At 45.2% G+C, this 144,179-nt stretch overlaps 1 protein-coding gene across 5 annotated transcripts; it reads right to left on the minus strand.

The window, feature by feature from the left end:
- Nucleotides 1-12,710: 12,710 nt before the first annotated feature.
- On the minus strand, nucleotides 12,711-94,278 carry slco3a1a (solute carrier organic anion transporter family member 3A1a). 5 transcript variants are annotated; one of them, XR_010804522.1, is made up of 12 exons: nucleotides 93,695-94,278; nucleotides 75,602-76,055; nucleotides 28,602-28,702; nucleotides 27,408-27,690; nucleotides 23,917-24,081; nucleotides 21,076-21,274; nucleotides 20,303-20,471; nucleotides 16,793-16,965; nucleotides 16,247-16,311; nucleotides 13,924-16,012; nucleotides 13,746-13,789; nucleotides 12,711-13,643 (listed from the first exon to the last, which is right to left on the minus strand). XR_010804522.1 is itself a non-coding variant. In XM_066685204.1 (10 exons), the coding sequence occupies exons 1-10, from the start codon at nucleotides 93,839-93,841 to the stop codon at nucleotides 15,636-15,638; spliced, it is 2,124 nt and encodes a 707-aa protein (XP_066541301.1). In that variant the 5' UTR covers nucleotides 93,842-94,278; the 3' UTR covers nucleotides 12,711-15,635. The 5 variants fall into 5 exon arrangements, 2 of the variants coding, with proteins under 2 accessions (XP_066541301.1, XP_066541300.1); XR_010804520.1 differs by lacking the exon at nucleotides 13,746-13,789 and having other exon boundaries at nucleotides 12,711-13,691; nucleotides 13,970-16,012; XR_010804521.1 differs by having other exon boundaries at nucleotides 13,746-16,012.
- Between the last annotated feature and the right edge of the window lie 49,901 nt (nucleotides 94,279-144,179).

The raw sequence follows: 144,179 nt of genomic DNA on the forward strand, positions 1-144,179 counted from the left end.
GAGCGACCTTGTGGGCGTGAGAGTGATCGAGTGAGTGTGAGAGTGACCGGGTGAGTGTGAGAGTGACCGGCTGAGTGTGTGAGTGACCGGGTGAGTGTGTGAGTGACTGGGTGAGTGTGTGAGTGACTGGGTGAGTGTGTGAGTGATAGGGTGAGTGTGAGAGTGACTGGGTGAGTGTGAGAGTGACCAAGTGAGTGTGAGAGTGACCGGGTGAGTATGACAGTGACCAAGTGAGTGTGAGAGTGACCAGGTGAGTTTGAGTGTGACCGGGTGAGTGTGAGAGTGACCAAGTGAGTGTAAGGGTGACAGGATGTGTGTGTAAGTGACTGGGTGAGTGTGTGAGTGATAGGGTGAGTGTGAGAGTGACCAAGTGAGTGTGAGAGTGACCGGGTGAGTGTGAGAGTGACCGGGTGAGTGTGAGAGTGACCAAGTGAGTGTGAGAGTGACCAGGTGAGTGTGTGAGTGACCGGGTGAGTCTGAGAGTGACCGGGTGAATGTGTGTGACAGGGTGAGTTTGTGAGTGACTGGTTGAGTGTGAGAGTGACCGGGTGAGTTTGTGAGTGACTGGGTGAGTGTGTGAGTGACTGGGTGAGTGTGTGAGGGATAGGGTGAGTGTGAGATTAACTAGATGAGTGTAAGAGTCACAGGATGTGTGTGTAAGTGTCCAGGTGAGTGTGTGAGTGACTGGGTGAATGTGAGAGTGACTGGGTGAGTGTGTGAGTGACTGGGTGAGCATGAGAGTGACAGGGGGAGTCTATACAGGGTGCGCTCCTGCCTTGTACCCGGTGATTCTGGGTAGTGTTGGGAGTTTATTCACTGGAGAATTGAATGTGTTTAAAAGCAGACGACATTTAAAGAGGAATTCTATGATTGTGGAGAAATGCTGTTATTTCTAATCTGTTTATCTCCAGAAGCTCCATGTCTTTTAAAGTGGAACAGTATTTTTGTTACTGTGTTCAGTTCATGCTTTGAGTGTTTTGAGGTCACTCCATTCTGTAAGTTACTCCAGATAGTGCAGCATGCGCTAGACACTTTGTTTTTTTACCCATTTACAGAGTCTGGGGCTTCGTAAACACATTAGAGCGGTTTCCAGAGCAAACCGACTACAGAGCAGCACATGGAGAGGAGACATCTGAATTTTATAAAACCTTTTTTTTAAAAATCCACATAATCTGTTAAAATTATGATCACCTTTAACCGTAAATGTGCACACAGTGTGACTTCCAACTTGGAGTTTTTAAACCCCTCAGTGTCTGGACTGAGAACAGTCCACCGACCAAAAACATCCAGCCGACAGCGTCCTGTGTCACTGATGAAGGACTAGAGGACGAGCGACACACACTGTGCAGCGACAGATGAGCTACAGTCTCTGACTCTACATCTACAAGGTGGACCAACGAGGGAGGAGTGTCTCACAGAGTGGACAGAGAGTGGACACAGGGTTTAAAAACTCCAGCAGCACTGCTGTGTCTGTTTTCTAATCAGGACATAACTCTGCCACCACCGCCTGAAGTGAGACAGATTTGGCCCAAATGTGTCTGCTATTTAGGTTATTGGTTTTAAGATGAAGAAACTATGCTTAACATTAACCATGCAAATTTATCAAGACATGCTGGAACACATTTAACATTTCCCGTTCTCACAGAGAATTCAGAAGTAGCCGACTGACAGCAGCTGAACACTTTCCATGCAGCACTTGGAATATTTCACCAGCAGGGAATGGATAAATTAAGCTGATGTGAAGTGGAGCGATGAGAAGGCCCTTAAGCTCTTTGTCGCTCTTACCTGTGTGAGCTCTTTAAACAGATTCATCTCTGTCAAGGGCTCTGCGCAGAGGTAGGGCTGAAGAGTCCTGAACATTTGGTGGAACATATTGGCCTATGGTTGAAGAATTAGCTCCTGAAAAAGAGGATGGGAGGAATTATAGAGGCGTCTCTGCTGCAGACCTCGCTGGATTCATGGGAAGGGTTCTCTGAGGGAAAGAGGTGAGAGCACAGCTCTTATGTCATCATGCTTATTCATGAAAACACCCATCTCCAGCCAAGTCAGGCAAATATGATGCTCAGAACGAGCACACTTGTCCTGTTCCAGAGTGCTCTCACCCCGGCTCCTCATACATAAATACATAGGACATTTGTTTAGCACTTTTTCAAGGATCTAAACAGGCTTAAAGATTACAGTTTGGTAGAACAACATCAAGACAAACCATACAGATGACAAAAGCACACAAACCGAGTTATGACAGATTCAATCTGGAGGCAGGTGAAATGCAAGAGAGGAGTTTTCCAGTTGGATTTGAACAAAAGCAGGGAGTTTGATGGATAGATGTATGATAGGTACGTTTTTCAAAGATGTGAAGGAAACCTGGAAGAAGGTCGATCACCAAAACCATAGAGATTTGCAGCAGGAACTGTGAGTAATCTTGTAGAAGCACATCTGGTAGTTTGCTGAGGTTTGTAAGGTTGGAATGAGCAAAATTACAGAGGGCATTGATGTGTATTGTCTCTGCATAGTGTTGTTTGTACACGGCTGATGTGTAACACATCTGTAAGTGTTTATACACAGATTGATTTACCAGTTATTTAGTTTTGTAGCACTGTCGCTAATGCAGTTCCGCTTTAAGTGATCTGAAACAGCAAACATTAGTCAGTGTTACCCCCCTATGGAGCAGGAATAGAGCAACATCCTCATCTCGGTTCATGCTTTTGAATGTTTTAAGTTCTCTCCATTGTCTAAAAGAAGGACAAAAGACTTGTCTCTGCCGTGAGCAGAGAGAGAGAAAGCCTAGCATACTGGGCTGAGACAGTTTGTTTATTTACTCATACTACGCCTTTAACACATGACAAGAAAAGACCCATGATGTGGGCACCTTTTATATCAGATGTCCCCCAACATGTGGTCAACAAGAGCATCTCCCAATACCTGTCTTTCCATGCTCTCGGTGCTTTGTGTCACGCCTTCGTCCTGTCATGTCTGTTGTCCCCGGCCATATGCTTTTTGCACATGGCTATGTTTTGTTTATGTCCTTGTCTCCGCCCTCGTCCCGCCTTTGTTCCGCCTCCTTGTCCGTGTCATGTGTTAACCCGTCCTCGTTATCTGTCCAGGTGTTTCTCATTTGTGTCTGTATTTAAGCCGTCTTGTGTCACGTCCTGTTTGTCGTACATTTCACCTTTGTTCAGTCGCGTTGGTTCACCTTTCACTTTTATTCCTATGTCTAGTTGGTCGTGTTTTCGAGTCTGTCCGTCTGTCTCCACAGTTTCTCCGTGTTTGTTTCCCTAGTCGTTGTTTCGCGTCGTAGTTTCTTTTCCTCTCTCGTGCCTTCGTTTACTCTGTAGTCTGTCAGTCCCGTTTGCCCTGTTTAGCTCCCCTTGTTTAGTTTAGCCTGCTTGGCTCCCTGTTTTGTTTTCGTTTTGTTAAAGTCTCTTTGTTTTGTTGTTTTCCTTTATTAAAGATACCGTGTTTTAGCGAGTGCGTCCGCCTCCCTCAATCCACCCCTCGATCCTGACAGAATGTACGACCATTACATGGACGCAGCTAGCACAGAAAACTCGTTTAACAGGGCTGTGGAATGGAGTAGCCGGCTCCGACAGATACATGCCACAGTGGCTCAGCGCCTTCGGGAGGAGTCGATTCATGAGTCGAGTGATTGCTCCAGCGCGAGTCGACGGAGCCGACGGAAAAAGCGGGCTGGAGTCTCCCCCTCGCTGGAGGATTACCCCCTCAGGTCCGGGGAAATTTTTGGGGGGGCGTTAAGGGTAGGGGCTGTTAGCCTCACCTCCGTAGCTCTGAGGTCGGAGGCTAACAGGGGCGCACCTCGAGGGGATCTAATGGGTGCGCCTGTGAAACCCCCTAAACCCTTTACAGCTCCAGCGCGAGCCCGGCGAGCAGCACAAACCCCTGTCCTCGAGAGCGCGGCACCTCCAGCCGCGCCTGTCTTCGTGAGCGCGGCGCGCGCCTCTCCTGTCTTTGTGAGCGCGACGCGCGCCTCTCCTGTCTTCGTGGACGACGTCGCAGATTCCTCTGCCTCCGTGGACGTTGTCGCACGTTCCCCAGTCTCCGTGGATGACGGCGCAGACTCCTCTGCCTCCGTGGACGTCGTCGCACGTTCCCCAGTCTCCGTGGACGACGGCGCAGACTCCTCTGCCTCCGTGGACGTCGTCGCACGTTCCCCAGTCTCCATGGACGACGGCGCAGACTCCTCTGCCTCCGTGGTCGTCGTCGCACGTTCTCCAGTCTCTGTGGACGACGGCGCAGACTCCTCTGCCTCCGTGGTCGTCGTCACACGTTCCCCAGTCTCCGTGGACGACGGCGCAGACTCCTCTGCCTCCGTGGACGTCGTCGCACGTTCCCCAGTCTCCGTGGACGACGGCGCAGACTCCTCTGCCTCCGTGGAAGTCGTCGCACGTTCTCCAGTCTCCGTGGACGATGGCGCAGATTCCTCTGCCTCCGTGGACGTCGTCGCACGTTCTCCAGTCTCCGTGGATGACGGCGCAGACTCCTCTGCCTCCGTGGTCGTCGTCGCACGTTCCCCAGTCTCCGTGGACGACGGCGCAGACTCCTCTGCCTCCGTGGACGTCGTCGCACGTTCCCCAGTCTCCGTGGACGACGGCGCAGACTCCTCTGCCTCCGTGGAAGTCGTCGCACGTTCTCCAGTCTCCGTGGACGACGGCGCAGATTCCTCTGCCTCCGTGGACGTCGTCGCACGTTCTCCTGTGTCCGTGATGGCGGCACCCGCCGCTCCTGTGTCCGTGATGGCGGCACCCGCCGCTCCTGTGTCCGTGATGGCGGCAACCGCCGCTCCTGTCTCCGTGATGGCGGCACCCGCCGCTCCTGTCTCCGTGATGGCGGCACCCGGCGCTCCTGTCCCGGTGATGGCGGCACCCGGCGCTCCTGTCCCGGTGATGGCGGCACCCGGCGCTCCTGTCCCGGTGATGGCGGCACCCGGCGCTCCTGTCCCGGTGATGGCGGCACCCGCCGCTCCTGTCCCGGTGATGGCGGCACCCGCCGCTCCTGTCCCGGTGATGGCGGCACCCGCCGCTCCTGTCCCCGTGACTGTGGCTACGGCCGCTCCTGTCCCCGTGACTGTGGCTACGGCCTCTCCTGTCCCCGTGACTGTGGCTACGGCCTCTCCTGTCCCCGTGACTGTGGCTACGGCCTCTCCTGTCCATGTCCGTAGGTCGGCCCGAAGGACTTCAGGGCCGATCCCCAGAACTGTGCCCAGGCTGGTTCCTCAGACTGCCCCACAGACATTAGCCAGTCCTGGGCACCCCCCTGTTATATTGGTTCCCTTGTCTGTCCCTGTCCTGGTTCCCGTCTCTGTCATTGTCCCTGTACCCGTGTCTGCCTTTGTGTCTGTCCCGGTCCCGGTCACTGTGTTTGTGTCAGTCCCTATAAATGTTCTTGTACCTGTTCCCCTGCCAAGTCCAGTCCAGTCCCCTGTCAGCCCTGTCCAGTCTACGTTTCAACCCTCTGTCCTGCCTCATGTCCAGTCCCCTGTCAGCCCTGTTCAGTCTCTGTCTCAAACCCCTGTCTTGTCTCAAGTCTCGTCTCCTGTCCAGTCCCCGTTCCAACCCTCTGTCCTGTCTCATGTCCAGTCCCCGTTTCAATCCCCTGTCTCGTCACCAGTCTCTGCTCCCGTCCATTCCCAGCACCCAGTCCTGTCATCAGTCCCGTCTCCATTCCAGTCCCCTGTTCTGTCACCTGTCCAGTCTTCTTTCCCCAAACGTGTCCAGTCTCCGTATTCGTCCCACGTTCAGTCCCCTGTCTTGTCTCCAGTCCAGTCTCCCGTCAATTCCCATGTGTCCACTCCTGTCCTGTCCAGTCCGTTCTCGTCTCTTTTTGCCCCCCTTTGTCAGTCTCCTGTCATGTCTCGTATATTCGGTCCTGTCGTGTCCCCAGCTCCTGTGTCTGTTCCCGTCCTGTCCTGAGTCCTGTCTCCCGTTGGTTTGTTGTCCTGTCTTGTTTTCCGTGCCCTCTCCTGTGCCAGCTCCTGGGGGGTTTAGGAGTACGCGCCCGGGAGTTGCGCGTTCTTGGGGGGGGCATCTGTCACGCCTTCGTCCTGTCAGTCTGTTGTCCCCGCCATGTGCTTTATTTGCACATGGCTATGTTTTGTTTATGTTCTAGTCTCCGCCTTTGTCCCGCCTCCTCGTCTGTCATCTGTTAACCCGTCCTCCTTGTTATCTGTCCAGGTGTGTCTCGTTTGTGTGAGTATTTAAGCCCTCTTGTTTCACGTCCTGTTTGTCGTTCATTTCTCATTCTCATTTCTCCTTTCACAGTTCTCATGTCTAGTCGGTCGTGTTTTCGAGTCTGTCCGTCTGTCTCCACAGTTTCTCCGTGTTTGTTTCCCTAGTCGTTGTTTCGTGTCGTAGTTTCTTTTCCTCTCTCGTTCCTTCGTTTTCTCTTTAGTCTGTCAGTCCCGTTTGCCCTGTTTACCTCCCCTTGTTTAGTTTAGCCTGGTTAGCTCCCTGTTTGTTTTCGTTATGTTAATGTATCTTTGCTTTGTTATTCTCCTTTATTAAAAAGCTGTGTTTTAGCGAGTGCATCCGCCCTCCTTCAGTCCGCACCCCTCAACCCTGACACTTTGTTCTCTATCACCACGCTGAGTTGTTTTTAACCCTTAAATTGCTGAGGAGAGTGAGGAAATTACACCAGCCGAGAAACACTGCACAAAATGATTCAATAAACAAGGCTGCTGCTTGGGAGTCGAGCCAAGTGAGTGCTAGAACCCACCCAACGGCCAGAAAGTGCCAAAGTTTTAAAACAAAATGATATTCTGTGTTGTGTCAGCTGAGGCAGTCTACACTTAAATAATGCAAACCACTATATATGATAATCCACAGCGCAGGGGGCTGCTTCAGAGGGGTCTGCGGGATTAGTGAGATGGGTTGATTGCAAGTTCTGAAATGCTGGGCTCTCAAAATGTCAGCCATTCACAAACATTGTTGTGTGCTTCCACCCGCGTGCTAGACACACAGCGTTACACACCTGATCACCCCTGGTGGAGGGTTTCCTCAACATGAGGGTGAGTGAATAAACAACACTCCCTGGTAGAACATTTCATCAGTGTGAGTAAAGAGCACCCCCTGGTGGAGCATTTTCTAATCCCAATAAGGGTTAAGCTCTGTCATCATCACACCACCTCTCAGCTTGTGTGAAGTGACTCACACTGGTGATGTTATAATGGTGTATGTCATCATGACACACCCATATCACTGATGCAGTTCGGACAAACTCTGTCTGTGCAGTGCTGGGTTGAGGTGAACAAGAATAAATAACACCCCGAGTCAAGCTTGCTTTGGGCTTGAGTAATGGAAGCTGCATTAACCAAAAATCTGATACCACCACACTGCATTTACATTATGTATTTAGCATATATTGTAATTTAATCTATTTCCACCATAAAGGAAATGTCTACTATTGTGGGGAGATGCTGTTCTTTCATTTGTTTACATTCAAAATCTCTGCTGTTTTAAGGTGGATGTACTGTTTGAATTCCCACAGAAACTCATTTGTAACTAGCACTAGGTTTTATAGCACCTTCCCTCTGTGTTTACTTTCATGCAGTTACCGCTTAGAGCCAGTTCCACCTTAAGTAATCTGAAACAAACAGACACTGGAGCTTCGTAAACACAAAAGATTCGTTTCCTGTGCAAACCACTGGAGAGCAGCACATGGTGAGGGAACGTCCATTTTTTATTAAAATTGTGAACGTCATCTTTATTCATTCATTCATTCATTGTCTGTAACCCTTATCTAGTTCAGGGTCGCGGTGGGTCCAGAGCCTACCTGGAATCATTGGGCACAAGGCGGGAATACACCCTGGAGGGGGCGCCAGTCCTTCACAGGGCAACACACACTCACACATTCACTCACACACTCATACCTACGGACAATTTCGAGTCACAACTCCACCTACCAACTTTTAACAAGTTTTTTTTGGACTGTGGGAGGAAACCGGAGTACGTCATCTTTATGATAAATATATATTTTTAAATTTAATTCAAATTAGTAACACTTTAAATTACAGTTTGCCAATTACTGGGTAAGTACCTGTTCAGTGAGCTGTAAGATAAAATAAGTACTGAGTAAGTAAAGGGTATGATGCTAGAAATATGTGGTTATTACTGAGTATCTTAACTACGTTCCGAATCCATTGTACTTCAGAGCTTAATTATAGATTACAAAACTAAGTTAAAAGTAATGACAGTTTATTCAAGTGACAATTACCGTCATTTTTTTTCATAAATAAGTGATGCAGCTACTATTTTGAATACACTGTAGTTCTGAATGCAATTCATTAAATAATCATACATCATCACAATGATATATGCCAAGGACCTCTTGTTTGAAGACGATGACCCAAAGGTAAGTCTGCTGAGCTGAGGAAGCAGGAAAGTGTGGAGGACAACGCTGATGCATATTCCCTGCCGTACCCATGTGAGCAGAAATGGAACACCCATTCATCATGAGTCCGCTATGTACATATAGGCAAAGCAGTGTATAATATCTCCAGAGTGTGTGATGGCGATTATTGTGGTAAATCACTTCCTGAACCTAATGAGTACAAAGCGCCATGAAAATCCGCTACAGCCTGTAATGAAAGTAGCTGACCATGTCCTTCACTGTAAGTGCACTGTAATTACTATAATGATCTATAATTACATTCAGAAACATAGTGTATACAAAATAGTAGCTGCATTCCAGTAATAGTAACTTGCATAAACTGTCATTATTTTTAATTCAGTTTTGTAATCTATAATTATGCTCTGAAGTACAATGGATACGGAACGTAGTTATGTGCCTTATTTCTAAAGTGTTTATAAGATACTCAGTAATAGCCACATGTTTCTAGTATCTTTATTTACTCAGTACTTTTTTAATCCTACATCTTACCGTATTTTCCGCACTATAAGGCGCACCTAAAAAACTCAAATTATCTCAAAAGCCGACAGTGCGTCTTATAATCCGGTGCGCCTTATATATGGACCAATATTGAGCCACAACAGGTCTCGCAACTACGGTAAGCAGCCGCATACTTCATTTTCTTCCGCGTGCGGTGCATGCTGGATATATACCGGTATATATATTTCATTTCCATTTGTTTTTTATGTAAAGACCCCAAAAGGGCTCCTATTAAGAGACACGCATATGACGCAGAGTTTAAACTCAAGGCGATCAGTCACGCAGAAGAACATGAGAATAGAGCAGCAGCAAGAGAATTTAACATTAACGAATCAATGGTGCGAAAGTGGAGGAAGCAACAAGATGACCTACGCCAAGTAAAGAAGACTAAACAGAGTTTCCGAGGGATTAAAGCGAGACACTACATGTTTTACCTTAAACTACGCTGGGTTGTAATCTATTAATAAAGTTGAACTGACCTATCTGACTGTTTTGTTGACATTCCCTTTAGCGCAGCTCCATCTAATTGATGCATAACGTAACCCCCAGCCTCTACTGTAGCGTCTATTGTATGCGCCTTATAATCCGGTGCGCCTTATAGTGCGGAAAATACGGTACTTAACAGAGACTTATTCTGTATTTAACCAGTAAATAGCGGATTGTCACGCCCTTGTCCTGTCGTGTCTTTTTTTCCCCGCCATGTGCTCACTTATCACATGGCTCTGTTTGTTATTGTTCGTGTCTCCGCTCTTGTCCTCGTCAATCTCATTTGTAACCCGTACCCCTCGCTATGTTCCAGGTGTCTCTTGTCTGTGTTAGGTATTTAAGTTCCCTTGTTTCACATTCTCTTGTCGGTCATTCGTTTTGTTTCCTGTGTGATGTTTCCCAGTCTAGTCTGTCTCTGCTGTTCCTCTGTTGTCATTTCCCCTTTGTAGTTTTTACTCTCTCCAGTCTCTGTCGTTTTATCCTGGTCCTTGTTTGGTCCTAGTTTCAGTTTGCTCTCCACCTTCGTTTTGCATTATTCAAGTCTGTCTCTGTTTAGTTATATTTTGTTTAATTAAAGGTCTGTATTATTAACGTGTGCGTCTGCCTCCGTCAGTCTGCCGCGATCCTGACACAGGCTGTAGTTTAAGGTGTTGCCTTCAAATGAGTTTTTCCTGTCGTAGCTTTTTGTTGTTCAATGTTAAAATATGCATTAAATAAAATTGTGATGCAAATTCATGTAGCAAATTCATGTAGCGCAAAGCAGGTATACACCTTGGAGGGGGCGCAGGTTTGCACACACATACAAACATTTAATGTTGATTACACATGCGGATAATAAAATAATCTACAGCAAAAGCAGGAGTAAAGACTATTCCTATAATTTATCCCAAAAATACAACCAACACCAACCTTTGAGCTTTAAAAGGAACCATGTGACCTTACGTTCTCTCTGGGGATGACGGTGGGATAATGTGAACAGAGGACGTCCCAGCAGTCATTCGCTATTCCCTCTGCTTCCCAGGGCTTTGGTCAGATACACAGCTGTAGTGGGGTGACCACTTTCAGGAGCCTGTGGCCTTTTCCATCGCGTCTGTTGGTGAACGATGGGCACGTCTGTCCTAGGCCACAGACTGGGGCCTTAAGCTCTTTAGTTCAGGGTCTGAGGGTTTTTTTTTTTTTCAAACCCAGGGCCTGACGTCAGGTGTCACTGGATTAAAATGATAAACATGAAAATAGATCTCAGGCTGGAATTTCTATTGCCTTGAGGCAACGGTTCTAAATTCATTGTATTTCTGTGGCTGGAAGTCAATTCAGTCTTGGGTGAATCTCTCTCTCTCTCTCTCTAACTGAACTGAGCTGAACTCCATTCTGCAGAACTCTCTACTGAAGACTGGCTCAACTCCAAAACTGCAAAAACTGCCTACTACACTCCACTCGAGCTGCAGAGTGAAACAAACAGCTTGGAGGTGGGTAAAGGTGCTGATTGGTCCTGAGGGAGGACAATCCATCCCCAGATCTCAACTCTGATTGGATGTTTAAGGTCTTTCAGACTAGTACCCTGAAGTGATGACATCAGAGAGAAAGAAAAATTCTGAAAAACAAAGAAAAAAAAACATGAACTACCAAAATCTTCATATCTCTGAATCATTCTTCGGCGATTATGATCAAAACAACACTTGATAATGTTGGAATGCAGACTTGCAGATAATAGACATGTACATTACAAGTCTATAAATGTATGATTGGTTACTCTTTGTTTGGGTTCTCACAGTGGAGAACGATTAGTCAGGATACGTTATAAACGATTACGTTAACAGAAGGTGAAATCATTCAGAACGTATGTGATGTGAGTACAGAAATAATATCTAAAACAGAAGAAGGCATCTCTGATTTCCACTGTGTGAAGGTGCTGGAGGCACGTGTTTAAAATGTCAGTTTAATCACATCATTGTAATTCCAGTTCTGTTTGTCTGAGAGGAATGATCCTTGAGCTGTATCAGCGCATGAAGCTGAACACATTTTGACGAGTTAAAGGTGATGGGATTCTGCATTTTTAAGAATCTTTGAAGTTAGCTGTTTCACAGGGAATGAAGTTTTATTTTCCGGAGTCTTTGGGGGATTAGGCCACAAACACGACACTGGCAAGAGTAGACATTCTGCCGTAAAACAAAGCCTTGAGTTTACTCTGAACCCTAGTTTATGGCGCCTGGAGATGTTTGGTCTCTCAGAGCAGTGTCTGGGGCTGGGAACCTGGTCAGTCAAAGTTCTGAAAATTAAAATCCCCAAAATCTAATTTCTCATGAGGAATTAAACCATTTTAGTTTTTACAATAGCGGAATTAATTGTTGGAGTAAATCTGGTTGCGATTGTTATTTGTGTTAAATCCAGAAGCATTACTAAGGCTGGTTAATATTGTGCACAGATACATGCAAATATTTACGTGTTGCAAAACATATGAAATCATATGTAAGCCTCGTCATCAGAGGCTCACAGACACATTCTGAGTCTGAGCTATATGTTACACAGCTGTGTCTGATTGGCGATCAACAGTCGTGATAATAACTGACTAAAACTAACATGGAAACAAAGTGAAGTTTGAAGAGGTGTGGTGTGGTTACGCCTCAGGAAGTGCTCAGTTTGTGTTCTGCTTCCATTTATTCTTTACAAAGTAGTGCCAGACTTCAGCCTTCAAATTTTGTGTGATACACTCTGGTTTGGACACTGCCCCCTAGTTCTCAGGTCCAAATCATGTTTAGTTTTTAGTTGACTAGGTTTTACTTATGTTATACTTATACTTACTAGTTATTAGTTTTACGTGGCAAGCTGGGGTAACGTCATTTTAACAAAGGATGGATAAGATTAAAGGATAAGAAATAACCGTCACAGTGTGAATAATACACTGGAGTTTTTGGAGTGTCACCACTGTTCTGAGAACAGCCCCATTCTAGAGAAAACCCATCAAAAAGTCCTATGCCTGGAATATGACGGAATATTCCCGCACATGTTCATTCACACAGGGTTAATGTAACCTGGTGTTATTTTTACACTAGATAAAAGGCTCAGAAATCTTTCCTGATCACACACTCTGTTCTGTTCAGACACGATTAAAACTAATGAGATATTCCAATAATAATTACTTTACCCCACGTCCACAGGTAAAACTAATCCCGTCTGAATATGGCTTTAGGAAACAACTGTGACGAGAAAAAGCTTTGTTAAATGTGAGTGTGTGAGTTTAGTTTGAAGTAATTCATGAGGTGAAATGCTAAATAACCACAGCTCGGAACCTGGAGCATTTTCTAAAAAATAATTTATTTGCAGAATAAAATAAAAGTTTTCTGCCATACAAAAAAGTATATGAAAAGGAACCTATGCTGATATCGTAGAGACCTTTATCAGTAAATCAAGATGACTTTGCTATGAAGCTTTAAATAGGTTTTGAGTGATGTACAGTTTGTATCAATCACAGGACTATGTTCATCCAGAAGGGGAAACCTGTATGGATCAGAATCTCTCACGCAAAAGAAAATCCTCGTACCATGGCTTTGGTTCCACATGCAGATGCAGGAGACTTTAAAAGCTGCAGTGAATCTGATTTCATTTACTGCATCGTTAATTCACTTTCATTTTCCGCTCTTTTGTGTTGAATGTTAAACTGAGGCTCCATCTGGAGATGAAGGTCTGCCCTGGGAATTCCCATTAGTGAAACACTACTGTATTCAGGGCCTTAACTTATGTATTCTTCACCGTTACCTGGCCCTTGTCTTTGAACCACCACGTGAATCCTCTGTGTGAAAATACACTGAGTGACCAAAAGCTTGTGGGCACCAGCTGATCCGTGGGGGGGGTTTAATCTGCCCTGCTGCGGTAACTGCTTCTTCTACTTGGCACTAAGCAGGGTGAGGCTCATGTGCAGTATCTAATTTCATCTCATGCTTGTCTGTTAGGAGAATACACACGCTGACCATGCATTTAAATGACTGTTTCTACAGTGCACCAAAAAAGTAGCTGAATTCACTAAGGTAATTGCCCACAGTGCTTTGGGGGTACAGTGTAGATCACTGATTTGCCGATGTCCATCAAAAAAGTCATGTTTCCAGTCTGAGGGAAAACTTAGAAGATTCTAGATGGGTTTAGATTTATTCATTCATTCATCTTCTGTAACTGCTTCATCCTGGTCAGGATGGGTCCAAAGACTTCCCGGAGTCACAGGGTACTTAAAAGGAACACACTCACCCGGTTACTCTCACACACACCTATGGACTATTTCATACATTCACCCAGTCACTCACACATACACACACCTATGGACTATTTCATACATTCACCCAGTCACTCTCTCTCACACACACACACACCTATGGACTATTTCATACATTCACCCATTCACTCACACACACACCTATGGACTATTTCATACATTCACCCAGTCACTCTCTCACACACCTATGGACTATTTCATACATTCACCCAGTCACTCACACACACACAGACACACACCCCTATGGACTATTTCATACATTCACACATACATACTTATGGACTATTTCATACATTCACCCATTCACTCACACATACATACTTATGGACTATTTCATACATTCACCCAGTCACTCACACACACCTATGGAATATTTCATAGATTCACCCAGTCACTTACACATACACACACTTATGGACTATTTCATACATTCACTCACACATACACACACCTATGGACTATTTAATACATTCACCCAGTCACTCACACACACCTATAGACTATTTCATTTCATACATTCACTCACTCACTCACTCATATATATATATATGGACAATCTCACACATTCACACAGTCAATCCCCCTACCAACCTGTGTGTTTGGACTGTGGGAGGAAAGCGGAAACCCACACAGACACAGAGAGAACACACCACACCCCTCACAGACAGTGACCCGAGGAGAGGAGCCCACCCGGGACCTGAGACCCTGCAGGGAGGAGCCTGGGAGACCCAACCTGAGCACAATGTCAGGACAAAGCCCCACAGGTCGTCTGATTCTGTTAGAAAGAGCGAGATCCTGCCCAGATGGACAGAGGTTTATATCAGAGTCACTGCCTCTGCTTTCAGTCTCCATTATCCGAGTTTCATCTCTTCTCTTATATTCACATAAACCTACAGTAATCCTGTTCTTTTAAACCACATAATATAAAGATATATATACGATATATGGGCAACACGACACCATCGCGTCGAGAGGGAAATCTAAAGCTCTAAATTCATTTTATTGTTTCTCTTCCAGCAAAATAGTTCGCTCTAATAAAAAAAATAATAATAACAAATAGTTATTAATGAACAATTATTTCTCAACTTCAATTTCTCTGGCTTTTTCAAACACACCTCCAAACTATTGCACCAGGGTAGATACACAACATATCTGCTTCAGTTACCTCAGACAGTTAAGACATTTTTGGGCTTAATAATAAGCTATGCTAACCACCTAGTAACAGTATAAAGCAACCGGCGCAACAGCGCCCTCTAGGAAAAGGACTTGAGTCCAAAGTAATAAAGTAATTTGAATGAAGCTCAATCAGATGCGCTGAGAAAAATTGACATTGGCTTAGTACAGTGCAGCTATAAAAGTGATATGAAGTCTGTGATGGAGCAGTGGAGCATGTTTCTATTGCAAAAGAAGTCTCTTGGCCACAACAGGATATGTGCTGATACTGAAGTCACCAGACGTGTTCTCCGCTACTTTGACGAAACAGACACTGAGACAGGAGGAGGGAGTGGAGGACAGTTCTTCTCCTCGTCCTGGAAAAAAATGACAGAAGCTGCACCTAATATAACGGCATTGTTTACTGCTGTGTTTTCTTTGTCTTCTCTGCCTTGATGAGAACTGAGAACCGGACCAAAGGATGAGACTTGATTTGAGCTTCAGTTTCATTTTGACGTCCTTTTCAAGTAACGAAAAAAAATGCGCCGCAGCGTCCGCGTGAGACGTCCGCTAATGGATCGTTAGCTTGGGTCCAGCTCGTTAGCAGCCTAGGATGCAGCTGGAGAGTACAGTAGACTAACAAGCACGATGTAGTTCACTGGCACCGGACAGACAGCCTCTGATATGACTTCTAAGGACGACACGGAACCGACCGGACGATTAGCATGGAGGGAGGGCAAAAGTGCAACAGTTCTATCCTTCACAACAGAAAAGAAAACAGAGAGAGGAATCCTATTTATTCATTATTAATCAAGCTGGGGCTCGGCTCCGGCCACTATAAAACCGACTCCATGTTCTCGCACCACTCGTGGTCCTCTAGGTTGTATATAAACTTCGTCCTGTTGACCGGGTTGAGGCCCACGTCTTTGCCCAGACTGTCCAGGTTCATGTCGGAGGAGAAGATCTCGGTGGACGTCACGTAGGCCTCATTGTTCTTAATGTACTTCTTGTAGTTCCTGCGTAAGCACTGCCAGGTGGTGGTGTAGAGGAGGAAGGCGATGACTTTCAGCACGATGGCCAGGCTCACGTACAGGTGACGGTAGGCCACGTTGTCGTACAGCACGCAGGCGCCCTTAGCCCCGCACTCGGTGCTCCAGAACAGACACGTGGAGTCGATCCCCGCACCGAAGATCAAAGGCGGAGGGATGAATCCTGCGAGATATCAAAAAAACCGCTCAGGGAACGTGGATGATTTGACAGATTTAATAAATGCTAAGGAGATCAGCTCAGACGATAAAGCTAAACCTAACAGACCATTACACAAATCTGAAACGTAGCAGAGCAGCCTCCGGGGCCTAAACACAGCACATCTGATGTATCACTGATACTCGCTGTTTATACATCAGCCGAGGAGAGCTGCTCTGCTGCTGCAGGCTGTGTTCTTACCCAGGAGCCGCAGCAGGAGAAACAGAACACCCAGGGCATAGGATTTCAGCTCTGGACTGACGGTCCTAAGAGAAACACAGTGAGAGAAAAGGTTACAGACCTGTGTTATACAGTATATACACAATGTACACTGTTCTACTATAAGATTACTATAATACACCCCTTTGCTGGAGTTTTTACACATTGTGGCCACTCACTGTCCACTCTAGTCAGGTCAAATTCATTGGTATCGTGCTTTTTACAACCTCACGGTGTCACAAAGCAGCTTTACAGAAACTGAGACTAGAAACAGCAATGGAGACTGTGTAGGAAATGGAGGTCTTTAGTAAACTAGCATTATTCTGCATTTGCACTTCCACTGGTCCCTACTCGACTGGGTTAGTAATCCAGCCTCATAGCGGCAGGTCAACGCTGGCAGTGTATTAAATATGACTTCACAAGCTGTATCCCCTGTACTCCATGTGGAACAGACATCAAAATAGACTCTCCACACACAGACACACAGCTTCTTCCTGGAGTGGGAGCAGCTGGCAGAAGTGGAGTTACCTGATGAGGATGATAACGGAGGGGGTTTGAGCCATGGCTCCGATCATGCTGCAGGCACAGATCACACACAGGAAGGTGAGGAACGCCTCCTGGCAGCCGGGACTCGGGCATTTCCCTGGCACCGCAGTGGTGGACTCGCCATCTCCAGCAATGCATGCGCAGCCGGTCAGGTTCTGTAAGAGTTACAGTGGGAAATCCTGTTAAAACTAACGCCATGAAGCACAATCTCCTGAAAACGGCAGAAATCAGATTTAGGGTGAACCCCATTTACCCCTCCCACTCTGTTTCCTCTAGGGGTGGGGGTCTCAGTTCCTGTTGAGAGAGAGGTGTGGGGTGTAGTGATTTTTCAGAGTCACGCTCCAAGCAGAAGGTTATGACGCCTTGTGAATCAGCGGTGAGACCAACCCACACATGTCAGTGTTTTCCTTTAAACTCTATGATCCCCAGTGTATTATCTGAGTTTAATGTACTTTCAGTGGATTATGGCCCTTGTGAGTGAATGTGTGAGTGTGTATTGCCCTGTGAAGGACTGGCGCCCCCTCCAGGGTGTGTTTCTACTTTGCACCCAGTGATTCTGGGTAGGCTCCGGCAGGCTCCCAGTGTTGGTGGGATCTTGTGAGAGGGGGGTTTTGCAGACTACTGTGCCTTGGATTTGCAGCCACTTAATATCCTTCTCAAGACAGAAGTACTGTGTAAACTCCAGTGTTTTTAGAAACACTCAAATATTAGAAATGGGTAAAAACAACACCTAGAACTTCCATTAAGCTACACCCACCCACAGCCATGAATATTTAACACTGTATAATGTGTATAACAGCACTCAACTCTGGGAACACGGTGGGGGACATGAGCACAGGGCTGTAGCAGTGGAGACCAGCCACAGCCACACACACACACACACATGGTCTCTTCACTGAACACACAGGTTGGTGTGTGTGTGTGTGTGTGTGTGTGTGTGTGCGCGTGCTGGGAGCTGGTGCTGAATTGTAATAATTGGAGTGTGTTGGATTGCTCCGTTTGTCCTTCATTGCCAGAGACAGCAGCACATTCTGTATGTTAATGTATGCAGGACGCCATATTGCAGGAGCCATTAAAATGCTCACTGCAGGAGGAAGTGTCCTTCGCTGGAAACCAGCTGTGCCAAGTGTGGGACAGACTCTGAACACAGAGCATATGTCTCACTGAGAGAGAGATAGAGAAAGACAGAGAGTGAGAGAAAGGGACAGAGAGAGAGAGAGAATGTGTGAAAAGCAGAGAGAGAGAGAGAGAGAGAGAATGAGAGAAGCACAGAGAGAGAGAACTGGGAGACAGGGGAGAGAGATAGAGAACTGAGCGAAGAGTGAGTGAATGAAGATACAGAGGAGAGAGAGAGCGACAGAGACACAGAGAGAGAGAGAGAGAGAGAGAGAGAGAGAGAGAGAGAGAGAGAGAGAGAATGTGAGAGAAGCACAGAGAGAGAGAGAGAAATGGAGAAAGACAGAGTGAGAGAGAATGTGAGTGTGAGAGAAAGTGAGAGAGAGATAGGGACAGAGAAAGAGAATGCGAGAGAGGCAGAGAGAGAGAGAGAGAGAGAGAGAGAGAGAAAGGCAGAGAGATAGGGAGAGAGAGAGAAATAGAGAAAAACAGAGAGTGAGAGAGAATGTGAGTGTGAGAGAAAGCGAGAGAGAGAGAGTGAGAGAGAGAGAGAGACAGAGTTGTCTAAAATAGTTAATTAGCTAGACAGATACTAGTGCAGCTTAGTGATGACTTTAAAAAAATTGCAATGACTGTTGCCATTGAAACAAAACCTCATAACTCCTTTATTTTTTGACATAGTCCAGATGTCTTCTCTCTGCTGTGTGAAAGCTTCTTAACGAACTTACAAACCAAAGTTATCCAAAGTTACATAGAAATAAAACATGAATTACTAACTTCCACTGAAACTATGGCATATTTTACACTGCCCCCTGGCGGAATACAGAGTCCATGTCATGGCAAGTGCAAGTCACAGACAAGGAGCCTATTTTAAAATCCCAATTATAGACACAAGCCATCTTTTCTTTGATCCCGCTGTCCCTGAGAGTGGAACAGATTCTTACAGGATACTATTTTACTGTCTCCCTGTCTGAATGTGTGAGTGATCAGTGAGAGATGTTTCCATGCTGCAGTGAAGCTGAGGCAGAATCCCAAATGTCTCCCTACACCCTCCATAGGGCACAGTCTGAGTCATAAACCAATGATTTCTTTGCTCACGTAGTGAAATGTATGTGAAAAATAATTTTTATTCAGCTCTAAGATTCAAGTGTCCCTGTCAAAGTGTTTAATTACTGTTTGGGTGCAGGTTTATTAGTTTTATTATCTGTGATGTGCACTACATAAACCTCACAGATTTTGACTTGTGTTGAGTAATGTGTAAGTCACCATTCTTCTACACAGCGACCCATGGATAGAACAGTAAACACCAAAGATAACACTCATGCTTCAACCATGTTCCTGTCCATTAATGGTGTTATTGTAGTTACTTGTACATGCTTTCAGCCACTGATCACATACTCAGCCTCCTGATTAGACTGTCCAGCTGTTCATACAAACACCACTTGTTTTGGTGAAGAGAAATGCATATCTAACTAGAGGGGTAAAGTTTATGAGCTTTGAATTTGGCTTGTCATTGATTGCTAGCATTGTAGCAACATTAGCTTATATGCTGCTTAATATCTATGAGGTTAAATTTATAGAACACTATCCAATACTACCTTTAAAATACCACCAGCTTTAAAATACTGCCAATATACTTTGACTGCCATTATAGAAATTACTCCTTAAATTAATTACCACCTTTAAATTAATTCCACATTAAATTCTCTGGTCTTATCATGCTTAAATTTCCTGCTAAATGTACTGACCAAGGGCTGGATGAGCCCATAAGGTCCTCCATGTACAGACAGCACTGCAGGACTGAGGGAGAGGAAGGGGGCCGTGCGCATTCTCCTCCTGGTGTGTGTGAGAGGTGCCCATTGTGACATCATCATCCGAACATTCCGTAATGTATTTCTATGAGGGGAATTCGTACCAAAATTGTACAACGCCAGAAACTCGGATTGGCCCGAAAATTGACACGTTGGTTCAGAGTTGGACCAGATATCACTCTCTGAAATCTCATGGCTATAGCATGAAAATTGGCAAAGTTAGAGAAGTTTGAAATTTGGTGCAATCCATTCCTTCCTTTGGAAGATAATACTCCGAAATCCATAAGTCAGAAAGCTCCAAAAACACAAGCAACACGAGTGGGCTTAGGATTTATGATTTTGTGAAGTTTTGTGGCTATTGCATGAAAACCTTAGGAGAAGTAGCATTTAAAAAATATCAAAGAGAATAATAATAAGAACATTACGAAGAACAGCAATCTGGCTTTGACAAGCCAAATTAATGATACATTTAGTAGGAGACCGAGGTGAAGAGAGAGGGACAGAGACAGAGGCAGAGGGGGAATGAGGTATATGTGGAATGTGAAAGGAAAAGTGGAGTACTAACCTGAGCCAGAGGAGGAGGCACTCCAGTGCTGAGGGACCTGGTGCAGCCGGCGAAACAGGACGACAGGTAGGTGACTCCGTTCGAGCCACAGACAGGGCTGACTGATGATGTGTAGCAGTTACAGTTACTGATACAGGGTGCTTCTGGACTTTCACCAGGTCTCAGGGTCCTACACACACACACACACACATTAGATCAATTAGTCAAAAATATAATATTTCTCCTTTGAAATCAGGACTGTGACTATATGGAGCAGCATGGTGGTGCTGCAGGTTTTGTCTCGGGGTCCTGTGTTGGATCCTTTCCTTGGGTCACTGTCTGGTGTGGATGTGTTAAACTGTCTACAGGTGTGTGTGTGTCTGTTTGTGTGTGTGTGAGAGAGAGAGCGCGACAGAGAGACTGTGTGATGCCCAGTGATGGACTGGTGCCTTGTCCAGTGTGTGAAAATATCCTAAATTTAAATGACTATTAACAAAACCAGCAAGATGTAGCTTGAATCGTACAATATTCTTACAGCAATCTGATAAATTATCATTTTCTGCTGTGTAGAGATGTTTTTTTCTGAGTGGCAATTACGAGGAGTGCTGCCTAGTGCCTGCTCTCCAGCTCCGCGAGTGAAAGAAAGCACTTCATATATTGCTTTTTGCTTCAAAGAACCCAGGTCACAAACTCTGCAAACGTCAACAAAGCAAACAAAAAAAGGCCCCTGAGGTGGAGAGGGGGGAGAAGAAAAAATAAAAGCACCACCTGAGCGTAGCCCTAGCATTTCTTACTCGTTGCCATAGGCGACGGTCACCCCGGCGACAGGTCCAGTGTCACAGCCCAGGAACAGGAAGGACACGTAGCAGGCGGTGGAGATCAGGTTGACCAGCATGGCCATTCGGATAGCTCCCAGAGCCGAGAGGTTCAGCTTCTTCACCAGCAGCCCTCCCATGAAGATCCCCAGGCAGGCGCAAGGGATGGCCGTCATACCTGCACAGCAGAGGGGGAGGGGCATCAGGAATCTGTACAGGTCATATGTACTCGTCACAACTAGGGCTGGACGATATGGCCATAGCCCCAGAAATCTGCCAAGAACTAAACAAGATATAATTGACATATCATCCCAAAATAATGAGATACTTACACATTAATGAAAAAACACCACAACATCATTAGAGGGCAGGAGGGAGGCATGTTTGTTTATTCAAGCCATTTGTCAGTAGCTCGGAGCTAAAGTACTGAGAGCTAGAAAGAAAGGTATTTGCCAACTTTAGGAAACCCATGCAGACACAGGGAGAACACACCACACTCCTCACAGACAGTCACCCGGAGGAAACCCACGCAGACACAGGGAGAACACACCACACTTCTCACAGACAGTCACCCGGAGGAAACCCACGCAGACACAGAGAGAACACACCACACTCCTCACAGACAGTCACCCGGAGGAAACCCACGCAGACACAGAGAGAACACACCACACTCCTCACAGACAGTCACCCGGAGGAAACCCACGCAGACACAGAGAGAACACACCACACTCCTCACAGACAGTCACCCGGAGGAAACCCACGCAGACACAGAGAAAACACACCACACTCCTCACAGACAGTCACCTGGAGGAAACCCACGCAGACACAGGGAGAACACACCACACTCCTCACAGACAGTCACCCGGAGGAAACCCACGCAGACACAGAGAGAACACACCACACTCCTCACAGACAGTCACCCGGAGGAAACCCACGCAGACACAGAGAGAACACACCACACTCCTCACAGACAGTCACCCGGAGGAAACCCACGCAGACACAGAGAGAACACACCACACTCCTCACAGACAGTCACCCGGAGGAAACCCACGCAGACACAGAGAGAACACACCACACTCCTCACAGACAGTCACCCGGAGGAAACCCACGCAGACACAGAGAGAACACACCACACTCCTCACAGACAGTCACCCGGAGGAAACCCACGCAGACACAGAGAAAACACACCACACTCCTCACAGACAGTCACCCGGAGGTAACCCACGCAGACACAGAGAGAACACACCACACTCCTCACAGACAGTCACCCGGAGGAAACCCACGCAGACACAGAGAGAACACACCACACTCCTCACAGACAGTCACCCGGAGGAAACCCACACAGACACAGAGAGAACACACCACACTCCTCACAGACAGTCACCCGGAGGATACCCACGCAGACACAGAGAGAACACACCACACTCCTCACAGACAGTCACCCGGAGGATACCCACGCAGACACAGAGAGAACACACCACACTCCTCACAGACAGTCACCCGGAGGATACCCACGCAGACACAGAGAGAACACACCACACTCCTCACAGACAGTCACCCGGAGGATACCCACGCAGACACAGAGAGAACACACCACACTCCTCACAGACAGTCACCCGGAGGAAACCCACGCAGACACAGAGAAAACACACCACACTCCTCACAGACAGTCACCCGGAGGAAACCCACGCAGACACAGAGAGAACACACCACACTCCTCACAGACAGTCACCCGGAGGAAACCCACGCAGACACAGAGAAAACACACCACACTCCTCACAGACAGTCACCCGGAGGAAACCCACGCAGACACAGAGAAAACACACCACACTCCTCACAGACAGTCACCTGGAGGAAACCCACGCAGACACAGAGAAAACACACCACACTCCTCACAGACAGTCACCCGGAGGAAACCCACGCAGACACAGAGAAAACACACCACACTCCTCACAGACAGTCACCTGGAGGAAACCCACGCAGACACAGAGAAAACACACCACACTCCTCACAGACAATCACCCGGAGGAAACCCACGCAGACACAGAGAAAACACACCACACTCCTCACAGACAGTCACCTGGAGGAAACCCACGCAGACACAGAGAAAACACACCACACTCCTCACAGACAGTCACCCGGAGGAAACCCACGCAGACACAGAGAAAACACACCACACTCCTCACAGACAGTCACCTGGAGGAAACCCACGCAGACACAGAGAAAACACACCACACTCCTCACAGACAGGACCCTGGAGCTGTGTGACTGCGACACTACCTGCTGCGCCACTGTGCCGCCAGAGCAGGAAGTTGCCTGTTATTAACATTAAAGATGTCAATATTGAAATATCCTGTATTGAACACAGTGTGGACTGAGGGCACATCCATCCAGCACTGTTTCGAGTCTTGTCTCCCACACAGAGAGATTTCTGAAGCTTCTCTGAAACTTTAACGTTATTATTGTGCAGTAGATGAAGTTCTGTGCTGTGTGTCATTGAGGAACGCTGCCTTTCAACTGATGCACTACTTTCAGTCATTCACAGATGTGTGATGTTTTTTCATTAAACTATTTTCAATAAATGTTTTAGCTTTAAAATTTGATTTTTTTGGTCTTTGTATTTATTTTTTTTATTAAATAATCATCGCATTCTGTTGTCATTTATAATTTGCACCACGTCCAAATCTGTTTTTGGAAAAAAGGTTGCATAATGCATTAGTGTTTGCATTGTTTGTTCTTGCATTTATTTATATTTAGATACTGATAGTGTGTGTGTGTGTGTGTGTGTGTGTGTGTGTGTGCAGAGTGCCTTGGTCATACCCAGAAGCTGATTAGCCGAGGTGGTGGTCAAATTAAACTGCTGTTCCAGGTATTTGCCCAGGAAGGCAGCAAAGCCAGCCACCACAGCGATCTCCATGCAGGCGGCCAGGATGATGCAGGTAAACACAGGGTTGGACAGCAGGTGTCTGGTCACCTTGGGAATCACTGGGGTGAGAAAAGCAGGAGCGAAAAAAAGAGAGAAAAGGCGAGAATGTGAGAGACTGAGAGAGAATAGTGTTTACCTCAACAACCTTCACAAACTGGCAGCACTGATGTCTGCTCAAATCTGTTCCTCGAAGAAGCGCAAATGGACACCGTGTTTTCTTTAAACAAAGACTACAGCACATATCAGGCATTTACTGGATGTAAAAGAAGGACAAGCAAAGCAAGCGCAGAGAAACAAGTGCTTATTCGCTCCAGGGTATTAGTTAAAGAGCTTCAAAAGCTCATAGGCGCATTCAGGTTTTTGTTTTTATGCCGTCTCATCTCTTTTTGATCCATTATCCACCGCTCTGCCGACTGCATCTGCAGCCTTTTTCATTTAAACAGGAAGCCTCACATGTCCTTGGGAAAAACACTTGAATAATTCCACGTATGCACTTTGAATTCAGATGCTCTGTTCGCCTATGGATTCTAAATTCAATAATACGTTCACTATTTCATCACTGGGCTGAAAACACAGACTCTAGCTCTGAGAAACGGGGAGGAAGCAGTTGATATCCACCCAGTATTTACTTCTGGATCTGGACGGTGGGCAGCCGTGGCATAAAGGTTAGAGAAGCATGGGGTGGGGAGGTCATCTTTGTACCCGGTTGTTTTGACTTTTGGAGATGCAGCAGGTGTTTCTGTTAATGCTGTAGCTGCGACACAGCTGCCCTGTTACCATGACAACACTAATAAATATTAATACCTAGGCGCCTCTCTCTCTCAACATTGACACTTAGGCCTTAATCAATGTATCGTGACGGAGGGAGAGATGGATATAGATTCCCAGATATCAATATTTTATTATACAGCACAAAATGGCCAACCACAGTGCACAGTGCGTAAAAGACATCACCTGAATCACAGTTCAAAACTCTGTGTCTTTTAAGGTGGAATGGTGTGTTTGAGGGGAATAATGACTGTTGTTTGTACCTATAAATTGTCTGTAAGTGTTTATTCACTGTTTGAATTCCCACAGAAACTCTCGTGTAACTCGAGCTGTTTAGTTTTGTAGCACTTTCCCTCTGTGTTTACTTTAATGCAGTTAGCGCTCTCCTGAATTTAGAGTCAGTTCCACCTTAAGTAATGTAACTGTAACAGCAGAAATAAGTCAGTGTTACCCCCCTATGGAGCAGGAATAGAGCAACATCCTCATCTCGGTTGGTGCTTTTCAGCGTTTGGAGTCTCTCCGTCGTCTAAAAACCTCCAGATGGCGTTTCTCTGCCGTGAGCAGAGAGAGAGAAAGACTAGCACCGGACCCAGACACTTTGTTTTTTTGTATCTGGCATGGTCTGTACTAGCAAAACAGATGTCATGAGTGTGGATGGCCAGTCACTTGCTAACGTAGCAGACACAGTAGTGAGATGGTAGAGTGTGTGTGGTGTGGGTACAAAGGGTTCACACTTATTTTCCATTGATTATCACTGAAAAATATCCAGCCTAGGGCAGCTGTTTAAGACGACTCCTATTATATGCAGCACTGCAGTCATTTCCAGTGACTGATGATGGCTCTGTTTAAAATTGCAGTAGCAATTTTTGGGCCAAGGACTCAACACAATCCGGCCGTGAAAAACACAGCACCAGAAAACGATGAGCTGGAGAACAGGAACGATTATGCAAAAGATATTTAAAGCTTCTCTCTGGCCGTTCTGCTTCTGCCGTGGTGCGGGAAGAAACAGCCACTGGATTCGCGCTCATGAATATTTTCCTTTTGTTTGCAGCTCATAGATAAACACATGCAGCTTCTACATCAGGCCACCTCTCCTACCTTCATGTGTGGGCTTGATGTTCCCACTCGAGAGCTGGAAGGCTGGCTGCCTGGCAGGCCTCCTGCAGTCAGAACTAAAACTAGAGCGCTGAGGCCGAGCTCAGAGGAGGCCAGTGTCAGCGAGACTCTGGAAAACTTTGTTTAAATATCTTTAAAGTCAATAAGAAACTGAAATCTTGATTTGGCTTCTTTAAGGCGATGTGTGTCCGAGTGGAACTGTGGTGTGTGGTGTGTTCTCACTGTTTCTGTGTGAGTTTCCTCCCTCAGTCAAAAATCACATGTTGGTAGGTTTAGTGTCTGTATGAAACACAGGTGTGAGTGACTGGGTGAGAGTGTGAGTGACTGGGTGAGTGTGTGAGTGTCTGGGTGAGTGTGTGAGTGACTGGGTGAGAGTGTGAGTGACTGGGTGAGAGTGTGAGTGACTGGGTGAGAGTGTGAGTGACTGGGTGAGAGTGTAAGTGACTGGGTGAGACTGTGAGGGACTGGGTGAGCGTGTGAGTGTCTGGGTGAGCGTGTGAGTGTCTGGGTGAGGGTGTGAGTGACCGGGTGAGTGTCTGGGTGAGTGTGTGAGTGACCGGGTGAGTGCCTGGGTGAGGGTGAGAATGTCTGGGTGAGTGTGTGAGTGTCTGTGTGAGCGTGTGAGTGTCTGGGTGAGGGTGTGAGTGACCGGGTGAGTGTCTGGGTGAGTGTGTGAGTGACCGGGTGAGTGCCTGGGTAAGGGTGAGAATGTCTGGGTGAGTGTGTGAGTGTCTGGGTGAGTGTGTGAGTGTCTGTGTGAGCGTGTGAGTGTCTGGGTGAGGGTGTGAGTGACCGGGTGAGTGTCTGGGTGAGTGACCGGGTGAGTGCCTGGGTAAGGGTGAGAATGTCTGGGTGAGTGTGTGAGTGTCTGGGTGAGTGTGTGAGTGTCTGGGTGAGTGTGTGAGTGACTAGGTAAGAGTGTGAGTGACTAGGTGAGAGTGTGAGTGACTAGGTGAGACTGTGAGAGACTGGGTGAGTGTGTATGAGTGGATGACTGTGTGAAACTGTCCAAAGGTGTGAGAGTGTGAGTGTTCTCCACCCTGCACTTTACATTCACCTCATCACTGCACACTGCAATCCCGCTGTTTATGTACATTATTGTCTATTCATATTTGGTCTCTATTTGTACAGTGTGTATTCATACATTTGTTTGTATTATAGTGCTTTCTCTGTATGTATCATTTATTTGATCCAAATTTGAAATAATTATTTTGAACTTGAATAATTGTGAATTATTTTAACCTTTTTCATTAACTTTAATCTCCTTTAGATCAGATAGAGGATGTTTATCTATTTTTCTTGGAAGTGAACAATCATCAAAGCACTCACTGTGAATGTGACTCATTTCATTTGATTCGTCTCATTCTTTTTCTGTTTGACACCAGAGCAAAGCAATATAAAAAAAAACTCAGACGGTGTGAAATAAGAGTTATGAACTGACACTGAGTGTATAACAGCGGACATAATAGAAATAATAAAAGAGGGACCAGCGTGGACTGACCTCGGAGCTGATCGCAGCAGGACATGCCGTTGTTGTTGCTGGGCTGGTAGTTGGGCAGGACCCCGTTGCTGGGTTTGGAGCGGTCGCAGCTCTGAGGCGCGGGGGCCGGCAGCATGGCCTGCTCGCTCTCAGTGCCGCCCTCCTGCTGCTCGGACAGAGACGAGGGGAAACCGAACATGAAGAGCGCAGAGAAGAAGAGTAAGGCACCGCAGAGGAGGAAGCCGCCCCACCACGCTCCGATCCAGCGAGGGTCGTCAGGGGTGATGTCCAGTTTGGCTGAGGGACCAGAGGTTTGTACTTATTTATTTTTTTTGTTTTAACTTTATTTAACCAGAGAAGTCAATAAGAAGAGCTTCAAAACACACAGAAACAAAAGAACTGTGGAAAACGACGAGGAAGAGGACGAGATGAGGACAGAGAAATAATACAAAACAAAACACTAAGACAACAGCCAAAACTAAAATGGCCGTGTGAAGAGTGAAGAGTTTATTGGGCGCTGCATTGGTTCTGAGCTCCATCAGGAAAAGCCCTTATTCGTAGAAGGTTCAAATTCAGTAAAATGAGCTAAAAGCTCCTCTAGAGTTAAATAAACACATTCACGGTTTAAAGTATCAGTCGAATAGAAGCGTCTGTGTGACGTCTGTGTGATGCTTTCGTGGAGGGAATAAAGCAGAAGGAATAAACACACACTAATCAGAGTTCAGGGCTCATTAAAGGCAGATGCAGTGGAGAGGTAGAAACGGATGGAGGGGGATTATGAAAGGTGTTGTGGCAGCTGCCGGGCGCTCGCTCACGCAGCTGATTATCTTTTGATTTAAGTTTTAAAGCTGCACTTCATCTGGAAATTCTGCGGTGAATATCAATAAACGGAAGTGAGTGGGGACTGGCTCATTTGCATAATGCTAATTGGTCGACCACGGCGTTCTCACTCATTATCCGCTTAATTAGAATGTTCGGGTGAACCTTTTCCTCACAAAGAGCCTGAGATGGAGACGTGGACGTGAACTTTTAAGTTTAACTTGTCCTCAATATCGGAAAGGGGTTTGGAAACAATCCTCTCTTCTTTAAACCTCAGTGTTCACAAGCTGCTGAGGATTTGAGAGTTCTGACTCGGGGGGGTGGGGCGGGCGACACACAGACAAAAGCAAAGTGGACCAGCACGGACAGGAGGGCGTAATAAACAAAGTGGAACTCACTGGTGTCAATGAAGACAGCGTCCACGTAGAATTTGGTGCAGACGGAACCGAGGATGAAGCCGCATGCAGGTCCGAACACCAGCGTGGAGAAGAGTATACCTGCAATAAAACACACAGAGAGAGGGGGCAGTCAGGCCTCAACCACAGCGCGACCTGTTAGTGTGTGTTCACCATTCGACTCCTCAGACTCATCACTTTCCACAGCTTTAAATCAGTGGTGTTTAATTTCATCACTGCTCTCACACTACAGTCCCCTGTTTGTGTTTTGTAAATAGCAATCCTGACTGCTAGCCTAGCCACGGAGCTATAGGCTAATACAAGTAGCCTATAGCTAGAGCTGGACGATACGGGAAACATTTATATCACAATATATTTCTTCATTACGGGTATCAGAATTCAACTAGTGCATCCATGAAGAGTGAAGCATACTTTACACTTTAATACACACCTTGAACAAATCAGGGGAATGGTCTTTTAGTCAAATACACATGTGTTCACTGGCAGTGGCAAAATAACAGCCCTAAAATAACTGGGTGAACTGGGCAGCTTCCCATATCCTCCACACCTGAACCTGCCTCTGTAACAGCGTGGGGTATGGGCTGTGTGTGTACAGACAAACACAGCACCACACACACTTCAAACTCAGCACTGAACCTCTGCTGCCATCTGCTGTTCACACGCACACACACTCTGCTTGAAATCACAGCCTCAGAGTTAATGTGTCTGATCTGATCTCATCCGATCAGTCGCGCTCGTGTTGGTTAAAAAAAAGAAATACACTGTCAAATATAAACACACAAATTATATGCATTTAAGGGCATTATTGGGTTTTTACAAAGGTGAGCAGTGGAGGGCTTTAGTGGAGGGTGTGATTCCAGTGTTCAGCACCAGGTGGCACTGTAACCAATGAATATCTTCAACAACTGCAGCCACAGCATCTCCAGACCGACACAGGAGGAGAGTTACAGCAACACTCACTCACACGAGTCACACTCACACACATACACTCACTCATTCACATGCATATACTTTCACCTATACACACACACACACACACACATATATATACAAACTCACTCACTCACACACACACACACACACACACACACACATATACAAACTCACTCACTCACACACACACACACAGGCGTCACACACACACAAAATCACTCACTCACTCACACACACATACACTCACTCATTCACATGCATACACTTTCACCTATATACAAACACACACACACACACACACACACACATATACAAACTCACTCACTCACACACACACACACACACACACACACACACAGGCGTCACACACACAAAATCACTCACTCCCTCACTCACTCACACACATGCACTCACTCATTCACATGCATATACTTTCACCTATATATACACACACACACACACACAGACAAACTCACTCTCACACACACACACATATATACAAACTCACTCACTCTCACACACACACACACACACACACACACACACACACAGGCGTCACACACACACAAAATCACTCACTCCCTCACTCACTCACACACATACACTCACTCATTCACATGCATACACTTTCACCTATATACAAACACACACACACACACATACACAGACAAACTCAGACACACAGGCGTCACACACACACAAAATCACTCACTCACTCACTCCCTCACTCACTCACTCACAGTGTGAGAAATGTAAGTGTAATAAAGTGCAAAAATGTAAACAATGGGAAATGAAAGACACTTCTCTCTTCATTAATATAAACGTCAAACAGTCAACTGTCATTAATGAGTATATTTACGTTTTATTTTCCGTAGGGTACAACTCCCATGAGATGAACAATCAAATCACTTTAAAATCCCTGAATAAACCCGTTTATGCTCCATAGAGGGGGTCTCCCCATGGGGGGTGTTTATGCTGCTTCCTAACACCAAGAAGAAACACTGGAGGAAATTACTGTTTTGGAAGTGAGGAAATGACTGCGCCGTTAAATATTGGCTAATATACAGTCGTCAAAATCAAACCGCATTGGCTCGTTTGTTTAAGAAAGTAAATAAACAACAAACAACCTTCACCTTCACCGATAACAGGAAAACAGCGAGTGTAATACTGCCGTCGATCCCTAGGAAAATGGATAGTAGCGGCTATGCTCTACTATACTCATTCACACACGCACACACACACACACACATGGTGGATTTACTAAATATAGACTCAAGCAGCACAACCCAAACCAGCTGTCCCCTCACTGGCAGCCATCACATCAGAGGCGGCAGATATCTGGGGCACAAATCCCTGATAACATCCCGTCAAAAACCGAGACAGGGTCAGAGCTGGACTCCACAGGGAGACTCCACCCGTCACCAACAGAGCTCCTTACGCTCTCCCAAACTTCCCCTCGGCTCACACAGCAGTTCATCAGGCACCAGTTTTAAAGCACACACGTTAGTTTCATTGACATGCTTTAAACCCAGTGACCTACTTAAACTTAATACAGCACAAACACTGTGAAGCACAACACAATTTACGTCCCGACTGAGTTCAGACCGCGTTTAAAATGAAAAAAAGAGCAAATATGAGCTCAGGGGCTTAAACAGGTTTGTTTTTTAAAAAAAAGACAAGAGCAAGGACAAATATAAGAAAATAAAGTACAGAGTGAGTCTCAGGACATTTATTTATTTCAGAAACCAAAGAGAAAAGGACATTTTTATATAATATAGATATATAATTACAGAGATATTGTAAATCTGATTACGAGACAAATCTGATTTCTGAGACAGTTCTGGTCGTCTTTGATGTGCTTCATGACCACTTTCCCATTGAAAACACTTGCCCTTGATCCAATATGGCGGCTTTCAAGATGACGGCCACAGCCTAAAAGATAGGCCCCTCCCCCGTGGCTCACTGACTCACGCTGTAGATCTGTCAAAGGGGTTCATTCACAGAACAGTTTTGATAAAGAGTGGAGAATGTGTAGCTCACTTTTCAAGTTTACAGAAATGTTCATAAATGAAGCGGTAAGCACTTTATAAAAGAGGAATGTTGATTTTCTTTCTGTTGTTGTTTAGTCTCTGCATCAACTAAAACCAGAAATGAAAAGGTTGTATATTAGTGGTGTAAAACGTGAAAGACTAAAAATGCGAACACTTTCAGCCAGTATTTGTTTAGTTTTCATTCATTCATTCATTCATTGTCTGTAACCCTTATCCAGTTCAGGGTCGCGGTGGGTCCAGAGCCTACCTGGAATCATTGGGCGCAAGGCAGGAATACACCCTGGAGGGGGTGCCAGTCCTTCACAGGGCAACACACACACACTCACACCTACGGACACTTTTGAGTCGCCAATCCACCTACCAACATGTTTTTTTGCACTGTGGGAGGAAACCGGAGCACCTGGAGGAAACCCACACGGACACTGGAAGAACACACCACACTCCTCACAGACAGTCACCCGGAGGAAACCCATGCAGACACAGAGAGAACACACCACACTCCTCACAGACAGTCACCCGGAGGAAACCCACACAGACACAGGGAGAACACACCACACTGCTCACAGACAGTCACCCGAAGGAAACCCACGCAGACACAGAGAGAACACACCACACTCCTCACAGACAGTCACCCGGAGGAAACCCACGCAGACACAGAGAGAACACACCACACTCCTCACAGACATTCACCCGGAGGAAACCCACACAGACACAGGGAGAACACACCACACTCCTCACAGACAGTCACCCGGAGGAAACCCACGCAGACACAGGGAGAACACACCACACTCCTCACAGACAGTCACCTGGAGGAAACCCACGCAGACACAGGGAGAACACACCACACTCCTCACAGACAGTCACCTGGAGGAAACCCACGCAGACACAGAGAGAACACACCACACACTCCTCACAGACAGTCACCCGGAGCGGGAATCGAACCGCGAACTGCGACACTACCTGCTGCGCCACCGTGCCACCCTTGTTTTGTTTTGTTGTGTCTAGTTTAATGTGTTATTGTTATTGTTGTGTTTTCTTGTGTTTCCAGCCTAGACATGTTGCGTGGGAATGCATTATGGGAAATTCCTACAAACACAGCTGGCTAGGGTTCAGTTCCCAGGTGGGATGTGGTAGCTCTGGTTGGGTATGGAATATTTGGCTGGGATACTGTGGACGTCCATTTCAGTCACATATTTGTACGCACTACATACCATTTTCAGGCATATTACAGCATGCAGTATGTGCTACAACATTTCAAATACACCTTCTGCTTTATGTTCATTTAAAACCATCCCCATGGAATTTACCAAATGAGTGTGTGACCCCTCCACCTTGGGGTTGAGGGGCACTTTGAATACAGCTGCTTTTCCAGAACTGGGAATATCTCTAGAAAAGAAGAGCTGCAGCTGAAACATGCAGCAACGAGATGACCCTGAGACACAGTGACATTCGGGTTAGGGTTAGGGCCGATTAATACAGTGGTATGAAAAAGTTTGGGCACCCCTGATCATTTCCAGGATCCTTTATAAATCACTGGTCGTTCGGATCAGCAGTTTCAGTTAAATATATATCAAACAGCAGAAGAATACGGTGATATTTGAAATGAGGTTTATAGGATTTACACAAAGTGTGCAATAATTATTTAAACAAAATTAGCCTATTGTTTGTGTTCGTGCTTGTGTTGAAGTGAAGCAAGTCTCATCAAAACGTGGAGAAGTGATGCATTATTATATTCACTGACTGTTGGAGTAGCCGTTTTAATCTAACAGACATTTAGGTTCGGATTTGGGAACATCACCCCGATGTTTGGAGCAGGATGTCACAGCCTAGGGGCCTTCTTTGGTTTCCTTGTCGAACGCATTAGTTACTAATACATCAGCCAAGTTCAGGAGCCCAAGTCTGTGCTAAAGCCTCCCTCCTCTGACCGATACATACCCCAAATTAACCCTGGACAGGCTTGGGGTCACTCCTCCTCATCGGCCCCCTGAGAGCCCGACCCTATTATAGCTCCACTGTGTGGAACACTTGGCCTCGCACATGCGCCAGTGGCCTGCAGCAGTCAGTTTACTCTGGAAAAAGTGAGTCAGTTTCACCATTCGCTAAATTACAATGCCTGACATCAAAGAGGGGTGTGTGTGTGTATGTGAGAGTGAGTGAGTGAGTTAGAGAGAGAGAGAGAGAATGTTTGTGTGTGCAGTTGTGTTGACAACAGAGGTCTGCTTCCTGACCCTAAAGCCCGCTAAAGGGGCGGGGTGTGTGTGTGTATGTATACACACACACACACACACCCTCTTCTAAGCCACAACCACATATGTGGTCTAGTTTTCCACGACCCCTTTACATTTCCTCTCTTGCAAATTGCAGCATGGTTCCTTTGTACTGGGAAGAAACACACACGTTGTTTTATGGTTGACTTTCAGACTCAGAAACAGTGGACAGCAGGGACACACACACACACACATGAGCTTTAGAAGTCCACTAACTACACCTCCACAGAGCCGAGGGTCTAGTGAGATCAAACGAGCAACACACAGGGACTCATTTGTTTCTGTCCATTCACTGTCTGGAGGTGCCCTTTCCCTGTTCAGACCTGGTTCCTTTAAACTCCTAGGGTTCTTCAGTAAAGACATGGTTCTATTTAGAAGCACGGGTTTTATACAGAACCAGCTTCATGGTGAAATGGTTCTTCAGACTCATGGAGAATGTGTAACAATTCTAGAATCATTTTATTGGTGTCATTTTGAAACACGTCGCTACACAGAACCATAACTTACTCAAAGAGAATAGAACTTACAGCTCCAAGTAGAACCATGGCCCTCACTAAAGAACCACTGAAGAACTCTCTTTTTAAGAAGAGCTTGTTGATAAACTCCCTGCTGAAGGGAGCTTTCAGTGCGTCTGCTATTTTTAAATAGTACAATGTTCAAATGTTCAACAACAAACAAAGTGTTGTTTTAAAAGAGGGACCCTTAGCTTCTATATCTGATATAGACCAATCAGAAGCAGCCAAACACCCTGCTCTGGACATCATCTCACACATTACAGTCAGTGAAGATCTTAATCGTTTTAAAACAGGCCTTTCATTCGTTACAATTTAAATCACAACTGAAGTATTGCAATCAGACATTTCCCTGAATAGGGCCCTGCTGCGTTGTCTGTGTCACATCGTCCACAATGACGTAAGCTTAAGACATATTTCATTACACTGAATTAAACAGAAACAACTCAATTAAATAAAAAACCATATAAATTAATAAAATATTTACACATTTAATGACAGTTACGTAAATATTCCTCTTTCAGCAGTTTCCAGTCCAGACTCTGTTGTTGCTGTGGAAACTGTACAAAGTTATAATTAAAGTATAATTTATATAAACAAAAATCAACAATTGCACCCCCTTGTGGAGCAGTTATTAAATGCGAGTGTGTGATGCCACCTAGTGGACAACCGTAGGCTAACCATGAGTGAGGGTGTGACTTAAAGGCCAACTCATATCTAAAAACCTATGCTGAAAAAGATCCATCCATCCATTCATTGTCGGTAACCCTTATCCAGTTCAGGGTCGCAGTGGGTCCAGAGCCTACCTGGAATCATTGGGCGCAAGGCGGGAATACACCCTGGAGGGCAACAAACAAACACACACACACACACACACACATTCACTGCTGAAAAAGATGTTAAATGAATTTTATATGAAATGTTATTAAAATGTGAATCTGTGGCTTGTCCCCGACTCTCTTTGGACTCCAGTGTGTCACTGCTGTAAAGTAAAGGAATAAAAATAAATCATTTTAGAAGCCGAATGTCTCATGAAATCAGCTTGTACCTCACTCCCTCATGTTTAGCAGGTGAAACCTTCGCCATTAGGGGGCACCATAAGCAGCTAAACTGTTTATCATACTCGAAATAGCAGTATATCCACCTTGTGTGTGTCATTACCTTACATCATGTCCTATCAGAGCAGGACTGACCAGAACTGTTCACTGACCGCTCCAGCATGCTGCAGGACAATATTTAGAGCTGTGGTCAGTGTCATCTTCTTAAAAAACAAACCTCATCCAAGAGGTTTCTTAAAAAAGCAGCTTCAGACCTGTGTGTGTGTGTGTGTTTTTGAATGTTTCCTAAGATACTGCGTGTGTGTGTGTGTGTGTGTCCAGAGCTAGGCAGTGTGTGTTTTTGAACGTTTCCTCAGAGACTGCGTGTGTATGTGCGTGTGTGTGTGTGTGTGTATGTATGTGTGTGTGTGTGTGTGTGTCCAGAGCTAGGCAGTGTGTGTTTTTGAACGTTTCCTCAGAGACTGCGTGTGTGTGTGTGTGTGTTGGTTTATGTGAAATATCAGGGAAAAAAATTCCTGAATAAAAACAAACATTTCTCTGGAAAATGTTCAGTTTTAGTGACATTTCAAGACATAAACAAATAAAATAAAATAAAAATAAATAAAAAAACAAACAAAACCCCACATTTCTTGACTCTTCTAGATGTTTTTATAATTCCAAAGAGAAAAGAGCCAAAGGTCTTTTGGTTTCACTGAAGTTAAGGTTAGTGTTTGGTGTAGTTTTAACTAACTACAGTAATCATCATGTCTATGGGAAGTCCAACAAATACAAGGGAAACAACACGTGTGTGTGTGTGTGTGTGTGTGTGTGTGTGTGTGTGTGTTTTGATTCTCATAGCAACACGGCCACTACTGCTGTCCTCACAGGAAACCACAAGAAGGAAACAAAATATTGAACCGCTACCTTTCAGAGAAAAGTGACAGTTAGGCCACAGAAAATGCACACACACATCCCACTGGGGTTCTTCAGAATTCTCCCTCTCTCTCTACTTCCAGCTCTTAAATACCTAGGCCTACTTTCCAAATAACTGAATGAATTCAATTTGGTCATCTACAACAACCTGACCAATCTCCTCCTTGTTTCTACACTCACTGCCCATTCTCTCAGTGTCACTGACCACACAGCAGTCTTTTGTAGCTCTTCAATTACAGTGTTTGTGTGTGTTGTGCTGGTGTAGAGTGGATCAGACACAGCAGTGCTGCTGGAGTTTTTAAACCCTGTGTCCACTCTCTGTCCACTCTGTGAGACACTCCTCCCTCGTTGGTCCACCCTGTAGATGTAGAGTCAGAGACAGTAGCTCATCTGTCGCTGCACAGTGTGTGTCGCTCGTCCTCTAGTCCTTCATCAGTGACACAGGACGCTGTCGGCTGGATGTTTTTGGTCGGTGGACTGTTCTCAGTCCAGACACTGAGGGGTTTAAAAACTCCAGCAGCTACTGCTGTGTCTGATCCACTCTACACCAGCACAACACACACTAACACACCACCACCACGTCAGTGTCACTGCAGCGCTGAGAATGATCCACCACCACATCACACCTGCTCTCTGGGGGGTCCTGAGCGCTGAAGAACAGGGGGAGAGGGGAGTAATAGAGGATTCAGAGCAACAGACAGGCTACAGTCTCTAATTGCAGAACTACAAAAGTGTTCCTGTGAGGTCAGTGGAGCTGATAATACACACAGAAACTGGTAAAGTGTGTGTGTGGCTCAGGTGCTATCTGCTGGTTTCAGCAGCTCCATGTGCAGAGGTGAAGGAAACGGCGGTTTTTCAGATCTGGGTCTGTTTCTCATGAAGCTGCTCAGAACGAAAGCCTTGACTTAGGACCTGTTCCCATTAGAAAGACCACTGTAAACACTGTAAAAAGACAGAATTCTGATCCCAGAGCAGCTCTCCATCTCTAAGAAGCCCGGCGAGTACAAGTTCAGTTTCATGCAATGTAGAATGAAACCTCTCAGCTGTGAACACGTTACAGAGAACCAGCTCACACTCGAGCCACACCTACCTGCCCTCTGAATCTGCACAACATCTTGCTGCATATCTCAGTTTCAACCACAGGGAAAGGCATAAAGAAACAGCCTGAGGTCTGCCGCAACAGACGAGGTGCTTCAACCATCACTTCTGAGAAGTATGGCCCAGTGCTGGAACAATTTTACAGGTTTAATCCATGTGTTGATCATTTCATGGTACACCCAGCTGTGACCATCAGAGGGTTAACAATGGAGTGTGGGCACCATTCGTAGAGACAATTAACATAGTTACAATCTGCCCTGAAGTCACATGACATCAATCATATTCAGTGCAGGTGCACATTAATGTGTGAATCTGCAGCCCACCAACCCACACACTGTGAAACAAGACCCCAGTCAGTTTTCTGTGTGCTGCCTGAGTCAGAAAACACGGGATACAACGAACTGTTCTGATTCTGCTCCGCTTCTGACGTCAAGCACAGAGACTTTAGAATGGCCCCGCCCCCTCTACTGAGTCTGTCCAATCACAGCGCTGGACCTGCGTTTATGTGAGAGTGCAAAGACAAGGTTAAACGCAGCAAAACAGACACAACGAGCGCGGAGAAATAAAAATACTGAGTAAAAACGGAGAAGAAAGAGAACAGAGCTAAAAACCAGAGCTTCTGCTCCTCGCTCCTCACTGCTGTGCGCTCGGGGTCGGGGTGAACAGCGAGCGGCTCGTTATCATTTAAAGGAACAGGTGCTGAAAGCGGACGTTCTGAACAGGACCAGAGCAGGCCACAGACGTTTCATTAAGAAACGGAACTGAAACAGCTTCTTAAAAGCTGTTCAGAGTTCTCTGCTCGCTCGGCAAAGCTCAAGGACATTAAAACAAACAAAAGAAAAATACATATTACCTTAGAATTAAAGTGATGCCACATAGCTTTCATGCTTTTAAACCACCACTGGCACAAAAGAGTTTCAGTATGAGTTTTAACCACATCCTAAACACTGTGAAGGCCAAACCCACACTGAAGCAAGGAATACACTTTTGTGCATCGCTCAGTCGTACTTTCCCCATTTTAAAATATTAGTCAACAGCTGTTTGATGTGACAAGCCCTTATCCTCTCTTAAAGGGTTAAATGTCAAAGTTCAAGGTGTCACCCGTACATGGGAGAGAGGAGCATGACGCCAAGTCAAAATGTTTTTGAAGCCAACACTGAAATAACCTCAGCACCGTGTGAAAACGAGAGAAGCCTACTACATCATTTCCACCTGCACTTCCTCTTGATGGAGTGATACACTTCTTCCTCTCTGCTCTTCTGCTCTGTGAAGTGCACACATGCTTCATCAGGCTCTGATCAGGACCTTTACAATTTACATAGGAAGTAGATGCTGAAATTCTCTGGGTTTTGAAGTTCTTTTTACTCGTGGTTCACCTCGGGCTGACGTTTCCCTGAACACACTTTACCATTTATAAACTCACACTCAACATTTTAATCACCCAGAACTGACACAAACAACACAACCTGGGCCAGTGTGTGAGTGAGTAACTGGGTGAATGTGTGAGTGACTGGGTGTGTGTGTGTGTGAGTGACAGGGCAAATATGTGAGTGACTGAATGAGTGTGTGAGTGAATGGGTGAGTGTGTGAATAAATGGGTGAGTGTATTAGTCACTGGGTGAACGTTTAAGTGACGGTGTGTGTGTGAGAGAGTGACTGGGTGAGTGTGTGAGTGACTGGGTGAGTGTGTGAGTGACTGGAGAGTGTGTGAGTGAATGGGTGAGTGTGTGAATAAATGGGTGAGTGTATTAGTCACTGGGTGAACGTTTAAGTGACGGTGTGTGTGTGAGAGAGTGACTGGGTGAGTGTGTGAGTGACTGGGAGAGTGTGTGAGTGACTGGAGAGTGTGTGAGTGAATGGGTGAGTGTGTGAATAAATGGGTGAGTGTATTAGTCACTGGGTGAATGTTTAAGTGATGGTGTGTGTGTGAGTGACTGTGTGAGTGTGTGAGGGACTAGGTGAGAGTGTAAGTGACTGTGTGTGTGTATGTGCGTGTGTGTGTGACAGGGCAAATATGTGAGTGACAGGATGTGTGTGTGTGTGACTGGGTGAATGTGTATGCGACGGTGTGTGTGTTAGTGACTCTGTGTGTGTGTGTGTGAGAGTGACTGGGTGAGTGTGTGACGGGGTGTGTGAGTGTAAGAGTGACTGGGTGAGTGTATGACGGGGTGTGTGAGTGACTGGGTGAGTGTGTGACAGGGTGATGGGTGCGACTGGGTGAGTGTGTGACTGGGTGAGTGTGTGCGTGACTGGGAACCTTATCAGGATGAACTGCTCAGAGAAGTCTAAACAAGGTCAAGAACAGAAAGTAGAAGTCTCTTTCAGTCCTGTATTAAAACAGCGCAGCGTCTGAAAAGACCAACCTGATGTCTGGAAACCTAAGAGTGGCGCCCTCAACAGTTTTAAGGCCTCCTCAGAATGGAGCTAAAGGCAATAAAACACAGCAGCAGTGATTCTCATGATTAGACTTTTCCATTTGATCACCACGTAGGTAATTAAAGCACATTTACTGTGTTGAGCTAATGCTACGCTTAGCATTTCTCACTTTATGACTTAGCTCTCCTTTAAAACAAAGAGCAGACATTAAACCAGGAGAGCTGCTGCTCTTTTAAAGCGCAGGATCCTTACAACAGTAAAGTAAGCACCAAATCCCAGCTATCCAAGTTTTATCCTAATGTTCTGTAACATTAATCTCTGCAAACATTCAACAAACCATCAGTCGACACTCATGAACTGCTTATGATTTTACAGTTTGGTCTAAACTTGTAACTTGTAGATGTCATTTGAGGTAAATAACTATCCACATAGATGTATAAACTTTTGATTTATTTGGGCAGTGCTGTCTACAGAGATATTCCATAGACTTCCATCTACTAAACTGGTTTTGCATGTCCAGTTGATATCTAAATTTTTAATAAGGAGTCAGGAAAAAGGTAACAAACGATCAGATGTGACATTATATACCACATATAAAGAGAAATTATGTCTACATCAGTTCCAGGTGAGAGTACTGCTGGTGTAGGCCTGTGACTGCCGCTTCTCCACATGTCTTTTGTGTGATTATGTTGTTAACATAATTGTACAAACAAAATACCTTCTAGAGTGTCCCCTTCTAGAGTGTCCCCGCTGCTATTCTGCTGTACTGTCTATAGAGTGTGGCTATATTGTCTCTGCTGGTACTCTGCTGTACTGTCGACCAAGTATGGCTGGTACACATACTGCTACTCTGCTGTTCTGTTGACTGAGTGCAGCTGTTATCCCCACTGCTACATTGCTATACCGTCGACCGAGTGTTATAGCCTGGTGAGTACAAACTCCAGACGAAATTTTACATGAGCAGAGGTCCATTTTAGGTTAGACCTTTTCCTGGTTCTGTTTGAGTTTACAGTTGATGAAAATATGTGCAATGCACCTGTAAGGCTTTTAAAGCATGTCAAAATAAGAGGTAAAACTTTTACTATTGTAAAGCCCTATATAAATAAACCTATTCTCCATGACAGACACAGCAGGTAATTGATGTAGGCCGTTCAAAATTGCAGATTACCTTGGGACTCCCTGCAGAGACACTCGAGGACCTTGCGCTTTTGCTCTGCACATTAATAGATCACTGTTGCATGTAATGAAATCTCCAGGGCAGCTCATTTCAAAGCGCAGCTCCTCAACTGGCAATGCCCTTGCGCTACTGTGCATCCTCCTCTCTCTTCAAACATCTCCGCTACACAATTCCCCAGTGGACTGGCTTTAAACTGAACCATACTCTACCTGGTAAAAGGACTGCGGACACATTACATCTTCAGAAATGAAAGGGATTCAGAGAGGAAAGGGATTCAACACTAATACAGCTTGTATAATAATTACACGAGCTCTGCATCTGTTTTGAATTAGTTTACAGTATACAAACTGTACACTTACAAAGCCCTCAGTGTCACTGCTGATCTGAGAACAGTCCACTGACCAAAAACATCCAGCCGACAGCGTCCTGTGTCACTGATGAAGGACTAGAGGACGAGCGACACACACTGTGCAGCGACAGATGAGCTACTGTCTCTGACTCTACATCTACAAGGTGGACCAACGAGGGAGGAGTGTCTCACAGAGTGGACAGAGAGTGGACACAGGGTTTAAAAACTCCAGCAGCACTGCTGTGTCTGATCCACTCTACACCAGCACAACACACACTAACACACCACCACCACGTCAGTGTCACTGCAGCGCTCTGTGGGGGTCCTGAAAGTGCACCTGTATGGTCAGTGGAGCTGATAAAATGAATGCAGGCGGCTGATCCATTTATACATCAGTTCACTTCTAACTGGATCTCAACTGGACGTCTAGAAAAGCGTCACAGTGTGGTGTGTATCAGGGTTATCAGTCATTTTGAATATCACCTTTAGTGCTGAGGGGATTCCCTACTCCCAGTAATCCTCTACAAGCTTACTAAGCACGTCAATATGACTAATCCCACCTGAGCTAACACACACACACACACAACCTTACAAATCTGAACACATGCTTTGACAGGACCAGAATGCGATGAAGTGTAATGCAGTTAGCAAAGAGAGAGAAAGTTTTCAGGACAGTGAGGAGAGTCAGGGACTTCGAGGTAAACCCAAGCCAATTAACAAACAGCTTCAGTAAATTGTGTCCCATCCCATCACATCAAAACCCTCATTCATAACCACGCCGCTCCTAACCTGACTCTAAAGCCAATCCCACTCAAAAGCCCACTTAAAGGCAATGTCTATGCTGTTCTCTCTGGTTTGTTCACCTTCATAAGCTCCATGATTTTTAAGGTGGAACCGTTACTGTTTCAGGTAAAATAATGGCTGTTGTTTGTACACATCTGAAATATAAATTGTCTGTAAGTGTTTATTCACTGTTTAAATTCCCACATTATTTAGTTTTGTAGCACTTTCCCTCTGTGTTTACTTTCATGCAGTTAGCGCTCTCCTGAATTTAGAGTCAGTTCCACCTTAAGCTCCACCCCCCTATGGAGCAGGAATAGAGCAACATCCTCATCTCGGTTGGTGCTTTTCAGCGTTTGGAGTCTCTCCGTTGTCTAAAAACCTCCAGATGGTGTTTCTCTGCCGTGAGCAGAGAGAGAGAAAGCCTAGCACCGGACCCAGACACTTTGTTTTTTTACCCATTTACAAACACTGGGGCTTCGTAAACACATTAGAGCGGTTTCCAGAGCAAACCGACTGCAGAGCAGCACATGGAGAGGGTACATCTTCTGAATTTTATAAATAGCGTTTTAATTAAAATTGTGTGCCATGTTCAAAACTCGGTCAAGATCCTCACTCAAAAGTCATTCAAAACCCAGACAAAACTCTCTTCTACGGCAAATATCTAGATGAGCGTCTGCCCTTGTAACATCCGAGAACAAAGCGCAAATAAAATGTCCTTAAACGGACAGAGAGAAAAAGAGAGAGAGTGAGAGAAAGAGATGGACAAAGACAGTGTGAGACAGAGAATGAGAGAGTCAGAGAAACAGAAAGAAAGAGAGATACGGACAGTGACAGAGAGAGAGAGAGAGAGAGAGAGAGAGAGCTGTTCTCCGAATGTGCTGAGAGTGACAGAGTGACAGAGAGCTACATTCAGAATGACACAGAGGGAACAAGACGAGACATTTTGGCGACAGAGGAAAACGAGGATGGCGCAGGCGGAAGGAAGGGTCAGGAACTCGTTAATTCAGGACATGACATGGCTGCTGTACTGCTGTATCACAAACCATGATTCTGTATGCGCAGGCTAAGCTAGGCTAGGCTAAGAGAGATTAGCTTCCCCTCTGGGGTGTTTCTCCTCAGAGGCTGTACCCTTTTCAGAAGGTGAACAGGTCACACATTTACTCGACTGCTGTTACAAAACCAGCAACACAAAGTGGATCAATATACATTCACCAGCCCAGAGGTATTGAATGGTTCTCCATCACTGCACAGTTCCTGTGCTACACATCCCAGAGCTGATGAGGGTCTTAATGAGTAATGGAGTATTGCTGATTGTGTGTGTCCTTTATGACTTCAACATATCATGCAACTGCATGCCCTGCCCCCTCGTCTGAGTCTGTCCAATCACAGCACTGGACCTGCGTTTATGTGAGAGCACAGATACAAGGTTAAACGCAGAGTGCAGAGAAATAAGAGCACTGAGTAAAAACAGAGAAGAAAGAGAACAGAGTGAAAACGGCTAAAAACCAGAGCTTCTGCTCCTCGCTCCTCACTGCTGTGCGCTCGGGGTCGGGGTGAACAGCGAGCGGCTCATTATCATTTAAAGGAACAGGTGCGTTCTGAACAGGGGCTGTTTACACAGGGGGAGAACACTGCTGTGGGGCTCGTGGGGTTTGGACCAAAGCGGGACGCAGATGTTTCATTAAGAAACAGAACTGACTGGGAGAATATGTTGCTTTTAAAAATGCTGAAATACTTCTCTCAGCAAAGCAGCTGGTTGCCAAGGCATCACCCCATGAAGAGAAGGTGGGGCAGAGGGCTGCTACTGAGCTCAGTGTTTTTCTTGTTTCTGATGTTCCTGAACACACCCCATGCATTAAATCTGAGAGTGTTTTCAGAGTCGTTTGAACCTGGAGATTACGAGGAGATCTCAGGGTCGAAGGAAACATTGTTCTCCACGAACACACGGGTAACTGTGCCTTTGTTGTATGTGCTCGGACGCTTTGGAAAAGTCTGCCCTTGGACATTAGACTTGCTGGGTTTAAGGAGTTGTTTAAAAAGAGGCTTAAGTCTTATTTATATGCTCTAGTGACTTGCTAGGCCTTCTATTTTTGTTGTTGTGGTTGAGGCAATTTAATTTTTTTTAAAATTTAGTTTTACTTGGAAAAATTCTATATAAATAAAAGTGTACTTATTTATTCATTCATTTCATTCATTATCTGTACCCCTTATCCAGTTCAGGGTCGCGGTGGGTCCAGAGCCTACATGGAATCATTGGGCGCAAGGCGGGAATACACCGTGGAGGGGGCACCAGTCCTTCACAGGGCAACACACACTCACACATTCACTCACACCTACGGACACCTTTGAGTCACCAATCCACCTACCAACGTGTGGGAGGAAACCGGAGCACCCAGAGGAAACCCACGCGGACACTGGGAGAACACACCAACTCCTCACAGACAGTCACCCAGAGGAAACCCACGCGGACACTGGGAGAACACACCAACTCCTCACAGACAGTCACCAGGAGCGGGAATCAAACCCACAACCTCCAGGTCCCTGGAGCTGTGTGACTGCGACACTACCTGCTGCGCCACCGTGCCGCCCTGTACTTAATTCTTATATGGGGTCAGTACTCAGGCCACAAACTTGTGATTTGGTGCGTCGTCCGCTGTGCTTTAGTCGTGAACTCACCATTGTTGAAATAATAGTGTTCTCCTTTCACTGTCTGTGAAAATACGGCACAAAGTACCTGCAGAAACAGGTCTGGGACCAATATATTCATAATTATGGATTACAGTTACACTGACAGCATTTGGCAGACACGTCAATCCAGAGTGAGCCAGTATCACTTATTCACTCTGTCACTCTAACACACACACACACACACACCTCTGTGGGTAATTTCACACACTCATCCAGTAACATATACAATCTTACACCTGAGGACAGTTTCACACACTCACCCAGTCACACACTCTCTCTCTAACACACACACACACACCTCTGTGGATAATAGTTTCACATTTCAGTTTTACTGTTTCTATGATGTACACAGAAAAACGGTCTCTGTGGAGGTACCCTCAAGGGGAACAGGGTCAGTCCCTTTAAATAGGAACAGAACTGTACCTTACTCTATATGAACTGTGGTGTTAAAGTCGTGTTGATGTCATTCGCCCCGTTTCATCTCCAGGACTTTTACTGTGTTCTTTTATTCTCCACAGTTGTATAATGAAAGATTACAGAGATCCCCCTCTCCTTCTGGAGAAGAGAATGTAATGAACCTTTAGGAACACAACTGGACTCTAACACCACTGCTGTACCTTTAAAGATACGCTACACTCTCTGTAGCTTCAGTGACAGTGATGTACCTGTAGAGTACCTTTTATTCTGGGAGTGTACTGACTACTCTGAGGCCCATGGTGGGCTTGTTATTACAGCAGACTACTGTAAGTTGTCTTTTCTGGGATCGTTGAGACGTGTTCCCATATCAGCGAGGTGTCAGGTTGGGCATGACCCTGTTCAGTCTGAGCTTTCACATAATAAAGTGATGTAAAGTTAAAGGAGACACACTAGCATTGTTGAGGCAGCTGATCAATACTAAGCTTCACTGCCAAATACCTTTTACGGTGGATGATCTCCATGTGAGTGATCCATTGTTGTGGCCATAGTTAGAACTCGGGTGTTGGAGGCTGCATGAGCTGTGCTGCTAACTTTAGAGATTTCACAAGTTGTTTGCTCTGAAATGCAATGGCTGGGCTGTGCTTTCAGAGTGATGTGATACTCTTAATTGCAGCCCTCTAAGGCTCTTCAGATGAGCTGGTGTCTGTGTTTGCGCGCGTGTGTGAGAGAGATGTCACGCTCTGGTTAAGAACTCATTCACAAATCACAGCCACAGGTGCAGACAGCTGCGTCATCTTTAATTACTGACTTTGCTGTGGTCTCTTTTGGCTGTGTACCGTCCTCAATCATCCGCAGTAAATTCTAGAATCTCTCTGTGTAGTTGTTGTACACGAGAGACGATCAGACGCGTCAGACGTGGCACAAATGGTGCACTTGTCTTTATTGAGTGTATGTTGTCTGTAGGATGCGGGACATACTCTGATGTAAGCGTCATGATACGATACTCTACAAAGACAAAACACAACCACATCAGATGAACATCGGACATTTTTGCTCACAGTGGAGCTCCATCTTAGGCATGAGATGGAGTGGTGTTTCTGACCCTAAACTAATCCTGAATCACTGGGAGCATCTATAACCCTGTTTGGACACGTGATGTGTTAAAGGAATGTAGACGATTCTGGTGAACTCCTGTTCTCTCAGTGAAACACAATCTCCTCTTGATTTGTTTTCATTCAGAAGCTCCACATCTTTTAATGTGGAGCGGTGCGTGTGAGTAAGAAGTGACTGTATCTTTTAAGGTGGAGCGGTGCGTGTGAGTAAGAAGCGACTGTATCTTTTAAGGCGGAGCGGTGCGTGTGAGTAAGAAGCGACTGTATCTTTTAATGTGGAGCGGTGCGTGTGAGTAAGAAGCGACTGTGTCTTTTAAGGCGGAGCGGTGCGTGTGAGTAAGAAGCGACTGTATCTTTTAAGGCGGAACGGTGCGTGTGAGTAAGAAGCGACTGTGTCTTTTAAGGCGGAGCGGTGCGTGTGAGTAAGAAGCGACTGTATCTTTTAAGGCGGAGCGGTGCGTGTGAGTAAGAAGCGACTGTATATTTTAAGGCGGAGCGGTGCGTGTGAGTAAGAAGCGACTGTATCTTTTAAGGCGGAGCGGTGCGTGTGAGTAAGAAGCGACTGTATCTTTTAAGGCGGAGCGGTGCGTGTGAGTAAGAAGCGACTGTATCTTTTAAGGTGGAGCGGTGCGTGTGAGTAAGAAGTGACTGTATCTTTTAATGTGGAGCGGTGCGTGTGAGTAAGAAGTGACTATCTTTTAATGTGGAGCGGTGTGTGGGAGTAAGAAGCGACTGTATCTTTTAAGGTGGAGCGGTGTGTGTGAGTAAGAAGCGACTGTATCTTTTAAGGTGGAGCGGTGTGTGTGAGTAAGAAGCGACTGTATCTTTTAAGGTGGAGCGGTGTGTGTGAGTAAGAAGCGACTGTATCTTTTAAGGTGGAGCGGTGTGTGTGAGTAAGAAGCGATTGTATCTTTTAAGGTGGAGCGGTGCGTGCGAGTAAGAAGCGACTTTATCTTTTAACGTGGAGCGGTGTGTGTGAGTAAGAAGCGACTCCATCTTGTTGGTGTCTGAAGTGTAAATTGTCTGTAAGTGTTTATTCACTATTTGAGTTCCCACAGACACTCATGTGTAACTCGAGCTGTTTAGTTTTGTAGCACTCTCTGTATGCAGTGATCTTCATGGAGTCATTTCCACCTGACTTCTTATTACTTCTTATACAACAACAAGAAGTCAATGTTACCCATCTACGGAGCAGATATAGAGCACCATCCTCAACCGTTTTCATGCTTTTCAATGTTCAGAGTCTCTCCGCCGTTTCTCAGCTGTGACACAGAGAGAAAGTCACCTGAGACAGTTCGGGCAGAGCCACTACCTTTGTTTCCTATTCCTGTATCCTCAGACCATCATCTCCTCCACCCTCGCCATTTTCTGTTGTTGTCAAAACCATTTGACTCTGAGCTGCGCCCTCTAATGAACGTGTATTCACGGGAGTTTGTTGGCAGTGACAGTTCATTTGAAGCTTTATTTCTTAGGTAAAGGCAGCAGAAATTAGCCTAAAGCTGGTATCACACGGAGTTAGTGAAGACTCAGAGGTTACAGTGAAAACGCTGCCTCTCTAAAGCTCTGGTGTTGGGTGATAACGCTGTGTTTATAGTATTTAGTGACAGGTGCTTTGAAGATTCGGGTGGGTTTTGTTGACTTTTCCTGTATGTGGAAATCATGAGGTCATCCACAAAGCCCACTTTTATTAACACCACTGGCTTCAAACAGCTCGAGCTGCCCAGAGGAGTAGAGCATTTTGTGTTAAAACCAGAAAGTAACTGTGTGTGTGTGTGTGTGTGTGTGTGTGTGAGAGAAAGAGAGAGAGAGAGCGAGAGAGTCTCTCTTGCAGATTTTCAATTATATAACGAGAAAGATAAGCGGCGGAGATTGCTCTTGCCTTTACACCTTTTTTTCTGCCTCATGTTCCAGATGTCAGACCCGGAGAAGTGCAGAGAGGGAGATTTTGAGAAAACGTAAATTGCTCCCACGCTCTAGAAAACCAAACAGACTTTAACAGCTCGTACTGGAGTGAGTGAGTGTGTGTGTGTGCACCTGTGTTTAAGGGAATATCTTTATTTACACTCTCCCTTGTTTGCTCAGCTGAGCAGCTTCAATATTCCACAGTGGTGTTATCTTTTATTACTGTCTTTTCCATTTCAGAAACCAGCCCTTTCTTATGAAGAAAGAAGAAGAATGATTATATTGTCGTTGCAGAGCAGTATAAACAAAATGGGGTCCCTGCATTTAACCCCTTCATGGTAGAATACACACACACACACACGCATTTGAAACTGCGGGCAGCCAGGGAGTAGCTGGGGGTCAAGTGCTTTGTTTTTCACTGCACAGTCCACATAAAAATAATGTAATTATCTGTTTTTCTGGTTTTAATTTTGTAAATGCATTCAATAAATGGCAGAAATAGCGGAGTTGACTTTTTAAACTTTTCTTTCTCTGTACGGCTACATTTCACCCGTCCCTTTTCTTAGCTTATTTTCTGTGTTGTTGACTCCTGTCTCCACAAAAACAGCGATTAAAGCCACTGAAAGATGACCTGCTGAAAAACATCCTCCAGGGTGGAGTTGTTTACATTATTTACGTTAAAAAAGGTGTTTCATGTGAATGGGCGTCTGTTTGAAAGCACTGAGGCCTTGCGCATGATCGCGGTTGTTGTTCCGCGCTGATGACGGGGTTGTTTCTGTGTGGTCAGTAATATCAGGCTCTTTCTTCATCAAACCGACCACAAAGAATCGAGTTAAGGTTCTTTATCATTACCATCAGTGAACAAAATATATCTGAAGAGGTTTTGAATAAACTTTGACCCACATCTTCAAATCTCCCACATCTCTCTGCTCATGGTGTGTAATAATGTGTGTATCTGGAGCCCACCAACCCACACACTGTGAAACAGTCTGTTTTCTGTGTGATGCCTAAGTCAGAAAACATGGGATGAAATGAGCCGTTCTGACTCTGCTCCGCTTACGAAGTCTTAGAGCTTCTGCTCCTCGCTCCTCACTGCTGTGCGCTCGGGGTCGGGGTGAACAGCGAGCGGCTCATTATCATTTAAAGGAACAGGTGCGTTTTGAACAGGGGTTGTTTACACAGGGGGAGAACACTGCTGTGGGGCTCGTGGGGTACTGATTTTGCTAAATCGCAAACAGGGGGAGAATATGTTCTAACAAACTACTAACTGCACTTTTCCCCATAAACTGATTCATCTAATTATAAGGAATTTACTGATAGTGGAAGCCATTGTTTGTTGCCCGCTCATGTTAAATAAATCATTTATTAGCCACAGCAGGCTTTAATGGGCTAATAAAACCAGCCAAAACCAGCCAAGATATTCCGTGGCTGGAAAGTGAACCCAACTCACGCATAAGGAGCTTAGAGTGAGAGTCTTTTTCTAGCGTTTGTGTGGGTTATCGGGGATCGCTGGTTAATTAACTCTCTTTCATAAGGCTGTCAGTGCCGCCGCTCTCCACCGTCCTGACCTAAATAACCACACCAAAGCTCACACAGCTGAAGTGGCCACTCAATTCTTACTGTCAGCTGCGATTACAGTGCGACCATCATCCAGCACCTACTGCAGATGCCAGCTTTCAAAGCAGTAAACTGTAGGAGCCAACTGAGCGAGCTTTATTAACCAGCGGTGTAAACACACTCCCCAGCAGAGCAACGACAGCCGTAACAGACAGAGACAGAGCAGAGCACCTACTGTATACATTCCACGAAGCATACAGCAGTGTTCAGTGTCTCAACAGTTTTGTCCTAAAATGAGAGTAGCATCTAGACTTACAGCCATACTGGGTCAAATAACTACAAACACCTTCCCAAAATCACCTTAAATAGAGGTACAACAGCAGCACAAACGCCAGTGAAGATCTGAGGGAAGTCTCGAAACGCAGCAGAACCTCTGTCTTAAAAGGAACATTTGAAAAATCATTGCGCCCAGGAATTGTGGGATAAAAGAGCACTCTGACGTCAAGTGCAGAGACTTTAGAATTGCCCCGCCCCCTTGTCAGAGTCTGCCCAATCACAGTGCTGCACTTATAATGTCGGAAACATGGTTAAAGGAACCCTAGGTAATACTTTAACCTTCAATTTACAGCTTCAAAATCATCGTGATGCTTCAGTGACCTGTAACAGGGAGAATAGAACATCTTTCATTACTACTCCAGGCTCAGCACTGCAGAAACTGCACTATGTAATGTGTGGAGGTGGGTAGGAAACCACACCCCTCCCTTTCACTCCTGAAATACACTGGGAAAGCCCTATGTGCAGAAATCCAAATTTTACCTAGTGTTCTTTTAAACGCAGACAAAACAGACCCAACGAGCGCCGGAGAAATACGAGCACTGAGCAAAAAGAAGAAAGAGAACAGAGTGAAAACAGCTAAAAACCAGAGCTTCTGCTCTTCGCTCCTCACTGCTGTGCGCTCGGGGTCGGGGTGAACAGCGAGCGGCTCATTATCATTTAATCTTTTATATCAGAACTGTGTTCCCTCACAGAAGAGAGTAAATAGGTGCTCTTTAATAGATTCACTATCTTTCAGCAAAGAAGCTTATGGTTTTATGGCTCCATTAGAGCAGTTCTCCATCAAAACCAATGAAGTTAAACTGCTGGTCGAGGAGATCAAACCAGCAACTTCCTGAGGCTGTGGGCACCTCCTATCGGACATACAGCATTTTGGAAATAACCTGCTGACGTCTTATTAGCTCAGGCTCATGGGGATGTTACCCCCGACGACCCCGAGCTCCAGCGGGGTCATGACCCAAAGCGCAGCCGCACTGTTATCACTGCAGTAATGGGGTTGTGGTGGACCACGTGCATCACTGTCTGTTTATAAGGATGACACACATGGAGTAATGTAAAAAATAGCTCAGGATCTGGTGTCAAATACCAGACGACCCACACGGCCCCAACAGTATCCTGAGCCCTAACAAGAACAGGAGACGCTGGAAGAGGTGTAGAAAAAGCTAAATGCTTAAAACCAGTGCTCTGCCTTAGCCTTGGTGGTGCGCAGGGATCACTGGGATACGTAAACTCATGCTTAGGACTGAAGATGGACGATCTAAAACACCGTGAAAGACTAAAATATTAAAAAAAAAAAAGGGCACTGCTCCGAAGTAGCTCTAAATGCGCAGACACTGTACAGAGTATAAACCACAACAGGATGGGGGCGGGGGAGCTGGTCTGAATCTTAGTTTCAGTTTTTCCCACTACATTTACAATAGCAAACCAGGCAGAGTGCATGCATTTAAAGCTATTAATTGAAAATAATTCTCTACCCCTCATTAAAGGGGTCTCTCTCTCTCTCTCTCTCTCTCTCTCTCTCTCTCTCTCTCTCTCTCTCTCTCTCTCTCTCTCTCTCTCTCTCTCTCTCTCTCTCTCTCTCTCTCTCTCTCTCTCTCTCTCTCTCTCTCTCTCTCTCTCTCTCTCTCTCTCTCTCTCTCTCTCTCTCTCTCTCTCTCTCTCTCCTCTCTCTCTCTCTCTCTCTCTCACACACACACACACACACACACACACACACACACACACACACACAAAACACCAGAGCTTAGAAAAGAGCTGAGGTTGCATGGATCCACCCCCACCCCACCCCCAGCATACACCCCCGCTATTAACCACACACACACACACACACACACACAGGTACCTCGTGCAACAAAACTGCTCAGAACATAAGGTTTCCTTAAGGCTCATTTCTGCTGAAGGTTAAATCTGTATAAGGACAGGGATGGTGCCTTCTGCAAACCATGGGGGGGTGTAGCTGATAGTTCAGGCCTCCGTCCCTGGGGCATCGTGTGAGAATGTGTAACCGGGTAGAACTGGAGACGATGGATGCTTGAGTGAAAGTTCGGCAACAACCAGGGTTTTTAAAAAAGAGAAGAGCGCAGAAACTCATTAACTGCTGTCTTTGGCTGCACTCATTGTTTTGGAGATCCAAGGCCCCGCTGATAAAATAAGACCTAGGCGATTTTCCTCTGCACTGATCTGGGCAATTATTTCAGTAATGCTTGTTCACGGCAGCCTCCAAATGCTAATGATAGTCTTTCTATAGAGTGAGGTTGCGAAAACAGAGCAAGGCGTGTTTGCAAATAGATCAGACGCTGATGTGGAGCCCCTGCTGCACCACAAGCAGGAACAAAGAGAAGGAAGAGGGAGGGGATGGGGTAAGTGTGTTCGTGTGGCCTTTTCATCGGGTAAAACTACCACATCGGTGCGCTTTTCAGGGGGCAGTTATTAAATGTAGCTCAGTCAGCATCTGCAGTATCTTACCACCTTAAAAAGGCCAAGTGTACGGAACGTGCTCTCAATAAATACGACTTCAAAAGGCAGGTGTGTCCTGAACACTCGGCTCCTTCTCTGTAGACATGAAACAGTATGGAAATTTAACGCCATGATTATCGTGGCCAAAAAGGAACAAACCTGAGGTCCCTTTTAAGGAGAGACACGTTTATTTCAAACAGCTCATAGCACAGGGAAATTGATTAATTGGTGAGAAATGGTAAGCACCATTTCAGGTAAAAAATAAGGTTCAGCACTTGACTGTAATCGTGGCGAAACAAAACGACTAAACCAGCAGATTTCTACAGCCACGCATGTGTTTACACCAGCATTTTCAGGAGCCCCCGGTGTGTTCCTCAACATCAAATCCCCGTCCTGATGTCACCTCCCACGGAGAAAACAAACCAACGTCACGTTAAATGATGTCACTAGCTGTCAGGAAGGTTTACCGTGGTGTACTATGAAACCGTATCATGTCTAGTTCATTGTTTGTTTTGGGGTTTTCAGAATTCCAGCTACATTTTCCCCTCAAATCTAAACTCAAATTAAATTGTTTCCCAGGAAGAGAATTTACAGTGGTGCTCTGAACCCTAAGTGCCATCGTCAGTGTTGTCCTTATTGCTGTCTACTGGCAGCTTACTGAAAGGAAGAGGAGCAGCTGAAGGTTGATGGGGTAACTTTATCTGTGGATGTTGAGGGAGGAGAAAGCACTGCTGCCTGTGTCTTTGACTGTTCCACCGGTCAAAGGGATAGAACCCGCGACATTTTTGTCCCAAGCCTGCTTCTCTAAACTTTAGGCCACGCAGGTGATTACAGAAAATGAATGAATGATTGAATGAATGAATTGATGATTAAACCAGGGCAAAAATGTAATAACAATGCATTTTTTCATTGTTTGATCTGGACCATGGGAACTGAGCTACAAAAATAAATGCACCCCTGGTGCAGTGGCCTGAAGTGGCCTGTAATAACCGCTCAGAAATTCACAAGCTTTATCATAACGTTTACCACAACTTATCTTCTTGTACACAAGATTTTTCTAGGCGATTTTACTGGAGTGCCTGTCTGTTATTGTAATTCACCTACATAGCCACTAGAGGCCACACATCCCGAAACCAGACCAATACAATAGCGCATTAACCGAGGCACCCCCAGTGGCCAAACAGGCGAATCACAATAACAGCCATTTAGCTCTGGACTGGTTTTCAAAACAGTAATTGTCAGGAATAGAATGCACTGGTGTTGATGTAGTTGCAAAATTTACTAATCACATTTTTCACATTTTAGTTAATTACTACAAGTTAGAAAATGAAATAAATTTGCCTAGTGCACCTTTAACTAGACAGGCACCGATCTGGGAATTCTGGGGGCGATGCGGATATCAGATAAATTTCACATGGACATATCTGCAGATACCGATACACATTTGTAAAACACAGAATGATAAGATTCTCTGGACTAACATTATAGACATTTACTGTAAACAACAACATACTTCTTGCAGTATAAAATAAAGTTGTCAGCAATTATTGGTTTCAAATTTCTGCAAAATCAAAAAATTCTTGCCAAAGCAGACCATCTTCCAAAAAGCCATTATGTGGCGACACTGATATAAACCTGCATCAATGACTTTAGCCATTTACCACAGTGAAGGACCTCCATGTTGGATGTTTACTGTGATCATACATTCTCCTGGTGAATGCGGACCTTATTGGGCACAGCCACAAAACACATGATGTTCTTTGTGCTAAAAGTTTCCTCCTAGCTGCAGGACACGCAAATACAAAGGGTCTTCAGTGTGACTGTACGGCAGGACACATTTGCGTATGAAGAGCTTTAATCAGCGCTGGCCCCGGAGCCCGAGGAACAGGCCAAGGGTCCTCTCCGTGTTTGTGGTGTGGAGAGAACCCAGCTGCAGCTGAAAGGAAGTGAGGATGCGAAAGGCTGAAGGATGGCAGCTGGTGGTGGCTTTTTCCGCAGGTGGCCTGGCCTGATTACCAGAGCGCAGGCGGCAACAGCAAGACTCCAGATCGGGCCTGGATTCTCAGAGAGGAATCACACTGTTCAGCCACTCAGACTGACGCATGTCTGGTGCTGTATCAGAGGAACGTACGGACACCGTGGTTAGTGAAGTCATCTTCACGTGCTCAGTATAATTATATTTGTACATTGCTTATTAGGATACGGTTGCATACGTCGCTTACTAAAACAGACCAGACAAGTGCAGACAACGATCTCTTACACACAGTTCAGTGTGAGATAAAGATAAGGACACTGTAAATAGAGTAAGGCTGAGAGAGTGAAGACTTATCACACAATTTATGGACATTACCTCAGACATTTTTACTGACCTCAGTGTTTTTTTAAATTGAAATAATCCTCACCAGGATTTTAGACACTCGCTCTGTTGTGTTTCTCTGCTCTCTCTGTTCTGAAGCTTCTCTGCACTTGACCCGTCCGTGGCAGTGAACACACAAACACACACATAGGGTCAGTAAACACACACACAACCAGAGCAGGGGGTTGTGACCACCTCGGCGCCCAGGAAGCATTTTGGGGGTTAGACGCCTGGCACTTGAGCCATGATTGATTTTTTTCTTGCCGGAATGGGAATTGAACCAGAGACCCTCCCGCCTCAAGCTTGCTTCTCTAACCTCAAGGCCATGACTCCCCCACACAGGGGTACCTTACACTGGGGACGCTAGGGACATGTCTCTACCCTGTTCTGAACGTGCACTTTGAAGATATTGGTATGAAGTTGGTAGACTGAGGTTCAGTTCCCTGTCTGGGTCGACACACCATGCTACACTAATCACAGTCCTTGGGCAGGACTCCTAACACTAATCGTCTGTAACTTGACTCATTTGGTAAGTGACTCTGGATGAAAGGATCTGTGTAAATTCTTTAAAGAAACTCTATGTAATATTTTTTTAACTTAAATGTACAGCTTTGAAAGTCATTGTGATGATCCACTGAGCAGTAACAGGGAGAATAGAGCCTCTGTAACTGCTACTCTGTGCTCAGCACTGCAGAAACTGCACTATGTAATAATTGTGAATTATGTTGCCTGTGGAGCGTCCTTGGGTGTGTTGAAAGTGCAAATATATAAGTATAAATACATAAATAAAGAATAATAATAAAATGTAACTCTTTGTATCTCCCCTGATTTCTGGACAGTGCTGTACAAGAGAACTGCAACTGTAGGGGGAGCCCAGGAGCAAAAACACCAGATATTTAAATGTGTTCCTTTAAATGTAATCTCTCTAACAGACCCTGCTCATGTGTGTAAAGTGTACCAGCACAGACCCTACAGGCAGGTCGATGGGGAGTCTGTCCCTAACCCTTGTGAGTTCCCTGAGCAGGTGCTGACTCTGTGGACAGCTGTTTTGTGAACAGGGTTCTGACCGTCATCTATCCTAATGAGGCAGATTATTGAGGCGCTGTAGTTACAGAGGGATTACGTCACAGATTGTTCGCGTCCACTGCACGTGATCGGTGTGTACTTCCCTCTGCGGCTAGCGTCACTTCAGCGTTTCAGCGCGGTGGAGTATAGTCTTCCCGTTTTTATCATGATTGATTATTTTTGCTCTAGGAGAAGTGTGAAATAGATGGGTACTGATCGTGTGTTCCATCATGAGACTGCCTTAGCGCTGAGGAATAATTCGATGCTGCCTTAACATTTGGCTAGATTAAGGTATCTCAGTAGGCAGTGTATTTAAGGTGTTTTTCAGAATTGAAACAGCCTACGTTTCGAGACTTTCCACACTATGTGGTAAAATGCTCTCTATGTCACCAGCTCACTAGGTTTTAGGACAGACCGTTGTGTCACGTCTTGACACAGGGAGTAATTTATCCCAGGCCAGTATTGATTGTGTGCACCAACGGCAGATGACCACCATCGACTTTCATTCATGTTGTGGATAAACAGTGGATTGTGGCTTGAAACCTAAGCACTCTATTAGCTGCGTACCACACTGATAGGTGACACCACTCCCTCTCTGCCTCTCAGACGGCTTCAGAGTGGCGCTGTAGCGATGAGATTACGGTTACAGCGCAAAAACCCCGCTTCTTCATGCCACCGAGAACGCCGCCAAGTACAAACACCTGAGAGCCAAAGAAGAGCTGATCGTTTGTAATAATTACAGCCCAGCCTTATCGATCCACATCCATTTAATTAAGCAATCTTCCCCCAGGGCCCAGCGTCAGCACGGAGGTAGGGATAAAGTGCTGAACATGCGAGAGGGTAATCCACGGAGCCCGCAGAGCCACTGCTTACAGACCACTCAATCAATGAGGCCAGGGATTTACGCTTATGCCAGGAGCCCCAGTGAATCTGCAGGTTTTAGGCAGCAGCCACAAGGACGGAGGGAAAAACCAGCCGAGGAGCCAAGGTTCTGGCCCCAGGGGTAAACAGGGTCGAACACGGACAACAGTGGACAGTGAAATTATTTGGATATTTTTTGATTAAAATAATACACCATTAATTCAATCACGTCATGAACCATACGTACGGCCAGATTACATTTAGATTGATATCAGCCATGGCCTAAAGTTTAGACACGGTCAACTTCAACAGCAAGAAAAACAGGTGTGAGGTGTGAATGAACTGAGCTTTCTCCTCCCTCAACATCCGTGTGTGAAGTATTCGTGAGCAAGGTGCCTACTCCCCAACAGCTACACACCGCTGTGTGTGTGTGTGTGTGCCACCACAGATTTCAAATAAAATATTCACATTTATTTTATCCGCAGTCATTTTTTTCTATTTAAAATGACACAAATAAAAATAAATAAAGTCATAATGAAATATTTCAGAATATAAACACATCATTAAACAAACATATATTTGTCACAAAAAAGGCCTTGACTAATAAATGTCTTAAACTTATTTTTACATGCCCTTACATCTCCTTATATTTGGACTATGCCTCTATTTCCACATTCATTTATTTGTACATGTATTTATTTCTGTTGTTCTCCATATCTATGTTTATATTTTTGCATTTCTACAATTCTCTATCTCTATACTTCATTTTCAACATTTCAATATACATTATTTACAGCGTCTGCCACTAACTGACGGTTCCTACAGGGCCCTGCGGTCAGTTTTAAAGTTTAAAAAAATTAATATCGACAAAGCCCAGAGGTTGTTGTTTGAGGGTGATGTCACGTTTCTTGTTTGTTCTTGGAAGTTTTTCAATTGTTCACATTGAAATCGGAATTATATCGTATCGACCAAAATAAGAAATATATCGTGATTTAAATGTAGGTCGTTCGTATCGTTTGGCTCTAGATACAGGGTTTGAATTAATTAATGAATGAGTGAATGAATAAATGAACAATGAACAAATGAATGGATGATCAGACGGATGAATGGATGAATTAATGAAAGGATTTCTGCATTTAGACATGTATTGAAATACAGCACAGGAAAATAAACATTAATGAATATATATATATATATATCTCATTTATTTATATCCTAATTCAATTATTTCTACTTGAATTCTTTATACTATTGTCCTTTTTTTCCATCCTTCATTGTCTCTCTGAATCCTGACTCCATGACGGATAACGACACCAGAAAACACTGCTAAACTTCTAAAAGTGACCGGAAATGCAGAGGATCAGGGACTGGATTCGGCTCCTCCGTGATAAAGACAATGTCCACTGCGCTGTTCGCTGACTGACCGTCCCTGAAAATGTCAAGATGTCATCTTACTGCCGCTGTTCTGAGCTGGCGTCTTGCCCTGGGCAGTCGCACCCCATTAGCGCAGACACCTGTGAGGGACAGTGCAGAGCTGGTCTGCGGTCTCTGGTGGAGGCCGAGTGGTAGAACGGGGCGCACATCGCCGGGAGCTCTGTGACAGCTGCCTGCTTCCAGAAGGAAGAATGGACAGCGCTGTGGACAGGGCTCTGGTGCCACGGGCCGGACTGAGCATCTCAATTCAATTGCGGAGTTAATCCCATTTCTTAATGGAGGGTTATCTCGGCCCTTGGAGCGGAGTCACGGGGTGCAGTGGATATACTCTTACACCTTACGCCTCTTATACACATATACTTATACACAATACGCCTTCAAATGCAGATTCGGCAGCTATTTGAAATGTACTGTTTCACCTTAAATGCTGCGGTAGCAACCGGTGCTGGAATGTAACTGCTTCAGCAAAGACATCCATTGGCACTGGAGAGAGGCTTGTATTTAACGTATTTAACGGAGTCTACTCGGAATCACTGGGCCCAAGGGAGGAACACACCCTTGAGGGGGCGCCAGTCCTTCGCAGGGCAACACACACACACTCTCACACACACTCACTCTGGCAAAAGAAATTAATTCCATATTTGTTTGTAATTCCAGAAATGCTGTTCCACATCATCATAAATGCACTATTTTACTGCCGTATCTACATACGAAAATGTTCATAGCTAATATTTTGGGTGTGGGGTGTGACTCAGTAACTAAGTGTCCTCTCACTTCTATGCCATCTTTAATTTACTAAAGTTTTCTGCTTTTCTGAAGGGACTTAATACACAAACAATTACATTAAACTAAGATAATACACTGGTGATCATAGTTTTTTTAAAAAAGAAAATGCTAGTATCTGTGGGGTTTATTTTAGTTTATTGTTGATATCGATATCGGAATTAAACCGTATCGACCGAAATTAAGAAATATATTGCAATATAATCTTGGCGGTATCGGCCAGCTCTACCCACCCATGAGCAAAACGGAGGGGTAGGGTGGATAAGGGGTGAAACGGGATGCACCCATGGTGTTAAAAAGCCAGAGGGAGAGGAGCAGACGAGCAGGAACTGGCCGCTGGTGTAGTGTTGTGTTTCTGCCGCCCATCCCCCCCGACACTTGCCACCGGCAACAGAAAAAAATCCGCTTTTTAATCAGCAGCGACAGGACTTGTGACCCAGATCTGTGCAGCAGGGCCAGGCGGTGGCGGGTTTCCAAGGCCACGGGGATTGGGAACTCAGGGGGTGATGATGATGAGGTTGAAGTGGAAGCCCACCCTCTGCCTCGTACCATAACGACGTTCTAACACCACCTTTCAAAATGAAACTGGAGCTTATACAGAGAGAGAGAGAAAGAGGCAGTGATACCAACTCCCCTCTCTCTCGGGTCACCTGGAGGGGCATCTGGAGCCCCCCAGCTGCCTGCTGACTCATAATTAAAGAGATAAAGTATCATTACTTTGACTCAGAGGCACAGGGTAACTTTCCTACTCACACACAATGTGGTTAAGTTCATACATTCACCTAGTCACTCTGTGGACAGTCGTGTGTGTGTTTGCCACATACCGAACAGCTCTTGTAGAACAGGCCCAAACTGACCGGCTCAGCCGGGGAATGCCAAACTCAGCTTGAGGTCAGAGAGCAGATCTGTCTTGGCTTTGCTTTGACAGAAAGGTAGGAGAACAAATCTGATTTCTCGCCGGTGCCGTCGAGGCTGAGAAAGCACTCCTCCCACAGTTGTCCCTCTCGTCCCGAAGCCAGGGATCTCGGCTGGTCTCGGCCGGGGCCGACAGATTCATTGCCCTATTTGTCACTTACTCACGGCTGGTCAAACATGGCCCTCAGACAACAATGTTCCAAGCAGGCCGAGCAGCGGGGGGTTCTCTGTCCCAACACGTATAATAGCTTCGTTTATATCGTGTCACTCGCTCATATAACATAGCTCAGAGTGTTTTACTGACCGCCATAAACGGAAATAAATTTAACAACACAGAAAGGAGGACGCCGAAGAACAACGGCTGCAAACAGAGTCCGCGCCATCAAACAAACACCACCTGCTCAGTTTCGCTGCGGCCCTGAGAAATGCAAACTATCGTCTGACACACGGACGACGGTCAACACCACACCGCCCCGGGGCTGCGGACGGCTGCTCTTTCCTCTGTGCTCTAGACCCTGCTCTAAACGCTAAAAAAAACACTGCTGTGAGGATCTGATGGCATTCAGACGCATAAACATCAGTGAGGGCTGGTGCTGATGTTGGGGGGATTAGTTCTAGATCACAAACACCACTCTAACTCATCCCAAAAGGACCCAGGCAGTGAGGTCCCAGGCAAACAAAACTGACCTGGGAGATTTCAGAGGAACATTCAAACATGTTAAAACACAGTGTTAGACAGTGGGCCTGTGAGAACTAATACATTTTGGCTGCATTTCTCCATCACACAGGAAACCGTGAGCGATCAGGACGCAGCGTGGGAACTGATGTCTGCTTCTGCTTCTCTTTACCCTGTTTACTTCATACAAACCTTATACGAGAACCACTCAATCAGGGTAAAGTCACACAAGGTCCACAAACTCAACAGCAGCTTTAAACATGGCCTCTGGAGCTGAGCAGCGTGACGCAGGATCATCACAGCCATGGCTCCGGCTCCGCTCAGCAGCCGCTCGGTCAAGGCTCAGGTCCAGGGGCCGTACGGATCTGATTTAAATGACAGCACTGGAAAAATCAATCTGTCAAAGTGGTAAAGAGCAGTAAAAAGTATTATACAAAACATTACAGCCATGGGTCCATTTTAACAGCCCCACTGACGGTACAGGAGCACTGTGTAGTGCTACAATTACTGACTGTAGCGCACCTGTTGCTCTGCATACTGTGATGGCCCTCTTTCACCCTATTTTCAGCGCTCAGGACACTCACAGAGCAGGTATGATGTGCGTAGTGTGTGTTGTGCTGGTATGAGTGGCTCAGACACAGCAGTGCTGCTGGAGCTACAGATGAGCTACTGCCTCTGACTTTACACCTACAAGGTGGACCAACGAGAGAGGAGTGTCTCACAGAGTGGACAGCCAATGGACAAAAAACCTCCAGCAGCCACTGCTGTTTCTGATACACTCTACACCAGCACAGCTTCTCACGGTAAACAAACAGAACACGAAAGTGTCCCAGTCACAAATTAAAGTCGTGTTTTTGAGAAACTACAAGGGGGATTTTGGGAAGAGACAAGTCTCCCTTAATTAGACAGGATTTCTTTAGCGTGATGGGATTAAGTGAGAGTGACGCCAGCCGATCTGGATCAGAATCACAAGGCTATTTCAACATGGTCTTAACCAATCTTATTTGCAGTGTGGCTTCTTCAAACACACCCCAGGCCCTGAGTCTTCAGCGTTTGTCTTTTCCAGGACAATAGACAGATAAAAATGTCCAGGTCCAGGTTATTGTCCTAAAACGTCCTCTACTGCACCAGCCAGGCAGCTTCTGTCTGTATCCCACCTGCCACTCATTATAAAAATAGACTTAGCCACTGCACCAGAGGCAGATTAGTAGAGAAGGTGGCAGGGACTCTGCGTCTGTCCAGGAGCACTGTTGCTGACAGGAGGCTCTCAGGGTTATCCCGGAGAACAGGTTCGTCTGAGACGGAGAGTTCCTACCTAAAAGAACGTCCTGATATTCAAGCCCCCCTACGGCGCGAGCCAAAGTCCAAGGCCATTTGCGGCAAAAACAAACACATGCACCCGGAGCTTATCGGAGCGATGGTAGAAACCCATTTAGCATCTAATCCTCCAAGACGACATTGCATGTGCACAGTGTAAGTAGATTATAGGAGTGCGCCCGGCTGAAGGCAGAGTGGGGAGTCAGAACGTTTTAGCGGAGAGCTTGAGTTGACGTGTCTCTCGAGGATCTGTTTGAGGTCGCTAAGCTACAGCAGAACCACATCAATCTCAGGATCTCGGCGGCCATCGGCAGTGAGGCCTGAAGCGGAACAGAGCTAATGTTTAAAGGAATATCAATAAGGCGCAGTGAATTAGAGGCTTTGGAATGTGAGACTGCAACTTTGAGAAGGAAGGAATTAGATTTATTGACCTTGTGGAAAGCTTTAGGCCTGTCGTCACCCACAGCACAACCAAAAACTCCAAGCTCCAATCAAGAGCTAGTTGCTTTAAAGACATGTTATTCAGGGTCCGGAGCCTACCCGGAATCCCTGGGCGTAAAGCAGGAACACACCCTGGAGGGGGCACCAGTCCTCACACACATGGACACTTTCAAGTCGAAACATGCTCCATCACTTTGGAGAACACAGAACGCCTAGGAGTTCATGGCCCACAGCTGGCACTGATCTAGTTCGCTGCAGGCTTATGTGCAGCTGCTCCACAGCATCCCATGTTGTTGCATGCTTTTAAAACTCCAGACTGTTGAAGATAAAGTTTCTACAGGAAGGACACCGGGCCATGAACTCCGGCAACAACAACACAGCAATAACCTACTGACTTCTAAGAAGAATGACTTCCACGTCTGTGTGTTGGGTCAGGAAACGCACTCGGGGAACAATAAGGAAAAACGTGGTCCTGGCCTGTGTTTACCAGAAGTCGGCACTCGTCCACTCCAGCGCGGCGACGGGAGAAAGAGGGACCTTTGTCTTCGCTGCCTCCATCAGCCGCTGATCTGTCATTTCTGCTTTTGGCCCGGCTGCGTGATGGAGCCCAGAGCGGAGCAGAGACGAGAACAGACAAGGCATTCTTCCCCTCGTCTGCTCCACAGCACATCGTCTCCAGCCGCAGCTCGGAGAGAGGGGGCCGTGTGTCAGGACAAATTCAGAAGAGGGGGGGTTCACAGGGTGTTTACAACAAATAAGGAAAGTTGATGCAGAACATTGTGGGGAAAAAATGTACAAATCCCATTTTTAAAAAATGTTGTGTAAAATATATAAAAAAATAAATAAATACAACGTAGTGTGAAACTTTTAACAAAATATTTATTTAAAAACTGTGCAAAGACAACATTTTAATTGTTGAAACTGAAAAAAAGGACTATTTTGAAAAATATTTGCACATTTTGAATTTGATGCCAAAATACAAAGATCACATGCACTTTCGGTGTGTGTAGAAACGTGTGTGTGTGTGGATCAAACACAGCAGAGGCTGCTGGAGTTTCTAATCCCTGTGTCTACTCACTAATCCTAGCTCATCTGTCGCTGCACAGTGTGTGTCGCTCGTCCTCTAGTCTTTCATTCAGTCGGTGGACTGTTTAAAAACTCCAGCAGCTACTGCTGTGTCTGATCCACTCTACACCAGCACAACACACACTAACACACCACCACCACGTCACTGTCACTGCAGCGCTGAGAAAGATCCACCACCACATCACACCTGCTCTGTGGGGGTCCTGAGCACTTAACAACAGGTGGAAAGGGGGGTAAGAAAGTATGCAGAGCCACATCCACTACAAAATGCTCCTGTGTGGTCAGTGGAGCTGAGACGATAGACAGTGAGTGGAGAATCCAGTGTATAAACGCACTCTATATAAAAATCTCTGTATGGACTGTTGCCTTATATTTGCTTTAAATAAATATAGGCCATAACTTTACACAGCCCATGTTTTTTTCTCCCACCTCAGCAACTAAAATCCCTGTGTAATTGGGCATTAAAAGCACAGTTGGTTTCTCTGTAGAAGACACTTATTTTAGAGAATCATCCAAACATGTCTAATAACCAGGGGCAAAACTTTGCACGCAACTGTGAGAAGGAAAATTATGTTTTAATATCCCCCAACCCCCCGGCAGTTGCTGGTATTATCTGAACAAAGCCATATGCTTTATGCTGTGATCAAGTTCCCGGCCACTCTGAGAAGCTAGTTGATCAGCGCTAACCAGTCGCACGGCGGAGGTGCTCTGCGGAGTATCGGGCCGAGCTCCTTTCAAGTCTCTGCTGCATATTTTTATCACCCAAGGCCTTGTGGGAAATGCCAGATTTAGAGTCGGACTGCAAAAGGCTACAGAAAGTGCTGGGAACCAAGTCGCTGTTGACGCTTGCCCTCCGATCCTGTTTATTTCCTTTGGCTCCGAAAGCATGCCCCCACGTCTAGACACGGAAAACAAAATAATCTCCTCAGGGCTTTGTTTATCTGCGCTTTGAGCGTAATGCGTCCCCGCCAAAAAGCAATCGCCCGCCCTTCTTATCCAGAGATTTCAAGCCATGTACTGCCTGGAATTCACAGCTATTAGATCAAGAGAGGTCTGGAGGAACGGTGACTAGCCCATTGCTAATGGTGCAGCTCTGTGTGCTGGCTTCTGCAAGACCCCTGGCACCGTGCAGTGAATTCAGGGAGGTTTACTGTAAAGGAGGCAGCAGAAAAGGCCAGACTGGGCCTGTGGGAGTGTTAGTTATGCAGGGCAGTGTGGTATGTGTGCGCCGCTAGCCTGCCCAGACCCACCTCACTGCTGACTGCCTAGCATTCCAACCTCTCTTCGTAATTATGCTTCCACGCCCACAGCACTTCCCCAAGGCTGCTGCTCAGGAGCTGAACTGAGGGATGTGGTGCTTCCATATGAACCAGCTTCGTATAGTCAGGGATCACACATACACTGCACACTGATGCTCTATAAACAGCTAAAAGGCCCTTACCAGTGCAATAAGAGCTACAGAGGTCCCGCTCAAGTTGTTGCCCCCGATTCTTTGTATTTTCCAAGACTGTAAGTACATTACAGTTATTAAAATCAATCCAATGCATCCCCTTAAAGGGGATATCTATGATTGTAGGGTAATGCAGCTCTCAGTTCTGAGTCTTTTAAGGTGGAACAGTGTGTTTGGGGAACTTGTTTGTTGGTGTCTGAAGTGTAAATTGTCTGTAAGTTTTTATTCACTGTCTGAATTCCCACAGAAACTTGTGTAACTCGAGGTGTTTAGTTTGTAGCATTGTCGCTAATGCAGTTAGCCGTATCCTGAGTTTGGAGACATTTCCACCTTAAGAGATTCGAAACATCAAAAATAAGTCTATATTACCCACATACGTAGCAGGAATAGAGCAACATCCTCATCTCGGTTAAGGCTTTTCAAAGTTTGGAGTCTCTCCGTTGTGTAAAAAACTCCAGATGCCATTTCTCTGCTATAAGCCGAAAGAGAACGAGAGAGAGCCTAGCATACCAGACCGAGACAGTTTGTTTTTAAAGTCGTTTACAGACACCAGGGTTTTGTAAACACATTAGAGCTGTTTCCAGTGCACAGACAGACTTCAGAGATAGAGAATGGTGAGGAAATATCTCAGTGGAACATTGCAAGCTGGAATGTAAGATAAATATATTACCTAATGTTACTTTAAAGCATTTGTGTATAGCATATCATTTTAACTAAAGACTCAAACATTCTCCAGCTTTTTTGTTGACACATTTTAAATGACAATATTACATTTATTAAGAAAAAAACATTAAAATAAAGTATTAATACACTACATTCATGATGGCTAACATCAAAGGTTTTAAAACCTATGTGTACCCCCCATATGGCGTATGTATATACCTCACAGAGGGTCAGACAAACAGACTGCACGGCATCTACACACAGCGCGGCCAAGATGAGCTCCTCAAAACAACTGAATAGTGATTTTATTTTTCCCCATCTCTCATCAACACCGTGACTCTCTGTTCTCTTCATGAGTGGCTCTGAGACTCTAATGAGCACATTCAGCTCTTGCTTATTTCCCTAAAAGCTCTACGTTGGACCAGAACAATTTACAAGCCCCTTTTTCAAATAAAAACCACCCTTGTTTCACATACGTAAGCCCACCTGAGCGTGAGTCACAGCACTGAAGGCTTCTCAGTCATTATTCCTTGAGAGCAATTGTGCATGTTCCACCTTAAAAACAAGGCATTAGTGAGACTCAACTCTTGGAGTTCATTCGGCTAATGGAGAGCATCGTCTTGTGAGAGGGGCTGGGCGCTGGGATAATCACGCGTGGGTGTGAGGGGCAGGCCGAGGGGCTACAGACGAGGGCACGGCATGGGGCGAGGATGTCTGGACACAAAGGCCACGCCGGATAAGGCCGAGTGGCACTCATGGACACGGAGACGAGGACCTATTACAGTCATTAAACATGAAGAGCCACTGAGGACAGGAGTCCATCCTTTACAACAGAAGACTGGAGGCCCTGGGACATTACTCCCAATTAGAGCAGCAGAGTTTTCCAACCATTCAGACCGAAGAAGTGCCACCCAAATGAGCGTCAAAGAGGGTTGAGGTGACATCCGCAGAGTGGAAGAGGGCTACACCACCATATGAAGCATCACAGACCATTATAAAACCGCCCTTGGACCATAATGACATGCAGAGACGGGCAATTTCAGAGCAGGTATTAAGCCAGTTGTTGAGAGTACACACACACACACACACACATACACAAATAAAGCCACAGATTTGCGCTGAGCACTGATCTTTACATAAAATATAGATGTTATCGACATTATTGGTGGTAGCAGGCTGAGGTGTGGCAGCTGTGGGTCTCCAAACTGCTAACACAGCAACTGACTGCAGAATTCACACGTAAAGACCCGCATTCTGTGTTGTAAGAGTGAGCTGCAAGATGAATCTGATTCATTCATTCATTCATTGTCTGTAACCCTTATCCAGTTCAGGGTCATGGTGGGTACAGAGTCTACCTGGAATCATTGGGTGCAAGGCCCCCTGTAGGGGGCGCCAATCCTTCACAGGGCGACACACCCACGCAGACACAGGGAGAACATACCGCACTCCTCACAGACAGTGACCTGGAGGAAACCCACGCAGACACAGAGAGAACACACCACACTCCTCACAGACAGTCACCCGGAGGAAACCCACGCAGACACAGGGAGAACACACCACACTCCTCACAGACAGTCACCCGGAGGAAACCCACGCAGACACAGGGAGAACACACCACACTCCTCACAGACAGTCACCCGGAGGAAACCCACGCAGACACAGGGAGAACACACCACACTCCTCACAGACAGTCACCCTGAGGAAACCCACGCAGACACAGAGAGAACACACCACACTCCTCACAGAGTCACCAGGAGGAAACCCACGCAGACACAGAGAGAACACACCACACTCCTCACAGACAGTCACCCGGAGGAAACCCACGCAGACACAGAGAGAACACACCACACTCCTCACAGACAGTCACCCGGGGGAAACCCACGCAGACACAGAGAGAACACACCACACTCCTCACAGACAGTCACCCGGAGGAAACCCACGCAGACACAGGGAGAACACACCACACTCCTCACAGACAGTCACCCGGAGGAAACCCACGCAGACACAGGGAGAACACACCACACTCCTCACAGACAGTCACCCTGAGGAAACCCACGCAGACACAGAGAGAACACACCACACTCCTCACAGAGTCACCAGGAGGAAACCCACGCAGACACAGAGAGAACACACCACACTCCTCACAGACAGTCACCCGGAGGAAACCCACGCAGACACAGAGAGAACACACCACACTCCTCACAGACAGTCACCCGGGGGAAACCCACGCAGACACAGAGAGAACACACCACACTCCTCACAGACGGTCACCCGGGGGAAACCCACGCAGACACAGAGAGAACACACCACACTCCTCACAGACAGTCACCCGGAGGAAACCCACGCAGAAAAAGGGAGAACACACCACACTCCTCACAGACAGTCACCCGGGGGAAACCCACGCAGACACAGAGAGAACACACCACAACCATCGAACCATGTCGCCCCGAATCTGAATCAGTTCAATCAAAAAAAAAAAAAAAAAAAAAAAAAAAAAAAAAAAAAAGAACCAGACACATTTGAAATGACAAATTTCCACAGATAGAATAAAAATCATTTTTAATCTTAATAACTTTTATTTAATAGCAATTGTCAAAGACCCAAAGCACTTAGCCACAGACACATAGCGACAGGGATGTTCACAAGTCACAAAATACAAGTCCAAGTCTTTGGTTTCGAGTCCAATCAAGTCTCAAGTCAATATAATGTACAAAAAAAACCAAAAAAAAAAACCCAAAAAAACACCTTATTTGTTATTATTCAGATAAAAAGAAAAGAAAAACTACAACTGTATATAACTTATTCAAATATAATGCTTTTTTCTTTTTAAATCTCCCACATTTCCTGTTCCTCGAAAACATGACAGTATTTAGTCTTTTAAAGATATGTTTCTCATAATCTGATTATAAAAGTAAAACTCTAAAACAGAGCATGCTATTAGCAGAGTTACTTTTTTGATGTAGAGTATATTTCTGTAAGTTGTAACACGTCAGAGTAAGTGGAGGGTGAGGAGATGTTAAAGAACTGTGCTGTATATAGAGCTGGAATGAAGGCTGAGCACTGAGCGTGAACTAAACCGACCTCAGGAGTGTTTTCCGACGTCTTATGACATTTGATGTGGTCAGTGTCTTTAATTTGTTTCCCACATTCGCTGCACATTACCAGTCTTCTGTTATATCCCCAGAATATAAACTCACTGCCACTGTGCGCCGTGCTACGGATGCTCCATGGTCTCACAGTCACGGAAGGTGATGGACAGACACTTTTTACGTGGTTTTTGACGAGTCACAGTCGAGTCGGGAGACCACTCTGCACAGCGACAGCAAGAATCAGAGCCACGGGGTTTAAACCGGCTCCAGCGGCGTTGAGGACCTTCTCCACCAACCGCAGCCAGGGGCAGTTCTGAAGACTGGCTCCCACCGTTAGGATCGGAGATAGCAGTCAGTTAACAAGCCCCGCCCACACCCCAAACTTCCCCAATCAGATCACACAGCAAACCTCAGGAAAACCCACTGCGCCCTGAAAACCTCACACACAGCCGAACTCCCCGCCCAGGCCTGGTTCCCTCAGGTAAAGGAATAACAGGTGCTGAGACTTTAAAGGAACTCTAGGTAAGATTAGGCTTTTTCTGCTCTTTGGCTCCTCCTAGAGGTGCAGATTATACATTTTTTACAGCACTGTTGTAGAATCAAGGGGTAGGGGGGTGTCCTACCCTCCTCCAAAAGTGAGTTTCTGCAGCGCTGAGCCCGGAGTAACAACGACAGAGGCTCTGTTCCCCGTGTTTCAACTCAGTGGAGCATCACACTGATTTTGAAGATGAAGTGTTATGGTAAAAACACTACCCAGTCCTGAGAATTAATGCCTACAATCTCCCACTGTGGAAATTCAGTAGCAGAACAAAAACATTGTCGTTTGCCGCGTAATCAGATTGTTCCACAGTGGCACGTCCCATAATCAGACGCACAGAAGGCTCAGCCAGCTTCATTATGCCGCCAATTTAATAACACAAGTACATTTATTTGAAGAAATGAGGTTCACGGTGCAGAATGTACAGCATTTGGAAAGGAAGGGTGTTCATTACTTCATCTGAAATGGGCCCAAAGGCACAGTCATGCCACTGTTAAAAGCAAATCAGTTTTGTTCCCCTTTCCAGCAATGCTTAGGCCTGCCATGTCTCCAATTAAATATAATTACGCTTCTCCGTTTGAGAGAGGGAGCGACTGTGCACCCACTCCCCACATTGTGCACTGAGCACACTTTATCTCTCAGAGAAAAGAAACGGCGGAGATGTCAGCACAATCCGGTCCATTCACACGGCCGCGAGCGCATGACTCTCCTGCGGCGCGGGGATTAGGGCGATCAGCTGGGTGTGGACCGCGCCTCAGTACCACATTGTTCTCGAGGCAGCGCTTCTCGTTCTGCCCCGCCGCTTATCAGGAGGGGGCAGCTCGGACTCACCGTGGGTCCACGTGGGGTGCGATTCCCTCCTCTAGTGAAGGAGTATCGCTCTCTCCTCCCTCAGCATCCACGACTGAGGTGCCACCTGCAAGGCACCTAACGCACAACTGCTCCCTGGCACAAGTGTGTGTTTGTGTGTGTGTGTCCACCACACCAGTAAAGGTCCTTGGGCAAGACTCCCAACATTACCTCCTCCTACGTCTGTAACATCAGGACCATAAGCTGCTGTGGATAAGAGCATCCACCAAATGCTGATCATTCCACAGTGTCCAGTCACTGCCTACTGGAGATGGTCAGTAAAGCTGCAGCACGCTTTCAGACCAAACGGCAGATCAGAGACACGGCTGGCTGCTTTGCGACTAAACCAAGAACCGTGGACGTAGCCGTGCTTCTGGAAACAGAAGTAGACAAAAGGCCGGGAGATGTTCCTCAGCGAGGAATTAAATCCCGCAACTGAGAAGGGGTTTGGAGGGGGGGGGGATGGGGGCTTAAAAACCATGCATTAAAATGATCATATTTTTAACACCCACTGCTTTCTGTCCACTGTAAACTCCACAGTCTTCTCTAAGCTCAGAGGCCTCTTAACATTCATTTCCTGGCACAGATGCAAATGCAGTATCCACCTCTTGCCTTATTTATGTTCAGTGAGAGAACCGGACACTCCAAAGGAAAGAGCCAACGAGAGTACTGACCTTCGAGGAATGATTTAAAACTTAATCTATGCTCCGTTTCTCTTGGGTCTTCATTGTGGACTCGAGCAGGCACCACATGTGTTATCTCTTTAAACACACATCTCCACACATATCCTCTTTCTCATCAAAGGGTAGATATGCTTGAGAAGGAGGGAAGCGAGAGAATAGAAGCGGACCGCGGGGGCCTACGGCTGGTGTGAAGCGGGGGAAACCTGCGCACTTTGATAAGGATTGCTTGCTTTTAAAAAGCCGAGATAAGAGCGAATCTTATTATCTGGGAAGAGGAGCTGGCGTGTGAGCCAGAACTGTCCAATTACACCTCAAAGCCTTGCACTTGTCACCTTGACGACTGGTAAAATCTACAAAGTGGGCAGCAGCCGGGAGCGAGCCGACGGCGCATCTTCGATGACGAGGTTCGGATGCGAGTCTGAAGCCATAAAAGGTCTCGGGGGAATGAACACATGGGACGGGTCAAGCGTTAAAAAAAGACGAAAAAAAAACACAACATGCCTTCACTCTGACTCTGTTCAAACTAAAACGATCCCAACATCAGTCACATTAGCCGTGGCATACTGCTCAGAACAGCAGAGTCCCTGTGCAGTAGATAATAACGCCAAAGACAGTGCGAGCTGAAAGACGAGAGACACACAGACATTTCCCAAAAGCAATTCATTAGAGTCTGACAGCTCCACGTTAACAGACAAAACAGTGTAATCATCACTGACACGCTGCGGAGAGCGCGCTACTCAGGAGGCGTTTAATGCCCTTTCCCTGCGCATGTAATCCAGCGTAATATAACAAACCGCTGACACCATAAACCAGGCACCTGCTTCACGTGCGCAGAAGACCAGCAGCAGGCAGTCAAAGAGGAAAAATGCCTGCGTATGAGGAAAAGGCACCCTGCATTTGTAATGAGGGGCTAGGGGCTGACCGATATATCAGTTCGCTGATAACATTGACCGATATTAGTGACCAGTGTAAGAAAGTTCAGCAGAGAACGTTTATTGTCCTGAGCCTGGCTATGGTTTCTGTTTCCGTTTGGTGGTGATCAGGAAGTGCCCAAGAAGAGTGTTGTGACATCGGCGGAACGTCGTAAACTTGGAACCCAGTGGTTCTCAGACTTTTACTCAACATTATAACTCCAGATACATTAACATCAATGTTAAAAAATACACTAAACTGGCCACTAATTAAACTGTGCTTCAGTTCCTCACTTTTCAACCTGTGCAAAAGTGAGCAGGGCATAGGAGTGAGTCTGATATTGGTTGGGGACACCAATAGCCCACCCCAAACCCAACATATTAGCTATAAACTGATTCCAATGTAGATAAGGCAGTAAAACACAGCATATATAATGATGTATAACAGTATTTGATTAACATTAATGTCTTAGAGTGAGGCTGTTTCCCAAACAACACACTTTGGACCTGTACATACTGCACTACAGAAAGCACTAAAGAGAGTGGTGTGTGTGTATATATATATATATATATGTACAGGAGTTGGAGAATGAAACTGAAAAGTAATTTACTAGTACGGTGTAGGGCCTCCTTTTGCGGCGAATACAGCGTCAGTTCGTCTTGGGAATGACATACACAAGTCCTGCACAGTGGTCAGACGGATTTGAAGCCATTCTTCTTGCAGGATAGTGGCCAGGTCTCTACGTGATGCTGGTGGAGGAAAACGTTTCCTGACTCGCTCCTCCAAAACACCCCAAAGTGTCTCAATAATATTTAGATCTGGTGACTGTGCAGGCCATGGGAGATGTTCAACTTCACTTTCATGTTCATCAAACCAGTCTTTCACCAGTCTCGCTGTGTGTATTGGTGCGTTGTCGTCCTGATACACGGCACCGCCTTCAGGACACAGTGTTTGAACCATTGGATGCACATGGTCTTACTGGTGCAATGTAGAGTTAATGAAGATTGTCCACCAGGCTGCTCCAGTTTAGCCATGAAACCTCCCACACTACAATGACAGGTGTTTCAGGTTCATTGTCTAACCCCTGGATATATATCTATATAGTATTTTTTTTCCCCCACACTATTCAGTGCAGCAGTGTGCAATTTGGGACACAGCCAGAGACTACCTTTAACTTGCTGCATGTTTAGAGCATTTTCTCACGACCTGAACACAGCTAATATTAACATTCACTGACTCTCAGATCCTCCTCTGTTTCTCTAACAGTTAAATACAAGCCTGTTTTAGAACTGTAATGATCCGTCTGTTATCTGTTGTGCTCTCGTCACTGACCTCAGCCCAGAGCTGGTCAACACTAACTTTATAAACTAGACTCTGAAAGAAGACCCTGTGTCTGACTCACCGCCAAAACAAGTTCATCTCAGTGGTGCGTTTTCAAAATAAAAGTTTGCGAATAAAAACATATTGTGGTTCCAGGCGAGCTAGGTTTTTCTGGGGTGCCGTCTAATGCTCTTTTATTATGTTTAAGGGCTATTATGTGATTTTACTGAGTGAGCTTTATAGGCAAAAGAGAAAGGCATTAATAAAGAAATGCTCATATCTTCAGAAACCTTGAGCCCCACCTGCAGCACCTACACACCCCACTAGTAGGGTGCACCCCATAGCACCACTATAAAGTAGAGAATGATACCCCATTTATTTGCACTTATTTTAATAAGCAACTTTACACAAACAATAAAATGAAAGAAGTCTCTTGAGAAGAGACTTAGCCCAATTTTATTCATTTAACTGTTCCTTACAGAGACGGGTCCCAGCTTTACAAGGTAAATTACAGATCTCCTCAAACTAATAAAAATATTAATAACATATTAATGAATGTTAACAAAGAGGATTAAACTACTACAGTCGTTAAATTATTATACAGTACAGTGATACAGCCTCTGTGTTTCTCCAAATGGACAGAGGGGAAGAATCCAAGCCAATTTTTTTCTGCACATTCATCATAATTTTTATTTTTTTGTTAAACAGAATGTAATATGGCAAAGTGTAAATGTGTCAGTAAATATCGGATTGAAATGTTGGCAAAATCAAAGCATCAGGCTGATGCCGATAAAGTTTAAAAGCGCAATTACCTGCCGATACCGATATAACTGAGATATTATCGCGCATCACGACAAAAAATCCACAAATATGGAGATACGTATTATTATTTGGATATTGAGGATATAAGAATTTCATTGGTCATCTCCTTTATAAGCCCCCTATGATGATCTAATGAGTCCTAAGAGCGATGGACACCTGCGAATCAACCGTGACTGGCCTCACTCTCTGTGTGTGTCTTTGCTAAAGATGGTAGTTAGCAGCTGATGTGACCGATGTGGGCAGTGCAAGTCCTCCTCAGGTGTGTTTAGCTGTTGGGCAGCTTTGCTCTAGCGACAGTTCAAAAAGAAGCAGTGGGTTGGCCTTGTGCCTCAGAGGAAGTAAATGTTGGGAAGGTGATGGGAGGGGCTTGTGGCAGGTGTGGTTGGAAACGACTTGTAATTGGGTAAAAATCTGGGTAAATACTGGAGATAAACAAGAATTACAAATAACAATAAAAGCTATAACTGACATTTCCATTCAGGTCTGACCCTAGGTAGTATTTTATCCTTCGGTTACCGTCAGAACAACTGTCTACGCTCCGAGTGTGTGCCTCTGCCCCGTCAGTCGATGGTGAAGATCCAACAGCGCAGAGAAAACAATGAGAGAAAGACAAAGCAATGGAGGCGCCTACATCACACTCATTGTATGTTGCTCTACTTGCTGCATTTTTCCTTATTGTACACACACACAAATAAAAGTCCCTTTTAAAAAAACAACTCAAGCACTGCCCATCTGTCAGTCACGCTGGACTAAGCTTCTGTGCAATGCCACACTTCTGATGTTGCATCACCTCTGTGAGGCTTCTGTACACACACTGCCTCCCAGCAGCACACAAAACCCACCCTGTCGACATTTGTCTTTCCTCTTTTCTACATCGCTAATCTTCAGCCTTTCGACAGAGACCCTCAAACCTAACCAATCACTAACATAACATATGACACACTGCCTTTCCAACTCTAAAGAAGTCAGCCATAATATTTAAAAAGAGCCACTTGTTTAACGCTCATTGTCTGTTTTATCAGCTCCACAATTACAGACTGTAGTCCAGCACTAAGGACCCCCACAGAGCAGGTGTGATGTGGTGGTGGATCATTCTCAGCGCTGCAGTGACACTGACGTGGTCTTGGTGTGTTAGTGTGTGTTGTGCTGGTGTAGAGTGGATCAGACACAGCAGTGCTGCTGTGACTTTACATCTACAAGGTGGACCAACGAGGGAGGAGTGTCTCACAGAGTGGACAGAGAGTGGACACAGGGTTTAAAAACTCCAGCAGCACTGCTGTGTCTGATCCAGTCCACCACCCGGGGGTCCTGTGGGGGTTTTGAATACTGAAGACCAGGGTGAAAGGAGGCTAATAACCAACAGATGGACTCCAGTGTGTAATTGTAGAACTACAGAGTGCCCGGTGTGGTCGGTGGAGCTGAGAATACGGACGGTGAGTTTCGGCTGAAGAATGAAAAACTCAGCAAATAAACAAGTGTACAATGTGGAAACCTGAAAGAGACCCAAAGACACATGAAGTAAGACCAGTGGCGCTCAAACGTGTGCAGGACTGTGTACTACGGCAAAGATATAGACGCTAAACCTGTACACACGCTTGAGAAACATGACCCACTGCTACTTCCTGCTCTATTTATAAACAATCACTCACCAAGACCCAACCACATGATCAGAGCTCCTGAAATAACAAGGCTCACAAACAAAAAAAGCCTCAGAGCGAAACAGACAAAACCCACTCACCGATATAGAGCGAGGAGTCTTTCCTCCTCACGTGGTCGTCGATGTACGACACGCCCAGAGGCTGGACGGGCGTGGCCCCAATCCCCAGCAGCACCTGGGCCCCAATCAGCAGGAGGTACATCATGTTGGTGTTGGTTCTGTTGCCACACAGTTCGTCCTGCAGTTCTTTGCGCGAGGTGTTGGAGCACACGTCCCGCCCCATGTCCCTGCGCCACGCCTCCGTGGCCTTGTACTCGTACTGATTGGTCAGGAACTCCGGCAGCGCGGACAGCAGCGCCCCCAGCGCCATGACGATGCCACCGCAGCCAATCAGACGTGGCCGGTGAGCGCGGGCCCCGAAGTAGCTGACGAACAGGATGAGGGCCAGGTTTCCGATTTCGAAGCTGCTGGCGATCACGCCCACGTCAGCGCTCTGCAGGTTAAAGCGCCGCTCCAGCGTCGTCAGGACACTCACCTGTCAAAACAACATCTGCATTAGAATAAAATCAGCTTTAGATTTTTACATTTGGCCAGTGTTGGATCACAAGGCGGATTTTTCAAGGCCTTCTATTGAATCCCCACCAAGACTTGGCTTTCATTTTATATCAGTATTATCACCATATTGATTGCGACGGTCAAGGTTCAATATACAGGCTCCCCGACGTAGGGCTGAAAGATGAATAGTTCTATATCCAAATCAGATTCCGAGTTTTAATTCTACCCTGCATTATCAAGAACGTCTTAATATGATTTAAAGTGGAACCTTTATCTTCTACTGCAGCTTCTCTGCCCAATCAGAGGCCGCCAAACCCTGCTGTGTAAATGATAACCCCGGTATGACACAGTCAATCACCTAAATAACATATTTTCCTTAAAGCAATCAACACAACTCTGATAGATAAATAAAGGTAAAAAAAATAGTCTGTCAGCTGTAAACCATCTTTGTGTCGAAAACAAACACAAAAAGCTAAACTAATAAAAATGAACAGATACTGATTCAGCGAAACATAGTCAAAGAAATATATTTTGTCCAACACCGGGCGCTGCGTCTAAAGCAGAAACACTGAGAGCCTTCTCCATTAGGAGAGAAACATCAAAGACCAGCGGAAATAAAAAGGGATCCAAAAAAAGGAAAGTGATCAGTAAATTTAGGAGACCCAGAATTAGAAATGACACTGAACGCACACACATTCTCCATCACGATTTGGGGCATTACGTTTAATGCGACTGAGACATTAACATATCGCATTTCAGAATAATTACAGGAGAGGACCAGCGTCTCAGTTCCTCGGCTTCTGAAGGGTTAAGTTTTGGCAGTTTATTAAAAGAGCAACTTATTAAGGGCCATGCCCTTTATTCTAAATCCCCACACACTGGAGCAGACAGGCTCTTAGACTGCTTTCAGACTGCTTGTCATTGTGGTGTGTTTTTGGCCCTTTTTGACATGGAAATGTAGCGCAATACAAAGTTTCAATTCTTGATTTCTACTCCCAGTTTCAGATCTTTGTTACTCCTGTGTTCATAAGCATTAACACATTGAGAGGGCAGCTCCAACCTCAGAACTCATGTTTTCACGGCTCGCTCATAATCTGAATATTTGTTTCCAAACTGTCATAAAAAAAAACTGTGGTAAGTTCTGCCTCTGCAGCGCCCCCCTCAGGATAAACATAAGGACACGTCACAGCCTGCCCTGTTCGTACTGGAGGCTAGGGTCCTCTTGCATCGTTACACCACACCGCTCTGGTCTCCTCGTCACGTGGGTGTTTCTATGTTATTATTAGAACAAAACAAACGATGCAGCAAAGCCCCTCCCCCCCGTGCATCTACCTGGACCCCAATGATGTGTACTGGATGGGAATTGACAGGTGACCCACCTATTAATCTCAACCCACTGCAGATCTCCACTACTCTATTTTCAGTGCAATGACGTGTTATTGATACACCCACGCATTTGGTGGAAATCTGGGGCTTCCTCCCCTCTTTAACTTCTCGTAATCATGATTTTTTTCCACTGAACTTAAAGGCAGCAACAGAAATGGAAGTACGGCTCAGCAGCGAAGTGTAGGAAGAAGCAATAATCTGTTTAATATCAAAGTTAAGGTTTGACCAAGTGCAGTTTTCAAACTACTACAACTGAGGAAATTACACAGCATCTTTTTTTTTTTTTAATCGGCAGCATTTAACGCTACATACATTCATCATCTGCTGGTCCACTCGAGACAAACAAGGCCTGGAGATGAATGTATTTTTAATAAATGTGCTTTTAAATAAAACTGAGATACAGATTTCTCAATAATATCTGCAGAATTCAGCCTAGTGAATGTTAATCCATCCATCCATCCATCCATTATCTGTAACCGCTTATCCAATTTAGGGTCGCGGGGGGTCCAGAGCCTACCTGGAATCATTGGGCGCAAGGCGGGAATACACCCTGGAGGGGACGCCAGTCCTTCACAGGGCAACACAGACACACACACATTCACTCACACACTCACACCTACGGACACTTTCGAGTCACCAATCCACCTGCAACGTGTGTTTTTGGACTGTGGGAGGAAACCGGAGCACCCGGAGGAAACCCACGCGGACACGGGGAGAACACACCAACTTAGTGAATGTTAATATAATATAAAAAATAAAATACTACAGAATTACAAATAAATATGAGCAAAAAATATTAACACTTAATTTAGGATCCACTACATAATGATTATTTAATTATTAATAGGCAACTTAATAAAACATTTGTAAAAATATGTAATTTGTCAATAAGATTGGAAATGTGGCTTAAACATATTCATATGACGTGCTATTAAAGGCTTCTATTAGTTATTATACATCTGTGATTATATAATAAAACTGTCAAAACTTTATAATTACACCACAAAAGGGACTCTTAATAATTTTAGTGAATACATTTAAAAATAATAATAATACCACTGAAATACAAACAGTTCTATCATTTACTTCCAGATAAATGTTGCCAGATATTTTTAAAATCCCACATGTGCCATTACACACGTGCTTTTAACTTAGATTTTACAGTGCACTAATGATATACTCAGTCAACAATTATTAAAAAAAAATAATTACAATAACATTTCACAGAAGTCATTCAACATTTAATTTACAGTTGTATCATATTCATGAGCATGTCAATAAATATTTACAATTGCTTTGTAAAAGTGTTAATAATCCGGCCTTAAAATAAAGTGTTACCAATAAAAATATCAATAAGGAAAGAGTATCAATGTAAGACTTTAAAGGGTGCGATGTTAAATGTAAGACACTCATCTAAGTGTAATGGTTACTATCAATACCTTCCTCAATAAAGTTCTGCACTGACGACTAGTCATTAGACCTCTACCGATCTGGACAGGCTTTAGAGAACCACTCACAGTTCGACTCCTGTGATTACTTGTTCCAGGAAGTAATGAGTAAAGAAACCCCATTACATTCTTGGAGAACTAATTAGTAATTTGTAATGGATTATTTTCTGAGTGACAATGCCTCCCTCCCTCACACACACACACACACACACACACACAGAGATAAACAGGGCTAAAGCTAATCCAAGCTAATTTCCACATGCACACAGAACTGTAGCAGAGTAACACTGATCAGCGATGCTCAGTGTCCTATTATCAATGCGGTGCTCTGGAAGAGCTTTGCTTTATTCAGTGTGCCACAGAAAACAGTAACCATTCTGATTTAGCACGGCCGACAGCTAACAGACGCTCTGCTAGCACTCCACAATAGCATGCCTGTATAATAAGGCTCTGGGATCAAGTCGAGCTACGGTAAATGACCTTATCACAACAATCTGATAATTGCTAAACCATGACTCAGTTTCCTCTGCTCTGTGAGCGTTTCTCTGCAGAGTCTGGAGAGGCTGCTGAAAACGTCATGCTCTTCACACAATTGTGCTACATTTGCACTTTGTACTTCGCTGGAGTCCAACAGAAGAAGCCGCAGTCCAGATGGTGCAGTCATCGTTCATTAACTCTCATGTCCAACCAGTTAGCTACACACAACAAACCAGCCGGTTCAATCACAGGGAAACAGCTATATTCTAGCTAAGCTAACTAGCTAACAGAGTTGTATACACCAGATTTGGGCGTTCTCCATGGTCAAATTACTTGTGTTCCTGTTGATGTTCTAAGTTTAATGTTGCTTGGCTTAATTTCTGTACACTTGAAAGCACATTTAATGCATGTTTACTGAATTTAACATACTGGGGGAAAGTAATGAACAGTGTTAAAGCTACATAAAGCTAATTTCCAGCCTTCACAACAAAATTTCCAATATGTGAAATATTTTGCTCTGGTCTTACCTACAGAGTCAGTGTGCACTTACACTGGTCAAAATACACTAGGGGGGTGGGGTGTGGGTCATCATTTGCCATTATGTAAATTTGGTCCTGCTACTTGGACGTGGGCAATTTTTAGTACCTGCTCTTTCCCAGTTCCAAGCTGAGTCAGGTTTCTGACAGACCAGAGAGAGTTATCAATAACAATGAAAGACAGACGACCAGCACCAACTCTCCATCTGTAAAATCTCCAGCTGCAGCAGAGATCACGTTTGTTTTTATCCGACTCACGACGGCAGCTCGTAAAATTACGCCGTGGTCTTTTGAAGAGGTTCAAACGCTCCTTGGATCGGTGGCCGACGAAAGAATACAGCGAGAGCTGGACGCTGCAACAAGGAAGGGACACACTCTACTGATCTGTCTGAACTGATGACGGAGCTGTGTTCAGTCCCAAACAACAACAACACGCCAATACACCATGAGTAAACACCGCTTAACGTTACCGCCGCCGTTGTGGTGGTCTCTAAAGCACACTGTTCCCCTTAGAGATGGTTTTATCAACATCACCAATTACAAAATGGAGTTGTGGAAATGAAAATATGACCAGGCACCAGGCACCAAAAAGCAAGTAGAGGCAAGAAGAGTCAGAGGAGAGGCACCATCTGTGGAGCCCAGGTTTAACCCATGGACAACACTTGCTGATACCCACCTGGGCAGCCCATATGGGCCCCACATGTGTGAGTAAGCTGGGTCAGTATCATGCACATTACACAGATCCCCAAGATTTTCTTTTCTGTCAAGTGGTGCTCAAAAAGTTTAACTAGTATTAGCAGGAATGAACTCGGTTGAATAGTATACCACCCCTGCCACAGAGGTTTAAGTTCAGTGGTAAGACATAAAACGTGCAGGATCTGTGCCACTACATGTTCACTGCAAGCTGTTAGCGGACTATTTAAAGAGCTTCAGGAAAGTGTCCTAGAAAGGGCATTTGTGCATTCCAATCCCTAAGCTCCAACATTAGCTTAACTCCTCAGGCCTCCAGTAAGGATCTACAGGCACAGAGAAAGAGCTGTTTGTGGAGAGACAGATAAGCAAACTGACAGACAAAGCAACACTGCTGTTTCAGCAAAGTAAGACAAATGTGGGTGCAAAAATGACAGCTACACTTGTTTGATTTTCCAGAAATATCAAACACTCAAATACACAAAGTCTACAGATGCACAGGGTGGCGGTAAAATAATACAGGGAGTTATTAAATGCTAGGGAAATGGCAAAAATAAAAAAACACAAGCCTCTGTCCCAAGAGAAGATTATAATTTTTAAGATATTTAAAAGTCCAAATTTGGTGTAGGCCCAAATTCACATGATTCAATCATGTAATTTAGCAAAATAACTAATATATAATATATTCTTGAATTTCCCTGGGGATCAATAAAGTATCTATCCATCTATAGCTTTTTGAATCCTGTTTATTCACTCATTCATCTCCCATAAGTGCCTTGTTGAGTTCATAGTCAGTCACCAAGTGTCTCGAGCAATTCCAGATTCACTCATGCAAGGGACATCCTGGACAGAGCACTAGTCCATCACAGGGCATCAACATGTATGTTTCAACTGTATCTTTCTACTGGGAGAAAAGTAGAGCAGCTAGAGGAAACCCAAATGGACACAGGGAGAACTCAACACACTCCTCACAGACAGTTACCCAAGGAGAGGATTCCACCCAGGACCCCGAGCCCCTGCAGCTGTGTGGGAGTGACACCACCTGCAGCCCTGCTGTCTTGCCTAATACATTCTTCTCAGGATACATTACATTTCCACACTCTCAGGTGCTGATTTTAGGCCACATTTTCAGTTAATGTTCCTCCATTAATTATCAGTCTGACATTTACCAGTTCTGAAAATGCAGGGCTAACACTCACTAAATATTTTTGTTGATGCATACATAGTCTTGGCTGGTGTGTGTATTAGGACTATTTTAGTAATGTATTTTAGGTGCTATGTAACAGCAAGTCTATTCAAGCTAAGTATATATAATAAATCCACAATCAGCACCAGCACTAGACATGAACCAATTAATCATTCATTCATTCACTGTCTGTAACACTATCCAGTTCAGGGTCACGGTGATTCCAGAACCTACCCAGAATCACTGGTCGCAGGGCAGGAACACACCCTGGAGGGGGCGCCAGTCCTTCACAAGGAGTCATGCACTCACACATTCACTCACACCTCCAATCCGCCTACCAATGTGTGTTTCTGGAGTGTGGGAGGAAACCGGAGCACCTGGAGGACACCCATGCAGAAACAGGGAGAATACACCACACTCCTCACAGACAGTCACCCGGAGGAAACCCACACAGACACAGAGAGAACACACCACACTCCTTACAGACAGTCACCGGAGGAAACCCACGTAGACACGGAGAACACACCACACTCCTCACAGTCACCCGAGGAAACCCACGCAGACACAGGGAAAGCACACCACACTCCTCACAGACAGTCACCGGAGGAAACCCACGTAGACACAGAGAGAACACACCACACTCCTCACAGACAGTCACCCGGAGGAAACCCACGTAGACACAGAGAGAACACACCACACTCCTCACAGACAGTCACCGGAGGAAACCCACGCAGACACAGGGAGAACACACCACACTCCTCAGTCACCCGAGGAAACCCACGCAGACACAGGGAAAGCACACCACACTCCTCACAGCCAGTCACCTGGAGGAAACCCACGCAGACCGAGAGAGAACACACCATACTCCTCACAGTCACCTGGAGGAAACCCACGCAAACCGAGAGAGAACACACCATACTCCTCACAGTCACCCGGAGGAAACCCACGCAGACACAGGGAAAGCACACCACACTCCTCACAGACAGTCACCCGGAGGAAACCCACACAGACACAAGGAAAGCACCCCAGGACCCTTGAGCTGTGAAAGAGACACTACCTGCTGCACCACGAGCCTTTCACCAATGAATCAATTCACTTAAAAAATACTGATAACAGTCAGATATATCATTATTGATTAAAACATCAATATCCAGGTCAATTACCATGACTGGGGTTCAAACTCACAGAAAAATTTGATCGGGGCTAAACGTAATAAAATTAACACATAAAAATGCAATTAAAACTGAGAGCTCACAATCAGTCAGTCAAGCACTGCTAGTGAAATCAATGAACTTTAGGGTTACAATATGAATTATACATCAATCCAACATCTCCACACAGCAGCACTTTGTAGTCCACCTGTTGCATACTTTGTCATTCTCAGCGCTGCAGTGACACTGACGTGGTGGTGGTGTGTTAGTGTGTGTTGTGCTGGTGTAGAGTGTATCAGACACAGCAGTGCTGCTGGAGTTTTTAACCCCCTCAGTGTCTGGACCGAGAACAGTCCACCGACCAAAAACATCCAGCCGACAGCGTCCTGTGTCACTGATGAAGGACTAGAGGACGAGCGACACACACTGTGCAGCGACAGATGAGCTACTGTCTCTGACTCTACATCTACAAGGTGGACCAACGAGGGAGGAGTGTCTCACAGAGTGGACAGAGAGTGGACACAGGGTTTAAAAACTCCAGCAGCACTGCTGTGTCTGATCCACTCTACACCAGCACAACACTGCAGTGGTATATCCTTTCCAATAATACTGTTATGCTTAATATGCTATAAACAAATAAAGAAAATATAATTAACTATGGTTTGTTTTTTAACATTTTGAAATCTCTGGAATCTGTAAAGAAAAGAAAACAAAGCCCCAGGAGATTGAAATACAGCTGAGTTACTTGTGTGTGGTGTGTGTGTGTCTTATCACAGTTGCCAGAGCAAGAGACATGGCAGTCCACCAGTTCTGCAAGCGTGACGAGAGGTGAGGACATCACAGAGCTGTCCACAGCCCCATCTGCCTGCCTCTCTCTCTCTCTCTCTCTCTCTCTCTCTCTCTCTCTCTCTCTCTCTCTCTCTCTCTCTCTCTCTCTCTCTCTCTCTCTCTCTCTCTCTCTCTCTCTCTCTCTCTCTCTCTCTCTCTCTCTCTCTCTGCAACCTGTTGATGGTCTAGCCATTCTTCCATAGATCCGTATAGGGTTGAGTATCTGTAGTAAATTCCCACATTTACATAAGTAAAAGCAGTGGCACCGGAAGCAGTCAGTATATCGTCATTTACAGACTTCTGTGTGAAATTGTGTGGCTGCAAAATTAACACGGAACATAGAAATTCACACATTTCACAGTTGCGTCATCTCCTCAGCATCCCCTTAGCTATGAGAAATAACTGTGCTACAAACATGCAGCTGAAATACCAACACATAAGTGAAGTGTTAATCACAGCAGGATACGTACCAATACATGTCCACAACCACAAAACCCCAACTACTGTGAAAGGTAAGTAAACCAGAGCAAAATTAGTAGTGTACAAGCCTCAGTACTATTCACATCCAGCAGAGCATGACAAAATTAACAATGGCCTTCACAATCGACCCACTGTAGGTGATTCTGACTGTGGACATGGGTCAGCATGGTCACTCTGACCTGTCTGCGGCTACACTGCAGTGTGTGGGAAAATGTGTGTTGCAATACATTTCAGCTGTAACTATTACATTGAACAATCTCTGGATTAGGAACATCTACATTGTACCTACTCTCACTGTCCATTCCCTCCGCTCCACTGACCTCAAAGAAGCACTCTATACACTCTTCTACAATTACAAACCATTACAGTCCATCTGTTTCTCTGCATACTTTATTACCCCCCTCTCCCCCTGTTCCTCAGCGCTCAGGACCCCCACAGAGCAGGTGTGATGTGGTGGTGGATCATTCTCAGTGCTGCAGTGACACTGACGTGGTGGTGGTGTGTTAGTGTGTGTTGTGCTGGTGTAGAGTGGATCAGACACAGCAGTGCTGCTGGAGTTTTTAAACCCCTCAGGTCACTGCTGGACTGAGAATAGCCCACCGAACAAACTGTAATTGTAGACCCTTGACACACACTGTCATATGAAGACATTGAGCAGAGCCATTTATATATAACACAAAATATAGAGTACACAAATGTCTTCTTACACAAGAAGAAAAACAAGCCTTATTTCGTTACCTGAAAACCACCTAATGTCATCTCTGTTTCGGGTATCAATAAAAGTTATCACAGTGTAAATAGTTCTTATTACTGCCCCTATAGCAATACAAGTATCTCCACAAGGTTTTCCACAGTACAGTTACACCAATCTTTTGGAGGCAGCCTTTAGATCAGCACCAGCTCAAGGCCCTGCCACCTCCCAAAACACGGTGCAGAAACATGGCTGGACATCTGCCATCTGCACTGCCAAGTTTCTTCAGTCCCCACTGAGCCAGCAGATCCACCCATAACCATCCTGTCCTCACCCTCTTGCCCAAGCAGCTAGCTGTGCTTCAATCACGAAAAACAAAACAAAGCACAACATTCATACAGCAGCCTTGCTAACTAGTTAGCATACTAGCATAACATAAACAATGGATAGTTAGCATTCCAGAAGTAAAAAACAAAACCAGTTGGGTTTGTTTCTCTTTTGTTTCTGTAATCTCAAGCTGTGATGTGACATTCTTTGGCACAATGTTTTTATTTAGCTCGAGAGCAGCTGAATCAAATGTGGTGTTTAGCTTGTCAAACAAGGTGTTTAGCTTGACAGCACGAAGCTTCAATATTACCTCCCCTATTTACAGGAGCAATAAGTCACTGATCTTACAAAAACGTGGCAAACTATATTCATGAAAATGATAATTCACTAGTTTTACATTTGTTTCCCAGTACAACTCAAATAAGATGAACAATATAACTATGTATTTGTCGTCCTGGAATGAACCAGAATATGATCCAATGAGGGGTCAACTCACATGCGGGCGACCATGTTGAGCTCAAGTCTGTGGCTGTGTCACATCTGTGCCAATATAAACTATGTACTACCTGTAAATATGTGAGATTGACAGACAAGTACATAATATTGACATGCTTCACTGTTTGTTTTAAAGGGCGTGATAAACTGTTGCAATGTTTGCCCTTATTTTAAAGGATTGAACTCAAATATCTTCATTTACACAGTGTAGTGCACAGTGTAGGTCATAAAAAACACTTCCTGCACTAAAATAGAAAGTCATTGTGAGTCAGATAATAAACACATTTATATTGTTTATATTCTTCTGTCTAACATTTAGGGCACTGTCTGACTGTAGTAGTATTATTTTTATAATCCGTGAAGTGCACCATGTAAGGAGTAGTGGGCTATTTGTAACAGACTAGTGCAGGGCGATATGACGAGTGCTGATCAATATCACGATTAATTGTACATCAACACCACGATTATGATTAATGAAGGATTATTTTGTTTTTGTATTTTTACCCTCATAGTCCAGTGACTCCAGTACGCTCCCGTGTTAAAGCTGGGGTATTTTTTCTAATATCGTTGAGAGCTTGTTCCTCTCCTTTTCTGAGCACTGTTTATATTTGGTGTGTGACTGTCACTGAAATGTTTTTTTTTTTTTTTTAATTTAGTGTTTGCATTTGATTTCTTTTTTTTCAGTGTCGTCTTAATTAAAGTCAAAACACAGCACGTCCAAACCATAGATGCCGTGTTTATCTTTGGTACGAGCTGCTCGAGTCGCTCGGTCTGCCCCAGCGTTTAGGCTCTCCTCCATGTTGCTTCCATGTGGCATATAGGGGGCAGAATCAGGTGACTACTGCATGGTAGTGTGGTTTTAAAGGGACAGTACATGAACTCACATTGGGGACATAACAATATAAAAAAAATAAAACAGTTAAAAAAATTATAGACAAGATTATGTTGATTAGAGAATATCGATTATGATTAATTGAAGATTAATTGCCCAGCCCTAGATCAGACCCAAAATTTTCCAGACAAGAGAACCTCCCCTTTCCGTTTCTCATTAGATTGTGGGACAATAATGTCCATCATTACCATACTCAAAACATATACTATTTCTAACTCTGCCTTGTGGATTTTTTTGTTTATACTTAACGTTCACATCTCTAACTCCACTACACAGTAAACACTCAAACACTAGTTTGAATTTTGTTAAGTGCACAATTGGGAAGCAGCTTCTGATACATTCAGACCACTATCAGTATAAAGGCTGTTCCTCCTTTAACAGTGCGCTGTTTTAGGCTGTTCACCAGTAAACCATAAGGCAATTTAGGATAATGCAGAATCATTTCATATGCAAATTATAGACCTCATACTTGTCAGGACCAGAGGGTCAGAACCAGACATTCGAGAAACGTAATGACTTATTCAAACACATGATATTTGCCATTCAAATACACAAGGACTAACACAAGTAACACAAAAAGAAGCGCACAACACAATGTCAGGTCACAGTAAGGTCAGTGCTGGTTAGAAATTTCATCTTTACCTTTCCTCCTCTACGTGAGTGCTGACCGTAAATCAGATCAGAAATGATGCTCTAAGAAAACAAGGTGACTCAGCACATTTCTGAGAAAATTTTAAAGACTACACTTAATGAAGCAAGCTTTAAAAAAAAAAAATGAATGAGGATAAAAGCCAGGGATGAAGTAGACTGTATACAGCCAAACGACTGTCAACAGACATCACATCATCACCAAAGACAGCGAATGGCAGGAAATATGACAGCTGTCAATTACAGCTAGAAGCTAAATCACTGCTGAGCGACTTGTTTCAGAGTCAGTCCTATGAAAGTACAGATCCTTCAAAAGCTGCTCTTCCAGGCTGAGGAATGCTGTAATACATTTACGTGTTTTAATCACAATCCGTGGCCCTAAGAAGCTAACTTTGCACAAATGAGATGAAAGTCAAGAGACCAAACAAAATGTGTTCAAAAACAAAGTGCATCAAAACAAATGACCCATGAGGTTTAAGGTTTACATTGTTAGCCGTTAGCATTTTTGAGATCACAATAAAGGAAACTCAGATGTACGCCATAGTAGCATTTTTAAAAGATGGAGATCTACATGTGTTCAAATCTGATCACTACAGTGTTAGCAATTGTAGCATTATCAACACAGATAAAGAACTGTGTATGATTTAAAAACTTAGCCATGTTAATATTTCAGACAGAGATTAAAGAAACACCACATTGTATTTTTACCTTAAAATTTCATCTTCAAAATCATTGTGATGCTCCACTGAGCTGTAATAGGGAGAATAGTCATTGCTGCTCTGGGCTCAGTGTTGCAGAAAATGTTACTTTTGGAGTTACACAACCCTACACTGGCTTGATTTTATAACAGTGCGGTAAAAATGATTTACACTCTGCAACAACAGGGGAAGCCAAAAATACCACATCTTACCTAATGTTACTTTAAGGAGATTTCAAAACATTGTTTCTGAGCTCAATGGTACACGATCAAAATGCTAGTGAAAACACTGCTGGCCATGTTAGCATTACTAAGACACAAACATCAAAAGATGTTGGTCAAAAGATTAAAGAGAGGAATGGGATTGGTCAAAACATTTTTTTCCTCCAAATTTCCTGAAATATTTGGGCTCAGGTGGAAAATGGCATATGCCTTTTCTGTTTTTAATCTAAGATTAATGACCAGACAAAAAGGAATTAAACTAATGTCAAACCACATACAAATGCTTTAATCGGGAAAATCTCAAACTAGGTTTGAACTAGTTCTTAGACGCTTTACCATTATTGAGATAAAATGAAGCAGCGTGCCTATGCTCCAAATATATGTTACCATTTCTGAGTCAGAGATGGAGGAGGTTGTATGCAGTCGAAAGTCTTCAGAGCGATGTTCATTTCATTACATCAGCAGATGACACAAAAGCTAATCTCAGGAACCCTATCAGTAACCTATTTAGAAAGTCAGATCTAAGAATATATCACTGCCACTACGAAAACTACCACAAAAGCTCTCCATAAAAGGTTAACACTCCCATCACTGTGACTCCGAAGCCGAATATGAGCTGTGCTTCACCCTTAAAACTCAGAGCTCAGATGCTTGTCCCTAGACGACTCTTTCAGGCTTTTGAAATTGGTTATATTTATTCTGTTCATTTCACCAAAGCCACTACGACAACGGAGCTAAGGGTCATGGCTGCGTTGCTGGAGCCTAGTTTCAACTCATGCAAATTGAGCAGGTGCAAACTGAATGGGAAGCAGAGGAGATCCATAAAAGGTAATGGTCCAGTGGGTCATTTGTGTTTGTTTGCGTGCATCCCGCAGCGCTTTTGAAAGGACACATGAGCAAACTTCGGCCGCACCCCTTGTTCTCTTTGTTGCATCGCTAGTGTACAACAAGATTAACGCGAGTTAGCTTAGTCATTACACACTCATCTTCCCCAAATGCTGTTTGAATTAATGACTGAACAAACAAACTCCAACAGACACAGTGAAGAGAGTTTATAAAAGAAAACTGTGCTTACTTTTTATCTATCAAAATCTATTTTGAAAATATTCACATCACAAACAGCTGCAGTTATATATAGATCAGTAAACCCTCTATAATATCGAGTGGTTTCATTATTATAAACCACAATAATAATCAAGTCCTTAACCTTCTGGACTCCACAAACAAATATTTTTTGCAATAGAACAGCACAGAAATCACAACACCTGGTCCTTCGCCCCTCACATCTGGAGTTAGGAGACTGTGAAGTGGGGCTGAGACAAGTCTGAGATCATCCTCTCATTGTGTGTGACCACTAGAGTGGTGTGAGTCCTACCCTCCTCCAAATGTTAGTGCAGTTTCTGAGGTGCTGAGCTCAGAGCAGCAACAACAAAAGCTCTATCCTCCCTGTTATAGTAGATATATATTTTGAATGGTCCCTCCCTATGTGACTCGGTCCCTGGAGTCACTGCGCCATTTCTACATGTCAGTCGATATGATATTATTCAGATATCTATATAAACAACATAAAAGCCACGGAAAAACTGCCCCGAACAAATAAGAAACATGACATCACCATCAAATATGAACTTCTTGGCTTTGTCACTATTAGTATTTTTAAACTAACTTTAAAACTGAGGGCAGCACCTTGTAGAGAACATCGTTCAGTGACAGATGCTGTAAATAATTCATTCATTCATTATCTGTAACCCTTATCCAGTTCAGGGTCGCGGTGGGTCCAGAGTCTACCTGGAATCATTGGGCGCAAGGCAGGAATACACCCTGGAGGGGGCGCCAGTCCTTCACAGGGCAACACACACACACTCACACATTCACTCACACACTCACACACACCTACGGAGACTTTTGAGTCACCAATCTACCTACCAACGTGTGTTTTTGGATTGTGGGAGGAAACCGGAGCACCCGGAGGAAACCCACGCAGACACAGGGAGAACACACCACACTCCTCACAGACAGTCACCCGGAGGAAACCCACGCAGACACAGGGAGAACACACCACACTCCTCACAGACAGTCACCCGGAGGCAACCCATGCAGACACAGAGAGAACACACCACACTCCTCACAGACAGTCACCCGGAGGAAACCCACGCAGACACAGGGAGAACACACCACACTCCTCACAGACAGTCACCCAGAGGAAACCCACGCAGACACAGAGAGAACACACCACACTCCTCACAGACAGTCACCCGGAGGAAACCCACGCAGACACAGGGAGAACACACCACACTCCTCACAGACAGTCACCCGGAGGAAACCCACACAGACACAGGGAGAACACACCACACTCCTCACATGTAAATAATGAAAATGTGTTTTAAAATCATTGTTATTGGGATATATATTGATATTGAACTATTGTCCAGCCCTATGATTAATCACAACACATTGTGTGATTAGTCGGTTAAAATATTTTAATCATAGAACAACCCTTGTATCGACACGCCCCTATTCAGCCACAAACTCACTGTGTGACAGCGGCTCGTTCCTAGCTACGTCTGCGCACAGGAAGCAGACGAAGGAATGAGAGTGAGGCCTCAGACAAGACTCTAAGTCAGTCTCAGAGACAGAGGGTGGAGCCTTAAAGGGTGGTGAACCAAAGCTAGTCAGAATAGATCAGAGAGGAGCTTCACACAGAAAGCACGAGAGGGGAATCAGCAGAACACATTTTCCAGAGTCTCATCTGAGAGGAAATAATCATGCAATAGGAAAGTTCCAGTCGTGCTACTCTGGCTCTTCATTATCAGCGCCCAGAATCAAGAGAGTAAGCGTGATTCTGATGAGCAGACTCATCTACATTTCCTTGGTTGTTTCATGGATGTTGAAGCTTGTGCGATTCTGCGCTAATCTGAAGTACGTCCCTGCCCCCGGGAAAAACACCCTCGCCACATCAGCCCAAAACTTATAATAAGACTTTCTCAAGAAGTCAAACTTGAAGCTAATCATCTGCGGAAATGTGCTTGGACAGAATCCACGAGCTTGTGGAAAAAAAAGGCAGAAGTCACAGGCCGTCCGTCCACTGGGAACCCGTCCAATCTGGAACACAAATGTGCCCCTTAGAGACGTTTTTCACGATATCTTGTGGTCAAGTGGCACACAACATATCGGGGCGTCCTCTCCAAATAAGGCCAGAGCAAGCTGAGTGTATTTTGAGAGATAGTGGACCACAGAACTGTGCACAGTGTGGCTTTCATGGTCCTACAGGAGGCTGTCAGTCTAGCTCTGCTGAGAGAGAATAGCATGCGTCAGTAAAAGCTAAGCTACGAGATGCTAAGAGCAGAGTTTTCCAGTCTGATAGTGTAAACACTGCCTGAAACCTCAGATGACCTCTGTAGTATCAAACATTTCTGTGGCCTGTATCAGACTGGACTTCTCCCTTCATCAGTTCTGATTAGACGCCAGCTAATGCTAAGATTAGCAACTCGCTCATCACTCAGCCTAGCAACAACACTCACATGCTACTGGGATATGGTGTGGGGTATGAGCATTTTAATATGTCATTGTCATTGTGATGAACATTATACTTGTATGCTTGAGTCAGCCATAACATTACAACCACCTCCTTATTTCTACACCTTCTTTTACATTTTATGAGCTTCACTGTCCACACAGGAGCACTTTGTAGTTCTACAGTTAGACTGTAGCCCATCTTCATACATTGTTATCCCTAATTCCCCCTGTTCCTCAGCGCTCAGGACCCCCACAGAGCAGGTGTGATGTGGTGGTGGATCATTCTCAGTGCTGCAGAGACACTGACGTGGTGGTGGTGTGTTAGTGTGTGTTGTGCTGGTGTAGAGTGGATCAGACACAGCAGTGCTGTGTCTGTACAGGACCGAGAATACCGAGAATAGTCCACCAACCACAAATATCCAGTACGCAAATAATACTCTGTGGGGGTCCTGACCATTGAGGAGTGTGTGTGTGTGTGGGGGGACGACAATAGATAATCAACAGTCAAAGTGCACATATACTGTACAGTCTGTGAACAGAGTGCAGAAATGAGGAGGTGGCAGTAATGTTGTGGCTGATCAGTGGACATAGTACAGATGGCTGTTTGCGCTGCGTGGCCCTGACCTTGTGTGTTAGCCTGATGCGCTTCCTAACCAAGCACCACAAGTCAGTTCAGGCTCCTTGGAAACTCAGGGCAAGGCTAATTGAAAAGCTGATTAACACTCTCCGATTCCTGTTTCCTGTAGCCTGCTTCACGGCTGCTTCCGTGACTTAGCATTGCTAACCAACAGACATCAGTCCTAAGGTTTAGGACGAGTATGATTACAGTTAAACACACAATGACAGCAACTCGTATCGGCCTGGAACTGAACAACGTCCACCCTACACAATCCTATCTTCAAGGCCTACACACTATTGATGCTGGCATTCAACTGTGCACACATTCTGGAACAGCTGCACATGATCTGGCATGGTATAGATGGGTTTAGATAGACTGAACAGACAACAGAGCAATGGAACTCTGTATTAGTGATCCATCCAATATTTTGTGGGATTAGTGGAGTGGTGTTTGTGATAAGCACATGACCTCGCTAATGTTTATGTGGCTGAATGCCATCAACCTTTAATGTCAAGCTTTCCCAGAAAAGCAGAGGCTGGTGCTGCAGCAGAGGGGTGAATACCCCCTCCTCCCCTTTTAATATCCTTCATTCTGGCATCTGACATAACATTAAAACCACCCTGTAGTTCTGCAATGACAGACTGTAGTGCTGTGCTGGTGTAGAGTGGATCAGACACAGCAGTGCTGCTGGAGTTTTTAAAACCCCTCAGTGTCTGGACTGAGAACAGTCCACTGACCAAAAACATCCAGCCGACAGCGTCCTGTGTCACTGATGAAGGACTAGAGGACGAGCGACACACACTGTGCAGCGACAGATGAGCTACTGTCTCTGACTCTACATCTACAAGGTGGACCAACGAGGGAGGAGTGTCTCACAGAGTGGACAGAGAGTGGACACAGGGTTTAAAAACACCAGCAGCACTGCTGTGTCTGATCCACTCGCACCAGCACAACACACACACACACACCTGCTCAGTTCCTCAATGGTCAGGACACCTACAGAGCGGGTTTTACTTGGGTACTGGATATTTGCGGTTTGTGGACTATTCTCAGGCCTGTACAGACACAGAAGTTTAAAACTCCAGCAGCACTGCTGTGTCTGATCCACTCACACCAGCACAACACACACTAACACACCACCAGCACAGATGTCCAGCTGCAGAACAGATGGGCTACAGTTTGTAATTGTAAACATTCAAATCCCAGTGAAGTTCCTCCAGGAACGTGTCCCGAGGCTGCCAGGCCTCCACCCAGGCTCGTGGGGCAGAAAAACAGAGCAATGAAAAGTGAAAGAGAGACAGAGAGTGTGGGATGGGGGTGTCTCACTCACCAGGTAGGCTCCCACAGTGCCCTGCGCCAGCATGAGCGCGCACTCGGCCACCAGGAATATCTTGATGTTGGAGAAGCATGAGGTCTTCTTCTTCATCTCGTCTCGCGGCGCGTCCTCCTCCGTGCTGCTCGGCGTTTTCACCTGCATCCCTGCGGCTCCGCGAGGACGCGAGACAGAGACAGAGGCAGAGACAGGGAGAGAGACAGGGGGAGAGACAGGAGCCGCCTGGGGCTCAACATAAGCAACGCCACGCCAGCGTTAACCCCCTCTCTATCTATCTGTCTCTCTCACGCACACACGCACACTCACACTCGGTCCTCACGCGCGTTCAGCTCGACGCGGCGCGCGGTTCATTGCAGCTGCGGCGTAGAACGGAGGCGCGAGAACTCCGAGAACTACCGAACAGATCCGAACACGCAGCGCGGATGTTCTCACGCGGCATTTCTCTCTGTCCTCTCCGTCCTCTGTCTCTGCAGAGCTCTGTCTCCGTAGCGAGTGTCCACACTGCGGTGTGTGTCCAGCAGAGAGAGAGAGAGAGAGAGAGAGAGAGAGAGAGAGAGACGAGCTCTACAGCGTCACAGCCTCTCAGCTCTGCCGTCTGTCTGCTTTGCTCTCTAACACACACACATACAACATTACACACTCATCCTTCTGGACGGTAGGGGCGCTGTTCAGTACCAGAGAGATAGTGATAGAGGGAGAATCATGGAGAAGTAGCACTCTGTAACTAAATAAACGCCTCCTCTCTCACTGCCCATCCTCTGAGATCCACTGACCACTCAGGGGCACTTTGTAGTTCTACAGTTGCAGACTGTAGTCCATCTGTTGCTCTGCATACTTTATACCTCCCCCTTTCCCCCTGTTCTTCAGCGCTCAGGACCCCCACAGAGCAGGTGTGATGTGGTGGTGGATCATTCTCAGCGCTGCAGTGACACTGACGTGGTGGTGGTGTGTTAGTGTGTGTTGTGATGGTGTAGAGTGGATCAGACACAGCAGTGCTGCTGGAGTTTTTAAACCCTGTGTCCACTCTCTGTCCACTCTGTGAGACACTCCTCCCTCGTTGGTCCACCTTGTAGATGTAGAGTCAGAGACAGTAGCTCATCTGTCGCTGCACAGTGTGTGTCGCTCGTCCTCTAGTCCTTCATCAGTGACACAGGACGCTGTCGGCTGGATGTTTTTGGTCGGTGGACTGTTCTCAGTCCAGACACCGAGGGGTTTAAAAACTCCAGCAGCACTGCTGTGTCTGATCCACTCTACACCAGCACAGCATACAAGGGTTGGACAATGAAAGTGAAACACCTGGGTTTAGACCACAGTAATTTATTACTACGATGTAGGGCCTCCTTTTGCGGCCGATACAGCGTCAGTTTGTCTTGGGAATGACATACACAAGTCCTGCACAGTGGTCAGAGGGATTTGAAGCCATTCTTCTTGCAGGATAGTGGCCAGGTCTCTACGTGATGCTGGTGGAGGAAAACGTTTCCTGACTCGCTCCTCCAAAACACCCCAAAGTGTCTCAATAATATTTAGATCTGGTGACTGTGCAGGCCATGGGAGATGTTCAACTTCACTTTCATGTTCATCAAACCAGTCTTTCACCAGTCTCGCTGTGTGTATTGGTGCGTTGTCGTCCTGATACACGGCACCGCCTTCAGGACACAGTGTTTGAACCATTGGATGCACATGGTCTTACTGGTGCAGTGTGGAGTTAATGAAGATTGTCCACCAGACTGCTCCAGTTTAGCCATGAAACCTCCCACACTACAATGACCCCTGGATATATATCTATATATCTTTTTCTACTATTTTCTTACTTATTTTGACTATTCTGAGCTATTTTTGAACCTGATACAATGAGGCTCTGGTTCAGTAAGTTTAACAAGAATCTAAATGATGTAATCTGTGTTTTATTGCAGAAATACACCCTAAAAAATGTAGACCACAATTAACTCTCTCTCAATTAATTCTCTCTCTCTCTCTCTCTCTCTCTCTCTGTATTCCTCACACTGTGGGGTTTAGGAGACTAATGCTGATACAGCCCAGCCCTGTGTTTCCAAATGTCAGGCCCAGCATCTAAAATAAACTGTTTAGTTTTCCTTTTCCTTTTTAAGTAAACTCCAGATTTCAATTGTGAGGAGCAGACAAGACGTCAGTTTTTCCATTGCTTCCTTCCTATCGTTCTGGGCACAGTTGTTCTCCATGAAGGGCTAACACTGGAACAGCATTCCCTTATGAATTAGAATAAAACCAGTGTTCATCTCGTGTTTATTACATTTCTGCTACAACCCAATTTTCGGAAAATGTTGTGAACTGCAGTAAAATGGTGATTTGTTAATTCCAGTGATGCTTTATATAGCAACAAAGGCACAAAAATATATTCCCAATGCTGAACAACTCAACTGTATTTGTGAACTGACAAATGCAACACTCTCCAAAAATGTTGGGACAGAAACAAAATAAAAGCAAAGAGTTTACAGCGTATCCAAGCTCCTTCATTTGGAAGTGTTGCACCATAAACAGGTCAGTTTTTGCAGCAAAGAGGGGGCTGTGGTCAACAATTTGAGCCAAACGTCATGAGAGAAGCAAACAGTTTAAAATTAACATATTTTCAGTGCAGTTTAGGTGGTATACTCCTTGTGCAGAATAAGAAAAAAGACTCTTCTGAACAAAATGTGAAAAAGCTGACATTGTATGAGGAGGTCATCAGTGTCCACAGCATGGGTGACTTGTGTGTGTGTGAAGGTAACAGTGGTTCGAAGGTGTATATTTGAATTTTGGAGAGACATAAGCTGCCATCAGAGTGACGTCTTTCCAAGAAAGTCCATGGTTATTTCAGCAGGATGATGCCAGGCCTCATTTTTTAAATGCTACAACAGGACTGCTTTATAGACACAGACTGCGTTTGATCGGCCTGGGGTCCAATTCTGTTCTTTGGTCTTCATGAAGAGGAGAATCAGACGACAGTGAGCACCAGTCTCCTCAGATCACAGCAGAGGTGTGCTGTATGCTTCAGCAGTTGTATAAAACTGGGGGCAGCCATGGCCTGGTGGTGAGGGAACTGGGTGTGTAACCGGTATGTTTCCGGGTCTATCCCCAGAGCCGTAGGTCATGACTGAAGTGCCCTTGAGCAAGGCACCTAACCCCCAATTGCTCCCCGGGCACCGTGGCTAGGGCTGCCCACTGCTCCAGGCACTGCTCACTCCCCCCTAGTGTTCACTAGTGTGTGTTTCAATGCACGGATTGGGTTAAATGTGGAGAACAATTTCCTCTGTGTGCAGCACAGTGCCCAATAAATTGATTCTAATTCTAAACCTAAATTTAAATCTTTAGCCTGCCCTACTGTCTGTAAAGCAACCAAACAATTTATAAACCCAAATACGCTCTAATCTGTCTTGAACTTGAAGTTTTTTCCTTCCAATCTAACCACTGTACAAATATCTGTCAGTAATAAATGTACCTCCTTTGTTTGGGCAATTACTTCTGAAGCCTTTAACCGTCAAACTGACAAATGAACCACAAAGACCAAAACAAGCTAATACATCTTCTGTAGTTCCAGAGAAAGTTATTTTAATGCTTTATGGGTGAAGCAGTAAAAAAAAAAAAAAACCTTCACACACCCCTTGCAGGCTCCTGTTTCTGAGCTGTGTTTATAAGTTCAGATGGTTTTTGGCTTTCCAACTTAGAAATACATTCATTCATTATCTGTAACCCTTATCCAGTTCAGGGGGGTGGTGAGCCTACCCAGAATCATTGGGCACAAGGCGGGAACACACCATGGAGGGGGCGCCAGTCCTTCACAGTGCGACATGCACTCACACATTTACTCACACACTCACACCGACGGACACTTTTGAGTCTCCAATCCACCTACCAACGTGTGTTTTTGGAGCGTGGAAGGAAACCAGAGCACCTGGAGGAAACCCACGCAGACACAGGGAGAACACACCACACTCCTCACAGACAGTCACCCGGAGGAAACCTATGCAGACACAGAGAGAACACACCACACTCCTCACAGACTGTCACCTGGAGGACACCCACACAGACACAAAGAGAACACACCACACTCCTCACAGACGGTCACCCAGAGGAAACCCATGCAGACACAGGGACAACACACCACAAAATGTAAAAAAGCTGACATTGTATGAGGAGGGCATCAGTGTCCACAGCATGGGTGACTTGTGTGTGTGTGAAGGTAACAGTGGTTCAAAGGTGTATATTTGAATTTTGGAGTGACATAAGCTGCCATCAGAGTGACGTCTTTCCAAGAAAGTCCATGGTTATTTCAGCAGGATGATGCCAGGCCTCATTTTTTAAATGCTACAACAGGACTGCTTTATAGACACAGGACTGCTTTATAGACACAGACTGCGTTTGATCGGCCTGGGGTCCAATTCTGTTCTTTGGTCTTCATGAAGAGGAGAATCAGACGACAGTGAGCACCAGTCTCCTCAGATCACAGCGACGGGCACTTTTGAGTCTCCAATCCACCTACCAACGTGGGTTTTTGGAGCGTGGAAGGAAACCAGAGCACCCGGAGGAAACCCATGCAGACACAGGGAGAACACACCACACTCCTCACAGACAGTCACCCGGAGGAAACCCATGCAGACACAGGGAGAACACACCACACTCCTCACAGACAGTCACCCGGAGGAAGCCCACGCAGACACAGCGAGAACAGACCACACTCCTCACAGACAGTCACCAGGAGGACACCCACACAGACACAAAGAGAACACACCACACTCCTCACAGACAGTCACCCGGAGGAAACCCACGCAGACACAGGGAGAACACACCACACTCCTCACAGACAGTCACCCGGAGGAAACCCACGCAGACACAGGGAGAACACACCACACTCCTCACAGACAGTCACCTGGAGGAAACCCACGCAGACACAGGGAGAACACACCACACTCCTCACAGACAGTCACCTGGAGGACACCCACACAGACACAAAGAGAACACACCACACTCCTCACAGACAGTCACCCGGAGGAAACCCACGCAGACACAGGGAGAACACACCACACTCCTCACAGACAGTCACCTGGAGGAAACCCACACAGACACCATGAAAGAACCCTAGGAACACAGCCTGATTCTAGCGCTGTTTCTCAATACAATGTGCATCCAGTTCCAGCTGCTGTACTAAGTGGCACAAGCTTGGCGGGTTCGACTTGAGAGCACACACTCCGAGGACGCTGTGGTCGTTATGTAATTGGAACGCCTGCGTAGTGAATGAGTCACTGTCTCCATGGCGCGAAAAAAAAATGAATAGCGCTGAGGTTCGTGCGAAATGCCTTCTGGGATATCAGAATCAAGTCTACAGAAGTCACATAATAATAATAATAATAATAATAATAATAGTAATAATAATACATGGGATTTTTAAAGCGCTTTTCAGTATCCCAAAGACGCTGTTTACAATCAGATGAACACGTAAAAACAATCACATCTGACAGTCAAACAAAACAAGAAGAATAATAATGCTACATAACACACAATGCTACAAAACAGGAACAAGGGTAAAAACAACATGGGCAACTGAGAGATTGCAGCCTCAAACAGGTGTGTTTTAAGATTGGATTTGAACAGCAATAGAGATGTTGACTGTTGAATTTCTGGAGGGAGGGCTTTCCAGAGGCGTGGAGCATTGTCTGGAGAAAGCTCGGTGTCCAAGACTACGCAGCTTGGAAGAGGTAATGGTGAGTAAACCAGCTGAGGAAGATCTGAGAGTGCGATTAGGTGTGTATAGTTGAAGAAGATTCCCAGTGAATCCATCCAGATATTTGAACTGTCCTTGGCTAGATGTGGACTTTTAAATGGAACGGAACTTGGGCCGAGATTGATGACGTTTCCCAAGAACACGAGCACAGACAAGAACACGTATTGAGAAACGGCTTAGCTACTTCATTTCTGAGGTATGACATAACTGATGTTTGTTGGAGATCCATGACTGAGACGATGCTTTGTTCAGCCTGAGAATGATGTCACACCCTCACTCTCTCATCTCAGGTAATCATTTCATCATGATCAGGGCAGATGCGGGTCTGGATGCACAAGACATGAACACACCCTGAACAGAGCGTCACACACTCAGTGTCCCAGTCACTCCACCTACCGACTGGACACAACTGGACTTTAACACCACTGCTATAGCTTTAAACGTACATTCACAGTGTATCTTTAATGACAATAATGTACCTCTACAGAACCTGTATATAAAGGGCTAGACACTTAGGGGTGGTTTCCCAGACAGGGATTAAGCCTAGTCCTGGGGCCGGTTGCACAAAACACCTTAAGTTTTCCCCTTAAGTATGACACTTATGGGCTAATAGCTTAGGGATTTACTTAAGAGTGTTGCAGAGTAAAATATGTCCTTACGTAACAAACATGTGTTAATGGATTTACTGCAACAAAAAAAAAAAATTATAGGAGTAAAATTCTACTCTTTCCATGGAAACCGTTGTTTACCTGCAGTCGCTGTGATACTCGTTATCGCCTCTTGTACCAGCTCACAAACCTTTCAGAGAAACCAAAAGAAGATAAAACAAGAAAACCAAATTGGTCAGAGGAAGGTAATAGAATCCTTCTGGAGGAATACAGCAAGGGCCCGTGAAAGTCGGTGAATGATGCGGCACACTGTTGATTATTGACATGAAATTCCTTGCCTTTTAGGATCCTGTAGCATTGAATCTGAGAGCAATCATTAACTGCATCGCAGCAGGAAGAGCACAGCTGCGGAGAGTAGCGTGATCCAACTTAAGACGATTAAACAAATCATGGATTGACTGCTGATCGAATCTATAATTTAAAATCAGATGCTCATCATTAAGTGAATCCAGTGGGTTTCCCCCGGTCGCAGAACACTCTCCTCGGGATACGTTCGTTTATCGCCCATAAACTCGGCCGTGTTGTGGTTAAGACATTATCAGAGGTACAGTACCTTAAGTAGTTTTCCTTCATTTGGTGTTCTCCTCCAAATGTGCTGAGTGCAATGGCTTTGTGTTAGCACCAGTTTAAAATGGCTTCCCAATGCCCCAGCCCAAGCTGGATTTATTGACGACTATCCTGACCCTGGTCTTCTCCCACCCCCCCCAAAAAATACATGCAAGAAATCATACACAGAACTTCATCTCGACAAGTGGGGAGTGCATGTTTACAGGCTTAAATGTCTGACCCCTCTGTGTGTCTTTGATGCTTTGGGTGGCATTTCGTTCTCATGGCTTGGGTCAGCATGTGCCTTTAGAAGTGAAGGGTCACTGCAAATCAATGCAAAGTTATTCTGACCGCTCACCTTTATCCCCATAATCTGATGCTGTCACAGCAAATATAACACAGCTCACATTCAGTGTGTTCTGGCTGTATACAAAAGTGTAACCTTCGGGACGAAAGGACCCCATGTGGAGGCCAGAGACGTGCTCCTGGAGAAGTGTTTGTGTGCTGACCGTAGCTGGCACTGACTGTGGAGTGGACCTCATCCAGGAGATAGCAGTGCTGGCTGCAATGGGCAGTCAAAAGGGCAGCCGCTGTGTGCAATCAGTGTCTGGTGGGGGCTGGATGGACGGCTCCTGTGTCCTGTGTAGTCACACACACAGAGAACGTGTGTACACACACGCACACACACACATACCAGCCATACCTTTAAAGCCACCTCCTGGTTTCTACATTTAATGTTTGTTTTATCCGCTCCACTGACCACACGGGCACTTTTTAATTCTGCAGTTACAGACTGTAGTCCATCTGTTGCTCTGCATACTTCCCTAATTCTCCAACGCTCAGGACCCCCACAGAGCAGGTGTGATGTGGTGGTGGATCATTCTCAGCGCTGCAGTGACACTGACGTGGTGGTGGTGTGTTAGTGTGTGTTGTGCTGGTGTAGAGTGGATCAGACACAGCAGTGCTGCTGGAGTTTTTAAACCCCTCAGTGTCTGAACTGAGAACAGTCCACCGACCAAAAACAGATGAGCTACTGTCTCTGACTTTACATCTACAAGGTGGACCAACGAGGGAGGAGTGTCTCACAGAGTGGACAGAGAGTGGACACAGGGTTTAAAAACTTCAGCAGCACTGCTGTGTCTGATCCACTCTACACCAGCACAACACACACTAACACACCACCACCACGTCAGTGTCACTGCAGCGCTGAGAATGTTGAATTTTACTGTTTTGGCTGATCAGTGATTATCTAATAGTGTAGCACAAAGTAGCAAGGCCTTTTAAACACATTGAGACCTGATACCCCTCAGAGAGAGAGAGAGAGAGAGAGAGAGAGAGAGAGAGAGAGAGAGAGAGAGAGAGAGATGCAGCTACCTCAGAGCAGCCACACCAACAATAGCATTTAGAGTTAGAGTATTAATAACATGGAAGATGACTAGAGCTCCTGGCAGCATCTGAAGCTGGCAGTATTAGCAGCATAATGTCAAAGACGACAGTCATTCCACAGCCATTAGCTCATCATGCTCCTATCACACCACAGAGCCCACCACGCAAAGGCATCCAAACAGATAATCATGTCTTATTCCAATTATACCAGGACTATTCTAACATACCAATCATGTCTAATGTCAAATCCGTGTTCCAACCCACTCATGATTAGAGCTCCTTGTCCTTTGGTTTTATGTGGATATCATTAAGGCTTAATATTTCTGTGCTCTGTACTTACTATATAGCACCATTTACAGGGCACAGATGTGTGTCTACAAGTCACTACATGTCTCTTGGAAGCCAGTACGGAGGTTAAAGCCTGGAATCTTTGTCATTACCTTGCAAGCGAAACTATCATGCACCGTTTTTTTAGCACATTTCTTGTTAGCACTGTTAGTGATCCCAGTTTATAACACATTTAAACGTCATGGAAACAGTTTGACATACAGCGGTTGGACAATAGGTATGACTGATTTAATGAGACATAAATAGATATTAATGTGGAATGATATGATCTTATTTCCTTACACACTGTTGATATACAGGCAGCCATGATGGATTCTGAACTCGGGGCTGGTGAGGCTGTGGCTACACGATTTGCACGACCTGCCCTACTTGGATTGCACAAGCACAGCCATTCATGCTTGTAGCTTATAGCAGCACAGAGACTGTTTTCCAAGGCAGAGAAAAGCTTTATCTTCTAGAGTGAGTCATATTTCTCGTTAGCTTTGTCTTCTAGAATGAGGAAAGTTAGCCTTTCCTTGCTGTCCCTTACAGTTTTAAACAACTGGAGCCCTGGAAATGTGTGTTTATTTACAGTTTATGTGATAATATCGGAGTAGATATGTTCTTGTTCATAACAAAACACGATGAATAATGATCTGGGACACCCGTGCCATTTAACCAAAAAGGGCTGTGTCTCTTCACAATAATACTTAAAGAATAAATGTATAAACAAACCAGAGCTATCAGCAAAGTGTACACAACCTTGATGTTCTGCGCAAGCACAGTCCAAATCGGGCAGCAGTGCAAATCTGGTAGTGACAGAGACTATTCAGACTTTCCAAGTAGGAAGTCTGATGTTTTGAGTGGAAATTTCCTACTTGGAAAATACGACATCCATATCCAATTGGAATGCACCATAAGGTCTCCACATGTGGACTGCTATATATTCTTTGCTTGTAGTGTTTATTACAGTCCTTACATTCTATTATACATTTAGTTTTGTTTTACTCTATTTTGCATATACATTTTGTATTTATTTGTATGTAAGCTGTTTTAACATAGTCATTTTCTTGCAGGATTAATAAAGTTTTATTTTACCTTACCTTATAATTAAGTTCATGGTCATGGGTTTCCAAACACACTATACCACATTATACCACAGTATACCACAGTATACCACAAAGACCACATTATACCACAAAGACCACATTATACCACATTATACCACAGTATACCACACTATACAACACTATATCACAGTATACAACACTATACCACATTGTACCACACTATACCACATTGTACCACACTATACCACATTATACCACACTATACCACAGTATACCACATTATACCACAGTATACCACAGTATACCACAAAGACAACATTATACCACATTATACAAAAGTATACCACAGTATACCACACTATACAACACTATATCACAGTATACAACACTATACCACATTGTACCACACTATACCACATTATACAACATTATACCACACTATATCACAGTATACAACACTGTACCACATTGTACCACACTATACCACATTGTACCACACTATACCACATTATACCACAGTATACCACAAAGACCACATTATACCACAGTATACCACACTATACAACACTATATCACAGTATACAACACTATACCACATTGTACCACACTATACCACATTATACCACAGTATACCACACTATACCACAGTATACCACAGTCTACCACATTATACCACAGTATACCACACTATATCACAGTATACCACACTATACCACAGTATATCACAGTATACAACACTATACCACATTGTACCACACTATACCACATTATACCACAGTATACCACACTATACCACAGTATACCACAGTATACCACATTATACCACATTATACAACACTATACCACAGTATACCACAGTATACCACAAAGACCACATTATACAACACTATATCACAGTATACCACACTATACCACAGTATACCACAGTATACCACAAAGACCACATTATACCACAGTATACCACACTATACAACACTATATCACAGTATACAACACTATACCACATTGTACCACACTATACCACATTATACCACAGTATACCACACTATACCACATTATACCACAGTATACCACACTATACCACAGTATACCACAAAGACCACATTATACCACATTGTACCACACTGTACCACACTATACCACATTATACCACAGTATACCACACTATACCACACTATACCACAGTATACCAAACTATACCACAGTACACCACAGTATACCACATTGTACCACACTATACCACATTGTACCACACTATACAACATTATACAACACTATATCACAGTATACCACACTATACCACACTATACAACAATGTACCACAGTATATAACACTATATCACAGTATACCACATTATACCACAGTATACCACACTATACTACACTGTACCACATTATACCACACTATACCACAGTATACCACACAATACCACAGTACATCACAGTGTACCACAATATACAACACTATATCACAGTATATCACACTATACCACAGTATACCACACTATGCCACATTATACCACAATATACCACACTATAACACAGTATACCTTACTAAACCACAGTAGTGTACCACACTTTACCACAGTATATCACAGTATACCATACTATACCACTGTGTACCAAACTATACTACACCATACCACACTATACCACAGTATACCACACTATACAATGCTATATCACAGTATACCACACCATACAACAGTATACCACACTATAACACAGTATACCTTACTATACCACAATATACCTTACTATACCACAGTATACCACACTATACTCCGGTATACCACAGTATACCACAGTATACAACAGTATACCACACTATACAACAGTATACCACAGTATACCACACTGTATCATAATATACCACAGTATACCACAGTATACCATACTATACAACACTATATCACAGTATAGCACACTATACCACAGTATACCACATTATACCACACTATACCACAGTATACCACACTATACAACAGTATACCACAGTATATCACACTATACCATATTATACCACAGTATACCACAATATACCATACTATACAACACTATACCACAGTATACCACACTATACCACAATGTACCACACTATACCACAGTATACCACATTATATTCCTCTTGCTGACCCCTTGCATCAACTAAGTCTTCTTTAGAGCATTCCATTGTATTAGCAATCCATATTAGACATGAGTGCACATTTGCAACCTTGTATGTGGTCATTGATTGATGGGGGGGTTGGGGTCGTGGTTTGCAAAAGACTTGTAGAAACACTGGCACCTTTTATGGTTTTTTTTAAAGTGCAATGGTGGCCAAGGGTCCACTGGTTTTATTTTTTTTTAAGCAGCAGTCTGCCCTGGGTTTGGTGAGAGAGATTAGGAGAAATGAGACGCACTGGGTCGGCTCATGCTGGGTGGAGTAATAAGGCTTCTTCTGCCAGACTGATGTCGCCTGATCTTCTCTCCACTCCTGCTGCGAAGTGCCGTGCAGCGTGCTGATGACACACTGCTGTTCGGTTACCATGGAAAATAATGGAGTAACAAAGCCATTAAGTCATAAAAAGCCTCTGCTTTCCCTAACCCGGGGTTATTTCTGATGACATAACGGAAAAGCAGGGCCATTTTCTGCCTATCTGCAGTTGCCTAGGGCCCCAGAGTCGTTGGGGGGAGCAGGTAAACTTTACTTTATTTAATGTATTATTTATTTTATATCTGCAGTTTATTAGATCACATTTCTGCTGTGCATTGCTCCATGATTGATCCTGATTGAAGTGAATGAAATCCAGGGTGGGACCCTCTCTGATGTGAGTGTGTGAATCTGTCCACAGATATGAGTGAGTGAATTGCCGGGTGTGTGTGTGAAACTGTCCAAAATGTGAGTGAGTGAGTGTCTTGGTGAGCGTGTTAAACTGTCCAAAGTTTTGAGTGACTGATTGACTGGGTGAGTGTGTGAGTGACTGGGTGAGTGTGTGAGTGACTGGGTGAATGTGTGAGTGACTGGGTGAGTGTGTGAGTGACTGGGTGAGTGTGTCAGTGACTGGGTGAGTGTGTGAGTGACTGGGTGAATGTGTGAGTGACTGGGTGAGGGTGTGAGTGACTGGGTGAGTGTGTCAGTGACTGGGTGAGTGTGTGAGTGACTGGGTGAATGTGTGAGTGACTGGGTGAGTGTGTCAGTGACTGGGTGAGTGTGTGAGTGACTGGCTGAATGTGTGAGTGACTGGGTGAGTGTGTCAGTGACTGGGTGAATGTGTGAGCGACTGGGTGAGTGTGTGAGTGACTGGGTGAGTGTGTGAGTGACTGGCTGAATGTGTGAGTGACTGGGTGAGTGTGTCAATGACTGGCTGAATATGTGAGTGACTGGGTGAGTGTGTGAGTGACTGGATGAATGTGTGAGTGACTGGGTGAGTGTGTCAGTGACTGGGTGAGTGTGTGAGTGACTGGGTGAATGTGTGAGTGACTGGGTGAATGTGTGAGTTACTGGGTGAATGTGTGAGTGACTGGGTGAGTGTGTCAGTGTCTGGGTGAATGTGTGAGTGACTGGGTGAATGTGTGAGTGACTGGGTGAATGTGTGAGTGACTGGGTGAGTGTGTCAGTGACTGGGTGAATGTGTGAGTGACTGGGTGAGTGTGTCAGTGACTGGGTGAGTGTGTGAGTGACTGGGTGAATGTGTGAGTGACTGGGTGAATGTGTGAGTTACTGGGTGAATGTGTGAGTGACTGGGTGAGTGTGTCAGTGTCTGGGTGAATGTGTGAGTGACTGGGTGAATGTGTGAGTGACTGGGTGAGTGTGTCAGTGTCTGGGTGAATGTGTGAGTGACTGGGTGAATGTGTGAGTGACTGGGTGAGTGTGTCAGTGACTGGGTGAATGTGTGAGTGACTGGGTGAGTGTGTCAGTGACTGGGTGAGTGTGTGAGTGACTGGGTGAATGTGTGAGTGACTGGGTGAATGTGTGAGTTACTGGGTGAATGTGTGAGTGACTGGGTGAGTGTGTCAGTGTCTGGGTGAATGTGTGAGTGACTGGGTGAATGTGTGAGTGACTGGGTGAATGTGTGACTGACTGGGTGAGTGTGTCAGTGACTGGGTGAATGTGTGAGCGACTGGGTGAGTTTGTGAGTGAATATATCAGTTTTAAAAAACAGATTTATCATGTGCCTTTTTCACCAACACAGTTAGTAATACTCCAGTAAGAGTCACAGTCTGTGTGTCTGTGTTAACATGTGTGTGTGTGTGTGTGTGTGTGTTTGTTTTGTTACTGTATCCTATCACACTTGTTTATTTAGTTTGTATGAGTCAGGAGTGGAGCTCCAGCAGTGTGTGGGCGGACCAGCACAGTGCCACATCCGTATGAATGGAAAATGCATGTCAGGATCAGCGCCGCTCTCTGGAATGGGCTTTTATTTATAGGATTTGGAAGAAGGCCCATTACCAAGGAGCTCCCAAACTACTTTAATGGGAAAGTGTGGAGAAAAAGAGTGGAATCATGGAATCAGGGAAAAATATCCACACTTTCAGCACCTTATACTCTATAAAATAAAGGTCCCTTGAGGGTTCATAGCTGAGTTGAACTAAGGTTATTAGAAAAACTTGTCATTAATACAGTTCCTTTACATTGAATCGAGAATCTTCATACTGTATGAAAAACTAACTTGTTCAGAAGCATTACCCCACTCCCTTGTCTGAGTCTCTCCAATCACAGCACTGGACACATGTTAATGTGCGAACTGGAGCAGGGGGGTCAATCCTTCACAGGCGATATACACACACTCACACCTACCAACATGTGATTTTGGAGCACGGGAGGAAACCAGAGCATCCGGAGGAAACCCACACAGACACAGAGAGAACACACCACACCCCTCACAGACAGTCACCCGGAGGAAACCCACGCAGACACAGGGAAAACACACCACACTCCTCACAGACAGTCACCCGGAGGAAACCCACGCAGACACAGAGAGAACACACCACACCCCTCACAGACAGTCACCCGGAGGAAACCCACGCAGACACAGAGAGAACACACCACACTCCTCACAGACAGTCACCCGGAGGAAACCCACGCAGACACAGGGAGAACACACCACACCCCTCACAGACAGTCACCCCAAGGAAACCCACGCAGACACAGGGAGAACACACCGCACTCCTCACAGACGGTCACCCGGAGGAAACCCACACAGACACAGGGAGAACACACCACACTCCTCACAGACAGTCACCCGGAGGAAACCCACGCAGACACAGGGAGAACACACCACACCCCTCACAGACAGTCACCCCAAGGAAACCCACGCAGACACAGGGAGAACACACCGCACTCCTCACAGACGGTCACCCGGAGGAAACCCACACAGACACAGAGAGAACACACCACACTCCTCACAGACAGTCACCCGGAGGAAACTCACACTGACACAGAGAGAGTTACAGACAATGAATGAATGAATGAATGAATGAATTATTGATATTTATGATTAATCTACATATCACCTCTGAGCAATGAACCTTTATTTTTCAGAGTGTTCCTTTGTGTTGGTTTATGACTGAGATTCGAACTCATCTTTGGGGATGAATAAGAAGTAATTGGTGAAAACATGTAAAGACGGTAATAAATTAGGATGGCGATGTGCAGTAAAGCATACACCGAATGTCACGGCGGGCAAACTCCATTAAAACAGAAGCTGGGAAGGGGGCTGCAATTGACTGCTCTTATGTGCTATGGGGGGAGGGAAATGTCTCTCCTGAGGACTATACTTCAACACTAGGCTGAACAAGGGGAGCGCTGTGAAAGTGAATTGTACTTGAACAATCTGTGTCTGCGTAGTACCAGCCAAACTAGCCTCCATTGTATGCCTTATAAAAATGACAGCACCAGGGCTGGTTATGAGGAAATCAATGCCTTAAAATCACATTTGAATGTTTTACTCTGGAGAAAATGTTGAGCGGGATCATTTCATCCTGCTGGAAGCTCTTGTGCTGCTCAGACTCCAAAATATGTTCCTTTCATACTCAAGTCCAAGTAGAGCACCTCTGTCGAATGTCTACCTTCTCTCTCAGTTTTTCCATCGTTTTGAAACTATTTAGTATGGGGACCATTTAATTTCATGTGTCTGTTTTGTTCTGTTTGTGTCCTGCTTTGGTCCAAACCCCACGAGCCCCACAGCAGTGTTCTCCCCCTGTGTAAACAGCCCCTGTTCAGAACGCACCTGTTCCTTTAAATGATAATGAGCCGCTCGCTGTTCACCCCGACCCCGAGCCCCACAGCAGTGTTCTCCCCCTGTGTAAACAGCCCCTATTCAGAACGCACCTGTTCCTTTAAATGATAACGAGCCGCTCGCTGTTCACCCCGACCCCGAGCGCACAGCAGTGAGGAGCGAGGAGTTTGGTTTGTAATTGTTCTTGTTTTCTTTGTTTTTACTCAGTGCTTTTACTTCTCCGGTGCTCATTGTGTCTGTTTTGCTGTGTTTAACCTCGTCTTTGTGCTTTCAAATAAACGCGGGTCCAGTGCTGTGATTGGACAGACTCAGAGGAAGGGGTGGGACATTTGTAAGTACAAAATCAGATTCTGTTTATTCTGTCAGTCCATGGTTTTGGACTAACGTGGTTGTTGTATTTCACAGCGTGTGGATTGGTGGTAGCTCCAGAGCCACATTAATGCGTCAGGGCCTTTAAAAAATGTCCCATTTAATGAGAAATGAATAAACGTCCACACACGAATGACTGAGAGATTCAGGTGTTTAATCTCATTAGAGTAAAGACGCTGCGTCTTCGCTCGTTTGTTGTTAAAACCTGACTGACACAACAGGAAGCAAAGTAAGTGTCAAAAATGACAGAGTGAATAAGAGAGATTTGCTCAATAAAAGCAGCGGCGAGTGTTTTGAAGGCGCCATATGGCTCATGCATTTGTCATGCGGGTTCGGAGAGGATGTGACAAACAGTTGTCAAAGCGATGACAAATTGCTTTAATTCTCTGGGGCTTCGATAATCCACTCTTAATGCTGCCCTCCCTCCCCTCGCCTCACCCTCCCCACCTCCCTTTCGTTCCTTTGGCTTATCCCGCAGTACATCACAAACACGGACGGAAACATAAACAGACCCGACATCCCGGCTCCCCCTGGCCACTTTATTGGAAACACCTGCTGGTGTGTTGTTAGAGGCCGTATCCCATCTGTCGTCGAGCTCATCTGTCCTCTAGCCCATGTCTGACCACTGATATTGTTCAGTGATTGACCACACAGCAGGGATGCACTCATACCGGTGAACACACACCAACATGACCATTCCACTGCTCTTAGGGAATGGTCAGTCAGCAAAATACAATCTTTAAAAGCAGCCCTATGGTCAGAAACTGACCAATGATTGGGATGGAGGGTGGCTGCCAAATTCTGCATAGGCACAGATGGAGTACAGTCTGTTATGGTACCCGTATGATTGGTCTATACGGTGTGTGCGGTAAGAAGGTGAGAGTTAGGGCTGCACGATATTAGAAAAAATGGTCATTGCGATTTCTTCCTGTTATATATACTACGATATAAATAACATGTGTATCAACAATCTAATGGAATAAAATAAATGATCCAGGATCAGTATTATCGACCTCTGGTGGATATGTCATGGAATATGAGAACAATGCAAATGTACCTTTGGTGTCAAGCAGCAAAAATCAAGCGGGGTCTTTGCCATTTCTCACTGCAACTTCTGTTAGACAGGTGCAGCATGTGCATCTCTCTCTTTTCTTGGTTTTTCCTCTCTGCTGTCCACAGCCTTTCCTCCATGTGTCAGGTGGACCAACATAGTAGGAGTGGACAGTGAGTGGGCGAAGTGTTTAAAAACTCCAGCAGCACTGCTGTGTCTGATCCACTCTACACCAGCACAACACACACTAACACACCACCACCTCGTCAGTGTCACTGCAGCGCTGAGAATGATCCACCACCACATCACACCTCCTGGGCACTGGAAGAATAAAGTCTGTAACTGTAAAAGTACAGTGTGCTCCTGTGTGGTCAGTGGAGCTGACAAAGTGGACAGTGCTTGGAGGGTGAAGTGCTGTTTTGGAGTGGCCTACATGCCCTAGATATGATTCATTACCATCCACTCAGGACTTCATAACACCTCCAACTCATTTCAGCTCTTACATATAGGTTCTGTCCCGACACACAGGTTCTCCCAAGTCTTAGACACCTTAAATACGCTGCCTACTGAGATACCTTAATCTGGCTGAATTTTAATGAGGCATCAAATCGCTCCTCAGCTATGAAGGTAATGTCATGATACAACTCCAGTGCCTCAATCATCTCCCAGATAAAAACGGAAAGGCTAGTATCCACCGCACTGAAATGCTGATGTGGTGCTAGCTGCTGAGGGAAGTAAACACCGGTCACGTGCAGTCGGTGAGAACAAACTGTGATGCAGTCATGCTCTAATTACAGTGTCTAAATATTCTGTGGACCGATGTCCATTTGTATGGCATTCATTTGGGGCCAAAAGCATCTTAATTCTAATGAATGTACACATTAAAATATTACAGGTCCAGATGTAAAATGTTTGCGTGTTGTTGGAGTGAGATGTATTTCTTTCACGTGTACAAACAGCATGTTTTTGCATCTGCAAAAGTGGTTTAGCTTGTAAACGTTAGCATGTTAAAGTTAAGATGGTTTTGGCCCTATTTGCATGGCATACGATGGAACGCTGCCGACTTAAACAGCTGTCTACGGAGTTAGTGCCTACTTAGGCAGCTCAGTCGGTTTTGGGACAGACCTTCAGAATACATCATTATATCATGGTCAGTGTCCCAGGCCGGACCACCGACCACCAACTCTCCAAACGTATTAGGACGGATGAAACTCTGCACTGTGCAGATTCTCTGAACCGAGTGGCACTGGAAGACTGTCCATGTGCTCGTGCGACTGTTTGACTCGAGGACCGCCTAGTGAACTTCCCCTTGATAAACATAGTTTGGGACTAATAAATCTGCCCCTGCCGCCTCCACACTGCCAAGCCTCCGTCTCCCTCCTGTGCTGCCATGGCAGCTGCAGCGTGCACACAACAACAAAGCCAGAGGCCACTGTTTCTAAAGCAGGGCGGTGAGGTCTGGACGTCTGGACGAGATTAGAAATGCTGCACTGTGGCTATTTTGCTAACCACTGCTTTTCCAGTCCAGCGATTGGCTTAAAGATGTTGTACATGACTTTAATCCAATTAACTTTTTATGAAATCAGAGAATGTGGCCTCACTGTTTTCTTGTTTACCAGATGGAAAAAAGGTGCGGTGTTTGTACTCAGCCCTAGCTCGGTAAACGCGGGGGCTCTGAACACAAAAACGCTGTTCCAGCCAATCAACAATAGGTGTTCTTCATACTCACGCATAGGACTGTAGAAGGCCCTGGCTCTGTTCCTCCTATTCCGTACCCGAATCTGATGCTCCATCCCTCGCTCCAGGGCTCTCTCAGAATGTTGAAAAGAGAAAAGGATGTTGCTGTACTCCTGCTCAGATGCATTTCTTTAGATGGAACTGACTCCAAATGCAACTCCTGGAGTTGAAAAGGGGGTGTGTGAAATCAACACAATTTCAAAATCTACAATTATAATATAATAAGGTACAATTATGTTCCCTAATAAAAGGTACACATATGTAACCCTGAGGGTACCACCACAGAGACTACATTTCTGACAGTGTAAGATACAGAAAGAAGCAAACTAACGATACCTTACATGGCTTTGGAGGGCGGAGCTTCTGAATGGAAACAAACAGTAGGGGAATTTGTTTTGCTGTAAGAACTGTAGATCTCCAGAATCATCTACATTGCCTTTAATCTGTTTGGAGAGCGAGGGGCTTCGAGTTCTCTGATGCCCCCCCTGTACCAACACAGGAGGATTAGACAGGTGCATGACCTCTGTATCTAGAACTACAAAACTATATCTACTCTTGTTCACAATGGACACATGCGCATTCAAAAGGGCAGTATACTTCCACACTTCTGGAAAGTCATAAAACATTGATGGAACATATCTGTGAAGAATAGATGGCTGTCAGCCATGAGAACATCAGGGAAGTCAGGTGCAGATGTTGAATTATTAAATATGGACAGAGCTGGACAGTTAAGCAAAAATTAATCGACCTAATATCGATTTTTGCTTTCATTCTGTTCATTCAAGGAGACTCAGCTCCTAGTGACATCAGAAACACACACCCCACCTTTAACACTGGATCGTATTTACAGCACAAGCCTCGTCAGTGAACTATGTGGGAAAAAACAGCAAAACAATGTGGGAACAATATAATCATTCATTAATCGTCATCGAGGTAAAACGTTCACGATATTGATTTGTGGTAATATCGCGCAGAACTACGTCTGGGGCAAAAATACAACTCATTACTCATTACAGCCCATTACTGAATGGAGCTCCAAACCCAATACGAGTGGATACACAGCCCTCCAGCCAGCTTCAGGCACGGTGAAGCTTCAGCTCATGTGCAGCTGTTCCAGGGCCTCTCATTTTGTTTCATGTGTCTCTGTGGAGATTATACAAGCTGTATGTGCACAGCCCATTGTCTGTGTCCAAACGGGTGTCTACAGTTTTCAATGCGTGCTGTAATGTTCAGATGAGATCAGAGTCAGTCTCTCCAGCTACTGATTTTCAAATCAGTGTGTGTGTGTGTGTGTGTGTGTGTGTGTGTCAGTGTTTGGAGAAAGGGTGTGGAGGGGAATTACGGGAGGAGATCAAATGAGCAATGAAATGAAAGAGGAGCTTGTTTCCTGGTTAATCCCAGGGTCAGTTCCTTTAAACACACGCCTAGCTGTTCACGGCAGACACTGTGCACATCGCCTCAGAACAATGGGCTGACCACCCCAGAGCTGACCCTGGACTTTCATGTACTCTGACACCTTTAATCCGTTCAGCAGTGAACGCTGGATAAAGCACAGTAAAATACAGACATTGTTCATTTTCGTATGTGGAGTGGCGCCCCCTTCAGGGTGTGTTCCCGCCTGTCACACACTCACCCAGTCACTCACACACACCTGTGTACATGATGATGTTCTTACACAGGATGGATGGATGGAAGAAAGGAAGAAAGAAAGAATGATTCTCTCTGGTGAATCCCAGTGATCCCTGGACACAGACAACCTCCTTTTCACTACAGAAATGATTATTAGTTTATTTATCACACCATAATCGCTCTGACTGTCTGTGCCACGCCGAGCCAAATCCAGTCTGACAGCTCTGTCCACCCCTGTCTGTCACGGCTTATCGGACCTGTAGGAGACCCCTCTGAGTCCCTCCGTCCCACGCTCCTGTGGACTGAGAGTAATAACGAACCATGAAGTCCAAATGAAAACCAGCCTCACACTACCCAGAGAAGTACTGTCTTCGTGTTCTTTGGTTGGTTCAGTTTAACTCTCGACTGGAGAAATGATGGAGCGCTAAATCAGAGAAATTGAGGTATAGTCATTTGCAAAGGCTTTAGAATGGCCCCACCCCCTCGTCTGAGTCTGTCCAATCACAGCGCTAGATCAACGTTTATGTGAGAGCGTAAAGATGAGGTTAAACGCAACAACAGAGACACAATGAGTGCGGAGAAATAAGAGCAAAACAGAGAAGAAAGAGAAGCGAGCGAAAACAGCTAAAAACCAGAGCTTCTGCTCCTCGCTCCTCACTGCTGTGCGCTCGTGGTCGGGGTGAACAGCGAGCGGCTCATTATCATTTAAAGGAACAGGTGCGTTCTGAACAGGGGCTGTTTACACAGGGGGAGAACACTGCTGTGGGGCTCGTGGGGTTTCATTAAGTCTCAGAAGTGTGTCCTTCTGTGGAAAAGAGAGAGAAGGTGTACAATTTAAAAATACAAACATAAATTGTAGATCATGATGTAGGCAGCTCATTAACACAGAAATTCACTGCAGGGTTTGTTCTCAGCGTCAGTTATTTATATCCGTCTTGTCACACGCGAGGCAGGAATGAGGATTGAATGAGTACCAGAACAGCCCTGTTTCTCAAAGTGCAGGACTAAAAGTTGCTCCTCAGCATTCCAGGATGCATTAGTGTAAATCCCAGCTCATCAGCTCCAATGACAGCAGCCGCGTGCATTAGTGGAAGCACGAGGATCCAGCAGGAGCCGTCTGCTCTAATGATTCCTCCAAGCACAATGCAGCCTTTCACATCTCAGTAATGTGCTTCACGGAGCAGGAACAGCACAGCGTCACGACAGCCGCACACTGACCCTGTGTACAACACGGCTACAATACATCAGGAAGCCACAGCCAGAATCGATGCTACATTTATTACACTATTACACCAACTAGTTTAATAAACACTACATCAGGGGTCGTCAAGTAAATATGACTCGAGGCCTCCTCACACTCATCAGATCACACCATCTTCCAACTCACATTCATGAGCCTTTTCTCTAAATATCAGTCGAACAAACCTAAAAATGAAGTATTAATGCGCTCCGTTCCCGACTCTAACACTGAGCTCCATCTGTAAATGGTCTAAACCCACACTCACACTGACTTTTGGACACAGTATTGTCCCTAAGAACAGAACAAACCCATCAGAGCAGTGCCCAATAAACTCTTCACTCGCCGTTTACTCACTGCTTCGTTTTTAGCAACAGTTGCTTCTTACTCAAACACACTGTTCCACCTTAAACAAATGAGAGGGATGAGTTTGTTTTACTGTGAGGACAGTAGTTCTCCAGAATCATCTTTAATGCCTTTAATTCTAAACATCAGTCGCAGTGAGCTCTGTAACCTACCTCACTGTGATTAAATCTCTCTCTCTCTGACTGTTCCACAAGCAAAACTAGAGTGATTAAATACAAACACCCTCTACCACTCAGGACTTGAGATTCTGATCTGTTTGGAGGATCCCCTCGGTCCTGGTCTCACCCTCTGAGGTCCTTAACTGCATTAACCGCCTCCTGCTGATGGTTAGGAGTTTTACCGTAGAGCAGGAAACAAGCTAGATGTACAGGAGTGCTGCAGGGGAAGAGGTGCTGCTGTGTGTCTCTCATAGTGCTACACACACACACAAAGAGCAGTAATAATAATATTCATTAATTCATTCACTCATTATCTCTAACCGCTGTGTGTGATGTGTTCTCCCTGTGTCTGTATGGGTTTCCTCTGGGTGACTGTCTGTGAGGAGTGTGGTGTGTTCTCCCTGTGTCTGTGTGGGTTTCCTCCGGGTGACTGTCTGTGAGGAGTGTGGTGTGTTCTCTCTGTGTCTGTGTGGGTTTCCTCTGGGTGACTGTCTGTGAGGAGTGTGGTGTGTTCTCTCTGTGTCTGCGTGGGTTTCCTCTGGGTGACTGTCTGTGAGGAGTGTGGTGTGTTCTCCCTGTGTCTGTGTGGGTTTCCTCCGGGTGACTGCCTGTGAGGAGTGTGGTGTTTTCTCCGTGTCTGTGTGGGTTTCCTCCGGGTGACTGTCTGTGAGGAGTGTGGTGTTTTCTCCCTGTGTCTGCGTGGGTTTCCTCCAGGTGACTGTCTGTGAGGAGTGTGGTGTGGTCTCTCTGTGTCTGCGTGGGTTTCCTCCGGGTGACTGTCTGTGAGGAGTGTGGTGTGTTCTCCCTATGTCTGTGTGGGTTTCCTCCGGGTGACTGTCTGTGAGGAGTATGGTGTGTTCTCCCTGTGTCTGTGTGGGTCTCTGGCCCTGTTCAATTGATACTACATTCCCTTATTATTACTTGTGTTGTCTTGTATATTTTGTATCACTGTGATCCACTTTGTGTTCTTTGTTTTTGCCATTTTGTAAGCGATTTGGGTTCTTGAAAATTGCTGTATAAAAATGTATTATTATTATTATGTTCTTTTAAAATTATGGTTCCTTGGGTGTTCTTTAGCTATGGAAGCCCATTTCTGCCCCCCAAAAAATTATAATAAAAATGCACCAATTTGTTTTCATGATATTTTTTGTCCTGTAAGGTGCTGTCTCAATATTTTGAGATACTATCTCATTATTTTGAAATAATAAGCCAAATATATTGACATAATATTTATTTTTTGAGTCAGTTGACTTAATTTCTCAAAATAATGAGATACTATGTCAATATATTTACTTAGAACTCTTAGAATAATGAGATAGTATCGAAATATTGATATGGCAACATAAAATTGGTGCCTTTTTTATTCCTACTTTTGTGGCGGAAACGGGCTTCCATTTCAAATTTAGCGGTTCACTATAGAATCACAAACACTCAGTGAAACATCTGCATGCTGAAAATATTCTTTGCATCGTGAAAGTGTTCCTCAGATTGATGGAGAATTTATTGCATTTATAGAACCGTGCTGAGAAGTGCTCTTCATGGCACCAAAAATCTAAGTAGGACGAAGTAGAAGAACCCTATTTTTAAGCTACATTTAATGACACAGAACCATTGATATCACATTTTCCATCGAGCTGATGAACATTTGCATGAGGCCTAGAATCCTTTAAACATCCAAATGGTTTTTTGTGTGGTTGTGGTTCTATACAGAACCATTGACTTTAATGAAGAACCCTTGAAGAACTGTCTCTTTAAAGAGTGTACTCCCCAAGGCTAGGCTAACTGTGTCAGCCGTACATTCATGTGAATGTATTTACCGTGTTAACTGTAGAACACGCTCACACAGGCAAAGTAATTCAGCCGCACCGTTGCTAAACGCAGTCATGGTCTGGTGCCAAAAGATCTGTTGAACAGTTTGTAAGCCGTTAAGTTCATTTAGCTGGCTCTGGCAGCCTACGAAGTAGTAGAATGTATTATTTATAGTCTCCTCCGCAAAACAGTGTGGATTTTTCCGAGCTAGAAGGCACTTTATGGCCTGAATTATTGCCTTATGTATAATATATATCACATGTCAGATGTAATCACATGAAGCCAGGGAATCATAGAACCCTGCCAAACCTGTTGAGCTTGAAACATTTTTGTGGGTTCCATTTCAGCATGCTTGTGTTTGTTGTGAAAAGGGATCTGCATACTTCATTAGCTTTAAAAATAGCTGGGAGGGAGTTGTGCTAACCCTCCCCCTGGCTAAACTATTTCTGTAGTGGAGGAATTTTAAAAGCTCTTCCACGTTGACTTTCTCAGGAATCTGTTTAAGCTGGTTATTGTTTCTTGATCACTGTGTGTTAACGGACCCGTCCTAAGACAGGTTTTAAAGATGCCATATTATAAAAACAAACCCCTTGTTCACTGCATGTTCACATTAATGTGTGAATCTGGAGCCCACCAACCCACGCGCAGTGAAACAAGACCACCCAGTCAGTTTTCTGTGTGCTGCCTGAGTCAGAAAACACACATTTTGTGATTTTGTGCCACTTCTGACGTCAAGTACAGAGATTTTAGAATGGCCCCGCCCACTCTGTCCAATCACAGTGCTGGACCCGTGTTTATGTGAGAGCGCAAAGACGAGGTTAAACTCAGCAAAACAGACACAACGAGAATGAGAAAACGAGAACAGAGACGAAAGAGAACCGAGGAAAAACCAGAGCTTCTGCTCCTCGCTCCTCACTGCTGTGCGCTCGGGGTCGGGGTGAACAGCGAGTGGCTCATTATCATTTAAAGGAACAGGGGCTGAAAGCAGGCGTTCTGAACAGGGCTGTTTAGACTGATTAAAATATTAATACTTAATATTTAGTTTGCTATATTTATTTGTTGTTTACTTTTGTTTACTTATTTACCAGGGCTACTGCATTATACTAGACATTAATGTAAATATGCCAGTGTGAGATAAATGTGACAATTTTCATCTGTAGTCCCTGGGACGATGGCCTAATGCCCTCATTTTAACCCCCTCAAGAACACTACATTCATTCATTCATTCATTATCTGTAACCGCTTATCCAGTTCAGGGTCACGGTGGGTCCAGAGCCTACCTGGAATCATTGGGCGCAAGCCGAGAATACACCCTGGAGGGGGCGACAGTCCTTCACAGGGCAACACACACACTCACACTCACAAATTCACTCACACACTCACACATACGGACACTTTTGAGTCACCAATCCACCTACCAACGTGTGTTTTTGGACTGTGAGAGGAAACCGGAGCACCCAGAGGAAACCCATGCAGACACAGGGAGAACACACCACACTCCTCACAGACAGTCACCCGGAGGAAACCCATGCAGACACAGGGAGAACACACCACACTCCTCACAGACAGTCACCCGGAGGAAACCCACACAGACACAGGGAGAACACACCACACTCCTCACAGACAGTCACCTGGAGGAAACCCACACAGACACAGAGAGAACACACCACACTCCTCACAGACAGTCACCCAGAGGAAACCCACACAGACACAGGGAGAACACACCACACTCCTCACAGAGTCACCTGGAGCGGGAATCGAACCCACATCCTCCTACCTGCTGCACCACCGTGCCGCCCAAGAACACTACAGTAAAACACAATAAAATTCAATCAATCAGTTTGCTCCACATACCCTATATAACTCCTTGTAATTTGACCACATGTTGCTCTGCAATGATTGGGGTGGTGTGTGATTCTCAGCACTGCAGTGACACTGCATCTACAGCAGACAGTGCCTATCCCTTTAAATCCATGGTGTTTTACTCCCTCAGTCAATGGCCAAGGACGGCGGTGGAGGATATAAGTGGGTTAATATCATCCAGAGCCAGAGAGCACAAGGCATTTGGAGTCATCACCCGTGACAGTATTTATCCTGGGGAGGTGTTGGTCCTGATAATAGCTACTGATGGAGGATTAGTTCACAAAAACCACTCCAGCGCTCCATCACTCCAGAGATCACAGCTCCAGTGCTCCGATGCGAGGGGCTTTATACCTCTCTAGACAATGCTTGGCTTAGGTTTCATGACCTAAAGCTCAAGTGGAGCCTCTCCAGAGCGCCCCATTTCATTTAATGCTTTTCTACAGACATTATAGGAGGTGCTGTGTCCAGAGAAGATGCACCTTAAATCCACTATACACTGTTTTTTAAAGTATATAATGTATGTTAATCACAATGCTATTGCATATATATTTATGTAATATCTAATCTATGTATAAGCATTTACCCCAGTGTTAAATTCAATATATATTAATACAGTAAAGCAGTTAAATAGAGTTTAAAGCTCTAAAAATCCCTCTCAGTTGCTGCTCGGAGCTGTGAGGGTGGGCCTACTCTAAGAATAATTGACAGCAGGGCAAGGTAAACAAAGGCAAACAAAGCGGTGTCTGTAGTGGAGTGACAGCACTATAGAGAAGCTAGCACAGTTAGCTTGGGTTTGGACGCCCCTGCAGTAGACAAGAGCTGAGACACTCAGGGCTTCACTCAGGTCTAGGGTTTACACATTTTAAAGGAACACTATGTAGTAATATATTTACCTTACAATTACAGCTTCAAAATGATTGTGATGCTGACGCTGACCTGTAACAGGGAGAACAGAGTCTCTGTCTTTGCTGGGTTCAGTCCTGTACAAATACACTATGCAACTTAAGCAGAACCGGGTGGGAGATTCTCACGGGAAATGCATGCAACTTTAGGGCACGTCTCACACAGAACAGCTACTATGTGTGTTCAGTTTGCTACAACACAAAGCTAGCTCAGTATTCCCAAGAAGAGAGAGACAGAGATTGTACAAGAGTCAGTATTGGACTGAATTCACTCAGTGGAGTGAACTGAAAGAGACTTCAGGACTATGTAACAAGTAATAACATGTTGTTGAACTTTGTCTTCTCTCAGTTATAAGCTCGGTCATTTCCACAGGGCTGTGGTGGCTTTTTAGAGTCAGATTCAGACATCAGTTCTGATAATGAGTCTTCTTTTGTTGGTTGTTGTGTAGTTGTGTTGGTATCGAGCCACAAAACGTACACTTTGTGCCTGTGGAATCAAAGCTCGTTGACAAAAACAGGTGGAGTCTGAGGATTAACAGCTGCTCACACATCGGTTCTGGCAATAAATGCTTTTCTGTCGGTTGCTGTGGCTGTGTCAGAGTTACACTTTGTGCAGGTTTTTGACTACAACATGTGTTTACAACACGAGATTTTGCAGCATAGTGCCTCTATTTCTCATTCAGCTCCATGCAAGAGATTGCTTCTTCCAAACGCGGTCACACTGTACGTTATGGTTACGACTGTGTGGATCAATACCTAAATATCAATACTTCTGATCCTTCTGTTTAGCTTTAAGAATCATTTCTTGGTCCAATCTATTAATATATTGTATTTCTTTATTTTGTAGGATGAGTGTCAATAGTGGCACAGCACACAAAGTACTTTATCTTCCAACCCCCCAACACACACACACACACACACATGCTGAACATGTGATAAGTCAATGATAATAACTGACTGTGGGGAGGGTGATTCACATCTTTTCAGAACGACATGTTAATTCAAATAGTTATAAATAATATTATTGTTAAAAATAAAATTATGATGATTTAAATAAATAAATACCACAGTTATACAAAAATACTCTTTATACTTTTTATTTGTCCTTTCTGAATCTGATTTAAAATACTGGTATCGGCATCGGCAATACCAGCCTGGGCTTTACAAGGTATCAGATCAGAAGGGAAGTGCGTGGAATCGCACAGCACTAGTTGTGACCCTTTTGGCAATGCACAGACACTTTTCTGTATTATCTATCTATCTATCTATCTATCTATCTATCTATCTATCTATCTATCTGACTGCCTGCCTATCTATCTATCTATCTATCTATCTATCTATCTATCTATCTATCTATCTATCTATCTATCTATCTGACTGACTGACTGACTGACTGCCTGCCTGTCTGTCTGTCTGTCTGTCTGTCTGTCTGTCTGTCTGTCTGTCTGCCTGTCTGTCTATCTATCTTTTTATCTGTCTGTCTGTTTGTCTGTCTGTCTATCTATCTGTCTGTCTGTCTGTCTGTCTGTCTGTCTCTGTCTGTCTGTCTGTCTGTCTGCGTGCCTGCCTATCTATCTATCTATCTATCTATCTATCTATCTATCTATCTATCTGACTGCCTATCTATCTATCTATCTATCTATCTATCTATCTATCTATCTATCTGACTGTCTATCTATCTATCTATCTATCTATCTATCTATCTATCTATCTATCTATCTATCTATCTGCCTGCCTGCCTGCCTGCCTGCCTGCCTGCCTGCCTGCCTGCCTGCCTGTCTGTCTGTCTGTCTGTCTAGTTCAGGTTCTGTAAAATTAGCTTGTTATCTTACTGAGTGGTTGAAGTTCTGAGTGCTCCACAGACTCAAAACAGACTAAACATTCACGTTTCTTTCAGGACGTACCTCCAGGTCGATGTTATTTATGAATGATAAATGTGTAAACTGTAATATCATCTGTTTTATCTCAGCCTCACTTAGTTGTTTAATACGCTGCTGCTGCAAACACAGACTGCACTGTCCTTGCTCTCACGTCCACCTCTGTCTCTAGTGAACTGGCCACAGAGGGTAAACAATCTGTGACTGCCTCAGTTTAGAGCTGAGCTATTGCCGTATTAACTGTATCATTGGTGCCTGTGTTCTGTCACCACACCTGTGAGAAACAAAACACACCACATGAAGGTTATTATTTATTCTCATTATGTTTTTACAGATCAGTCACAGATCCAGGCGGAACCATCCCTCCAGGTTTGTACAGAGGCCCACCATTTGGTGCCACCTGCTCTTCAGCATGAGAAACACTACCTTGGGAAATGCAGCGTTCCTGAAAATCAACTGCACCATTTGATAAATTAAGGTCAGTCTCTGCGGATTAAAGGGCCGTGATTGGGTAAGTCCATACAGCGTCTACCAGTGCGGAGGGCGTGCTGAACAAAAGCACTTTGGGCTACGATCCAAAACACACAATCAGCATGTCTCATTAACAGTTTAACACTAGTGAAATCACAGAGTAACTCCTATTAACTCCTCCAGACTCACAGATGTGAAAATAGAGAACAACAGGGCGAGGCGCGGCAGCACGCAGCACCGATCAGGTGTCAACACCATCTAATGACTGCTCTCAACTCCACAGTCTCTGCTTACAGCAACCATCTAACGACTTTCCTCAAGAACTGATTTACTTCCGCGCACAGAAAGGCAGCATCCACAGGATTAAAACCACTCATGAGCTGGTTACAGCGCCCCCTGCTGACTGTGGGAGGATAGGTCCGGCAGCGAGTGAATGGTCAGTTCTTGAAGTTGGTGTTGAAAGCAGGAGAAATGGTCAGCGTAGGGATCTAAGCCACATTCCTACCCTCTTCCAAAGTCTACATAGTGAAGTTTCTGTAGTGACCCAACTCAGCAGCAGGCCTGAGCTAAATGCTTGCGTACCCAGGGGGCGCTGTGGTATCAGACGCCGCAGAGGAGCAGGGAAACAGAGAACTGGGTAAAGTTTAGTTTCTAATCAGAAAGACAGAAGAGAAGCCTGCACTAATCCAGAACACAAGACCTTCCTCCTGCCCCAGTCAGCTCTGACCAATCAGCAGAGAGAACAACATGATCAACCTCTCACTGATTCAGACCAGAGCAAACGAACTGTGAGAACACCCTCATTCCCTCAGTCAGCGGCCGAGGCAGCGATGCTGGACCTGATGGAGTTAATGTTATCCAGAGCCAGGGAGCACGAGGCATCTGGAGTCATAACCCATGACATTATTTATCCCGGGGAGGTGTCAGGCCTCGTGGCTCTATATTTGACCCTGCTCCTCATCTCCGTCCTGCAGAGCTGCCACGGCTTGGCCCCTCTTCTGATAGGTGGAGGGGGAGGGGGGGAGATAGACAGATAGACTCGCTAAGGCCTGGGCAACACACAACACACACACACACACACACACACACTCTATTTATAGCTCCAGCTGCACCACCTGAAAAAAGAAAGCTCCTGGCTTTTATTCGTGGGACCCCTAGCTGAGATTTCAAATGCCAGTGGAGCACATTACCCCGGACCCAGAGGCTTTAAACGGATCAGCTCATTTAACCCCTTCTTACCCAAGGCACTCTACACTGCAGAGGTTGTAAACACCCTCTGTGTTTATTTTTAAATAAGGAGCTTCAATAGATACATTGGTCCCCACTTTAGCAGCCTTAACCGCCCCTTTCCAAACGGTACTGGTGCACTGCTGTGACGATTTGATTGCATTCTGCCAGGTGGGAATTACTGAGGTCAGATAAACTTCAGTTAAACTTTAGAGGTATTGGACGGAGCTCTATCACTCCAGAGAACTCAGTTCCACTGCTCCATTAACCCTCAAGACCACCACTGGGTTCGAGCACATTGGACCACCCAGAATGACTGATTCAAAGGACTGGCGCCCCCTCCAGGGTGTGTTCCCACCTTGGGCTCATTGATTCCGGGTAGGCTCCGGACCCACCGCCGCCCTGAACTGGATAAAGGTTACAGACAATGAATGAATGAATGAATGAATGAACGAATGAATGAACAACCTGTGAATTACAGAATCTGACTCCAGATCAGCAGCGGATTCCATTAAATCAGATCATCACCTGAGGAGGTGTTACTGAAGGGTTTAAGGTGGTGCACATGATGTAGTGCCAGAAGCATTTCATTACAGTGTGTGTGTGTGTGTGTGTGTGTGTGTGTGTGTGTGATGCAGCATTCAGGAAGGGGTGAACTTGTTAAATCTGCATTAGACCTGGGACACTCGCTGAATGCAGGCCACTTAATATCCATGAAGGAGAGGTTGTCTTTGTGTCTGCTCGAGCACAGAGATCCCACCTGCATCAACCCCAGCACTCGCTCTCTCTCACTCTCTCTCTCACACACACACACAGGTGAAATAATTCCAGCATGAGATGCAGTAGCAGATGATTATGTAGAGCCTGAGGCCACATTCACACTCCATCTGCCTGATAGAGACACACGGAACACACTTCAAAAACAGAGAGAGAGAGAGAGAGAGAGAGAGAGAGAGAGAGAGAGAGAGAGAGTAACTTAAAGATTATTGAAAGGAGAGAAGGAGAAAATACACAAAGCAAGAGAGACAGCGCGAGTGAGAGGAGAATAATAGAGAGGGTGGGAGAAAGAGAGAAAGAGTGTTGACAAATGAAGGGAAAGAGAGTGAAGGGGGGGAGGGGTAGAAAGATAAATGAGGTGAAAGTGACCGAAAAATAAAAAGAAATGAGATGCATATATAGTAAGGGGAAATGATGTGAGTGTAGTAGAAAAAAAGAGAGAGAGGGAACAACAGATATCCACAGAGAGAAAAAGTAGAGAGAGATACACAGATTGAGAAGGAGGAGGGGAGAGAGAGAGAGAGAGAGAGAGAGAGAGAGAGAGAGAGAGAGAGAGCGAGAGAGAGAGAGAGAGAGAGAGAGAGAGAGAGAGAGAGAGAGAGAGAGAGCAGGCACTGCTTACATTTGCTTTCTCTCTGTATTTAGCTTTCAGTAAAGACTCATTAGAATTGTACATTTTCTCTATTTTATTTTAAGATGAAAATTATGAAGACATTAAAATAAATGCAGCGCCTATTGATATCTGTTTCTATTCTGTCTAGCTTCATAAAACAAAAAATAACATAAAGCACAAAGCCTGTACTTTCAGCAGAAATTGGCAGCAATGCTCAATGTGACTTTGTTTTTTAAGCTTTTTGTCACAAAGTTTGATGACACCGGCGTGATCAGCGACTCCTGAGGGTTAATGCAGAGTGTTCTAAGGACTCACAGTCATCCAGTACTGGTTTTAGACCTTGTTCTTTGCACACAGAGTTTTCCCCAGACACTGGAATTCAGAATCTTTAATGATATTATGTGCCTAGACCAGGGAACACATTAAAGTCCAGTTAGAAAACATTTTCTCAAGCCAAGGTCCAGAACATAATGTATAACCTGCATATGATCAGTGCCATGTCCTAACATTCAACATGATTTATAAATAATTATAAATAGCAAATACTGTAAATAAAATGTCCTGTTCTTGTTTCAAGTAAAATTTACAAATAACATGATGATTTTGAAAAAAAAAATGCATATTTATATAAAATTCCTAACTTTTATTGTAGTTGCAGTTGACGTTGCTGCTTTTCCATAACCAGCGATCTGATTGGCTGTTATTGCTGGAGGGCGGGCAAAGCGGGAATACACCCTGGAGGGGGCGCCAGTCCTTCACAGGGCAACACACACACACACATTCACTCACACACTCACAGCCTACGGTCACTTTTGAGTCGCCAATCAACCTACCAACATGTGTTTTTGGGCTATGGGAGGAAACTCGGAGGGAACCCACGCAGACACAGGGAGAACACACCATACTCCTCACAGACAGTCACCCGGAGGAAACCCACACAGACACAGGGAGAACACACCACACTCCTCACAGACAGTCACCCGGAGGAAACCCACACAGACACAGGGAGAACACACCACACTCCTCACAGACAGTCACCCGGAGGAAACCCACGCAGACACAGGGAGAACACACCATACTCCTCACAGACAGTCACCCAGAGGAAACCCATGCGGACACAGGGAGAACACACCACACTCCTCACAGACAGTCACCCGGAGGAAACCCACGCAGACACAGAGAGAACACACCACACTCCTCACAGACAGTCACCTGGAGCGGGAATTGAACCCACAACCTTCAGGTCCCTGGAGCTGTGTGACTGCGACACCACCTGCTGCGCCACCGTGCCGCCCTAAACAGAATCCATGTTCATCGTAATGAGAATTTCAACCCGTAACCATTCCCTTTTTTATTAAAGTTTCTTGTTTTACCTTCCACAACACTGTCGTCTCAAAAGTGTCCCAAAAGAGCTTTTATCTCGTCCCTTGGGCTGTTTTTACTGGCCCCAGGACAGCGGCGTCTGGACCCTGCCCTGTGTGTGTCACTCAGTGGAGTCACAGCTAGTAACCGTAACGACTAGAAGAGTCACACTGCTTCAAACACACACTCAGTTCCAGGTCCGGATCGGACAGAGTCTGGGTCCAGCCTGGGACCGCAATCCTCCTAATAGTGACCCCTGACCTAGATGATTAACTTCTCTGAGCTTCTTTGAACTTCCTTACCATTTTTCATTGAGGAACGTTGTTCTTGAATTGTTTTCAAACACAGAATGAAGACTCGTCTCTTTGTGGGGTGTTAAATGGCCAACAATGCTGCACTTATTGGAACAGCATGAATTGGTTCTGCACTTGGGATTATCGTGTATTACTTTCTGTATGTCTCGGCAGAGACTCCTGTGTCTCGCAGGGTCTTAGTTCAGTGGTCACTGGACTCTAATCCTATCTGCAGTGGTGAGGATGCATTCTGTAAAGAAGATGATAAAGCACTCTGGATTCAAGCATCTGCTAAAGGCCCTAAATGTAAATGTAAAGCAAATATATCACTGAGGGGGTTATCTGTTATCAATGAAGTCACATCACAGAATCACATATTGATCTTCTGCAGCACTGAGCTGAGCTGAGGTCTTCTCAGGCACACGTCCTCCTCATCCACAGATGACTTTATTTAAAGGGAGATGCAGAAAGAACTCTTCCTTGACGTGAATAGGATTGCTTTAGAGAGCTGTTTTCTTTCCTGACGCTTTGCAGTGGCTCTAGCATAAGGAAATCAACAAAGGGAAAAAATGCTTAGTAATTGAGAGTCTCCGGGTCCGCAGTATCAGCCATAAATTCAGCAGGAGCGCTGACCATGCTCACACACTCACTCTCCGTGACCACCCTGCAGTCCATACACCCCCACCCCCCACCCCCATCCATTTCAAAGTCATCTCAATGAAATGGGAGAAATAAATGAGAATGCGCTGCTGTGCTCAGCTGAAGCTTCACTCCTATCCCTCCTGCCTGTGCTCTGTGGCTCTGACAGGGGTCCTCCTGCTCTCTGTTAGTGGAGGACAGAGAGTACCGCACCTGTACGATGTCCGAACATTTGTGGACACACTGTCTAATGAGTAAATCCAGCTGCTTTCATGTACACATAGCTGTAATAGACTTTATAGGAAATCAATTGTTTTGATGTACTCAGTTTATGTTGAGTATCACGTTTGTTTTTATCCGACTCACGACGGCAGCTTGTAAAATGACGCCGTGGTCTTTTGAAGAGGTTCAAACGCTCCTTGGATCGGTGGCCGACGAAAGAATCCAGCGAGAGCTGGACGCTGCAACAAGGAAGGAACAAACTCTACTGATCTGTCTGAACTGATGACGGAGCAGTGTTCAGTCCCAAACAACAACAACACACCAATACACCATGAGTAAACACCGCTTAACGTTACCGCAGCCGTTGTTGTGGTTTCCAAAGACCACTGTTCCCCTTAGAGACGGGGTTAGAGACGACACCCGATACATTTTGGTGGTGGGGGGTTTATAGTGGAAAAGCTACTAGGGACCAACGAGTAGAGCTGAGTAGAAAAGGGCAATAAGTCTCCAAATGCAGTGAAAAAGAAGCATGCTCACACATTCACACACACGTACACTGACTACGATCTGCCCCTTCGTCTGTCGTCTAATTAGATCACTATATTGGCAGGAGACTAAAGACCATTGTGCTCAAATTCCTTGGATATGTTACAAGCTTTTCTCTCAGCAGCGCTTTTGTGTGATTAACACTGAATTCCAAAAAAACACTTGATAAAACAAAGCCCAACATTTCTTTATTATGATTTCAGACTGCGAGCTGAGAGACGGCACACACCCAGAACACTCACATCCTGTACAATTCTAAAGAAGGAAAGAGCTCATTGATTTCCCCGCACTTCTGAAACAATGCGAGCTGGATCTGTACTTGGCCTTCAGCTCCGGAAACAGCCCAGGACTAGTCACTGCGCCTGACATTTCAGGGGTGTTTTCAAATGTTAAACAGAGCTCATTCTGAATCCTGAAAAGCAGACGTGTGTACTGTAGCGGAGACAGAGGAAAAAGCACACGCTCTCATGAAGTCCTTCAGTAGCGGGTCAGATACAGATGGTCAGCTGGGTGTGTCAATCAATCAAACAATCAATGGAACTTAATTTATACAGTGCTCTTCACAACAGAAAGCAGCTTCGTAGAGATCCGGCTCCATGCCTCTTACAACAAATATTAAACCAGCAGTAAAAACTGATAGAGATAATGAGTTATAGTAATGTGAAAGTAAAACATAAATTATGGAGATGTGCGACGGAGAAGGAGGTGGTCTGTGATTCTGTGGGAGAGTAAACACTGGGGTAAAGTCCACTTGGGCTGAAACAGTCTCTCGCAGGACCAGGCAGGATACTGTAGGACAGACAAGGCCAGGATGCCCAAACAGGACACATAGGGGTGGGGCTGGATCAGGGCAACACCAGGGAGAGCAGCAGGAACAGGGTACATCAATGATTGAGAGAGAGAGAGAGAGAGAGAGAGAGAGAGAGAGAGAGAGAGAGAGAGAGAGAGAGAGAATGCAGTCTGGTTGGTGCTTACCAGAAAACTAACAAAAACACTGTAACAATGTTAGTAAGACAGTGTCAATACATAGTAGTGGTAACATTTACAACAGCTTTAACACCAGTAGCTGGAGCTGGAAAGTCGAACGTGAAGCTGGTAAATACAGGAGAAAAGAAAAACGGTGGCAGCTCATTCATTTTTTAAGTGAAATGATGTTAAATTTTCACTCAAAAGTGTCCATAGGTGTGTGTGTGTATGAGTGAATGTGTGAGTGTGTGATGCCCTGTGAAGGACTGGCGCCCCCTCCAGGGTGTGTTCCCCCCTTGCGCCCAATGATTCCAGGTAGGCTCTGGACCCACTCCGACCCTGAACTGGATAAGGGTTACAGATAATGAATGAATGAATGAATGAATGAATGAATGAATGTTCAAATTTCTGTTGTAGCAGGTTGATTACGCCATATATTCTCACGTATGAAGGTTCAAACTTCTCGAACGTGTCTTGTTCTCATTTGTGTAGGCTCATTTTCCTTAACCTGGCAACCCGTGTGAGCTTTGTGTATGAGGAGGAGGGGGAGGGGTGGCAGGCAACACTCTCCAGGGTTTTGAAATTGGACTGCAGGAAAACTTGCTATCCGTATAACAGACCACACCCGAGAATGTAAAGCACTTAGTGTGTTAAACCTCTTAGTGTTTTACGCCCAATTCCAGGTGCCTCCAGCAATGGGCTGTAAGCAGTGGAAATCAGGACATAAACAGTAGCCATGTGTTAAAATGTTCTGCAGTGTGTTCTCTGTAGGGGACGAGGGGTCCTGCTGAAACATTAGCATATGATCGTATGTAGCTCTAGTGGAAATAACGTCGTTAGGAGCATAAACCTCCCGGAGAAGGAGCATCCCAGGCATACAACATTTGCCATGAATTATTTCTCCAACATAAGCTACAAGACGTGATGGAAGTCCCCCCAGTGTCAGGGAACACACTCTTCATTCTGCCGGCTGGAGTCAGGCCTGCCGTAATCCAGCTTACAGTGTTTCAATAATGAAAGACGTGGCCCTGCTGAAGTAAATCAATCACACATACCCGAGCGAACACGATGGGTGATGGGGGAGAAGGATGTGGTGTATTATGCCCTTTCCGGAGAGGTGCTCGAAAAGACCCATCACAGAGCACTGTATTTAACACATGAATTATTCATCTGTAGCTCTGCTTGAGAAAACCTGCTCACGTCAAGTGCTACCAGACTGCTCCAGCTGAGCCAAACACATCCATCTTGTTCAGGACTAGTGCACAAACTTCGAGGGGATTTCCAAGGTCCGTGCTCAAGTAAACGGGTCAAATACTGAACGAGGTCAAAGTAAAAGGACTGTTTCTAAAGACAAATACAAATATATCAAATAGTATATCACTACTCAAGTACAGAGTAAATACTCATTGTACGTCCAAGACTGGGTTCACAGCAGCTCGCCCCAGGGGCACTCATGGTTTGTTCCTATAAACTGCACTTTAGGAAATGCATGGAGACTCATTTCTGTTCATCTGAATAAGGATGGAGCCTTCTGTCCTCTGTGCTCATCCCCTCTGTGTTTATGCACGTTTTCTGAAAGCTGAACGAAATGGATCACCACCGCTGGAAACTCACCGCCCCAGGCGTCATATGAAGGTTGCTTTTTGAGCTAATTCTGGTTGGTCCGTCACTGCCTTTATTTAGTGTGGGCTATCGGATCAAGTCCAAATTTAGCCCAAGACAGACGTCTTTTTACACACCGTTTACCACATTCCAACAAATGTAGACGTAAATGTAGAGGTAGAGTTGACGTCTGCACTCGTGGGTCCCGTCACAATCATTAAATTTAAGTGTCATTGGCGGGAGTTGTTACAATGACAATAAAAACATGTAGAAGAATCCTGCAAATGAGTAAAAACACTATTATTGTCTAAAAAGATATTACTCAAATGATAATTACCAGCACCATTAGCAAGAGAAAACAGCTAAAAAAATGATTGATGGCCGAAATTACAGAGCCTGAAGATGGTGAATTATGCGGAATGGCATGGACATGACCGGTTATTAAAGGGGATTTATTATTATAACTCTTTTTAAACAGGTTAGAATGGGTATATCGGCTATTCAAAACATGTTCATGAAGTTCTTTACACAAAATCACTCTCACATTAAGAGATCTCACCAGCTCTGTTCCCTTTCAGAACGAGCCATTTATAGGCTCTGTCACTTTAATGCAAATCAGCTGTTGCTGGCCACGCCCCACCTATCCATGTTTACGCAGGTGAGGGGTGATGCCAGGGTGGATCTATGTAATTTCCTTATTGTGACATCACAATTAGAGCCATCCAAATGGTTCGTAGAAGCATGTGATTCCCGACATCAAATCCTCTCAACTGACTCTCAGAAAATGGATGGATGTTTTTTTTTCACACTTGGAGTGTTTATAGGAGCAGTAGAGACCCAAGTGTAAATACATAAGCATGCAAAACATGAGATTTGCATAATATGTCCCCTTTAATGTCTAAGCTGCGGGTGGGAGCGGCACAGATGTTGCTGATTTTGGGCAGGAGTGGGATTTAAAAAATGGTTCCATGCACCTCTAACGTAGAAATCTATTCACTTTTCATTCTCAACCAAATATGAACATGATTTAGGAGTTTTTTCTGGGTGGGTGTGTTTTTAAAAATTATATGTATATTTACGTTCTGCACATTTCCATATTAATTTTCCTGAAATGCATTTTTATGACATTAGTTCTTCAGTTAGAGGATTTAAAGGTGTACTGCTACATGTTTCAGGATGCATTTTACTTGAATAAAATGAACTAATGGCCTCGTGTATTCATGTGTCTTCAGTCCTGGCCTGTAGTGTGAGTGAGGAGCGGAAAGTTTGGACACAACTGATTGTCATCTTCTAGGCTGTTTACTAAAGTCCGTTCCAGAGATTCGGTTTTGTGTGTTTTGATTTAGTTGGTTTCACGGCTAAAGCCCACCAGGTTCCACAGAAGGAGATTTCTCACTTGTCTGGAATTTGGCTGAGGTTGAAGCACCCTGATACTTTCACTTTGGCCTTCCTCAGGCACAAAATCCCTCCCATCATGCTGCAGGAACACAGAGGCTCTTTAAGCCTAGATGTTTCATAATTAAAACAGTGAAAAGCAGCCCAAACAGACTCTACATCTTGAGGTAATCATTTGGCAGATCAGCAGGACTTCAGCGCACTTCTAAAAATAAAAGAAAATCACAACTGAAGCATCATTTAGACCTCAGTAGTCAGATGCTATTCTTTTGTGTTTTTTTGCTACACACCTATCAGCCACAACATTATGACCACTGACATTTTCTACGTTCAGCTTGAGCTGTAAATGTTAAAACTCTGTTCGTGGCCTGAAGGGTAGCGATGGAACAGTCATTAGTTTGATTCCGTGGACTGGAAAAGTCAGGACAGTGTGAGTGAAGGGACATTCACAGCTGAAGTGCCTCTGAGGAAAAAAAAAGAAAAAATCTAACCTACCACTACTCCCTGGACGCTGTAGCTGGCTTACTGCTGCTCAGGTTATGTGTGTGTTTGTGTGTTTGTTTTAATAGCTATGGATGGGTAAAGTACTGTGTCTAACTCTTTTAGCATGTCTTGTTCAAAGAAAATACAAGCCCTTTTCAAGTTTCAAAAAAACAGAGAGTGAAACAGCTCTACAGTAAGGTGCCAGCACCTCAGAGCGATTCTAGGAGTACGTTAGTGTGAAGATAATCAGTTCACGTGAGCACTGAGGCCATTCTAAATTAAAAACAATTATTTTGAGCTTGTGAACGATGTTCTGTGTGTAATCTTAAGGTATATTTTTTTCCAAAATTAATTTTAGAATATGTTGTAATTTCACAGTGGAAAAGAGAACTGATACCACAAACAGAAATCTGATAAATGGCCATTAGTGCACAAATATGTCAGAATAGACGTACCGTCTAATAGATATATAGTCACTGTCCAATTAAGAACGTTTCTCCATGTCTGTGGGTGTTTAGTTACTACCTCGTCTGAACACAGCAGCTGTCCTTCACACTGTGTGTAAATTTCATGACAAACGACCAATAGAAATGCTCCAAAATGACTCTGAATAAAGTCAACTTTGTACACTCACTTCCACTGAAAGTTAAGACGGTATTTGGCTATCTCCTGTAAAGTTTTTTGGAGATACATGTTTTAAATTGGACAGCGATGATCCATACTGATAAGCTTCCAAGCAACAAAGACACTTTCCTTCGCACCAGTGCACTACTTCTTGTAGGTTTACGTCACTGCAGACAAGCGGAGAGGGTTTTCATGGGTGTTTATGAGCTTAAGCTGAAACGTTTTTAACTTGCTCTGTAGCAGGTCGAGTGGAGACAGAGGAGTCCATGGCCTTCTCTGGGTGTAAGAGTGTTTTGAGCAAGATTTAAGCGACAAACGCATCCCTATGTGACAAATATACGTTGGACATAAGGGAAACCTGTGTATTGTAAAATATGTCAAACATCTGAAATCTGTTAATTGTCATTTCTATCAACTGACTGTTGAAGTTGAATTAAAGCTGGAGAATGTGACTTCCCTTTAACACACTTTACATTGAATTTCTTGTAGTACACTTCACATCCTGATAGCGATTAGTGAAGTAAATACTCTGAAGGCAAAACTCAAACTATTCCTTCTCTGTATAGACCACAAAAAAAACTGCAAAAACCCCACCAATCATTTCACTCAGACCGACCGAAACGAATGGATGGCTTACCTCTCTACATCTGCTCTGATCACCTGTCTAGAAGAAAATAACATTCAGCAGAGACCCTCGCAGGGAAAGGTGTCAGTGCTGTATTTGTTTCTTTCCTGACTGGCACTGCAAGCTAAATATGCTCTGGCTCCAGTTAGTGCCCTACATAGTGCACTTCTCTGATCATAAATCTAATAAAATTATACTCATACCATGTGCTAAATGCTAGACAGGGAGAAGTTCATCTTAACCCCCAATATACATGGTTTTATCAGACATACAATGCACTTTTTAAATGCAGAAACCTTTATATTATGACCTACGTTGTGCACTATATAGGGTGGAGGAAATATTTGAGATTCAGCCCTAGTGCACTGTGCTGTTCCTGTGGTTTAGAGTGGATTTAGAAGGAGGGCCTATGTCAGGGAAAGGGCTTTTTAGGTTGAATTTTTTTCAGAGACTACTGGTTTGTACAAAACCACCTTCTCCAGTTTTAATTCCTGAATGAATGTATATTTAAAAAACAACAGTCAGGCCAAAGTGTATTTACAGTTCATTGCCTTCCATTTTCATTTGTATTCATGCACTGTTCCGCATTTTCTAGAATGGAGGACTGTACTTCAGGATTTTTCAGATTCCTTTGAAGGTGTGTTTCTCTTGTAAGATCTCACAAACAATGTCACTCCTCAAGTTTAGCGCAGGGTGTAAACAGTGACAGAGGGATGGTCTGCTTCCTTCTACTGAACTGCAGCAACCGAAGAGGAGTGTAGATTTGTTGCCCTGGCTGTGTTCTAAAGAAAACCTGAAGGGTTTGCTGTGTGAAGAGCCCTTCGGATGGCCCCTACTCACTTCTTTTTCATCTTACTATGAGGAGGGCCCTAATACAGAGCCCGGAGGAACCTCGCTGTGCTGTTTCAGACAGCTGTTCTCTACTGGATCTCACAGCCGGGAGGACATAGGTGAACCTTGGTGAAGGGTTTTCCTTCTTTATCTGATAGTTACAGACACAAATGACCTCATCCTAAGAGAGTTTCAGCCATTCACGTAGGAGCATAGTAGGAAAACCTCCTCATAAAGCGTAGCATGGAAGTCCAGAATCACTCTTTTTTATGATGATAATTGTCTAAATAAGGGCCAGTGAAACTTTTTGCCAGAAATTTTGGGAAGGAGCAGGCATTGAAATAATCAAGAGCCACCATTTTGTGATAACATCCATAAGCACCACTCACAGCTGCGTATGAAAAGCTGGGCTGGCACCAGGCCTCTTCCCCACTGTGCGGGCTGTAATCCTAAAGCCTGCGAGCTCAAGCGCTTCCTTCCTGAGACAGTTAGGGTGCAGTAATGGCCTGCTCTCGCCTCCTTTATGGCTCTGCTGCAGCTGCCTAATGAGAGAATGAATGCATCAGCTGCTCCAGATGAAGGATGGTGCTGGCGAATATCTCCAGGCTTTAGATAATGCTGTCTTGTGTTTATACATGCGCGCTCACACACACACACACACACACACACCCCAGTGACATGGGAAACCTAGCGATTCAGGCTGATGTATATGAAGATATCACTAAGGAATCAAAAACATGCCACAGTCATGACAATTTGGCTAAAAATATATTGACATATTTGTGATTAAGAATGCAGTTGTGTTTGTTGTTGATGTTGATCACATGTGGTTATATTAGCACAAGCAGGAAGAGGCCACAGCCTCCAAATTCACAACAGAAAGAGTTCAAGTTTAAATAAACAAGCATCACTCATCACAACCTTTAACGTCCCACACACACAAGCACAAACCGCCCCTTTTCAAACTCACGTGCTGATAGGTGGAGAGGCTGTGTGAAATAATCAGGTGTGAGTGTGTGAGTGAATGGGTGAGAGTTTGAAACTGTCCACAGGTGTGAGTGTGTGAGTGACAGGGTGAGTGTGTGAGTGACTGGGTGAGTGTGCGAAACTGACCACAAGTGTGAGTGTTTGAGTGACTAGGTGAGTGTGTGAGTGACAGGGTGAGTGTGTGAAACTGACCACAAGTGTGAGTGTGTAAGTGACTAGGTGAGTGTGTTAGTGACTGGATGAGTGTGTGAAACTGACCAAAAGTGTGAGTGTGTGAGTGACTAGGTGAGTGTGTGAGTGACAGGGTGAGAGTGTGAAACTGTCCAAAAGTGTGAGTGTGTGAGTGACTAGGTGAGTGTGTGAGTGACTGGGTGAGTGTGTGAGTGACTGGGTAAGAGTGTGAAACTGACCACAAGTGTGAGTGTGTGAGTGACTGGGTGAGTGTGTGAAACTGACCACAGGTGTGAGTGTGTGAGTGACTAGGTGAGTGTGTGAAACTGACCACAGGTGTGAGTGTGTGAGTGACTAGGTGAGTGTGTGAAAAGGACCACAGGTGTGAGTGTGTGAGTGACTGGGTGAGTGTGTGAGTGACTGGGTGAGAGTGTGAAACTGACCACAAGTGTGAGTGTGTGAGTGACTAGGTGAGTGTGTGAGTGACTGGGTGAGTGTGTGAAACTGACCACAGGTGTGAGTGTGTGAATGACTAGGTGAGTGTGTGAAACTGACCACAGGTGTGAGTGTGTGGGTGACTGGGTGAGTGTGTGAGTGACTGGGTGAGTGTGTGAAACTGTCCACAAGTGTGAGTGTGTAAGTGACTAGGTGAGTGTGTTAGTGACTGGATGAGTGTGTGAAACTGACCAAAAGTGTGAGTGTGTGAGTGACTGGGTGAGTGTGTGAGTGACTGGGTAAGAGTGTGAAACTGACCACAAGTGTGAGTGTGTGAGTGACTGGGTGAGTGTGTGAAACTGACCACAGGTGTGAGTGTGTGAGTGACTGGGTGAGTGTGCGAAACTGACCACAAGTGTGAGTGTGTGAGTGACTAGGTGAGTGTGTGAGTGACAGGGTGAGTGTGTGAAACTGACCACAAGTGTGAGTGTGTAAGTGACTAGGTGAGTGTGTTAGTGACTGGATGAGTGTGTGAAACTGACCAAAAGTGTGAGTGTGTGAGTGACTGGGCGAGTGTGTGAGTGACTGGGTAAGAGTGTGAAACTGACCACAAGTGTGAGTGTGTGAGTGACTGGGTGAGTGTGTGAAACTGACCACAGGTGTGTGTGTGTGAGTGACTAGGTGAGTGTGTGAAACTGACCACAGGTGTGAGTGTGTGAGTGACTGGGTGAGTGTGTGAAAAGGACCACAGGTGTGAGTGTGTGAGTGACTAAGTGAGTGTGTGAGTGACTGGGTGAGAGTGTGAAACTGACCACAAGTGTGAGTGTGTGAGTGACTAGGTGAGTGTGTGAGTGACTGGGTGAGTGTGTGAAACTGACCACAGGTGTGAGTGTGTGAATGACTAGGTGAGTGTGTGAAACTGACCACAGGTGTGAGTGTGTGGGTGACTGGGTGAGTGTGTGAGTGACTGGGTGAGTGTGTGAAACTGTCCACAGGTGTGAGTGTGTGAATGACTAGGTGAGTGTGTGAAACTGACCACAGGTGTGAGTGTGTGGGTGACTGGGTGAGTGTGTGAAACTGTCCACAGGTGTGAGTGTGTGAATGACTAGGTGAGTGTGTGAAACTGACCACAGGTGTGAGTGTGTGTGTGACTGGGTGAGTGTGTGAGTGACTGGGTGAGAATGTGAAAGTGTCCACAGGTGTGTGAGTGTGTAAGTGACTGGGTGAGAGTGTGAAACTCCACAGGTGTGAGTGTGTGAGTAACTGTGTGAGTGTGTGAAAGTGTCCACAGGTGTGAGTGTGTAAGTGTCTGGGTGAGTGTGTGAAACTGTCCATAGGTGTGAGTGTGTGAGTGTCTGGGTGAGTGTGTGAGTGTCTGGGTGAGTGTGTGAAACTGTCCACAGGTGTGAGTGTGTGGGTGACTGGGTGAGTGTGTGAGTGACTGGGTGAGTGTGTGAAACTGTCCACAGGTGTGAGTGTGTGAATGACTAGGTGAGTGTGTGAAACTGACCACAGGTGTGAGTGTGTGAGTGACTAGGTGAGTGTGTGAAACTGACCACAGGTGTGAGTGTGTGAGTGACTGGGTGAGTGTGTGAAAAGGACCACAGGTGTGAGTGTATGAGTGACTAAGTGAGTGTGTGAGTGACTGGGTGAGAGTGTGAAACTGACCACAAGTGTGAGTGTGTGAGTGACTGGGTGAGTGTGTGAAACTGACCACAGGTGTGAGTGTGTGAATGACTAGGTGAGTGTGTGAAACTGACCACAGGTGTGAGTGTGTGGGTGACTGGGTGAGTGTGTGAGTGACTGGGTGAGTGTGTGAAACTGTCCACAGGTGTGAGTGTGTGAATGACTAGGTGAGTGTGTGAAACTGACCACAGGTGTGAGTGTGTAAGTGTCTGGGTGAGTGTGTGAAACTGTCCACAGGTGTGAGTGTCTGGGTGAGTGTGTGAAACTGTCCACAGGTGTGAGTGTGTGAGTGACTGGGTGAGTGTGTGAGTGTCTGGGTGAGTGTGTGAGTGTCTGGGTGAGTGTGTGAAACTGTCCACAGGTGTGAGTGTGTAAGTGACTGGGTGAGTGTGTGAAACTGTCCACAGGTGTGAGTGTCTGGGTGAGTGTGTGAAACTGTCCACAGGTGTGAGTGTGTGAGTGTCTGGGTGAGTGTGTGAAACTATCCACAGGTGTGAGTGTGTGAGTGACTGGGTGAGTGTGTAATGCTCTGTCCAGGGTGTGTTGCTGCCTTGTACTCTATGATTTTGGGTATGTGCTGGAGACACTGTGACATAATGAATGCATGAATGAATGAATAATTAATAGATATGGATATATTTCTATCATCCAAAGTATTTTATTACAAAACCAAACTGCAGTTACTGTTATTAAAAGATGAAAGCCATCTTCAAACCCCTTTAAGATTAAGGTTTAGACGCTGAGGGTTTATGGTCATATGCTCACTTGATTAAAATGTGAAAAATAACATCAGCATAAAAACCCCGCCCCCACTCTAATCCCTGACAGATGTCATCACATTTTCCAGTTTGACACTAATCCTCTTCACATACGGAAGAGAATGTGTAGGAACACTCACACCTACTGTACACTCACCTGTCAACACATTTAAAGCAACAGTAGGTAATATTTTCACCTTAAAATTCTAGCTTCAAAATCGTTGTGATGCTCCACTGAGACGTTACAGGAAGAACAGAGTCTCTGTCATTGCTATTCATGGCTCGGCACTGCAGAAACTGCACTATGTAACTTCTGGAGGAGGGTAAGAAACACTCCAGCCCCTAGATTTCAGGGCAGTGCTGTAAAATTGACCATACAGGAGCACTTTGTAGTTCTACAATTACAAACAGTAGTCTATCTGTTGCTTTGCATACTTTGTTACCCCCTTTCTCCTTGTTGTTCAAAGGTCAGGACCCACAGAGCAGGTGTGATCTGGGTGGCGTGTTAGTGTGTGGTGCTGGTACGAATGGATCAGACTCAGAGACACGAGGCCAAACCTCCACTTCTTTTCAAACTGATCCAGATCTGTCACATCGCCCTTGTGCTAGCTAGTACCACAAGCAGAGAGAAGAGGGACCGTCCTCTCTCAGAGAGCGAGACCTGTAGTACTCTCTAGGACTCCTGGCATTGGAGGGCTGAGGCTTCAGTAGGCTACCCACCTCATGACTTCCTGAAGATAGGGCCTCTGCTTAGACCACCGCACCACTTGTAGACCCTCATTGGGACCTCCTCGAGGGCCCCGGACACTGATAATTCACATCCTCTAATGAAGCCCCTGCAGAGGCTACAGCTGGGTAAAGAGTGGAGTCATAGAAAATGATACATAAGTAAATTACATACACAGCTTCTAGACTTGCTAGGTTTCCTTACATGCAACAATATTATTATTCTATTCCAGCTCCTGAGATAAGAGGCGGTGTGTTTATCAAAGTAAAAACCCTGCCGTAACAAGAACATCAATCACAGACGTCTGAACCATGCGCTTGATAAGAAAACTGCGTCAATGACTGACTACTTTGACACAATATGCATTATGTACGCTTCTGAAACTGTGAATGTGACAGTCATTTCATACGGTTAAATAGTCTGTGAAATTTTACTGCATTAAAGGTACATTAAGCATTTATTTATTTAACATTTTTAGCAGAAATTAAGCATAAAATATTAAGAACATGATTAAAATGGTTGTTTTAGCAATGACATCAACACAAGCGCATCCTGACCCTGAGAACAACTGTTTGAAAAATGGCAGGGCCTGTTTGTGTTGCTGCAGTTCGCCTCCGTGGCCACCGGAGGGCATGTTTTGAATCTTGACTATTGACCTCAGGGCATTGGTCAGGATTCTGGATACATGGCGTCTGGCAGTAAACTAGGTGAGCTGCAGTAACGAACACTTTATTTATATATTGCTTTTCAAGATACATACATAAAAAAACAGGAAAAACCAAAGTTCATAAGAACATTAAAGGCTATAAAATACAGTTAAGTACCAATTAGAGAAGACAAATAATATACAATACAACACTAGAACAAACAATAAACAATAAACAGCCAAACTGAAAAACTAAGCTTTGAAAAAAAACAATATTTTAAGCTTTTAAAAGACTTTTTAAAAACACTTACGTATTATTTAAACAAAAATGGTTCTTTAAGGAACCGAAAGTGGCTCTTTTATGGCATCAGTCAAAGAACTCTTTGTAGCACCTTTATTTTTAAGACTGTAACTAGGCCACTGGTATAATTAACTCTTTCACTTTCAGGTCTTTAACTGTGTGGACAATGTATTTACAGCCAATCAACAAATAAGCTGACTGCTGTTTATCAGAACATTGTTTAAGGGACACGTTCACCTACCTAGCGGCCAGAGGTCACCCACCAAGCACCTGAAACCATGCCATGGTTCATTAGTCATGGCGTCCCCTAGAGGCCAAGCAGGGGAACTTGGAAATTGGATTTCCTCTCCCTCTAACATCCAAATTCAAGAGGAAGTCAAGCTAATGCTGTATTTTGTAGGAAACTAGACCCGGACGTCTAGCCACAGTAGGTGTACACTGAATGTACAGGTCAATGAGGAGAGCCTCTATTTTAGACAGATGTATTCCTGCTAAATAATAACCCTCCGTGTCCACAGACTAAGCACTGTCTTTCCAGCCGTCCCCTCGAGGAGTTTGTAATGCACAGGACAGCAGCACTCTGCCTCAGCGAGGGGGCAATTACTGCGACAGAATGAAATCAGATGAGATAATCGCACGATTGAGATGCCAGTGTGCCCATGATGTCATCGTTCCCCATACTCAGCTTTCATTAAGACGTCTGCGCGAGACGTTTGCTGAGACGTGTGCATTAGCCGTTCACCTTCAGCAGCTGCTTTGGGGACTTTCAAATGAGGATTGCCCCAAGTCCCATAGTAAAACTAAAGGGTGCTTTCAGTAAAGTGTCTGCAGAGCCATAGTCTCACACCAGCTTTTTAACCCCAGCAGGTTCAGGGCAGTGCACTGACACTTGATTTTTTTGTTTGTTAGTGAGTGTTTAGTTAAATTAACATTTCAGTCGTTGTAGGTGGGTTTCTGATGTATTTGTGATACATTTGAATTGGGCTGACTTTATACTTTAAGCTTTGTACTAAAAAAATACACAGCTTGGACACATCCCAGATCGCAGACACTGACAAGTGTTGTGTGGGCCGGACATGGGCTAAATGTCACCCAATGTGTTCCCCATATGAGGCGGACCCTTCGAAACATGCGCTTAAATTATGTAATTTTAGAGCCACTAATCTGCACTAAATTACTACTAATATGCAATTACACTCAAAGTATAAAGAGGAGGGTACAGATGATACATTCATTCATTGTCTGTAACCCTTATCCAGTTCAGCCTATCCGGAATCACTGGGCGCAAGGCAGGAACGCATCCTGGAGGGGGCGCCAGTCCTTCACACGGTGACACACACTCACGCGTTTACTCACACACTCACACCTACGGACACTTTTGAGTCTCCAATCCACCTACCAACGTGTGTTTTTGGACTGTGTGAGGAAACCAGAGCCCCTGGAGGAAACCCACGCAGACACAGGGAGAACACACCACACTCCTCACAGACAGTCACCCGGAGGAAACCCACGCAGACACAGGGAGAACACACCAAATCCTCACAGAGAGTCACCCGGAGGAAACCCACACAGACACAGGGAGAACACACCACACTCCTCACAGACAGTCACCCGGAGGAAACCCACGCAGACACAGGGAGAACACACCACACTCCTCACAGACAGTCACCCGGAGGAAACCCACACAGACACAGAGAGAACACACCACACTCCTCACAGACAGTCACCCGGAGGAAACCCACACAGAGACAGGGAGAACACACCACACTCCTTATAGACAGTCACCCGGAGGAAACCCACACAGACACAGGGGAGAACACACCACACTCCTCACAGACAGTCACCCGGAGGAAACCCACGCAGACACAGAGAGAACACACCACACTCCTCACAGACAGTCACCCGGAGGAAACCCACACAGACACAGGGAGAACACACCACACTCCTCACAGACAGTCACCCGGAGGAAACCCACGCAGACACAGGGAGAACACACCAAATCCTCACAGACAGTCACCCGGAGGAAACCCACGCAGACACAGAGAGAATACACCACACTCCTCACAGACAGTCACCCGGAGGAAACCCACGCAGACACAGGGAGAACACACCACACTCCTTATAGACAGTCACCCGGAGGAAACCCACACATACACAGGGAGAACACACCACACTCCTCACAGACAGTCACCCGGAGGAAACCCACGCAGACACAGGGAGAACACATCACACTCCTCACAGACAGTCACCCGGAGGAAACCCACGCAGACACAGGGAGAACACACCAAATCCTCACAGACAGTCACCCAGAGGAAACCCACGCAGACACAGAGAGAACACACCACACTCCTCACAGACAGTCACCCGTAGGAAACCCACGCAGACACAGAGAGAACACACCACACTCCTCTCAGACAGTAACCCAGAGGAAACTCACGCAGACACAGGGAGAACACACCACACTCCTCACAGACAGTCACCCAGAGGAAACCCACGCAGACACAGGGAGAACACACCACACTCCTCACAGACAGTCACCCGGAGGAAACCCACGCAGACACAGGGAGAACACACCAAATCCTCACAGACAGTAACCCAGAGGAAACTCACGCAGACACAGGGAGAACACACCACACTCCTCACAGACAGTCACCCGGAGGAAACCCACGCAGACACAGGGAGAACACATCACACTCCTCACAGACAGTCACCCGGAGGAAACCCACGCAGACACAGGGAGAACACACCAAATCCTCACAGACAGTCACCCAGAGGAAACCCACGCAGACACAGAGAGAACACACCACACTCCTCACAGACAGTCACCCGTAGGAAACCCACGCAGACACAGAGAGAACACACCACACTCCTCTCAGACAGTAACCCAGAGGAAACTCACGCAGACACAGGGAGAACACACCACACTCCTCACAGACAGTCACCCAGAGGAAACCCACGCAGACACAGGGAGAACACACCACACTCCTCACAGACAGTCACCCGGAGGAAACCCACGCAGACACAGGGAGAACACACCAAATCCTCACAGACAGTAACCCAGAGGAAACTCACGCAGACACAGGGAGAACACACCACACTCCTCACAGACAGTCACCCGGAGGAAACCCACGCAGACACAGGGAGA

Source organism: Hoplias malabaricus, chromosome 11 (assembly GCF_029633855.1).
Source record: "Hoplias malabaricus isolate fHopMal1 chromosome 11, fHopMal1.hap1, whole genome shotgun sequence".
NCBI lineage: Eukaryota > Metazoa > Chordata > Actinopteri > Characiformes > Erythrinidae > Hoplias > Hoplias malabaricus.

Excerpts from the sequence above, each read along its gene's own strand:
- slco3a1a (XM_066685203.1), bottom strand. The coding sequence starts at position 93,841 with ATGCAGGTGAAAACGCCGAGCAGCACGGAGGAGGACGCGCCGCGAGAC. Across the intron at positions 76,056-93,694 it reads GCACTGTGGGAGCCTACCTG|GTGAGTGTCCTGACGACGCT; the intron begins GTGAGTGAGACA and ends TTGTTTTGACAG. Across the intron at positions 21,275-23,916 it reads CTCGGCTAATCAGCTTCTGG|GTATGACGGCCATCCCTTGC; the intron begins GTATGACCAAGG and ends TCTGCTGTGCAG.